The sequence below is a fragment of the Acipenser ruthenus genome, chromosome 1, assembly GCF_902713425.1.
Source record: "Acipenser ruthenus chromosome 1, fAciRut3.2 maternal haplotype, whole genome shotgun sequence".
Classification (NCBI taxonomy): domain Eukaryota; kingdom Metazoa; phylum Chordata; class Actinopteri; order Acipenseriformes; family Acipenseridae; genus Acipenser; species Acipenser ruthenus.
In genome coordinates this window covers 102,462,388-102,606,566 of record NC_081189.1, presented here as the reverse complement: position 1 = coordinate 102,606,566, position 144,179 = coordinate 102,462,388, and the positions used below count along the sequence as shown (strand labels likewise).

General features: G+C 38.2%; 4 protein-coding genes and 1 long non-coding RNA gene across 6 annotated transcripts; 3 read left to right on the top strand and 2 right to left on the bottom strand.

Annotated features, from left to right (window-relative positions):
* Positions 1-14,168: 14,168 nt before the first annotated feature.
* On the top strand, positions 14,169-35,484 carry LOC117421344 (complement C1q tumor necrosis factor-related protein 7-like). The gene is made up of 4 exons (XM_034035638.3): positions 14,169-14,523; positions 26,833-26,993; positions 30,877-31,116; positions 32,429-35,484. The coding sequence occupies exons 2-4, from the start codon at positions 26,912-26,914 to the stop codon at positions 33,055-33,057; spliced, it is 951 nt and encodes a 316-aa protein (XP_033891529.2). The 5' UTR covers positions 14,169-14,523; positions 26,833-26,911; the 3' UTR covers positions 33,058-35,484.
* Positions 27,644-28,444, bottom strand: LOC117421350 (uncharacterized). Its single transcript, XR_004547490.2, has 2 exons — positions 28,038-28,444; positions 27,644-27,905 (listed from the first exon to the last, which is right to left on the bottom strand). It is a non-coding gene; the product is annotated as an uncharacterized LOC117421350 (long non-coding RNA).
* A 13,795-nt stretch (positions 35,485-49,279) lies between the features above and the next one.
* Positions 49,280-85,050, top strand: cc2d2a (coiled-coil and C2 domain containing 2A). Its single transcript, XM_034035597.3, has 39 exons — positions 49,280-49,352; positions 50,400-50,467; positions 51,230-51,311; positions 53,371-53,427; positions 54,416-54,496; positions 59,270-59,345; positions 59,977-60,068; positions 60,256-60,357; positions 60,899-61,000; positions 61,108-61,320; positions 62,369-62,528; positions 62,742-62,878; positions 63,133-63,264; positions 63,791-64,000; positions 64,600-64,706; positions 65,215-65,355; positions 66,244-66,400; positions 66,637-66,890; positions 67,686-67,863; positions 70,675-70,828; positions 71,042-71,189; positions 71,377-71,515; positions 71,772-71,975; positions 72,314-72,406; positions 72,501-72,592; positions 74,480-74,647; positions 75,818-75,923; positions 78,527-78,636; positions 78,873-78,969; positions 79,061-79,159; positions 79,973-80,149; positions 80,894-81,097; positions 81,444-81,533; positions 82,122-82,235; positions 82,570-82,704; positions 82,882-83,004; positions 83,317-83,375; positions 83,478-83,655; positions 84,350-85,050. The coding sequence occupies exons 2-39, from the start codon at positions 50,454-50,456 to the stop codon at positions 84,536-84,538; spliced, it is 4,974 nt and encodes a 1,657-aa protein (XP_033891488.1). The 5' UTR covers positions 49,280-49,352; positions 50,400-50,453; the 3' UTR covers positions 84,539-85,050.
* Positions 85,051-85,203: 153 nt separating this feature from the next.
* LOC117421339 (F-box/LRR-repeat protein 5-like) lies at positions 85,204-121,198 on the bottom strand. The gene is made up of 11 exons (XM_034035627.3): positions 120,977-121,198; positions 119,997-120,212; positions 107,428-107,523; positions 106,659-106,851; positions 101,938-102,120; positions 100,295-100,420; positions 97,198-97,346; positions 97,022-97,104; positions 95,959-96,675; positions 95,049-95,197; positions 85,204-87,155 (listed from the first exon to the last, which is right to left on the bottom strand). The coding sequence occupies exons 1-11, from the start codon at positions 121,058-121,060 to the stop codon at positions 87,079-87,081; spliced, it is 2,073 nt and encodes a 690-aa protein (XP_033891518.1). The 5' UTR covers positions 121,061-121,198; the 3' UTR covers positions 85,204-87,078.
* Positions 121,199-130,614: 9,416 nt separating this feature from the next.
* LOC117420417 (ADP-ribosyl cyclase/cyclic ADP-ribose hydrolase 2-like) lies at positions 130,615-144,083 on the top strand. 2 transcript variants are annotated; one of them, XM_034033869.3, is made up of 9 exons: positions 130,615-130,720; positions 132,621-132,742; positions 133,886-134,015; positions 135,363-135,498; positions 136,291-136,373; positions 136,879-136,955; positions 142,565-142,657; positions 143,743-143,829; positions 143,997-144,083. In XM_034033869.3, exons 1-9 carry the CDS (start codon positions 130,631-130,633, stop codon positions 144,058-144,060), a joined length of 882 nt encoding a protein of 293 aa, XP_033889760.3. In that variant the 5' UTR covers positions 130,615-130,630; the 3' UTR covers positions 144,061-144,083. The 2 variants fall into 2 exon arrangements, with proteins under 2 accessions (XP_033889760.3, XP_058891501.1); XM_059035518.1 differs by lacking the exon at positions 130,615-130,720 and adding an exon at positions 131,376-131,484.
* The last annotated feature ends 96 nt before the right edge of the window (positions 144,084-144,179 follow it).

Sequence of the window (144,179 nt, the reverse complement as noted above, 5' to 3'; positions counted from 1 at the left end):
CCAGGAGGTCCCCGGTTCAAATCCCACCTCAGCCACTGACTCATTGTGTGACCCTGAGCAAGTCAATTAACCTCCTTGTGCTCCATCTTTCGGGTGAGACGTACTTGTAAGTGACTCTGCAGCTGATGCATAGTTCACACACCCTAGTCTCTGTAAGTCGCCTTGGATGAAGGCGTCTGCTAAATAAACAAATAATAATAATAATAATTCAGCTCACTAGTGACGTTCTGGGTGAATTGCTGATAGAATATTTTAATTTGGATTTTCCCCACATCCCACCACTGTCTCAAATTAGAAAAGCATCTCTTTTCTTTTCTCCAGTTACTCCAAAATAGTTTGAATATTTCTTTAAACTGTGTGTCTTGTAACAATTTAATGTTAAAGTGCCAATAGGATTTGGAGTGCTGTGCAGTGGGTAAACACAAAACAGCTGTGATGAGGTGATGATCAGATAGAGATGTGGGATGAATACTGCTACTAATAATTCTACTAAGGTGGTGCTTTTGGGTATAAAATCTATCTAACCATGCTCCAAACAATTGGCCATTATTTATTTTGATCCAAGTATATTGTTTAGATTGATTTTGTAAGTTTCTCCAGATGTCAACTAAATCAAATTTTGTCACCACGCCAGCCAGCTCTCTCGCAGATTGGGGATTGGGTTCATCATGATTTCTGTCATAATTAAAATCCAGCGTACAGTTAAAATCCCCTCCCACCAAAATAAAATGCTCTAGATCACAGTTCTCTAAAACCTGGTTGAGTTTTTTAAAAAATAAAATCCTGTCGTTATACAAATTAGGAGCATAGATATTAAAAAGATCAATAAAAACCCCATTTAATTTTCTCCCAGCCCTGGAGAGATTAAAACTGCCAGCCCCGCACAAACATTAGAGCTGTGACTTAAAATCGCCTCTTAAAATCATCACGGCAACCATTTATATTTAAAAAACTCAATAAAAACTTATCCATGAAGGAAGAAAAATAAAACAGCAATAAATAAATACAAAAAACAAGTGTAAAAGCTTTAAAATTGAATTGTTCCATTAAAAACATTTTGATTGCTCAACCATTTTTCTAGCAGTGCTTACAAACTTTTTTAAACAAAACCTCATTTTCCTGTCAAACTCCTCTAAACTCGCTTTTCTTAACAGTACATTAACAGACTAAAAACAATTTCAAGTCAGGAAAGAAAAGTGGAATTTCAACTCCCCTTTTACCCTTTGTGCGATCCATAAAATTAATAAACTGTTCAAGCGAATACAGTTTTTTTGGGGTGGGGCTGACTGATCTAGATGTCGGAGAGCATCGAGGTGTCTGAGAGCTCTCCCTCCTCATCCTCGTCCTCTCCCGCGAATCCTCCTCTCTGGCTCCCAATTCATCTTCCTTTGGCCGTGAGGACTGCTGAGGGCAGGGCTATGGCATCACTGGATGTTAGTCCAGCGCTGCCGCTAGCCTCCTTCCCTGTGTGGGGAAGCTCTGCAGCCACGGCCTGATCACCGCCTACGCCGACGCTCTCCCCCGGCCCTGACTCTCCGCGTTGAGACACCCCCGCTACCTTTGTGAGCCGCCACAGGGCCCCAGATAGACTCCCCCACGACCACTGCTTCAGCTCTTTTCTGCCTTTTTTTCTTTTTTTTATGACAGCAGTAAAGCTCCCCTCCGGATCGGCAGGGGGTACCTGTACAGTTGACTCTGTAGGCTGCTCTGCTGCTGCAAACTGCTCCTCTGCAGCAATCCTCTTCTTAACTCGGGGCGCAGGCACGGGCGTCTCCGCCGACTCCTCCACCTGTGCTCCCCAAACACCCTTAGCCTGACCAGCCCTCTACCTTTCGGCGCTGCCCTCCGCCGCAGCCGCCGATCTGAGCTTAGGGCAGGCTTGCTTCATGTGCCCATCCTCACCACAATGAAAACATTTCATTGTGTCCGAGGTTGCAAAAATAACACACTCTTTCCCCTCTATAATAAACCTCCAGGCTACATTCAGATCACATGTTTCACCTCAGGGTTCTTACAGCCTAGCGGAATCATTCTAATAGGGGACATGATTTTACCGTATCCTGCCAATTCTCTTTCGATCACTACATTTGGAGTAAAAGGGGGAACATTAGAGGAGATGAAAGAGGTAAAGCAGTACTAAAAGCACCATTTACAGAAAATCCTTCCTCCACATTGTTAAAAACAATGGTCTTACCGACCAATAACAGAACATCCTCCAAGGAAACTTTGTTGTCGGGCACACACCTGAACCCGTGTCTCCGTGTCAGTCCCTCTATACCGCCGGAGTGCAAGCCCATCTCGGACTACACACACTAACTTAGCCTCCCAAACGGCAAGGCCAATAAATAAACAAATAAATAAATAAATAAATAAATAAACAATCCGAAAAATAAAGGCTATAAATAAATAAAGTTTTTTTTTTTTTTTTAAAGAAATTCCTTTTAAATTAAACGTGTAAAAATAGTAAAACCAAGACTGCTCTCAGCTCCCAAGCCCTTCCCACAATCCCATAATCCTGAGAGAGAGAGAGAGAGAGAGAGAGAGAGAGAGAGAGAGAGGAGAGAGAGAGAGAGAGAGAGAGAGAGAGAGAGAGAGAGAGAGAGAGAGAGATTTTGGTTGTACTCTAATTTTAAAGTGCCCTGGCAGAATAAAATGAGCACCCATGGCAAAGTGAATCTATAATAATAGAGATTACGTTGAGTAATGTTGTATATAATATACATTGTATTTTAATGTTTGACAAAACATGTGTAGGTCACCTTGGATAAAGACGACAGCCCAATGACAAAATAATAATAATAATGATCATGTATTTTTTATACTTATTAAACTTCATTAGTCTACCACCAGTATCCATTGTTTGTTTATTTATTTATTTATTTATTTTACATAATGCTTAACATTCCTATACAAAGTGTAGGGTAATATAATTTATGCTTAATACGTAAGAGCCAAATTTTAAAGATATTTTGTTATAGTCACTTAAGAGTTTATAGGGGTACAAAGATGTGTTTTCTTAGAAAAGGAAATAAGCATTTAGTGCTTATACATTGTAATTGTAGTTTATGTGGCTGATCAACATGATGTACTTGAGTACACGTCTGTGACAAAACAGCAACAAGTAGCATTTATTTTTGCTAATTGATCTCAGTGCAATTTATACCAAATATATCAGCATTTTATATTGTGCTGAGTTGCTTTATAACAGTTCTGCCTATAGTGTGAAAATGGAATTTAAATCCAAATCAAGGTTTCATTGGACCTGCCCGCATATGCAACCTTTTCCCATATTACTAAAGCTCATCATAATTCATAGACAGCACAAGGACCTTGAAGATTCAAACATTGCTGGTATTTCCGTAATAAAAAATATCAAACAGGTGGTTAGTATTAAGAATGAAAGTGTTTTGTATATCTGAATGGACGGGTGCATTTTCTTGGGACTGGGATATTCTCCCATCTCTTTGTTTCTTTCTTTCTATCTTGATGAAGCTTTGAAAAGCTTGCACAGTTTTGTAATGTGCCAAGTTAGTTCAGGTCAAATAAAAAAAAAATACATAAATAAATAAACAAACACCCATAATGTTAGTTTCATATATTTTAAAAAAAAGGATCTGAGTGATGGCCATATTATTATTATTATTATTATTATTATTATTATTATTATTATTATTATTATTATTATCACATTACAGACAAGAGCAGTATAAAATACAATAAAATCAGTAGTAAATAAGCAAATTCAAATGAGAAAAAAATAAAAAATGCAGTAAATAATTAAGTTTGAGAGCGATTACTACTAAGAGCAGTTAAACTTAAAAATATTTGGTTATAAGAGTAAATTCCATTAAGACCAAGTAGTAAGTACAATAAATGAATAAGAATGGTTTCATATAAGAACAATTACAAAAAACATGAATACGGTTACCTTTACGAGTAATATCAAGTATAAGATACAAAAAATATAATAATGATTTAGAGCAGTAGTAGAATACAGCAAAGTGTGGAGCTGTGAAGTGCAAGATTATGCATGTACTGATACAATTGGGTGCCATATAGTCCAGTATAGTCGAGAGTTTAAGTTTACAGATGCTGTCTAAACAAGTGTGTCTTGATGAGGCACCGGAAGGTGGTCAGGGAGCTGTGTAGAGTAGTCGGTGAGGAAAAAGAGACAGGAGCTTGCCAGAGTAGAGATGTGCTGAGAGTAGGAGAGGGAGGGGTCGAGGGTGACACCAGGGTCTTGGTGGATGAGGAGGGAGAGAGGGTGATGGATTCAAGAGGAATAGAGATTAGTGTTAGCGGAGGAAGAGGGGGGAGAAAAGAAGGTTTGATTTGGGGAGGTTGAGTTTAAGATGATGCCAGTGCATCCAGGAAGAGATGGCCCAAAGGCAGGTAGAGATACGAGAGAAGATGTGGGAGTCAGAGGGGGGAAAGGAGAGGAAGATATGGGCATCATCAGCAGAGAAAGATCCAGCACATTTGTGAACTGCTATTTGCCTAATCAATTTACTTATATTTAACAATGTTAATATAACAATGTTATATATGTATAAATTATAGCATTTTGCATACAAAAGTATGGCAAAGCACTTTACAGTACATAGCAGAAAAAAAGAACAAACCACAATACATTTGCATGGCATGTCACATATACAATTGGACAATACAAGTCAGACCATTTAAATAACAGTATACTGTCGCAGGTGACGCTGAACTAGTTATTCCATGTAGTAAAACATTGGACTCCATTGCATAGAGGATCTCAGTAAGCTACAGTAAATGGTTCATCAACTGATTCAGATTCTGTTATGTTAAGTCTGCCAATTGATGATGTAGGGAAAGGCAACAACTGAGTGCCCAAAAATAAGAATAACAGTGAGTTTTGACCTCCTTTAGTATTCTGGATGGAAGGCATACCTCGCAAAGTGACTTTGTGTGAGCAGAAGGAAATGTATAGTAACAATGTGTACAGATCCAGAACTATTGTACAAGGTGCAGAATTAACCCTGACACATAAATTAAAACATAATCCTCTTGTAATGTGTGCATGTAATATGTGCCAAAACAAAACACCAGTGACTGGGCCCAAACTTTGTCCAGCCTGTAGTCATTTAGCTAAACACTGTAGAATCTTGTTTGAATGTAATGATTCTGAAGGAATTTCTTTTTCTCATCTAAAAGTTGACCCAAAATATATTAAGAGGATTGAATGCATGAATTGTGAAGGAGGTCACTTAGTGAAATGGGCACATCTAGGTAAATTGGAATGTGTAGAAGGTGTCCCAGCTAACGGTGTCCAAGTATCTTGTAGGTACGAAGTAAGGAAGATGGCGTCTCGCACCTGTGACGCTAAACTTTGGATAAAGAGACCTGTGATCATGTTCGCGGAACCAACCAGAGCTGAACCCGCCACAGAAGTTGAATCCTGCTGGGAACGTGGGGATATGCTGGATATGGACTAGGCAATTTCAAATATGGAATGAACTTTAATATAAAAATGAAGTGTTAGAAGCTTTCGGGAAGGAGGGATAAAGAGAGAGTATCCTTGTACCACCAGTAGATGTCTCTCTTGCTCCATGAAATAGGCCAATCTACATATGTTTTTAATTAAGTAAGAAAATATATAATGAACGATTTACCGCTTGTATATCTTATCTTCAGAAAGCATGACTGTGACAGGGTAGCGTCATGGGACAAGGAACTGCAGTTAACACGCTTCTGCGCTGTTTAATAAACAAAAGGGAAATCAAAAAGTCAAACAAAACACTGCTCACAGAGCAAAAATAAAACAGTTAAACAAAATAGAACTTTCGCAATAACACAATTACAAAATAACTGGCGCAAGGGCCAAAACAAAAGGTTTAAACAAAATACAAAAAGGTAGGCTGGGCATTAGCCTTCACTACACTTCCTTTTTTCAAAAATAAACACAGCACAAACAAACAAACAAACAAACAAACAAACAAACAAACAAACAAACAAACAAACAAACAAACAAACAAACAAACAAACAAAACACCTCTACCAAACAAAAGAATTGACCCTTTTTTATACCATGTGGCTGGAGCCTAATTATCAATGATTCAATTAGCTCCAGCCACATTCTCACATGTATTTTGGCAGGGACAGGAAATTAACCCCATCCCTGCCAACCACCACCAAATCACCACACAACAACAATATTTACAGGCAGGGCCCTGCCCTGCCACAATGACACTTGATAAAAAGTACCATTCCAGCTAAAAAGTGAACATTAATCTACAAATTTATGTTCCAAAAAAACAAGATAAGAAAGAGATTCTTTACCACAATAAATTAACATTAAAACTGAACAGCCAAGGTCTTAAGAAAAAAAACCTGTCTTGGCTGGATTTTGTATGAACAAAGAACAGGGTCAAGCCTAGTTCAGTCATTATAAAAAATAAGAGTCGAATGCAGTTATACTGGCCTGTATTTGGATTTAAATCTTAGAGGGATTCACCAAAGAAATAAAGTGATATTATAAATTCTAGGAGCAATTGTTAAACTGAAGTAAATTAATTAAAAGTGTATCTTATAATGCCACAAAGTGAAAAAATAAAAAAGGTTCATTGCTAATTGACACTGTTTATAATTTATAATGGTTGAAGAATAGAAAATTAGACACGAAGGTATTATAAAGATTAACCCCTTTTTTAGACAGCATGATATTTGAAACTAAAAATAATTATTTGATTTCATAAGATTAATAATATGTTTTAAGTATTTGCTATAATAAGAAAACATATTATTTAAAAACTGACAAGTATTATTGCTTGTTCATGACTTTGCTGTAGTGATAAGAAGATTAAAAGCTGGAGCAGTGTTTCTTTCTCCTTCTATTGAACAACAAGACCTCTAGACATTATGATATCCATTGAATTATAGAATATAAAAGGTGTTGTGTTATGTTTTTGTGTTAAGTTTGTAATAATATACTATAATGTACCTTGTTGATCCACTATACTGTTGTCTAATGATGGTAGATGAAGTCATTATAATGTGGTTCTTTGAAACTGCTGCATTGAAAAGTGGCCTCTCTCCTTATCAAAAAAGTACGGGCTGTAGAGAAAGGAGGGGGTCTTCTTAAGTTCTACTCCAACAAAGCTGCATGTCTTATAGATTTGGAAATTTAAGGTTTATGGAGTTAGTGGTTTAGCACAGATAAGTATATGTCTTGAAATAATATGCACAAATTATGGCTTAACAGACATTGATAGGTCATATATCTAAAAAAAGTGTTTGCACAGACTTTGGCCTTGAAAAAACAAGAGACTGTGGAAATTGATGGCAATAGCATATACTCAAGAGTCAGTTACAGGTCAGAGCCTGGTTAGTGCATCTTTTAAGGGATAAATAATTCTAATGAAAACTATTACCACTTAAACTTAGTGAAACTAATTGACTTAAATACTGCATGAGACAATCTTTTGTCAAATACTCTGTTAGACAATGGTATATGGAATTAAAACTGACTCATTTCAAAATGATGAAACAATATGAGGTTAAAAGAAACACATACCTTTAATTTAGCAAAATATAATCAATTAGAAGATGATGTCACATATTAAGAACATCTCTTATATATAACACATATAAAAATAGTGTTTTGCATGCACATATAAACAGTAGTGTTTTTATATTATATTATAAACCAAGATCCTGGGAACTTTGGTTCACTTAACTTTTCAGATAAATGAGGGGCTCGGAGGAAAACAAGGAATGAGATCATAGAGTTGGACAAATACGAAGTATTGAATTTATTGAGTACATGACACCTATTAATTCTGAAAAGTCAGTCCGGATATTTTGAAAACTATTATTTGTAAAAGGGATAAGAGCTGTCTCACCAGATTATTGATTGGATTTAATTGAGGCGTCCCATGTATTCCAATGGGACGAAAAACCTATATAACTCCTAAGTAAATTACAATGGGGTACCACACTCATCCCAGACAGGGTAAGGTGGTCCATCTTCTGCCAACCAACACAATTGAGCTGATTGAACTCAGTTTCATTAGCCTGGTGAAGACAGTCATATTCCTTTATGATTTATATTAAAGGGTAAGCATTAATCAATTATTATTTTATCTCGCATGTATTGCATGTATTGCTATAAGGGACTCACGCTATGTTTTAGAAATAAGAGAGTATTTTGCTGAATGTGCTGAAATAGACCATTGGGTACTTTAGGTGACGTGCTCTTGGCCTGCTTGTCGGCCTTGAATACATACATATACATGTATTAAAGTGTTAACGTTGATATCTGTTAAGACACTGGACTGCCCAGTGTGTCTGTCAGCTGGGGATACGACGTAGCCTGTAGCTACTCTATCCAATATACTCAGATTCGTAAAAAAAACTTTAAATACATGAGTCTGTCAATTTCTTGAGTACTATATTAGTCATCTGGATATATTGCGGGTCCAGTGCATGAACAATACCCCACTAGGAGTAATACCATCTCTGTCCTTCTAACATTTCCCCTGAGATTAAACCCCACTAAGATAAGAAAGCCATTTTATAAAAGTGTGTTTTTAGTCTTGACTTAAACTGTAATGGTCCCAGCTTCCCTGACAAACGAAGGCAGAGCATTCCATAATTTAGGAACTCTACAAGAAAAAGCCCTACCTCCCGTGTTGCTTTTGTTGACCCTAGGAATAACTAGCAGCCCTGCATCCTGTGATCTCAGAGTGCAGTTTGGAAGATACGGGGTCAGTAACTCCTGCAAATAACTAGGTGCTAATCCATTCAGGGCCTTGTAAATTAACAGCAAAATCTTAAAATCAATTCTATACTGCACAGGGAGCCAATGTAAAGAGGCCAAAACAGGGGTAATATGTTCGCTTTTCCTGGTTTTAGTCAGAATTCTAGGAGCGGTATTCTGAACAAGCTGCAAGCAGGATACCACACGTTTTGGGACACCAGAAAAAGTGCATTACAATAATCAATTCTAGATGAAACAAACAAAGCCATGCATTAGTCTCTCGGCATCAGATACGGAAATAACTGCTCTAAGTTTGGCTATATTTCTCAAATGGTAAAAAGATACTTTAGTAACTTCCCTAATATGCATTTATTATTTTTCTTTTTAAAAGATTGTTATTTCCTGATTGGCAGTGCTTGGTATTATTATTATTATTATTTGTTTATTTAGCAGACGCCTTTATCCAAGGCGACTTACAGAGACTAGGGTGTGTGAACTATGCATCAGCTGCAGAGTCACTTACAATTACGTCTCACCCGAAAGACGGCGCACAAGGAGGTTAAGTGACTTGCTCAGAGTCACACAATGAGTCAGCGGCTGAGGTGGGATTTGAACCGGGGACCTCCTGGTTACAAGCCCTTTTCTTTAACCACTGGACCACACAGCCTTCTGTACTAATTTCCTGTTCGGGATTGGCTTTCTTTCCCTCAAATATGAGATTTTGTATTCATCTGTTATTTAACACTAAAACAGCATATTTTCTAAATCAATTTGCTGGATTGTTTTTGCCCCACCATTGTTCAATTGAGATCTGGGATTTGATTGACATGAAATCTTGGAGCTGAGATGCAGATTAAATTAGTTGATCTCATACTTGTTTTGAATTTTTTTTTTTTTTTTTTTTTTTTTTTTGCTTACGGAGCAAATACAATCATCAACTTTCATAACAGTTTTATTTAATTTCTTAACATCTGTTTAATAAGTTTATTTGGCAAATTAATACTTTTTAGCATAACTGCACCTTGTGCCTCACAGCTCACACAAGACATGCACACTATGTTGTCTCATAATGCTTAATTAGTTAAAGCAGCTTTGACAACTTTGACAACTGAGCATAACCCACCTTTCTGGGGAGATCAATTTGGCAGCAATCACAAAACATATGTCATGTTCATGTAAAATATACTGATGCACAATGAAAACACAACAGTCTAAGTTTTACATCAATAGCTCATTGGGCTTATACATAATGTTTTTTGGTTTTTTTACATTTTAGATAATGAGCAGATAGGTTTGTTGATTGTTTGAGTAGTATTGCTCCTTGGAATAACAAAATACTGAGCTCAATTGTTAATTGTCAAAATGAGTTGATTAAGAATCTATATAAACAGCTATTTGAAAATACATGATTTTAATTAACTCAAGAACAATGAAAGATACTACTATGCCCCGCTTGAGTAATGGCTGCTATCGGCATGATTGAAGGCAGCCTGTCTGTGAGAGAAGTTGCCCAGACAAAAAGATGTTCTGTTTCAACAATCAGCAGACTAGTCCAGAGAAACCAGGAAACCGGCTCTGTGAGGGACAGGCCAATTCCTGGAAGGCAGAGGGTCACCACACCGGCCCAGGACTGTTATGCTGACTGTTGCGTTGTTCAAGCCATTCGGTGGGGCGGTGGAAGTGTGATGATGTGGGGAGAAATCTCCTTTAACACAAGAACACCTTTGGTGCAGATTGAGGGCAACCTTACTGCACAGCGATACACTGACAAAGTCCTTGAGGCAACAGTTTTTTCGTTCCTGCAAGCCAATCCAAATGTGATTTTCCAGAAGGACAATGCAAGACCACACAGCACTAGGATTACAATTGCACAGCTTCAAGAAAACAATGTCAAGGTCTTGTCATGCCAGCTTTTTCTCCTGACCTGAGTCCAATAGAACATCTGTGGGACCAAATCACCAGTGCCATCCACAGGAGACAACCACGACCAGCCAACCTTCACCAGCTGGCTGCAGCTGCACAGAAAAAGTGGCGGAACATCCCACAGCAGTCTATCCAGAGGCTGATCAGGTCTATGCGTCAACGCTGCCAGGATTGTGTTAATGCTCAGGGAGGTCACACACCATATTAACTTTGCAATGTTTTCATTTTGACAGTGTGTCACGTTTCATATTGAAAACTTATGATTATTTGATCTGTGTTTTTGTTCACATTTTCAGTGGTTTTCTTTGATGTCTATATTTAAAATATTTGATTAAATCCATTAGACCTGAGTATTGGATTTCTTTTGCGCATCAGTATATATACACAACACACCCAAAACAAAAATAAATACCAGTGATCGAAATAACAAGACTCAGTTACATCAGTGTGACAAGGTACTCGTGTCACGTGTGTGGGTAACCACTGATATGCAAGACAGAGAGATATGGGAGTTGGAGTTGAAACGCTGCTCAAGATTTATTAACACACACACACACACAAAAGTAAACAAACAGGTCATGTGACGCTACCAGCAATGGTAACGCACAGAGGACACATACAGTAGACTGTACAAAAGGCAAAAATAAAACACAGTACAAAACTACAAATAAAAGGTGCCACACAGGGCGAGCGCTAGCCTTACTGAACGAGGCATCCCACTCCACAACGTATATTTGATATATACCCTAAACTAACCTACTTATGAGCCGGTATTCTTACGACGACTCCTGCTTCTTCATACGGCCTTGGCTGGGTATTGCCTTCACAAGTACCGTGTTGCAGTTTCAGGGTTGCGTAGCTGTAGTACCTGCAGAGCGGCCGCTGTCCTCCTGAGTGCACGCAGCACACCTCTGTGTAGCATGGCGTTGTAGTCACACAGAATGAGCCCCACCGGATATTTTTTTGCTGACGGACACTCAATCGAGACCAAACCTAGCAGGCAGCAAGTCTCAGTCAAGTGCTCGCCTGTAATCAATCATTTAATCAAACATAACAACTCCAAAAAGGCACACACAATAAACCCATTTCCACATATAAATTACACCAACACTAATTTCCACATGTGCAGGGCAATCGCCCTGCTACAATCAGCCACAAGTGTGAGTCTGTTTCCACACACCACAATACATACAATGCCAGAATCAACAGGCATGACTGCTCTGACTTCATCAGGTATTCGATTAAATTGGGAATTGCTATCCCACACAGATGCACAGCAATGTTCACTATTACAAACCATAGCTTTCTATCAAGCAAAGGTTCTGATATACTGTACAAAAATAAAATAGATCATGATTCAGAAATCTATTTGTTTATGCCAATATTCAGATGTGGTGTTGACAGCTAAAGACCAGGGAGTTTAAATATGGATCTGATAATCCAAGTAAACCCTCAAATTATGTAATGTCCAGAAATATTGCCAATTTATACTCAACAACAAACCATGGTGGGTCCAGAAATGACTCTTTCAAAAATACTAAAGGGCTATAAATCAGTCGGTAACTGATATTTCAAGTCTAAACTGAAGACCCTTTTCTGTCGGCTTGGTTTATATAACACAATGCTGCGGCTTGTGGACTTGTGTGTTTCGAATTAGACTTTAAATCAACAGACCCTTGGAGTTGGATTCAAAGATGAAAGACTGGAGGTTGTAATTTCGTAAGTACTATTCACTATTTGTTAAATTCCTAGGGAGACTGTAATGGTAGATTTGTTTTTAGTAATTTAGTTTTAAAAATATATATATATAGCTTTCTATATGATGCATAAGAACTCTCAACAGCATTCAGAACTTCCAAGGTTTACATGTACAGTATGTATGTATATTAGGCGATTTCATTTAGATTGTAGACTGAAACAGAACTCATAACCATTGTGTTACCAGTCACTTAATTCATTGAATCCCCTATGGTAAAAACAGTCCCTACGGTAGGGCCGCTCCTCTTTGCTTCGTTCTCTCTTTCTTTCTAGTTTGGTTTCTATCTCTGTTTCTTCGTTCACGTCTCCTTGCGTCTCTCCCCGTCCCCCCTCCCTCCTTCCTTCCCTCCCTCCCTCCCTCCCTCTCTCTCTCTCTCTCTCTCTCTCTCTCTCTCTCTCTCTCTCTCTCTCTCTCTCTCTCTCTCTCTCTGTCCGCGTCTCTCTCTTTTAAAAACTTTAATCAATTAAAATTAATTAAAGACCCACGTGTAGAAGTGCACTTCAAAGACAGCACACTAATCATTGTTAATTAGGTGGGGATACAGTCAAGGCAAATGCCGTGATTCAAATCATTAGTGCAAATAAATAAAATCAAATACAAAAGCAAACATCACGCAATCAATCAGTGCACTGTGAAATACAAAATCATATCGTGATGAAAGAAACAAAACATATACAAGTGAACAAACACAACATAATAATAAAAAAAAGAAATAATAAAGTGCTAATGCACACCTGCAACATATGCATTTACCGTAGTGTACCATGGTTTATCTTTTTTTTTTTTTTTTAGTAGGCTTCACCATACCTCTCTGGGCATTACAGTGCTTGCCTATTCTTTGCCATGCGAAGCATATTCACGATGCTTTATTACAATGCTATGCTTTTACTGTGGTAAACTTTCATCTGGAGTGCCATTCCTGTAGATGTTGAGACACTAAATCAATAACATCAATAGAGCCAACATGTTGTCCTATTCAATCCAATCGAATTTATTTTTACAAAAGCACAAACAGAAAAAAAAAACACCTAAAGATTTTTTAAGATAAAGTTTGTCCAAACTATAAAAGAAAAGCACTGAACACACCCAGCTATTGATCCCAGGTAGATTCCAAAGGGGTGTGTCTGCATACATTATCCCATCACCAGTACACTTTTCCATTTAATCACCCTTACATTGTTAATTCCTTTTCTTGTTTTCTTAAAGCAAAGCATTTAATTCGAGTATTAATACAGACATTAGAACACACCAGTAAGTAATGAAAAAAAACTACAACGCTAAAGACCTCAAGTATCCTTTTTTGGTACGTTGCTTGTGGTTTTGCAGAAATACAAACAGCGTTCTAAGTATTAGGTCGTTGATAGCTTCAGATATATTGTGTCAGTTTGAGGGGAAAAAAATCTAACCGGGCCAGATTTGGTCATACTTAATAATGGACTCTATAGGCTTTGAAATTCAACAAAACAAGAAAAAAATGTATTATTACAAATACAGCTACTTCATTCCAAAAAAAAATAAAAAATAAAAAAATAAATACTATTCACACCTGGGTGTTTAAATTACGATTAGTGTGAATCCTGGTGCCTCATAAATCATATTGACTCATGGAGCGAAAAAATCTGATCTCATCGAGGTTAAATGCTTTGTAATACGTACAACATAAAATATACTGGCGATTCTCAGTAATCCTAACAAATTTCATTAAGTGGGTGGGTTGTTGAGGGTTGTGGTGACTTGTAAGCTATTTTATTGTTTAAAAAGTAGCTGCTGTTGACCTTCCTACAAGAATTGCAGAAAAAAAAGAGAGAAACACTCTGCCCAAGTGAACAGTTGTTTTGCATTAGGGATTTGGCTGGAGATAAAGAATAGGAGTTAAAATCGTTGAACTGGGAAACTTTTATTACAACATGAGATGCAGAAAAAGCATGAGCTGAGCTGGTCACAGATGTTCCCTGTGACCAATGGAAGAGGATATGGTTTCAGTTACGATTCTCAACATCTGCTCAAAGGCAAGAAGGGGCATCGTTTTCGGTGCAAAATATTGAAGATTTGTTCTGCTTTGAATAATCTCCAATTCGGGCTAATTGTATTTCTGCTGCGTGTTTTAAAGCAACAGGTAAGAATATATATATATATATATATATATATATATATATATATATATATATATATATATATATATATATATATATATCGGTAGCAGTGAACCTAACACGGTCAGTATAATGAGCTATTTTAATCATGCACTCTGTCACTTTTTGCTGTAACGTTATCTTGAACAATAAATATAGAGCATTGGTATATACCAAGTCCGTTTAAGATCTGACTAACATGATATCTATGATTATTTTAGTTACAGGCGTGGTATTGCCTGACTTTAGGCAAAAGTGCATTGCAAGTTTTAATCTATCATTAGGGATAATATTGGGTTAATTACACTACGGCTAGGGTTGATTTCTGTTTTATTAGTTTACTGTACTTTGGATTGCATAACTTTTCTTCCTGTGATGAAGGTTTTGGTGGATGTACTTTTGCTCGATAAAGTTCAAAAGGGCTCAGATAATTGAAATCCCTGCTCAATGACCCGGTGCGTTTTGCATCCAGATATCTTTTCACAAGACCAGGTCACCTTTGATATTTTGTGATCCCTGTTTTGCAGAAGCAGTTTTATTTCTGAACTGTTGTGACGTTATCTGTCAAACCTGTTTGTTAATTTTGATCATTTAAAAGTTTTTATGGAACATTTAGCAACATTCACAATTATGTCAGCAACAATAACTTAATAACTGGAATAATAACTAATGTTTCTTATTTTTATCATTTGGCCAGTCCATCCAAAGCGAGCACGCAAATGTCAATGTGGTCTCATTTCTCTGTTGCTCTCTGTGATTTGTACAGTATGTGATCTTGAGCCCTCTGCTCATTTAGGTTTTGAAAGCCCATATGGACCGATTGCTGTTCTGAACTCAGTCTCCTGAACTGCAAACAGGTACATTTTGTTTGACTTTATTATTAATATACTGATAGAGGATATTTTTATTTTCTAATTGAATCTAGTGAATCTAGAACCACCCATAATTATCCAGGGAATTCTCTAGAACAATTGCTGTTCAAAGATAGGGAAATTAGGTTATGGTGACACAGTTTCAGATACAAATATGTTCTACAAAACCCGTTTACAATTCAAGGCGTTTCCTAATAGTACATGTTGAAAATAAAATGTCTTTCCTTCTTTATCTAGTTTCAACATGAGTAGTATTATATATATTCTCCCCAAAGTATGTTCATTTCCTCTCTCAAGCTTTGGTTCCAGATGAAAATGTTTTGCAGGAAACGTTCCTGTCAGATGTTAAAAAAGCTAAATAAATCAGACTCCCAGAGCCAAAGGCAGACAAGGTTAGCATTCCTGTTATTTTTCGATTAGAGAGGAGCGATGTCCTCAAAAGGTGTAAATCAACATTAACTGTAGAATTAAGCTGTTAAAGAAACTTTGTATAACAAACGTGTATCTGTTTTATTTATCCTTTTTATATACAGACGTGCTCAAATTTGTTGGTACCCTTACAGCTCATTGAAATAATGCTTCATTCCTCCTGAAAAGTGATGACATTATAAGCCATTTTATCATGTATACTTGCATGCCTTTGGTATGTCATAGAATAAAGCAAAGAAGCTGTGAAAAGAGATGAATTATTGCTTATTCTACAAAGATATTCTAAAATGGCCTGGACACATTTGTTGGTACCCCTTAGAAAATATAATAAATAATTGGATTATAGTGATATTTCAAACTAATTAGTTTCTTTAATTAGTATCACACATGTCTCCAATCTTGTAATCAGTCATTCAGCCTATTTAAATGGAGAAAAGTAGTCACTGTGCTGTTTGGTATCATTGTGTGCACCACACTGAACATGTACCAGGGAAAGCAAAGGAGAGAGTTGTCTGAGGAGATCAGAAAGAAAATAATAGACAAGCATGGTAAAGGTAAAGGCTACAAGACCATCTCCAAGCAGCTTGATGTTCCTGTGACAACAGTTGCAAATATTATTAAGAAGTTTAAGGTCCATGGAACTGTAGCCAACCTCCCTGGGCGCGGCCGCAAGAGGAAAATCGACCCCAGATTGAACAGAAGGATAGTGCGAATGGTAGAAAAAGAACCAAGGATAACTGCCAAAGAGATACAAGCTGAACTCCAAGGTGAAGGTACGTCAGTTTCTGATCGCACCATCCGTCGCTTTTTGAGCGAAAGTGGGCTCCATGGAAGAAGACCCAGGAGGACTCCACTTTTGAAAGAAAAACATAAAAAAGCCAGACTGGAATTTGCTAAAATGCATATTGACAAGCCACAATCCTTCTGGGAGAATGTCCTTTGGACAGATGAGTCAGGAGCTTTTTAGCAAGTCACATCAGCTCTATGTTCACAGATGAAAAAATGAAGCTTTCAAAGAAAAGAACACCATACCTACAGTGAAACATGGAGGAGGCTCGGTTATGTTTTGGGGCTGCTTTGCTGCGCCTGGCACAGGGTGCCTTGAATCTGTGCAGGGCACAATGAAATCTCAAGACTATCAAGGCATTCTGGAGCGAAACGTACTGCCCAGTGTCAGAAAGCTCTGTCTCAGTCGCAAGTCATGGGTCCTCCAACAGGATAATGACCCAAAACACACAGCTAAAAGCACCCAAGAATGGATAAGAACAAAACATTGGACTATTCTGAAGTGGCCTTCTATGAGTCCTGATCTGAATCCTATCGAACATCTATGGAAAGAGCTGAAACTTGCAGTCTGGAGAAGGCACCCATCAAACCTGAGACAGCTGGAGCAGTTTGCTCAGGAAGAGTGGGCCAAACTACCTGTTAACAGGTGCAGAAGTCTCATTGAGAGCTACAGAAAACGTTTGATTGCAGTGATTGCCTCTAAAGGTTGTGCAACAAAATATTAGGTTAGCGGTCCCATCATTTTTGTCCATGCCATTTTCATTTGTTTTCTTATTTACAATATTATGTTGAATAAAAAATCAAAAGCAAAGTCTGATTTCTATTAAATATGGAATAAACAATGGTGGATGCCAGTTACTTTTGTCAGTTTCAAGTTATTTCAGAGAAAATTGTGTATTCTTCGTTTTTTGTGGAGGGGTACCAACAAATTTGAGCACGTCTGTACATGGAAACTGTGAGCATGAAACATGTTTTTGATTTGCAGTTATGAGATCACTGGAGACAGCTAGCTTTTCCTATTGATTGAGATGCCGTATGTTTATATGTGCAATCTTTGAGGGGCATATACGATTAAACTATTGTCTGTTTTACATGACCGGGGGTCTGTAGGATTTTTTAAATGGTTTGTTTTAATTAGGTCTTATTACAATCAGTTGAGAGCTCATTCTTCCTGCCTCTAGTGTAGTGCTAGGACAAATGACTGAATATTACTTTATGAAAACGTGTCTGTGGCCACTGTTTACTGTGAACAAACGGCAATGGCAAGGAATGAAAAAAAAGAAAATAAATAAAATGTGGTGTCAGCGTTATGTACTATTTATTTCGGGAATAAACAAAACAACGTTTAACTTGAACTGCTATTTGGCGTGCTTTGTTTCGTATTTAATTCACTGTGGTAAAGTAATTGCTATGCAAATTATTCGTTACTCCTGGGATATGTTTCTATTTTAACGTGTTACGTGCTGTAAGGTCTTGCTGTAAAATAAAGGCACAGAGACCACGCCCACTGCCCCTGTTGATATGCTGTATCTGCCTGCTTTACTTTTTGAAAAACTGAACAAATATCCAAACAAATATTTAAATTATGAGCAAATATCCCAACATGAAAGTCCTGTGTTCGTCCCAGCACTGCTCGAGTGCTGTTTGAATGTTTTATGTTGTTTTTTAAAAACATAAATGTCCAAACATACCTTTAATGTGTTGCATTTGGATCAGATCATCATATGTTCTGTAAATGTACAATGAAATCACAGTAGCTTATCTCACTCCAAAGACATCATGTCCAAGGGGTGATAGCACTTAAGATACATGACTGGTTCTGAGAAAACCCAGCCCATGTCAGGGATTGGTAATTCTACTTGTCCTGCACCCAGCCCAGGTGTTTAAAACGCTCTTCAAATGCATTACAAAAATCAGGTGCCAGCACATGGTTACCTTGATCTCCCTTATAAAAGTTTAGAATAGCAAAAGCACAGCAAAGTGTAATAATGCAACGTGAAAGTATGGTGAAGCATAGGTTAGCACTATGAAGCTTGATTGCTCAGATTGCTGGCACCTGATCATTTTAATAACACTTCTCAACAAGCCACGTCTAACCAGGACTTGGTGCAAGACAAGTACAATCCCTTCCATTACTTTGGCTGGGTCACATGAAGAAAATGCAATATGGCGTAGTTAAAAGTCGACAGGGGCCCCATTTTATTTCTGAAAGGGAAAAAGAGGTGAAATCACTGCAGTACAACAACTGTGCCCAAGTCTTAAAGTCACCCCTGTTACAGAGTAAGTAGCTGGGTTAGCGTTACATGTCCCCACGTGTTGCTACAACTGTTTAAATAACATACCTGTAATTTTTCTTTTCATTGTTAACATCCTAACAACTTTTTACTCTTAGAACTTTAAATTCTGTTTCAAAGCTCTTTTCAAATGACCGTTCTAGTGCACTGGGGCTTGAGATCTGTCATCTAAATCATTGCAGGAAGAGCGATTAAAAAAAAAAAAAAACATAACAAGTGCTCTGGCTTTTCTGTTCAGTACCACACCATGGATCGTTATTGCTGTGTTACCTGTTTGACAACGTGGGCAATAATCCTTACACTATCCAGAGGTTGCGTTAACACTAGATTTTGTGTCCTAGATGCAAAATAAATCCCTTGGATGGGAAAATATTTTGTCTTGCATTCACGGGACACACACAATGGGAAAGGGATGTAGACATGTATATTCGTGGTAATCTATTACACTGCAGCAAAATGACTGTAAAATATTTGCTTGTTTTTAAAAAAAAAAACCTGTTCAGCCACCTAGAACGGGAGAAGAGCAGGGATAGACCCGGTTGGTCAGTCTGGGTAAAGTGGGCGGGAGCAGCGGGGGGGTATAAGTACTGCCGGCACGGGAGAGTGAGGTGGAGAAAGCTGAATGAAAGAGAGGTAGAGTGGGAGGGTTCAAGTGTGGAGTGGAGCCTAGCCGCAGAGTCCTGGGGAAAGACAGCCTGTGAGATGTGGCCTGTGGGAGACTGGAAGAGGAAGGGGTCTGGGAGAGAGTGAGAGTGGGGTAGAGTGTGAAGGAAGGAGCTAGGGTTTTATTGTTTTAGTGGCATGGTCTTGGCCTGAACAAAGACCGTATTGATTTCACCAATAAATTGGTTATTCCTTGCACCCTGGCAACGCATCTGTCTTCTGCTTTCTCCTCCGAGGGCATGGGTCATTACAATATAAAAAGACAGTATGAAGACATGATTTTGTTTTATTGAAAAATGCAAACTTACGTTTTATTCTGTTCCACAATCAAATTCAAATAATGAAATTGCACATCGTAACTTTTAAAGTATTTTTTAAAACGCTTACACTATACATATTAAATGCTGAAGAAAGGTAAAAACGCATGCACCAATCAGCAGCTACACTGACTGATGACTGACGATTGACTCGAGGAGTGGTGAGGATTGACTCGAGGAGGGGTGACGACTAATTCGAGGAGGGGTGAGGATTGACTCGAGGAGGGAGGTATGACACAGGCCCGGTTTTTGGGATGGAACTGCATAACAGTCTCGCATTTTGATTGGTCCATGTCTGTCACATGAATATGTCTTCACACGAGTGGAAAAGCTTGCAGGCATTTTTAACATTGTGATCAGAGAGAGAGAGAGATCTGCTTTCCACAACCTTTCCATTAAAATATAATGTGGTATTACGCTGTACTGATATAACAAACTATGGGTAATTACTTTATATGAATTATCATGTTATGCACGAATGTAAGAATTGGCTTTCTGTGGTGGTGTACTTTTTTCTTTCAAGTAGCATATATCTATAATCGTTTTTGTGATATGTTTTAATATAAAATGTATACACTATTGCAGTTTTGTTAGAGGATACATTAGTTTATCTCTAATGTAATCACTGTTTTACATATAGACTGCCCCTGTTTTCATTTACGTCGCAAATTCTGGGCCGCTTTGCTTTTCAGATAATGTCCCAAATTCTGGGCCGCTTTGGTTTTTAGATAACGTCCCAAATTCTGGGCCGCTTTGGTTTTTAGATAACGTCCCAAATTCTGGGCCACTTTGGTTTTTAGGTAACGTCCTAAATTCTGGGCCTCTTTGGTTTTTAGATAACCTCCCAAATTCTGGGCCGCTCTGATAACATCCCAATTTCTGGGCTGCTCTGGTTTTTAGATAACGTCCCGAATTCTGCATTTTCGAATTCAGGCCAGTTTTTGAGATATTCTGCTTCGCTGACAGCCGAGTTTCTAGTCATGCATGCACAGTTTACCATAAACTGGACCGTTAATTCATTTAAGAGTAACCCTTAGTACATGAATCAAAGTTAATGTATTTTTTACTCTCCCCAGAAAACATTTAGGAACATGGTATACCAAAAAAAATTAAAATAAAAAAGGACATCTCATTTGCTTATGTAATGTCTATCAATATATAGTGAGGCGTATTGGTTTATCAGAACTTCTGGGTTTAAGAGACCAGTGCCCTTCAACAACTTCAAATAAATCGTTTATTTAATACATTTGGGTGACAAACTGCTGGTTTAGGACAGAACAACAAACAGTAGGCTTAATTCTTAAAACTTTTAACTACAAGTATTTGGGTGCACAGAATTAAAAAGACAAGTATTGGGTTTGGAGCACACCTATTTTTTTGTAACTTTGACAGCCTTTTTTAAATTTTGACAGCCTTTTGTAAAAGTGAAGGCCTTTTGATACCCAGCATACACTGCAATACCCAGCAAAGTTATACACTGATATTCTGATAGCACAGCAATTCAAATGGAGTTTGTAATTGGATGTGTTCCTCAAATACACAATAAAAAGTGATATTTATATAAAAAGTGATATGTACTGCGAGCAACTGGATTCATACCCAGAGGTACTCTGTAGCCTCCTAGGACATTCACAGCTTGTTTGACACCCTCTTGTAGTTGCCCATTTCTGCATATAAAGCAAAATGTTTGTCAATCTCTCTTTTTTCTTATGAATCAGTCTTTGCAGGAATCATTCCAAAAACACTTGAATCAGTTAGGGACTACCAGTCTGACACTACAGGCCTTTAAATTGCAGTACCAATTTGCAAGTTGCTAAGTGGTTTTGTTCCTCAAATTTGCACTGCAAAGTGATATTTTAAAGAATAGGGTATTTAGTGCTTTTTTTTTTTGCCTCTGCTCGCTTTTGGTGCAAAAGTATGCTCCGATACACTCAAGCTGATACTGTGATCACAAAACACTTGGAATGGACTTAAATTGGTGCTTCTGTTGCATAAATACACGACAAAATGTGCACATTTCAGGTCTTATATATAACGGACATTTTTTGTATGTATTTTGCTATAGGAAATCAGGGGGGGGGGGGGAGATATCGTACCCGTATCTCCACGACCCCTGGGCCAACAAACTCAGAAGGGCACTCTTTGCGTGCACAAGAGTCTTAGCTAAAGAAAGACATCAGCCACGGGTTCATACGCCACCCCACCGCCAGATGGTGGGCGTTGCCCCAAAGGGGTTTTATAATGGGATTTCCCATAGACATTTTTCAGGGTGCTAAATCTCGGGTTCCGGGGGTCCCCGAGTCTTGAAAATCGGTACGGAGGTCCACCTCAGGGCCCCTGCCGATCCCTCCAAGCGACGTGTCCCCAGCTAGAAAGGACACCAGTTTAGACTTTTTTTGCCAACCTGGAGCTCAAAAGCTATTGGAAATGCAACCTTGACATGCCATCATGCTGAAAATGTGTAAATTTGTTGAAAATGTAGCATTTGAAAACAGATGGCTCCCTGTGAAAGAGGGCCCCCAGACATGACCCGGTTTCTAGGCCCCAGGGTCATGGAGATATGACCCCGAAAAGGGTAGTTTTTGGACATTTTTGACAGGGCGTATCTCGGGTTCTGTGGGGGTTAGGAACTTGATTTTTTTTTTGTGGCGGGCCCCATGGGGCCCCGCACAAGGAGTCACCGTTTTCATGGTTCAGATGCCAGGACAGCTTGGCAAAGTGAATTTTTTCGTCATGACATGAGTTTTTGGGTGAACCACCACACCATTTTAGGGGGTGGTTTGGGGTGCTCCCCTGAGTCTATATCACTTTGAATGGTGGTTCTACGTGCTCGGGTTCAAGAGATATGCCTGAAATGTGTTTTTCAACCCTGCCATAGACATAAATGAGGCTGAACACCCTGAACAACCTAAAAATATTTTTTGCACAGAATTGCTACAAAACTGGGCATATTACATTCAGGCTGGTCTAGAACCCTTCGAACGGTGGTTGTAGGTGCTCTGGTTCGAGAGATATGACTGAAAATGTGTTTTTTTATCACTGCCATAGACATGAATGGGGCTGAATACCCGAAAATATATTTTGCAAAGAATTGCTACGGTGGGTGTATGTGTGCAGGGGTTGCATGATGGTGTGTGCATGCAGGGGTTGCATGGTGGTGTGTGCATGTAGGGGTTGCATGGTGGTGTGTGCGTGCAGGGGTTGCATGGTGGTGTGTGCATGCAGGGGTTGCATGGTGGTGTGTGCATGCAGGGGTTGCATATTGGTGTGTGCATGTAGGGGTTGCATGGTGGTGTGTGCATGTAGGGGTTTGTCACAAGGCTGGCTGAGTGGTGACACGTCAGACCCGGAAGAAACACACAGATAGAGGGTGGTGATGAGTAATGCTGAGTGCAATGGTGGCACTCAGCGTTTATTAAATGAAATAAAAGGTTTAAACAGACAGAACACAAAACAGGACACGCCAAAATAAATATATAAACAAAAAACGGACTAAACAGTAAACAGACAAACGAACAAACACAGTGAGCAGATAGTTTAACTACCTCTAGTGCCACCGGTGCTATGGCCAGAATACCCCGCACCCCTGCAAGCTACATGGCAGGTGAGCTGCTGGGACGGCTACTTCCGCCTGGTCGAAACCTTGAGTTGGTGCCCTTCCTGTGGGGAAGGGGGCCACTCAGTCATCAACTGCCAATACCCTGGAGAGGAGAAGGAGGATGGATGACCGGAGGGCAGCTGAGAGGCCTGCATCAGCGCTCTTAAGGCCTTGAACCGGTGCTCTTTGTGGTCAACTGCCCCCTGTTCCAGGAAGAGGAAGTGAAGGAGCACCAGTTCCCAACGTGAAGGGGAGAAGCCCCGCTGTCTCCAGCGCAAGAGGGAAAGATGCACCCATCTCTAGAGATAGGAGACTACCTGCTGCTCCCACCTCAACTGCCATGGGAGGACTACCTGCAGCTCCCACCTCCACCGCCAGGGGGAGACTACCTGCTGCTCCCCCCCTCCACCACCAAAGGAGCTGGAGCTACCACCACCACCAGATGGAGGGGAGCTGCAGCTGATTGAGCCTGCATCGCCTGGGGTTGCCTGTCCCGCACCACCTGGGACTGCCTGTCCCGCACCGCCTGGGGTCGCCTGTCCCGCACCACCTAGGGCTGTTGAGCCTGCAACCTCTAGGGCTGCCGAACCTGCATCGCCTAGGGTTGCTGAGCCTGCAACGCCTAGGGCTGCTGAGTCGCCATCGCCTGGGGAGGCCTGCTCGACATCGCCTGGGGAGGCCAGCTCGCCATCGGCTGGAGAGGCTAGTTCGCTGTCACCTGGGGTTGCCTGTTCACCATCGCCTGGGGTTGCCTGTTCACCGTCACCTGCTCGCCATCGCCTTCGCCTGCTCACCATCGTCTGGGGATGGCTGTTCGCTGTCGCTTGCGGTTGCCCGTCTGCATTGCCTGGGATTGGCCATGCACTATTGCCCGGAGATGCCTGCCCTGGAGGTAGTTTGCTGTTCACCTCTGGGGATTTTCTAGGGCTGGAGGAGCCAGCCTGGGAGCCGTTAATGGCTCCGCTGACAGCATTTTTGCAGTCAGCTGGGAAGCTGACAGCACTGCCGCTGTCAGCCAGTCCGTGGCCCGGAGCACTGCTTATGGGCCCATTGATGCCTCCTTTCCTGGCCCAGGACTATTGCAGAGACTTTTGGGACTTTAAGGGGGGAGGTGGCCTTTGAAGCCATGTGTGCTGCGCACAAGGGGGGAGATATGCGGAGGGATGCCCTGCCCCTGTGCGTATTTATGTTGTATGTGGCGTGTTAATGTTGGTGTTTATGTACTGGTGCATGGCGTGTGGGTTATCACGAGTGATTTAAAATATATAGTTGTATTTAGACTCAGGGATTGCAGAATCACTCCACGTTCAGATTAAAGTGGGTATTAGTATGGAAGCATGGGGAGCACAATTAGTTCACGTGCAGATGTACCAAGATTGCAATTGAATGATTGATTAGCAATCAAGTCTCGATACAGCTGCATAAAAGATGCAGTGTTTCACTCACTCAGGTTGTGTGTTCGGTGAGTGGAGAATGGGAGTAGAGAGAGGAGACTTGAAAACAATAACAACTGCTAGGCATGCTGGAGGACCAGCACGATACTTGTTTACAAAGTGTTTTGTTAAATCTGCTGTGGATTTGCTTTCATCTCACTCGCAGTGCTGTGTGTTTCTTCAGGGTCTGACGTCACCGCTCAAGCCAGCTTGCTACAATATGTTATGACTGATACACCTAAAATAACATCTAGCTTATGTAATAAGCGTTCATATATATAGTATGAGCTAATGGTTGTATTTAAATCAAATGAAGCTTGCAAAAGTAGAATTTAGATGTAATAAAGTATGTACCAGTATGCAATATATTGTGACAATAAATCAACAGACATCCTACAGTGGCTGAAAATCACAGAAACCTTCGACACTAGACCGAAAAATACCTGTGTCATAAAAAAATACCCTTTTGTCAGTTTGTGTTGCTTTGGAGCCAGACATGAGTTCAGACCCTGAAAATCACTGAGCAAGGTTACTGACCCCTTTTCAGTGATATTGACTGTCAATGATTTCCAGAGCTATTTCTAACACATTATATCAATGGGGAAAAGCACAAGCCATGTGCTGTGTTGGACCCTTCACAAAATGTTTCTATTCCTTGACAATAAAGCGGGGCCTAATCAAAGGACACCAACCCAAGGATTTATGATTGGCAACAGTTCCTATCCCTGCCATATATGTAATTGACTTTCCTCTCCCATTGTGCTGCATGCTAGTAACTAGTTGGGTTAAAAGTGTATTTTTTATGCCAAGACTTGCTTTGACATCTGTGAGTAGCTGGAACCCTACCATTTTAAATCATCCATTAAATGTTGTCAGCTTCGCAATACAAGGAATGCAGTAGTTGTTACTGCAACTGCAAAATACTAACAATGAATATTTGATGGTTCTAGATAAGCATATTGCACAGAGCATTCTTTAACAGTTCAAGGCTCCCCATAGGTGACTATTACCCTATTGGGGTAGATATGTCATGACTCGGGTGTTTATCATTTTATCATTCTCATAATCATGTTCCATTTTATACTAAAATATACATTACTAAGTTCCTTCATAGTTTAAATAAGCACACTTTATCGGTCACATGATGGAGAAATGAGCTTACCAAAACTGTATGTCACTCACTGGGCCCAATTGGCCTGCTCCCTTTTATGACTTGCAATAGTAAATTACATCTTCAAGCTCGGTTATATCTCAAGTACAACAAAATATTACATTGTAGAAAGAACACAAATATGTAAAACCTAGTTATAAAATTGAATGGGGTACTACATTAATAATATTTTGGGGTTTGACATTGCTATTGCTATATTTTCTTGAGAGGCTGTGGCAAAGTGGTTAACAGTGTGCAGGGTGCAGGTTATCAATAAACAATTATAATCCAGGTGCAATGTTGTTTAATGGTTGTATTTTGTAATGCAAATGCCTGACAACAGTAAATAATAACAATGTCAATGAGAAGCAATACTGCGGCGTGTATTGTTTATCTGTAATCCGCGGGTTGGCCCCGAAATAATAACAGTCCCGTTTTAATTCACCCACACGTAACACAAACACAAACATAAACACCAGTCCACATTGCGTGCTCTAGTGCTCATGGTGAAAATACAGTACTTTAGTGTAAACTAAGTGAAGTGTTGTCCAGGTTCATACTGGCCTTTAGCGACAGCTCCTGGATCGTGTTTAGCCGTCTAAATAATCATACAAGTATAATTCAGACACGACAATAAACAAACAAAACACTCACAATTTTCTCTACACAAACCACAGGTCCTTCCAGGTTGTTCTCTAACCAAAACAAAGGAACTGATTGTGTCTCTCTGTCCACTTTATTGCCGTTACAGATGACCTCTTGGTAAACGAGTGCAGCCGTCCCTCCAATCCGCGACTGCCACATCATTTCCCTTCCGGGTCGATGAGTTAATGCACCGGAGTTCCACCCCGTTTCTGGCTGGCCGACTTCCCTTGAACCCTGGGAAAGAACTGTTGGGCCAACCTGTCCAAGGTACTCTGTTCTTGCTACTTAGTACCCTCACAGGTAGGGAGGGAGATTTACCACCAAGAATCACTGTATTTCTGTCACAGAGGCGTAAAAAATGAAATAGTTCTGTGATCTGATGGTAAGATTTGCCAAAAGTTACAGCGATAAAATAGTAAAAAACATTATGTAATCGCTAAAGTATGTATTAACTCAAAAATCAACCAGAATCTTGCAATCTGCATGCAATGGCACCTTTAAAATGTATTGCTGCTTGCTCAAGGCACTAACTCATTAAAATCAGCACAAGGCAAATGAGGAAATTATTTATCAACAATTACAAAAAAAACACAGAATGTATAAAAGTGTAAATGTATAGTGAAATCAATTCATGGTTTCAAATATGATACTACACATAAAAATATGGTAAATTTGAGGCATAAGAATGGTAAACTGAAACATTACTCTACAACTGAATAGCAAACAGTATGTTTTAGACATGTTGAATTTCTTAAGGAACAGTATTAAACTGGGACAAATACATGCTAAAGTTCAACAGCATTTACATTACCTAGACTGTATTTTAATGGTACAGTAAGTGCATGTGGCAAAGTGGCTAGTGAAGGGGAATAGGTGTAGCGGTGATGCGATGCAGGAGTGACAGGCAGACAACGGTATCCAGTGAAAAAGGTGCTTTAATTATAATCCAGGTCTGGTGACCGTAAAATAATAAATCCCCGGCTATACACAACAATGTGTAAAGCGCGGGGATAACAAAAAACAGGGCACAGTCCCGAACAAAACACAAGACGCGGTCACCAGTCCTGGGTGAGTGCAGACGTGCAGGTGCTCGGTGCAGACACAGGTTGTGTGGTGTGTAGTGGTGCTCCGGATCGTGCTGACCCTGTTTCGACAGCTCCGGAGATGTGCTTTAACAGTCTAAAGTGAAAAACACAGACAGTTAACAATACAAATACAACACGTATTTTCCCTTTTTAACTACTGAGAGTTCCTCTCTCGCTCCTTCTCTCTCCAAACGTTTACCCAAACGAAGGAAAAAATCAGCGTTACCCTGGCCCCTATATCATGTAATCCCGCATGATATCTAGGTAAACGGTTGCAGCTGCCTTATTACTTGCAGCTGCCCCTCGTTTACCTGTCAAATCAATACGGTCTTACAACAGAGTCTCGCTTCTTTCCAGGCTGACCCACTTCCCGGTCCCGGAAACGAACTGTCAGGCCAGCCCTTCCAGATACTTCTCCTCCCGTTCTTTAGCGCCCTCACAGGTCGGGAGGAAGATTTATCACCAGAACTCATTGTATTTCTGTCACATTGCAATATAAACATTAGAACAAGAAAAGAATGAGAGAAAGATATTCAGCTCATCAATGCTCTTCTGGTTACTAATAAAAAATTGATCTCAGGACTGAATCCAGACAGCCCTTGGAGGAGCACAATGAATCAGTAAAAAAAGCATGGCCTGACAACCCACTACTCACTCTGTGTTTTTCTCATTTCACAGAAAATGTGGCCACTGACATTTTGGTGTGAATAGTTTTATGAATTTGTTTTAACTGTGTGAAATGTCCTTGTCTTGTACTTCATGCTATTGACAGTACATATCTCATTAAATTACAATTTTGCAATAATCTTGATTCATGGGCAGAATTTGAAAAGGGTTCAGTTTTCTAATATCAACCTTGAATAATATGTTAAACAACTATATGGGACATTACATTTTAATATCATATTAGAAAATAATATGAATATTTATTTTTATAAATTTCCAGGCAATAATTTGATTTTTGTTCTGCTGTGCAAGGAACTAACCAGGATTTAAAGCTATGTATCCAGAGAATAAGACTTTAATATTTTTTAAAACTCAGTTATCCCCAATTTTAATGCAGATAAGAAAGAGCGGGTAAAGTAACAAAACAGTAAATGACAGAGGTGTAATAGTCTGCTTACTACATTTCGTAATGCAGTAAGTCACCCACCACAATGTCTTGATTAATTCATAGTGGCCTATATGTGCCAATGTATGTATTATTGTGCTGCAGGAATCCATTGTGTATCCTCCCATCACATATCCACCATGATCAACCTCTTCAGCAACGTTAGGTTGTTATTAAACAGAGAAGATTAGTTCTGATATTGTAGATCCTACCAAAGTTTTCGTACAGTGTTGTATGTGCTCCGTGTGCTGCCATTGCTGTCAGTGTCACATGAGCTGATGTTCAGTGTGCTGACTTGATATGTAAATCAATCCTGTTCGCCTGCGGGGCGTATCAACTTCAACCTCCATCTCGATCTCCTGCCCTTAACTCAGCAGCGAATGCACGCACCCACATGGCAGACAGCTACTCTGTCACAAACATTAATACCCTGTATCTTTCTAAACAAGGAATTTAGGGGAGCTCTCCAATAAAAGCTGAATCTCAAAACAATAATTGTGTGAATATAGTAATAGTTACAGCTGTGTATAATGGTATTTAAACTGGATTCATTCATCCGACTTTTTACATATCTTACAGATATTTTACATATCTGCCCTTTCGCAGCCGTTGTGTGTGCTGATGTGCTAAGGAGGCAATAAGCTGATCCCTGGAGCCAGCATTACACTTCAGCCATCAACACCAGACAGAAGGATATCTACATCATCATATGGAAGGAAGCGCAAATGGATGGAGACACAGATGGATCACATTAGTTTACTGTAAAGCTACGTCTTAGTTGGTGCTTATCTTGGCGAGAGCCGAGTTCAAATCAACATGAAGTTTTAACATCTACTCTCGTGTAATGGAAATCACGCTAATAGGTTGCAACCACGACTGCACTATACGTGGTGTATGGCTAGTCGAATACCATTTCTGAGGTTGAATGTCACATTTCTATGTGACTAGCATAAATATATGATTGGGGGGACAGTGGGATTAAAACAATTCTGTGTTTACCATTTGCATTTTTACCTACAATTTTAATGTAAACATTGTGAAAAAAATACAAAGCATCCGTGGTAGCATAATCTAGAGAGGAATGTCATATCAGAGATAACTTCAAAAGTCTGCAAATTTGAAGTCATTGCCTCAAATGGTTTCTGAGATACAATACTTTCACACTGTATCTGCTGCATCTTTGCAAAAACAACGGTTCATTTTCTTGAAGGCCTCCGAAAATTGAACCCGAACTAGATAATCGCAGAATAAACCTGTAAAAACAATACCTCGAAGCGTTAGGTCTTTATCTTTGGGAAACCAAAAAGTCACATGACTCCAACATGGTGGCCATCTTAGATCACAGGTCAAAGTATAGGGTGCAGTTAGATGACTTTATGGATGCAGAGTTTTCACAACCCTGAAAATATGAATTTGTCAGCTTAAATGTTTTATTATAAAGCTTGCAAGGTTTTCAGGCAGGAAATCTATTGTACGAGTGCCTGGTACATTCATTGGTTAATCTACAAGCCCATTACCGGCAAGTTCCAATTAACCTATAAGGTATATAACCCTATTTCACAAACTCAAATTACCACCTCCTCCCCAATCACCTGGTCCTTTTCCAGTCTCGTCCCGAGCAGGGGAGTATACGATGCTCCTCTGCCTAATATTTCTTCTTCACCAGGATGAACACGTCGCATAGATTTATTATTTTATCGTTTGTTTTTTAGCAGATGACACCGATATACACTGAAGGATGAGGCTGTGCTCCAACTATTTTAACTTATTTTTCTTCACCCATTGTTGGGGTCAATGTTTTTGGAAATCTATAAGATTTTGTATTACAATAAAGCTGGTTATTTAACACAAGATTGTCCTGACTGAAAAGATATTAGCAGTATTAGGTGTGGCAGCTGCTGTATTGAAATGATGCAATTATCTTTCTAAATGCAGCATTGTTTTTCTCCTTTAGATTCCAAAATGTTAATAGTGATTTGTATGGTAAGCTTGATTCATTGCATCAGTGGACAGCTGCTGGACAACAAGTTAAAAGGACATTCCCCCCAGTACATCTGCAGTGTACCTGGTTTGCTTGGTCCTCCGGGGCAACCAGGTCCCAATGGAGCATCTGGAGCACACGGGCGCATTGGACTGCCAGGACGAGACGGGAGAGATGGAAGGAAGGGAGAGAAAGGAGAAAATGGAGACTCAGGTATCCACATTACAACACTGCTTTGTAGGGGTGTAACAGGATGCCAGTGGTGTGGGGAATAAGGCAATGTACAAACAGTTCAACTGCAGTTTTAAAAGGTCAGTGTTTATTAAATAATAAACAATAACAATCCATCCCTGTAACAGCAATGGTACGGGGGAAGTAAACACTGCGTGTTTCAGTCACAAATAATAATAATACAGTACAATACAGTATTGTAATCCCCACGGCGCATGAAACTGTGCTTTCCTAACGGGATGGTGGTGCTTGTCTGTGCTGTGCAGTGAGGGTAGTGCTCAGGGGCTCATAACTGCGTCTCCTTTGTACTGCCAAACTCCTCCCTGTGATCAGCCCGGCACCACGCTCTATCCAATCCCTGGACACAACACAGCTGATCACTATGGATTTGTTTAGCAAACCCGCAGCTACGCACTTCCTCCAAAATGGCCAACTTCAGGTTCCCACCTACCATCAAGTCGCCCCATCTATGGGAAAGCTTACCACCAACCTTATACAGCGCCCTTTCTAGTCGGGAGAGAGATTTGCAACTCAGGTTCCTTCTCTCTCTGTCACAAGGGGCTTAAATTAATTGTAGCTAGCAAAATAGTTCAACAAATCGTACCCTCTTTGTACTGTAATTTCATTAGTTACACAGGTCTCTAATGTGCAGTTTGGAAAGAAACACATGTCATAACAAACATGGCTTTTAATTTTAAAACAGACATCTGGCATTACACTAGGTTAAAGACAGCTCTCAGTTTGCTTGCCCTGCCTTCCAGGAAGCCTGTTACTGTTTAACTTCCTTGGTCATTTCACCCCAGCAATGTCTTCTGGGTGCATGGTGGAGAAAACTGATGGAACTATTCTGTTAGTTACAATTAATGTAAGGATAACAGCTGGAGTTTAGGGAAATGTATGAAAGACAAGCCAATACATTGATTGTATTTATTAAGTCTTACATTGCACACAATGCTGTTTCACTATGCATATCTCACATTCTTCATGACACTTCATGTTTATTGCAACAGGCAATTCTTTAAAATGAACCAAATTGTTGAGTTGCCTAGTTTTTAGTGAATCGTGAGAAAATCACATAAACATGTGATTCACACAAGACAGGAGACACATTATTAAAAAGTTCCAAAGGCTGCATGTCTCCAGCGGTCCTTGCAAACATGAAGCAACACCCCCTTCCTTTTCTGTTAACAGATCAAGAGCTAGTTGTATCTACCTCCAGTAGTAAACAAATCATTGGTAAGTCTGACACTGTCTTCCAAGGTCATGGTTGTTTAAATATATGACTCTTTTTCAGGTCTAAGAGGGAACTCAGGTCCCGCTGGAAGAGTTGGAGAAAAGGGGGACAGGGGACTAACAGGCAAGAAAGGACCTGATGGATTTGCAGGTGTCAAAGGAGTGCTAGGCCCAGAAGGTCCTCCTGGGGAGAAAGGAGACAAGGGACAACGAGGGCTGCCAGGACAACCAGGAGTCTGCAAGTGTGGCAGCCTGGTGCCGAAATCAGCCTTTACAGTCGGTATAACCACCAGCTACCCTGAGGAAAAATCTCCAATAGTATTCAACAAAGTCCTTTTCAATGAGGGAGAACACTACAACCCCACCACTGGGAAGTTTGCATGTGCTTACCCGGGTATTTACTACTTTTCCTATGACATCACACTGGCCAACAAACACCTGGCAATTGGACTAGTACACAATGGCCAATATCGCATAAAGACTTTTGACGCCAATACGGGGAACCATGATGTCGCTTCTGGATCTACAGTTATGTACTTGAATTCAGAAGATGAAGTCTGGCTGGAAATCTTTTTCACTGATCAAAACGGCCTGTTTTCTGACCCAAACTGGGCTGACAGTTTGTTCTCTGGGTTTTTACTTTATGCAGATACAGACTACTTTGATGCTCTTTCAGAAGATTATTCATGAAAACTACTATCTAATATTGGTTGGCAACATTAAAATACATGTTATGATCAGGTTTAAGTATTAAGCAATGTGCAAAACAGAACTAATGGAGTAACTATATACAACAGTTTGCTGCAAGTGGGTTTATTATAACAAATAATTAGTGGCTGGTGTTATGTATACTGTACATATATCATACTTTCCAACATTTTGATATCCAAAGTTCTCTTGGCATCCTGTGTTTTCACACTGAGCATAACAGCTTGATATTGTTACAACACAAAACCCAAGATGAATCCAAATGATCATAGCGATAGCAAAATCTTCTGAACTGGACACAGTACATCTTCTACCATAATCATACTATTTAACTCCCAAGTATTTTAACACAATAAGACTTTTAACAAAAGCTAGTTAGAACCTTTGAGGTGATTTTAGACAAGAATGGCCCCCAGAGAAAATCCAATAGCACCTGAAACCCAATTGGCTGTGTTTTGTGTTTTGTTCCAATTAAAAAAAACTGATTTGTTAATAGAGAATGTCCAAAATTAATAATAACAATAATAACAGTTTTGTCCCACAACTCACATCTGGAAACTAACCAGTGTCTTGGAATAACATTGAATTTCCAGATACGCTGTTATGGCTGATGAGGGACTAACTATTCTCAAACATATGCATAAACAGCTGTTTGTGCTGAGTTTTAAGACTTAGTTGTTTGGGTTTGTATTTAATAAAGTTGTACATGGTTTCTCCTTCAAAAAAAAAAAAAAAAAGTTAAATGGCAGCTGTATCCAGTACGAGTTATTCAAAGGTATTGTATTATGATTAATGTATTGTATTTACTTTGGAAACACCAGCAGGATTCAAGGGTAGCAGTACAGCAGATTCTAGCTAGACTGAACTGACCTATAATCCAGTCCATGCTTTCATAATGAAATGCACGCTAATAGCAGCTGTAAGAAATGTGTGTGTGACACATTTAAATATGTTTTCGATTTTTTTACTCAAATAAATATTAGTTATTTTTGAATAAAATAAAAAGAATGAAAAAAAAACGTAAGATGGGCATTTTTAGTATTGTACAGATTACAATCAGAACAAATCACTAATTAGCAAGAGTCTATTGTATTTAAATCTACCACTTCAATTAGATTAGGGGTACACTCTGAAACCAAGTGTACTCATTGTGTGTGAGTACCTGTTTTGGTAATAAAAATAAAAAAGCCTTAAATTGATCACAAATATTGATCTTTGATATGCATAAAACATAGTTAAATACTATACACATTACACATACCTTTCCTCTTCTTGCACTGTAGATGTGAGTAGCCTTTCATTTTTTAGATGACTAAAAAGTTACCTGCAAGCAGAAATGCACTCCATGCTGTAGGATTACTTGCACAATAACTGCATTCTTACGCTTTCTGTAAAATTTCATATTAATATTGATTATTTAGTTTTGATCTTCATTTTCCAATGTATGAATCTGCTTTTCTTTTGTATTTCAACCGAACAACTTGAAACCCCACTAAGGGCCCGATCCAAAGCTTGGTAAATGATGTTGAGATTTGGAACTAAACAGGGTTAATACATATTTTGAATATTTAAGTAGACATCATGACTTTATCGATCAAAATAGGTCATTCAATTTAAGTTGAAATAAAAAGCAAAGCAAATATTTTTAAAGCAGATAAAATTGACAAAATCCACTTGCTGAGTTTTGAATATCAAGCCTGCGAGTATGTATTCCAAATTATAATCACAATCAGATCTCTCTGTTGTCCTAGGATGTGTCACTATGCACTACAGCTTTTGATTTCTGTAGTGTATGAAATGGAACTAGTTTAAGCTGAAAATAACATAGCACAGACTATTGCAGAAGAAGGAAAAGTAGAAATATTAAGATGTATTCAGTATTCGAGAAAAAAAAAAACTAAAATGTAAGCAGACCATGTTTTATGGAATTTTTCAACTTGGGGGTTAACATTCCAAATTAAAAAATAAACGACTTGGCAGGCTTCGTCGTTTATTACAATTCAGAATGTTTACCGCCTAGTACACTACACTTAAAACAAATTATCGCTTAAATGCAGAGACAGCTTAGGGAAAGTCATTCTATGAAATACTAGAACACCTCATAAAGGAGAAAAGGTTTCCTGGGCATATTAAAGCATGTTTCAGGTTTTCTAATAATAATTCACCCATTAGTGAAAGGAGTCAAGCTAGAATGACCCAATACTATTTTGATACCTCTAATGCGGTGTCAGTCTGAAGACAAATCATAAACACAAATATTTTCTTTAGCACTATTTATTGTTGTTTCTAGAGGGAATTGCACTTAACCTAATATATTGTGTCTTAAAATGTATATATGCTTAAAACTACATTAAAATGAGTCACTGTTTGCCAAAATAAATGTGTGTCCATGTAAACTGCATGCTGCTATCTATATATAAACAGAAAAAAAAACAAATAAAAAATAATACTCTATTTTATTGCTGACATGCATACACAACCTCACAACAAGTATTGGGAAAGATAAAGCTTAAAAATATATTTTGTGTTTAATAACCTTATTTTCTGAGCAGTGAGCACTTTACCTGTTAGGTAATTGACTTTATCTGTTGTGCCCTCAATTCTGCCAACAACACAGAGTTTAGGATTGTAAAACAAGTAATCCCAGCTGTGCCAGATACTGTTGAGTAATTACCAACATCCTTTCTGACTGTGTTGTTACTTTAATCTGTTTTTAATATACAAAATGCAAAACATTCCCCAGTGCCTTATTAAGCCAAGCCAAGCTGATATTTATGGCCAATATTTTATTTTTATTCCAATCAATTCCATGCAAAAATGTAAATGGTACTGCATTTTTTGTTTTTGATGTAATATTATCCACATATGTGGAGTTGACTGTTTACCATTTCCTCTCAAGTACTGGCTTATTAACCAAAACACATGGCTTAAAAAAGAGACTCTACCTGCAGCCACTGAAGCAGGACTTGGCAGACTGCTTATCTTTTATTTGGACCAAGAATTTATAGATGATCTTCTGTAAGGCAGCCACATTAAATATTAATTAAAGGTGAGCCAGGACATAAAACAGCTGCCATAGAGATGACAGAGAGACAGTGAGAAGAGATCTGAAGCCCAACTTATTGTTTTGTAGCAAATTGAAAACACAGGCTATTTTAATGATCTAAACCAGCGGTTCCCAACCTGTGGTCTGCGGACCACTCGTGGTCCCGCAAACAACTCCCAAAATCCAATTAAGCAATTCTAAGCAACACAACAAACACATTCTGTGATCAGGTAAACACAATAATAAAAAATGCATTTCGTTTCTTTGACTTGCTGGGCCACCTCATTTGCAGTCCAGCTTGTTAACGCATATCATAACAACATAAGAACGTTTACGAATGAGAGGAGGCCATTCGGCCCATTTTGCTCATTTGGTTGTTAGTAGCTTATTGATCCCAGAATCTCATCAAGCAGTTTCTTGAAGGATCCCAGGGTGTCAGCTTCAACAGCATTACTGGGCACCCTCACAATTCTCTGTGTAAAAAAAGTGCCTCCTATTTTCTGTTCTGAATGCCCCTTTATCTAATCTCCATTTGTGACCCCTGGTCCTTGTATCTTTTTTCAGGTCGAAAAAGTCCCCTGGGTGGACATTGTCAATACCTTTTAGAATTTTGAGTGCTTGAATCAGATCACCGCGTGTGGAGGAATCTAATTTCACTGCCAGCTTGTTTATTTTACCGTGTGACGTCACTGAGACGGGCATTTAATTTTTAAAGGGCGGAGACATTTTCAACAGCACAGAGAAAAAAAACATAACTTGTTAACAGCTGTGAAAAAAATGTGAAAACACTAAACCTGATGCATTTTACTTCTACTTATATTAGAACATTATTTTGTCTCATATGTTGCGCATATATATATATATATATATATATATATATATATATATATATATATATATATATATATATATATATATATACACGTGTGTGTGTTTTTACAACATTTATAAATATCAAGAAACAAGTGGATATAAGCGGACTAAATAATGGAATTAATTAACTATTTCAAAGAGAATAACATGTTTTTATACATGTATCTCAAAGCAGAATACATGATAATAAAAAATACTTAACGTTTAAAAACTTAAATAAAAAAAGACCATGTTGAAAAAAAAATGAGAAAAGTTTATATGGTTTCTGAAGTACTTGTGTAACAAGCAGTTACACAATTAGAAATTAAATATAGCCTGACTATGCCACAGGGGAATTTCACCCCAGAATATTAATAAAATAATTTAGGTTAGGATGATATATACATGTAGTATATATACAGTGCCGTGAAAAAGTATTTGCCCCGTCTGATTTTCTGCATTTTTGCACATTTTTCACATTGTATTTGGTCAGATTTTTTTGTGGGTTGTAGTAGTATATAGAGGGAGTCTGAGAGAAAAAAATAACACCAAAGTTTGGTGCTTCTTTCATTTGTTTGGTGTGCAAGGTAATCAAACATGCAATCTTCAGGTGTGAAAAAGTTATTGCCCCCCCCTAATTAACTCAACCCAATTAAAGGGATAATTAGGGTCAGCTGTTTGAGTACTATGGTTAACATCCAGGCCTGATTTGGGCCAGCCCTGCCCAATATAAATCTGACTAACTTTGGCCCTTACCATCAGAGTGAAGTTGTCAGTACACATCATGCCACGAACAAAAGAAATCCCTGAAGACCTCCGGAAAAAAAGTTGTTGATGCCTATCAGTCTGGAAAAGGGTTACAAAGCCATTTCTAAGGCTCTGGGGCTCCACCGAACCACAGTCAAAGCCATATTGTCCAAATGGAGAAAGTTTGGGACAGTAGTATATCTTCCCAGGAGTGTCTGTCCTGCCAAAATCTCTCCAAGAGCAAGACGTAAAATCTTCCAGGAAGTCACAAAGAACCCTAGAACAACATCCAGGGATCTGCAGGCCTCTCTTGCCTCGGCTAAGGTCAGTGTTCATGACTCCACCATCAGAAAGACACTGGGCAAAAATGGGATTCATGGCACAGAAACCATTGCTCACTAAGAAGAACATGAATGCTCGTCTCAAGTTTGCCAAAAAGTACCTGGATGATCATCAAGAGTTCTGGAACAATGTTCTATGGACAGATGAGTCAAAAGTGGAACTTTTTGGCCGACATGGGCCCCGTTATGTCTGGCGAAAACCAAACACTGCATTCTACAGTAAGAACCTCATACCAACGGTCAAAGCATGGTGGTGGTAGTGTCATGGTTTGGGGATGCTTTGCTGCATCAGGACCTGTATCAGAGAATTCTACAGGAGAATGTCAGGTCATCCGTCCGTGAGCTGAAGCTGAAGCGCAGCTGGGTCATGCAGCAAGACAATGATCTGAAACACACAAGCAAGTCTACATCAGAATGGTTGAAGAACAAGAAATTTAAAGTTTTGGAATGGCCTAGTCAAAGTCCAGACCTAAACCCCACTAAGATGCTGTGGCAGGACCTGAAACGAGCAGTTCATGCTCGAAAACCCACAAATGTCACTGAGTTGAAGCAGTTCTGCATGGCGGAGTGGGCCAAAATTCCTCCATGAACTGTGAGAGACTAATCAATAACTACAGGAAGCGTCTGGTTGCAGTTATTGCTGCTAAAGGTGGCGTAACCAGTTATTGAGTCTAAGGGGGCGATTACTTTTTCACACAGGGGCATTGGGTGTTGCATAACTTTCTTTAATAAATAAATGAAATATGTATCAAATTTTTATGTTATTTGTTCACTCAGGGTCCCTTTTATCTAATATTAGGTTTTGGTTGAAGATCTGATAACATTCAGTGTCAAAAATATGCAAAAATGCAGAAAATCAGACATGGGGCAAATACTTTTTCACGGCACTGTATATATACAGTATATATATCATGGGGGTTTCAGTGCGAGTCCTCTCCATAGAACAAATGCCAGTTGAGACAGTATTAAAAAGCAATACGTTTTTATTACAGATAGAAAATTATAACTCTTATTGGGCAGTCCACAATAAAATACTTGAGGGTGTATAGAGATAGGCAAAACCAGTACAATTATAACCGTTTGTTTCCAAAAGAAACACAGCTAATCCAGTGAGTTAATATTCAAACGAAAATTCAATAATAAACAAAACAATTCAAATGACAAACTAAGCTAGGACAGCACTCTATAGCAGCAGGGTAAAACTAACAGTTTATGTTCAACAACACTTCTCTAACAATATATACATATATGATTTAGCAGCAAAAAGTGCAATTTAGCAGCCAGAAAATACATCAGTAACTATAGTATGATTTAACAGCAACAATATCAATTGGCAGTAATACACATTAACAACTATAGTGCAGTTTAGCAGCAATAATATCAATTTGCAGTAATCTTAATTAACAATACCAGTTGCCGTGCAAAAGCAATCTCATACTATAGTAAACATAAGATTTTAATAACCCGTCCCCTCAAGGATATCTCATAAACAAATATATCTAAAAAAACAACCCTCAAAAGTAATACACATTTAAAACAAGCGTGCCGGCTGTGCACAAACTAAAATACATACAAAACAGAGATAAACCTGGCAGCACTGATCAAACGAAACAGGGAGCACAGACAGAGAGAGAGAGAAAATACCAAATGCAATCTGCTATGTACGGTACGGTATATAATGCACTGATCCAGTGCCACGTTTTCACTGCAGCCACTATTATTTAAAGTGTACAAATATGTAGTCTTATATTAGAATGAGGCGCCAACCCTGAGTTAATGCATTAATGGACTCTAGAGGGGTAGGCTGCATTATTTTCTTTCTCTTTTATTTGTTATTTTATATGAACTATTTTGTTGGAATGTAGTTAAATAATACTCATGAATATAATACGTGTATTGGTACAATATTGCGACTGAGTTTGTGAAATGATGTATTTTCATTATATTTATTTGTTTTAAAAAGATGGCAATTCCGAAATGTTTCTATAGTTTATTTACCCCATAGGAGATGAATGGTGAACCGAGCCATCTTTTGCTTATTTTCTTTCATTTTCTGTTATACAGAGAGAAATAAACGTTGCCGCCTTCCAGCATTTGATCTCCAGTGGTCTTCTTTTTAACAAACCATTTAGTAACATCAACACAACGAGATATATATGGAGCGCCATTTGTGCCAAAACTATCGGGCCGTTAGTTTGTCAATTTGTTTGTCAATTCGTGAATTTGTCAATTTGTTTGTCAATTTGTCAATTTGTGAATTTGTCCAGCAATTAGTCCATAAATGTGTCAGTTCATACAGTAATTCATAAACGTATTTGTTAATTCATCTAATAATTCATTAATTAACTTGTAAATTCATTAATACGAAAGGGCTGTACGGACCTGTAAATTTCCAATCAACCAGACAAACTTCCCAACGACCAGACAAACTTCCAACTGTCAATCTCGCACTGTGCGAAAAAAATGCAACCTTTCTAGCCAATGGGAGCACACACTAATATTTTAATCAACGAAAATCCAGCCTCACTCAAAACTGCTTCAGCCAATAATATTTAGAAGGGCGTTTCAAAAGATATTCTATTTAACAAGATACTCGCCTCCGCTGATTTTCAATGGAGACTTCCGTTTCACTGCGCGCAAAGCATTGTGGAATATAGAGAGTTAGGCAAAAAAAGTTATAATGGAGAGTCAATGCAGGCATACGAAATGTTGCTGGTTTTCGCCATTTACACTTGCACACAGTTTTTGAAGGAACTCGGCAGGTAGGTTGGCCCAAACATCTTGGAGAACTAACCACTGTTCTTCTGTGGATTTAGGCAGCCTCAGTTGCTTCTCTCTCTTCATGTAATCCCAGACAGACGATGATGTTGAGATCAGGGCTCTGTGGGGGCCATACCGTCACTTCCAGGACTCCTTGTTCTTCTTTACGCTGAAGATAGTTCTTAATGACTTTCGCTGTATGTTTGGGGTCGTTGTCATGCTGCAGAATAAATTTGGGGCCAATCAGATGCCTCCCTGATGGTATTGCATGATGGATAAGTATCTGCCTGTACTTCTCAGCATTGAGGAGACCATTAATTCTGACCAAATCCCCAACTCCATTTGCAGAAATGCAGCCCCAAACTTGCAAGGAACCTCCACCATGCTTCACTGTTGCCTGCAGACACTCATTCGTGTACCGCTCTCCAGCCCTTCGGCGAACAAACTGCCTTCTGCTACAGCCAAATATTTCAAATTTTGACTCATCAGTCCAGAGCACCTGCTGCCATTTTTCTGCACCCCAGTTCCTGTGTAGTTGAGTCGCTTGGCCTTGTTTCCACATCGGAGGTATGGCTTTTTGGCCGCAAGTCTTCCATGAAGGCCACTTCTGACCAGACCTCTCCGGACAGTAGATGGGTGTACCAGGGTCCCACTGTTTTCTGCCAATTCTGAGCTGATGGCACTGCTGGACATCTTCCGATTGCGAAGGGAAGTAAGCATAATGTGTCTTTCATCTGCTGCAGTAAGTTTCCTTGGCCGACCACTGCGTCTTCGGTCCTCAACATTGCCCGTTTCTTTGTGCTTCTTCAAAAGAGCTTGGACAGCACATCTGGAAACCCCTGTCTGCCTTGAAATTTCTGCCTGGGAGAGACCTTGCTGATGTAGTATAAATACCTTGTGTCTTGTTGCTGTGCTCAGTCTTGCCATGGTGTATGACTTTTGACAGTAAACTGTCTTCAGCAACCTCACCGTGTTAGCTGAGTTTGGCTGTTCCTCACCCAGTTTTATTCCTCCTACACAGCTGTTTCTGTTTCAGTTAATGATTGTGTTTCAACCTACATATTGAATTGATGATCATTAGCACCTGTTTGGTATAACTGTTTAATCATACACCTGACTATATGCCTACAAAATCCCTGACTTTGTGCAAGTGTACCTAGAAGAATTGATACTGTTTTGAAGGCAAAGGGTGGTCACACCAAATATGGATTTGATTTAGATTTTTCTTCTGTTCACTCACTTTGCATTTAGTTAATTGATAAATATAATCTATCAACATGTCTATTTTTGAAAGCATTCTTACTTTACAGCATTTTTTCACACCTGCCTAAAACTTTTGCACAGTACTGTATATATATATATATATATATATATATATATATATATATATATATATATATATATTTTTTTTTTTTTTTTTTTCTATTATTATTTTTTTTGTATACTGCTGTTAGTGTTAGGCATACACAATGGCTGGCAGAGGTCATATAAATATTAGTAATACCAACACTCCAGTTAGAGGGTCTGTTTCCCAAAAATTTGCCACTGACTCAGGAGGGGTTTCTTCGGTTTGGGTGGTTTTTCAGTCATTTGGGTCAGCCTACACTAGATTCTGTATTTGAGGGCGCCTGTGCATTGCTAGACTCCGAGGACATTTCATCAGCCTACAGAAGGTGCAGAGCAACTACAAATGGATTTAACTACTCTTGTGACTGAATTGGCACCACAAATTGGCAACTCAATCAGTTTAAATTTGAGGAACAACAGTAATATGGGCAGTGTGTCTTTAGGGGGGCAATTCTGTTGTTCGTGACTCGAGTACACACCCACATGCAGACTTCCATGCATGTCTGAAAAGTTTAGTCACTGGTTGAAGGGCCACGACTTCAGTTTGGACTGATAATAATCCACTAACATTTATAATGACGAAACCTAAAATGGACACATACGAGCAGAGATGGGTGGCTAAGCTTGCTCCATACAACTTTGAGCTGAAGCATATCCCTGGGATTAAGAACACTATTGAGACGACCTGAGTCGTGACCCTTTTTCGAAACGTGTTGGAGCTTGATTACTGATGTAGCCTTACAGTGTTCTGCTTGCTGAAACTGAAGGGGTGGGGAATATCAAGGTGGTCCACCGTAACCTCCTTTTGGAAGTTAACTTTCTGCCCGTTACTATGTCAGAATCAATGAGGTCTTCTGAGAAGCAAGGTTCTGACAGTATGGACTGTGATCAAAACACCATGGTGGCTGATTCCATCAGTTCTCTGGGGAGTGTAGAGGCTGCGGATATAACAAGCGCATGGGTGTTGGGCAATCCTCATGGAGGTGCTGTAAGTTCGGGTCCTCTGGACAATGACATGGCCTCATTGGAATGCAGTGATGACTTTAGCCATGTTTCTGAGGTTCCCAGTTACCAACTTGATAGGGTATCAGCCTCAGTTGAACACACAATTCCTGACAATTGCCCTGATTCAGTTTCTGTAGAGTCTGCTACATCAGATAGGAATGTGCTAGCAGGTGCCTCCTTATCACCAGACATAAGTGACCCATCCGTTCTCTCAAAGGACACCGTGGTTAAGACAAGGGCAGGCCGTGTGGTGAGAAAGGTGAATAGGTTAATTCAAGAGATGACGCAGAAAACAAGACATACTTCCCTTAGACTTTTCCCTGTACAAAGTTTCTTCAGTGTTTAGAAACTGTTTAGTTGTTTTATTTTTTTTCTCCCAACACACATTTCAATGTGTTATTGTTTATGATGTGTTAAGATACTGTGTAAGTAATAGGATGTGATGTAATAGTGGGCATTCTATTGTGACATGTATCTGTGTTTATCTGCTGTTTCGCTGGATCAAAATGGTTGGTGTAATTCAGGAGGGGTGAATGTAACTGATATATAGTGCCCTATTAATCCTACACCAAAGATCTTGATCCAGTGCCACGTTTTCACTGCAGCCACTATTGTTTAGAGTGTACAAATATGTAGTCTTATATTAGAATGTGCGCCAACCCTGAGTTAATGCATTAATGGACTCTAGAGGGGTAGGCTGCATTATTTTCTTTCTCTGTTATTTGTTATTTTATATGAACTATTTTGCTGGAATGTAGTTTGTGAAATGATGTATTTTCATTATATTAATTTTTTTAAAAAAGATGGCAATTCCGAAATGTTTCTGAAGTTTTTTTACCCCATAGGAGATGAATGGTGAACCGAGCCATTGTTTGCTTATTTTCTTTCATTTTCTGTTATACAGAGAGAAATAAACATTGCTGCCTTCCGGCATTTGATCTCCAGTGGTCTTCTTTTGAACAAACCATTCAGTAACATCAGCACAATGCAAGACAACTGGAGTGTGAGCGCAGGCAGGGAAAGAGAGACGCAGTTTTCAGCTCTTACTAGCCAAGGAAAGAGACACACACACAGACTGGTTACACTAACCAAAAGTAAAATGTCCAAACAAGTGACCGGCTCACCACCAATTTACCATGAACACTATCTTGTACAGGTGCCAATACCAGTGAGCGCCGCTTCCAAGTTTTGCTTTCTTTAAAAGTATACTAATCGCTCTCGTCCACTCTCAGCTTCACAAGTTCCGCCAGTCCGCCCAGTTATTATTATTATTATTTATTTCTTAGCAGACACCCTTATCCAGGGCGACTTACAATTGTTACAAGATATCACATTATTTTTTACATACAATTACCCATTTATACAGTTGGGCTTTTACTGGAGCAATCTAGGTAAAGTACCTTGCTCAAGGGGACAGCAGCAGTGTCCCCTACCAGGGACTGAACCCACAACCCTCCGGTCAAGAGCCCAAAGCCCTAACCACTACTCCACACTGCTGCCGCTCTACAACAACTCCACACTGCAGCAGCTCTACAACAACAGCTTGCCTCCTCCTTTTCTCTTCATATCCCCTTTTTAAAAGGGAAATTAATCAGTTAATCACAAACAGGTGAGGAAGGCGAGATCATCTTGTGCAGGTAACTGACCACAGCGTGCATGGGGGAGGGGGACTGCAGGGGAAGAGATAGTAAAAATTAACAGGCTGACAGTGTCAAGCATGAAACGGGAGGGAAATGTAAGCAACTAATAATAAATCACTCTAATATAATACATAAAGCAATCAAATCAGAGAATAAGGAAAACACTTTCGAATAGAATGCTTGAGCAATGCGAGTACAAGAGTTATGACGACTACAACATAGTTCAAATAGAGAAGGACGGGAACTGTTTCTTTAGATGTTTAGCTGTAGTTTTATACGGTTCACAAAATGACCATCAAACAATTAGACATAATGTAAGAACTAATGGAAAGCAATATAAAACAATATGAAATGTACATCGACTCAGTGACCCATATTGGAAAAATGAAATTAAGTGATGGGAGTATAGATTCTTGGGCTACAGAGGCAGAAGTTATGGCAGCTGTAGACCTCCTAAATAGGCCCATACACGTATACATAGACTTAAAGAATAAGGATTGTTTTAAATACGAAGGCACAATAGAATATATTAAAAATAAGAACGATCCAATTAATCTTTTATACAACAATAACCATTTCTCAGTTATTGTATTTAAAGACAATGAAACCGGAAGAAAATCTGAATACTGTGGCATAATTAAGAAAGATAATCAAAATAAATCTAAAACAGTAAAAATAAACCAGGTTAAGGTAAATAATAAAATGCAAAATAGAGAGTTAAACATGAATAGGACAGAGAATTCAAAACAGAAAGATAGGAGACCCAAAAATAGACATGGTACCAAATACACAAAAGATAAGACAGAAGACATAGTATTCAATTTATCAAATAGAACTTTAACCACATCCCAAAAAGCGGTACTGAGTAAAGGACTTAAGTTTATACCAACTAAAAGATACATCGATAAAGATAAATGGCCACTGAATTAAAGGAGTGGGAGAGACGCATGAGATTAGCAGAATATTTTTTCAATGAAAATATCTCGGATTCAGAGGGTAATTATGAACATGGGATTAAGGTTAATAGTACAAGCACATGGACTCCTCTGGATGGAAGAGATAAATGGTTAGATATGTATATTGAAGTAGTTAAACAAGAAATAATAGTAGGACTAAAGAAAAGATGTAAACTTAATTTAACCAATATTGAAGAACAAGCTATGACTGAGTTGTTAAATGATGATATAATGATAAGACCAGCAGATAAAGGCTCAGGAATAGTGATAATGAACACAGATGACTATATGAAATCTGTAGAATGTGAATTAAATAATACATATACATATGAAGAGGTTAAAAGCAATAAGATCAATAAATCGGTAAAAGAGGTTAAGGAAATTGCGGAGAGACGATACAATAAAGGAATTATATCAAAAGAATTAAAAAAATACATGCAGCCACATAATGCAAGAACAGGCCTAGCAAGAGGAAATCCTAAAATGCACAAAGAAAATCACCCTATGCGAATGATAGTCAGTACAATTGATAATCCAACACACATAATAGCTGAAATAGCAGAAAAACAACTTAGGTCGCACGTTGAGAAATTACCAAGCTATGTTAAGGATACAACACAATTTTTAAAAAGACTTGAATCAATAAAACACAACCTTCCAGAGAATACAATTTTATTTTGCATGGATGTAAAATCCTTGTACCCAAGTGTCCCTCGTAAAGAAACTTTAGAAGCTTGTCAAAAAGCACTAGATAATAGACTAGATAAATCAATACCTACAGCAGAGGTACTGAACATGATCAACATAGTTTTAGAAAACAGTTATTTTACATTTGTTGATAAGAATTACAAACAAAACGATGGTACCGCAATAGGATCTAAATTAGGAATGCATTTTGCCAGTACATACATGGGGAAATGGGAAGAACAATTACTTAGAAAATCAGAAAGAGAACCTTTAGAATACATTCGGTTTGTAGATGATATTTTTGGGGTTTGGACACATGGAGAAGAATCTCTTTTCCAGTTTCATAAAATGGCAAATGAAATACACAGTAATATTAAGGTGGACCTTCGATGGACAAGGAAAGAAATAGAATTTTTAGATACCATAGTAAAACTTGAAGAAGGTTCAATTGAGACTGACCTCTTCTGTAAACCTACTGACATGCACCAGTATTTACACATGTCCTCTGCACATCCGATACACACTAAAAGGGCAATCCCAAAGGGTCTAGGAATAAGAATACAAAGAATATGCTCAAAAGAAAGTGACTATGTAAAACAAAGAAATGTATTAAAAACAAATCTTAAAAAAAGAGGATACAAAGAAAGAACTATAGAGACGGAGTTAAGAAAAGTGGATAAACTAAAAAGAGATGATCTACTAGATTATAAAAATAGAGATAAAAAGGTCAAAAGAGTCCCATTAATAATGACTTACTCTAAACTTTTGCCCAATATTTCTAAGATAGTTTGGAAACACTTGCGGATTCTACATAGTTCAGAAAAATTAAAAAAAGTATTTCTTAAGGCCCCAGTTGTAGCATTCAAAAGAGAAGCTAATTTAGGTGATATTTTAGTTCACAGTAAACATAAAAGAATAATTGACAAAATAGGTTCTACGAACATATGCACTAGTAGATGTAAAGTGTGTAAATACATAGACAAACGTAAAAATATAATTAAACATAAGAACACCACATATCCACTAAAAACTAATACCTACTGTAAAAATAGCAATGTTGTTTATGGAATAGCCTGTGAAAAATGTGATGAAATCAAATATGTTGGAGAGACTGGAACTACTTTATATAAAAGAATTCAGAACCACCTTTCGTTAATTAGAAATAAAAAAATGAATGAACCAATAGTACAGCACTTCACCAGTCAGGGACATGACATAAATGATGTAAAGTTTGTAGTATAAGAACAGCTCAAATTAGACAATGCGACATATAGAAGAATAAAAGAAAGTAAATGGATAAATAGACTGAACACGATTATGCCAGCGGGACTCAACAGAAAAGAATGAACTAATTAACTTCAATAAATATATAACATTTAAATAAATAAACAAAATTCATTCAAAAGTTGTGCATGCTGATGTGCTGGGGAGGCCAAATCTAGACTGATCCTCAGAGCCAGCATTGCATGATATAATAAAAACATAGGTTTATATAAAGTAGTGTTAATTAGAATTAATACAGATTCAAAGATAGAAGTAAAAATGATGTCACAATATATAGAACACCATTACATCATGTAAGAATAAATCATGAATTTGAATGTAAACAATAACAAGTAGTTGTCATGCCGTCAAAAACCTATAAATACCTCCAATGTTTGGATTCAAACACAGGCTCCCTTGAGAAAGATATGTACAACATATCGAAACGTTGGGCAGCTGGCTCTTTGAGCTAAAATATATATATATATATATATATATATATATATATATATATATATATATATATATATATATATATAAACACACGTGTTACACTTTGTACCCCAGAGTTCTGAAAAAAAGGAAACAAACTCCAAGAGGCTACTGTAAAAAAATTAATTTTTAGTACATTTTTATAGAAAGAGAGTCAAATACAGCCGAAATAAATCTGGTACTGGGGGAGTATCCCACTGAAAAACGCATGGTCCTTAACGGGTTAACTACATTATACATTATTATAAGACATGTATGTAGTCTGCATTTTTCCCCTTTATCTGTTTTTATTATTATTATTATTATTATTATTATTATTATTATTATTATTAAATGTGTGCAATAGTTACTGGCGACTCAGTGACTGCAAGTTGCGTTAGAAATTTATTAATTTGCTTCAAGAGGTAACGGGGACCAGCACTGGTAGTTACATACTGGATCCGACGACGATCCAAGACCCAGTGCATTATTTGACAGGAGGTTTTGATAAACACAACTCTTAATCCTGCAAAATTGAGACGCCAGTTAACTACAGAAAATTTAGAATATGAAAAAATACCCAACAACAACAACAAGAAAAAAAACTTTTTTAAACAAAAGAAAGAGGAACTTTGCCATCAGCAACTTTCATACTGTAAAATGACAACATTCGTTGATGAACTGGTAGCGAAGATTCAAACCTAGGAACAATAAAAAGTGTAGCTAGGACATTTACAAAATAATTTATAAGAATGCAAATATATGCTAAAAAGAGTATTGCCTACATGTTTCTACTTCTAACAACTACAACTAAATCTGGAGAAAATTATCAAATTGGAAATATGAGAACTACCTTTAGCATAACGACCTGAGAATTTTGACCTCTCTGTAAAAATCAACGCTTACCATGTCTACAACAAACGCTGGTTTCTTTATCCAGTGGGGCCACCGTAGTCTGGGAAAAGAAAACTTAGCTTGTGTGGGGGAAATGATTGACACCCGTGTAAACGAATGGTTCCTTGGTTTCCCAACTATCTTTTCTCAAATAACCTATTATACGCTTTTATGGGCGGTGCGTGGATTGTTTACTACAAAGTGTGGTTGAGGTGTAGTTTTTGTCGTTACTAAGCAGCCGTTTTCACTGCGGGCGTCGGTAAATCAGGTAAATATGAACCAACACATCTTTAAAGTTTAGTGAGAGATTTAGCGATTATTTATTAAATATAATACTTGCGAAAAAACTAAGTATTGGAGTAAATTGTATCTGTGCAAAACAGACTGGGTGGTTTTATAATCACTTTTCATATCCACTAAAATTCACGTACACATTTTGATTTATGAAAAACTTTTTTTTTTCTCATAACGTAAACAAAGCTATACCGATAAAACATTCGCTAGTCTTGATATGTACAGTGTGAACAGATCGTTGACAACTAATGGGGAAGGCTACTTGTGCAGCATACTTACTGTAACTACAGTCTAACACAGATTGGCGAATTGAAAGTTTGTTTCAATGCCACCATGGGTAATGTCGCTGTGTCTTTTTGTAATTTTAAATAAAATGCTGAAACTATGTATAAACTCCAGATAATCATTCATTATATTTGTATGTGCTGGTAGTAAATACAAATGAAAATTAGTGAGACATGCACCATAGTAATTTGTACTATGTATTACAATATTTAGGCGTCCGTTTTTTCTCTCCTTGAATAGAAAATACATAAATAAATAGAAACCATATCTTGTCGTTCACAGGGTCCGCATTGGTGTCATGCTGTGTTACATTAAGTAGCATGCAAGGTGACCGTTTAGTAAATCATTTATTTTGATTATACAGGTCGATTGGTTTGCTGCTAGTACTGGGTGGTGCTGCAACTTCTCAAACCACAGAACTGGATAGAGACCATAGCCTGTTAAAACAGAATGACAAATTGTGAATCCTTTTCTTCATCTCATGTCATTTGGATGTAGTTAAAATACTTTTATCCTCAAAACATTTGCCAGTACTTTATTGTATGTTTTTTTTTTTAACAATACACATATAACAAGCCAAATTATCTAGATCAAGCCTGATTTTGTTAGTGTAAGATAGTCCTTGGGACAGAGATGAAAAAATGTGGAAATACGTGTGAAAATATCGGCATACTGAGCCTCAACTTTACATTTCATTCTGAACTAAATGTGTCTGTGTTCTGCATTTTGTTTGCAGAAAAATGCAGTCAGGAGTCATGATCTGAGATTTTAACCAGGAAACACTAAGAAAATGGCATCTACTACGTGAGTGAAATAAACATTATGACAATATACACTTTAAGGAGCATCTGTAATTTGTTGAGCCCCATAATACAATTGTACTACAGGGATAGAAAAGCAATCCTGTTGGATAGGCGTTTGATCCATTCCAGATTGTATTGGTAACTGCAATGAAACTAGTGTCTCTACTAAAGCTCTCAATAAAACCTGAAGTGGCTGAAACCACTAAACTTTGGGAGTCTTGTTTCCCTCACTTCCGTTTTCTTAAACACTAATCCAAACATTTTTTGTATCGACTGGTGATATACATTTGCTTCAGTTTTGGCCTCTGACTGTTTGAGCCAATGCAGGCTTAATCTTCATAACTGTTTTCCCAAAGGAGCAGTATAATTAAGGCTATGTTTAGCTCACTTGAAGTTGAACAGAAACAATACAGGAGGTAAACGTCCTGTAGACCCACATATCTGTGGAGTAGCTGAATGTATGTGTTTGGCTGCATACACACATGCTTGTTTAATTGGGTCCTCTGGACAACCATGACCATACATACATTTTTCACTTAGGTTATCACCTGAGGATCTTCTCAACTTATTGAACACTACTGAGCTCTGCCTGGGATAGTTCTATCACTGAATTATCCCAGGCAGAGCACCAACCCAGCATGTGCCTCACTGACCTCAAACTGCAAGATTTTTTTTGTTAGGTAAATATTTGAGAGGTGCAACCAGTAATTTGTATGAGTGTGTGTCACATTAAATTTGGTCACGTTTTGTGATTTTGTTTTAGTAATCTCCGTGAGAAAATTAAAAGCAAGCGAAAGGCACTCCAAGAATCTTTGACAAGAACCAAAGATGACATTGATACACAGGTAAATATAATGGAGGCTAAATCACCAAAATCCATGAATATGAATTTAATACATTTTTTGGCTTCATATTTCTTTGGCTTATTTGAAGCAATGCATCACAAAAGGTAACACTTGTCCCTATAAACATATATATTAAACATGTATAGCTGCAGTGTAACTGAACCATAGCAAGTAAACTAGAAAGACTAACGTATAAGATATCAATGATACATTCTGAGTCGTCAGAGATCCCACTGAGAGTATAACGTTACTGTTTTTGCCTTTTAACCAGGGTTGCATATCATGTAATTTTCCTATAGATGCTTCGAATTATGTGTTAATTTGCCTGGGGAAGAACCAAATGAAACACACACACATAATATTATATTAATCTGTGAACATAGTGCTTATAAGCAGTATACATTGCATTTTAGAAACCGTTTAAAATGTGAATTTCAAGTTATTAAGATTCTAATCTGATATATGTAGCTGTAACACAAAAATAACATATTTCAAGAATATATTACAAATTGAATATTGTTTATCATTCATAAATTAAGTTAGACAGTTGCATTTAAGTTTAATTATGATAAACAATATGGGAAAGACTGGGGTTTGCAACAGTGGTTGCTGTGATTTTCTAACATTTTTGAGTTATTGTAGCCTCTTAAGCCCGCCGCACACAGCCCGACTCAAGCCGTCCCGACTCATCTCATCTCAACTTTGCCGTACAGAGTCTGGATGAAACGTAGCAGTGTGCGTGCCCTTAAAACCAAGATTATGCAGATTTCAGTCGGGATGTCTTCAGATTTGAAGATTGAACATGTTGAATCTTTTTCAGACGCAGTTTCGTTCAGATGTGATTATTATTTTATTTATTTATTTATTAGCAGACGCCCTTATCCAGGGCGACTTACAGTTGTTACAAGATATCACATTATTTTTACATACAATTACATTGTCTATGTGCAGCGATTGCCGACCAAGACTGACTGAGACTGATTAGTCATGAGGGTGTCAACCATTGGTGGCAGGTTTAAGTGACGTAGCTTGTCATGTAACTTGTCACAAGATGGCGGAATATTGACAGCTTTAGTTCCACAGGTAAAAATACATTAGTCTTGAAATGCTCTGAGTGTCCTGAATTCAAAAATATTAATATGTGCACATTTGAATAGGTTTTTTTAGGTGTTTACTAATCAAAGGTAAATGATCAATTTACCTTTTTAATATCAATCTACTGGCAGCCTATATTTTCTTACTGTGCTTAAACAGAAGTAACCGGTGTGTCGATCTCCAATAGGTCACAAATCACAAGCCCCTCGATCCACACGCTGAGAAAAAAAAATGCCAAAGTCAAGTAAAAAATCAACAGGTTGGATTTTATTTACCACAGGCTAAAATGTAGTAGACAAGCTATACAAAAAGTCAAACACTGCCTGAAACATTTGCACGGTGTAAATGGTCAATTCATTAATAGGCTAAGCGCTTCTTTTGGTTGCCTTGCAGCGCTTTCTCTGCCGTCTAATCAGCATACGATGCCATGCATAATATGAGGGTCGCTATGTTGGGCTAAGTTAACACAAAAATGTGTACAGGGCAGTATTAATTAAATCTGCATACATAGTAATCGTCAGGATCTAGTCATGGTCAGTAATTCAGTCTTAGCAGTGTGCGACACCCAGTCGGGAAAAACTCAGCTGTGACGTCAAACCAAAACTGAGCACAACTGATCGCAAAATCTGTGCATACTCAGATGAGATGAGTTGGGATGGCTTGAGTTGGGCTGTGTGCAGCGGGCTTTAAATGCATTGCATATCTATGTAAATTAAAAAAACTCAAATAGCCAGTTACACACGCTAGACAAGTGGCTTTAAATGGAAATAATTTCATAACAGGATACAATCCATTGAAGCTATCTTAGTAGCACAGAAGTATCTGTGAATGAAAAGAAGGCAGCCCTAAGCAAGACTCAACATGTCCAGGAGTTCAGTTTTACAGCTGAAATGCCACAGAGGCAGGCGCAAAGCACAACGGAGCTCCTTGACATTTCTAAACGCTGTGTTGTTTTGCTTGCCAGGCTCTGGTCAACTCAGAAATGGGAACCAATAAAGAAAGTCAACAAACAGCCATGAAGGTTGGTATTTGTCCAGCGTTGAGCTTGGTGTGCTGTCTTTCTCAGCTAGTAATTTGCCCCCATGTGGGTGTTCACTCTACTTCAAGCTAACTTCTTTGTGCTTCTGCTTACTATTCCTGTAAACCAGCGCATACTTTATCTGGAATTCTTTTCTTTGTACCAGTTTGCTAGGGGCCACCGGAGGATGTGCAATTGTTAATAAATGATTGTCAGCTTTCCATATTATTAAATTGTTTTTCCTGCATATAATTGTTCTCATTGGTAGAAGTTTGTCAGACATTATCTCTGTACGTTTTTGCTGGCTTTCCTATTGTCTCCTACTTATTGTTTAGATGAGACCTACATTTTTGTTCTAATATAATTTACCATTTGTCACTGTTTTCATACTGACAGTAGTCTTAGTAAATGATAGGAAGTTTTTATATATTTGCCAACATTTTTAGAGTTCTTAAATAGATCTCGTCACTATCCTTTTCATATAATCTGTGAATAGCTTTGTTGAAGAATGTAATAGTATTTTGTCTGGTCTTGTGTGTGTGTGGTTTTCAAAGTACATTTTAAGTACTGGTAAAGTTGAACCTCCAGGATTTCTAGTTTAGTAAACATTACAAAATCATATTTTGTTTTATATCACAAAGTATAGGCTGTGTGGTCCAGTGGTTAAAGAAAAGGGCTTGTAGCCAGGAGGTCCCCGGTTCAAATCCCATCTCAGCCACTGACTCATTGTGTGACCCTGAGCAAGTCACTTAACCTCCTTGTGCTCCGTCTTTCGGGTGAGACGTAGTTGTAAGTGACTCTGCAGCTGATGCATAGTTCACACACCCTAGTCTCTGTAAGTCGCCTTGGATAAAGGCGTCTGCTAAGTAAACAAATAATAAATAAGGATAAAGACCAGCTGGCTTTCAGTGTGTGAACCAGCATCCACTGAAGTAAAATACTGCATTGCAAACTGAATTTAAAGAAAGATATGGGTCTGTGTTTTACCTAGGAAATTGCAGACAACGAAGAGGAACAAGTGGAAAATCTAAAACGTACCCTCAAGGCGCAGAGACAGAGGAGGAAAAAGCCAGTAGGTTTTCTGTTTAATATCATTATTCAATTTATTTATTCTCATAATTTAATAACATGACATGACATGACATTTTTTTTTAAATTATTATTGATTTTAGTACATCATTATGAAAGAACAATAAGAATATACTATATTTGGAAAAATGTACAGTACATGAATAGTAGAAAAGGTAAGTAAACTATATACACTTCATGACAACATCTGTCCATGTCACCCATGCAGGTTTTCTGAATATTCATCAAATATTATCTGGATATCTGACCATTGCATTTACAATAACTTATGACACTGTGTTGAACAGTAACATGTGATCTGAATCCATTTCTGTTTTTTGTGGATGAATAGAAGAAATGCATTTATTAAGATAGGAAAGTTGTCAATTTGCTAATTATTCTAAACAATGGGGAAACACAAAACGTAATGATTTACAACCATGAAGACCATTCTGGGGAATTGTGTGTTTTTTAACAAATCGTTACTGGTCCATGTTTTTTAACTTTCAAATGGCACTTTAATGCTTTATGCAAATTATAATATACGTACACAGGATAAGACATTTTTTCTTACCGTGTTTTTAAAATCTGTAACCAAATTATTATTACTTTTTAAACATAAATCAGTATGGCATTAGTGTAGCTGAATTCAGAATTCAGCTACAACTATACTTTTGGGATATGCCTGCCACAGGTTAGATATTTACTGAGCAGTTTATGTCAGAGCTGCCACTAGGCCCATCCGGGGAGTGACGTTCTTGGTCCCACCTACCGAGGGAATAAGTAGTCACTCCGCGGAGATCACATTCTCTTTTGCTTCTCACAATCAGGTAGGTAAGGTAGGTATAACTAACCTCTCCAGTTGCGTGATTGATTCTTGTAAAAGACCTCTCACTTCGAGTTTTTCTGTTATCCTCTGCAATTTATTGCTGGAAGACGGCTTGCCACTTCCCCGGAATTGGAAACTCGGCTTCTGAGGACTGAGCTTGAAACGCTGTGCAACCGCGCTCCATTTAAAAAATAAAAAATAAAATAAATAAATAAAAATAAATCCTTCTTTCTTTCAACAGCCTACTATGCTTGGCGACTGTAGTCTGCTTTCTCTAACTTATAGCATCTGCTATCTGTGTTTTTTTTACCTCTGCTCTTTGCAGCTTATATATATGTAAACAAAGAGAAAAGAGAGACGTTTCCTTCACCAGGACCCAGCTCTGCCACATCTGCTGTTGAGTCAACGCCACCGGGCTGACTTGGCCCGACCACTCTGTGTGTGCGGCCTAAAATACCCTACCCCTCAGCTTCTGCTGTGTGTGAATGTGTGTATCCTGTTTTTTCACTGCTTTGCAGATAAAAAAAAAAAAAAAGTGTGCTTCCTTCCACTGGGTCTGATTCAGCCCACTATAGAGTAGACATACATTGACCCACCCACCTCGGTATATTGGGTCTCAAAAAAAAAAAAAAAAAAAAAAAAAATATATTTTTTTCTTTCTTTTTTGTTTTATACTGTCTGTAGGCAGTGCTCCACAACGCTGGAAGCTACACACTGCCTCGGTTGTGTGACTGCACGCGGTCTTGACTAGACACCCGGCCCAGTAACCTCGGTGCTTACGCCCGTGGTGCTTGGTGTCTCTGTGCCTCAGAGCCTCTGTGTCTTGGTGCTTCGGCGCCCTTTGTGTTCGACCCTCGGTGCCCCAGTGCCACAGAGCCTCAGTGCTTCGCCGCCTTCAGTGCTTAGACACTCCCTGCATTGGTGCCCTCGGTGCATCAGTACCTTAGCCTCTGTGCCTCAGTGCATTGGCGCCCTCTGTGCTCCAAAGCCTCAGTGCCTCGGTGCTTCGTCGCCCTCGGTGCTTGGATGTTCCCTGCATCGGTGCCCTCGGTGCATAGGTGCCTCAGAGCCTCGGTGCTTCGGCCCCCTCGGTGCGTCGGCGGCTTCTGCGCCCTCAGTGCTCCCGGACCTTGGTGCATCAGTGCTTAGGCACCGTTAGTACCCAGACGCTCCGTGCATCGGTGCTTTGCCACAGCACATTGAGATGTCCAAGTTCCACCTTTGCACTTCCTGCGGAGGGATACTTCCCCTACAGGACAAACACCATCTGTGTGTCAGGCACTTGGGAATGCAGCACGCCTCCTCCACCCTAGGAGATGAGACGTTCTGCTTAATCGGCACAGCGTCCCAGATTTGGACCCTGCACAGGAGGCTTGCAGAGTTCGCGGGAGCAGCATCCTCAGCCATCTCAGCTGAGCCCTCTGCAGCGTTGGGAGCCCCATCCTCCCCCCTCCTCCACCTGCCTTTGAGCCTGTCGCAGAGCATACCCTGCGCACAGGCTCCAGCCCATCGAGCTCGCAGCAGCTTACGGTCTCCTTCAAGGAGCAGTAAGCGGGCAAGGCACAGTAAGCAGGCTAAGGATATCTTGGACCTGAAGAGCCAGATGGCTCAGGTCCTAGAGTACCTGGTCAGGCAGCAGGCTTTTCCCCCTGCTCCTGCCCTAGCTCCACCTCCAGCACCTGCCCCGGTACCGACTTCGCCTTACCGGCGGTTGCGGACGTCTCGCAGCGAGACGAGGCGATGAGCGAGGAGGGACAGGATGCAATTTCGATCACAGCTTCCTGGGATGGGGACTCCTTCATGCAGCAGGAGACAGAGGTCCAGGAGATAACTCAGGAGACAGGCCCCAGCTCTGAGGTTGTCTCAGAGACTGGTGTTACCCCTCCCTCGAGCTCAGTGCAAGCGCTTATGGAGCGATCCTCCAACTTCCTCCAGGTCTCCTGGATGGCAGCGCCTGAACAGCGCCGCTCTGTGTTCAGACCTGCGCAAGCCTTGACCGCTCCCCCCCCCCGCCCCCCGTTGCCTTTTCCGGTGTTCCCAGAGGAGGAGGTACAATCTTCCTGTTACCGACCTGCCTCGGTGCTGAGTGTCTCAAAGCATGCAGCCCTACTGGCCTCCTTGGAAGGTGTGGGGGCTCAGGGACTAGCGCAATTCCCGCCGGTGGATTCCACCATAGCGGCCCTGGTGCAAGCCCGCCTCTGATCCAGTAGCCTCAGAGCTTGGTCTAGAGTATGCTGCTGCAAATCTCAGGCTTCAAAGGGCAAGCCCTGGGCAGAAGCCTGGCGGGTCTCGTAGTGGTGTGCAGACAGCTTTGGCTGTCGCAAGCCAGGGTCCCGGATGCGGACAAGTCGGCCTTATTGGACACGCCTATCTCCCCTAGCCATACATTCGGGCCAGCGGAAGAGGATATATTGCAACACTCCCAATGAGAGCAGGAGGTGTCTCGACTGGTGGCTGCGATTCTCTCTTCCCGTGCTCCGGTACGAGAGAGGATGAGGCACTGGCATCTGCCCGTAACAACGATAACCCGGACAGTTCCGGTCCCCACTGCGCCGAACACTGGACGTGGGGCCCCAGCACAACAGCGCTCCAGGAGACCGTTCCAACGGAACCACCCTAGGCAGCCTCCAAAACAGGCTCCACCTCAGCCTCAGCAGCCCCAGCAGGGGCCCTGAAGGCTTGCAGCCTCAGACCCACCCCTTCTCCCAACACCAGCTGCAATACTGGCACAATTGCATCTCAGACTCTTGGGTGCTCGCCACCGTACACACCGGTTACACACTGCAGTTCCGTGTGGGCCTTCCTCCCTTTCGAGGGATCACGGTTCCATCCGTGAGCGACCCTCTCCAGGTCTTGGCCCTCAGGCAAGAAGTAAAAACATTGCTTCTCAAACAAGCCATCTGCCTCATAGAACACACCTCTCAAGAAGAGGGGTTCTGCTCAAGATACTTTCTAGTGCCAAAAAAGGAAGGTGGCCTTCACAGACCTGAGACACCTCGATGGGTTCTTGAGGGAGAGGAGGTTCCAGAGGGTCACACATCGCCACATCCTCCAGTCTGTCCGGCCGGGCTACTGGCTTACCACTGTGGACTTAAGCTGCATCCACACTGGACAGAGTGATGTGAGCGATGCGCTGCATCAGTATGACCAGGTCTTCGTCTGCCATGGTGAAAGGATCCTGGGTCATGCCCTCTCGATGCAGCAACTGTCCCACTGGATTGTGGACACAGTTTCGACTGCATATACTAATGCCGGCCTACCCCCACCTGCACACTCTACTAGAGGAGTGGTTACGTCATGGGCTCTCTTTAGAGGTGCCTGATTGGCTGATATTTGTACTGTGGCTAGCTGGGTTACTCTGCATACATTCACCAGGTTCTACCAACTCAATGTGGTAGATCCCTCTATGCCTTCATTAGGCACAAGGGTCCTTGAGGTTGCACGCTCACACAACAAAGACTAGTTGGTGGTAGCAAGACATCCCTCATCTGCTGTCCGCTCATGCTCCCTCACAACGGCTTTGATATACTTTCCCAAAAGTATAGTTGTTGGTCATCTTCAAATTGAAAGGGAAAGATAGGTTAAGGATGTAACTCTGGTTCCCTGAAAGAGAAGACGACCAACAAACCTTGCGAGGTCGCATCACTCACGTTCGTGGGTTCGATGCAAAAGAGAACGTGATCTCCACAGAGTGACTACTTATTCCCTCGGTAGGCGGGACCGAGGACGTCACTCCCCGGAAGGGCCTATCGGCAGCTCTGACATAAAATGCTCAGTAAATACCTGACCTGTGGCAGGCATATCCTAAAAGTGTAGTTGTTGGTCGTCTTCTCTTTCAGGGAATCAGGGTTACATCTGTAACCTATCGTTGCGTTTGTGAGGGAAAGTGCTCAATTTGATGTTCTAATAGTGTGGAAAAAGCATGTTACTCTTACACATTTGTTATAGTTGCTTGAAGATGCAACGGATATGCCAACTGAAGAGGTGGTGGAAGACCTGAGCACTGTTGTTCGTGGCAAGAGAAGTAAGGATCTCTGAATGACATTTTTCAATCTGACCAATTTTTTTCATCCTCAGATGTGTAACTTTGCAACTCTGTGCAGTTACCAGTGTTCTAATGCTTCATGAGTATGACCAAATCTGTAGTCTTCAAATTATTTATTTATGCTGTCTTTAACTCATGTTAAAGCTAAAAAGGAGAAAGTATAAAATGTGATGTTACAAAATGAGAAACAAATAGATTGAGAGCAATTAAGAGACTTTTTGGATTGTTGTACGGTGGTTTTCTCCTTTCTCTACATTTAAAAGTAAATTGTATTTTTCTGTATGTAATTCATGCATCTGTGCACAGTAGAAGTGTTTTTAAAAGGCTGGGGAATGCAGAACACTCCATGCCAATCTGAGCAGCGCTTAATTTATTTGTAGACTTCAAAACAAAACAGGACACAACGTGTAAATAAAATCAAAACTCTGACTTACAAGCAATTGCTTATATACTGCAGTATATGTAATTTGTAAAACTAACCTTGAATTGTTTTATGATCAAAAGCAATGGTTTTTGTGTTCCATCCCTTAAAATATTGAACAAGGGTTTGTTCAACAAATCTCTCTCTCTCTCTCTCTCTCTCTCTCTCTCTTTCTCTCTCTCTCTGTAGCTTTGCCTCCCATCTCCTTGTCGTCTCCCAGAACAAGCTATGCAGAATTCTCAATGAGAGAACGTATGAGAGAGAAGCTGAAAGCTGCAAGGGTATAGTGACATTTACTTCTGCATAGCATAGTAGCTACAGTATTATTATTAGATTGTGTTCTCAGTTCACACAGTAAAACTTTGTTTTTCAAGATGTGAACTGATGTAAACACCTCACATATAAACTTATATACTAAATATTCATTCTGTATAAGTTTGGGTACCTTTTTTTTGTCTGATTTACAAGTCAAAAGCAGAAAGTGTTCTACAGCAAGAAACTTCTAGTGAGTCCCCGAGACGACTGAAGAATCTTCGAGACACAGAGACAGTCACCAGGTTTGACACAGAGGTGAGTAACTTAAACTGCTATTATAAATGATTCAGTCTTCATAACCTGCTTCCCTAATTACCTTGGTATCTTTGAAGGAAGTGGATAACTAATATCCTACATTAAATTAACACCAAATAGTACAGAGCAACTCTTAGGTGATTTAGCCTTTTTAAATTCAATTATTTATTAGAGCTTCAAGAGAAAAGACAAGCGACATGAGGTTCCTGAGTTGTTTATTTTAAAAAAGTAGCTAAAGTTAATACAACAAGTGCTCCCCCCCCATGTTCACAATATTAAAGTGCTGGAGGTTAGTGAACCTTGGAAGCTTTAGGTGCCTGTCTACAAAGTATTGGTGAGGATGGTAGTCCATACTTTTAATTCACCAATCTTCCCATAGCTAATTCTAAAGAAAATAAGTGTACTAAATTCTGAACCATTTTAATAGGTGGAGTTGCATTGCATTAAATTGACATTGCTTACATTATGTTTATTTGAAGATTGTTTTATACTTTGAACTGTTCTTTTAATGAAAGTTTGTAATTATTACCTGTCCCAACAGCTGGATGACGATGAATTCAGGAGAAGTAGAGACAATGTTTCGCCCCTTTCTTCGAGAGTCAAGTTCAGAGACATAGTGAACAAACTCAAGCAGAAACCTCAGGTATTAGTTGTGAATTGTTAGTGTGCAAGCTTATGAGTGGGTTTTTTAAACAGTTTTGTGGATTATACTGCAGCAGTTTCTTTGCTTTTGTTCTCCAACTCTTCTAGACGCAGACAGGTTTTCCTACAGCTGAAGAGGCCTACAACTTTTTCACTTTCAACTTTGACCCAGAACCTCCGGAGGAGAAGCCTAAAAAGAAGAGACGGTCAAGACAAGACCAGGAGGAAGGCGAGGAAGAGGAGGCACAAGAGGAGGAGGAGGAGGAGGAGGAGGAGGAGGAGACAGCAGTTAGTGGAGAGCAAGAGGAGGAAGCAGAGAAGGTAAATCAGCAAAGCATCCTAACACTGATCAAGTTTTACATCAAAAAATTGTTAACATTTTTTAATACAAATTGAATACAAACAGAAGTAAATCTTGTGTGTGTGTGTGTATATATATATATATATATATATATATATATATATATATATATATATATATATATATATATATATATATATATAAATAATATACAGTATATATGCATTGCCTTGATGCAGTCTACTTTAAAATAACAAGAAATCACATTAAAAAGTAAGTAGCAGGGTTCTGAAAAATATAGCATTATACATCTCCACGTGTTGCTACAATTGTTTAAAAAATGTACCTGTAATTTTTCTTTTCATTGTTAACATCCTGACAACTTTTGACACTTACAACTTTAAAGTCTGTTTCAAAGCTTTTTTTCAAAATGCCCACTCTAGTGCACTGGGGTTTGAGATCTGTCCTCTAAATCACTGCAGAAAGAGCGATTTAAAAAAAAAAAAATAATAATAATAATTAATTGTGTTACCTTTTGACAATGTGGGCAATCATCCTTACGCTATCTGTGCACTAGAGCGGCCATTTTGAAAAAAAAAGCTTTGAAACAGACTTCAAAGTTTTATAAGTGTAAAAAGTTGTCAGGATGTTAACAATGAAAAAAAATGACAGGTACGTTATTTAAACAGTTGTAGCAACACGTGCGGATGTGTAACGTGATATTTTTCGGAACCCCACAACTTTAATCTTTAAAAACTGTCCAAAAATGTTACAAATGTATTACACGTTGACACTATAATACACTTAACAACCTCACTTAGCTGTCCTGGTGTAAAGGCATATGGGCTTGGATATTGAATATTTCCAGTCCGTGATATTAATCCAAGCCAGTCTTTTTTTTAATCCAAGTCAGTCTTTTTTCATCTTGCAGGGTTTCTTTAACCAGATTAGCCATATTTAGGTATGCCAACACTGCTAATGATGCAACACTGCTAAGTATGCTTTATCAGACATTTTACAGGAATAATGCAATCTCTGTTTTCTAATGCAAACTCTGTTCCCATGCAGGATGAAGACGCACCTCTTGTAAAAGACCAGGATGAAGACCTGTTTATTATCGATCAAACAGCACAAGACTTTCTTGAATATAAAGCTGCAGAGTGTGAAGACTATAACAGTCGACTGCTAAAAGAGAACGAAGTGCTCTTCACACCCAGTATTCTCACAGGTACTCCTATGACACAGCTTTGTATTATCAGCTGCATATTCTTGCTATTCTGAATTCCATTGTATTTTATTGATGTTCTGGGTCATTTTATGATTAAAAAAAGATCTAAACATATTCGAAAAGCCACAATGGGTTATTTACCTCCTTGTATTGTACATTATCACCTCATCCTATATTCTATATCTAATGGCGCACTCTTTGTGTTTGTATCAGTGCCTGCTTCCCACAAGGTCCCTGAGAACAAGCAGCCTCGCTTTCTGGAGGATGAAGGGCTGTACGTCGGAGAAAGGCCTGAAGTTTCTCTCGCTAATCAGAACATCCTGGAGAACAGACTACTCCGACAGGAGGAGGTGACCATCCATTTTGTTTGCAACTGTTGCATAAAATGTTTTTGTTTTAATACCATTATTGGATGGTTATAATAAATAATATAAGGATGAAGAGTTCTATTGGGACCCATCAATTCTGAAATCCTTCAAAGATATGTCTACAGAATATGTGTTTCTTGGATCGGTGCATGCTGGCCAGTATTTTGTCAAAATGCATCATTCATTGTGTTAGCAACCCAAGCTTTTAACATTTGTGTTGTTTATTTTCCATTCAGGGCAAGAGATGGTTTGGAGATGATGGCCGGATTATGGCTTTGCCCAATCCCATTAAAGAATCCTCAACTAGGCCTCCTGTGTTTTCTCTCGAAGAAGACGTAGACCCTGCCCTGGAAACAGTCTACAGGAAGGTAATTCCTTTGAATGTCTTCATATGCCACCTTTTAACATTCCAGATCTGCAATCTCCGGCACACTCATACACCACTACATGATTAAATATTTTTGTGATGATGTGAAAAGTTTAATCAGCAGATGTAAGAATTTCTGTCCAACTGCTTTCTTATCCATGCAGCAAATATTATGCAAAGCAGACTTGCTGCTAGGTGAAATTGATGACAATTAGTGCTTTGAACTAAAACTAAATACATGAAAATAGTTACAGCTGGCAGATTATGTCATTAAGTAAACAAGATTGTATGTGCTTTACAGGGTTTTAAAATCAAACCACAGTCTTGTAGTTTCATCATTTATTATCAACATTTTAGGATCATAGTCCTTATGACATTTTACACACTGCGTACTTAGCGACTCTGTCTTTTAAGATTAATCAGATTGGAACTTTAGTTCAAGAGCTAAATACATCTGCTGTGGCTTATTTTCATATAGTGTTACATAAAGTTTGTAATCTATTTTCTTACATATGAATCCATTCCAGGCAGTGAAGTCCAAGTACACCAACCGTTACATTATTGGTGCAGGTGATCCCCAGGGGGACTTTCAGCTGGATATCGATGTGTCTGGTTTGATTTTCATCCATCATCCACTATTCAGTCGTGAACATGTGCTGGCAGCCAAACTGGCCCAGATGTACGACCAGTACTTAACAAGACAGCAGAAGAACCTCACCAGCCTCCTCACAGACAAGGTCTCCATTCTCTTTTATTTACTTACACATTTTACACTTTTGTCTTTTAGCAGCAGTGGTAACTCATATTTATGTCATTGTGCAGTTTGAATATATTATAACTTGATTTAATACTAGAACTAATTATTTAGTGTTTTCCACTAGTATGCATTTAGCAACTGAATTACATTTATGTATGCTTCTTGCATACCTGCTTTAATGCATAACCAAATTAAAAACGTTAATTTTATATATATATATATATATATATATATATATATATATAAAAGACATTACGTGTACATACTAATTCTTGCGATAGTGTCACAGCATAAATAAATGAACATGTGTGAAAATATATTTTTCAATTTCCTGCTATCCTGCAGTAGGGATTGTGTTCAGTGTTAAGCATATACATCTTAATTTTAGTTACATTCTGTATTAGTAGAGTGAGTTTGTAAAAACAGTTGTCCAAAAAGTAATATGTGGTTATTAGAGTTTTTACTCTCATATAATCTATTAATCTTAGCTTGCATATGTGAGCAATTATATCCTGAGTTTCTTTCTATTTTCTCACCACAACTCAACCTGTGTAAATATACTGTTAATTGCCTTTGTAGTTGCATGCTCTAAGGAATGCCATACGCAACATCACAGAACAACACAACGGACAAATTCTTAATCCAGTGATGCAACACAGGATATCCGAGTACAGATTTGAAATCAGGTAATTCTTCTTCTCTTTCTGGTTGACTAGACCTGTCTCGGGTTTTGGGATCCCATTTGCTTTTTTTTATTTATTTATTTTTTATTGCATTTGTGTTTTTGATATTCATTGTGATTTAAAGCTTCTACCATATGTTTTCAGTTTTGTTACCCACATTGACATTAGGTAGGTTTAAATATGGGATTGAAAGTGAAAAACAAATCCATTGCTACCAAATAAGTCATACGTGAGTGAAGATAATGCGTATGCAGTTATTTTGCCGTACGGTGCTTGGTTATTTGTAGTTTAATGAAAGGAACTTTAAGGCTGTTTTATACAATAATGTGAATATATTTATATCGATTGCAGCTGCATAGTCATCTTGGGTCTAAGTTAGGTTTAATGCAATATTCAGGTCATTTAGTTTTAACAGATATAGTAACATATATTTTCTGCACTATAAAATAAGCATTTTTACTGTGCAGTGTAAATAAGCCTACAATGTTGTAAGAATATTTTGTGTTTTCAGGCATACCCGAAAATTGCGTGATGTAGAACAAGAAAAGGATCGAACCTTACTGAAGGGCATTGTAAAGATCTGGAAGGAGATTAAAGCCTTGCGTGATTTCCAGAGGTTCACTAATACACCACTCAAACTCTGCCTGAGAAGGTGTGTGTGTTTTTATTTTGGGGGGGGTTCCCTTATTTTTCTTCACCTTTGAGAAGTCTCAATGACCTCTATTTTTAATGTATTTATTTTTATTTTGCTGTCTGAACAGTTTACTCTTTGTTATAAAATGCACATTTCATCTGTGATCACGTGTTTCTTTGCCACCTGCTGGTTTCTGAAGGTTTTTGATGAAAAACAATGTGCTGAACTTTCAGTTCTACCTATTACTAGTTCATTAATCCATGTGTACTGTATAATCTATAAATTCAGTTTTTTTTAAACAGGGTTGGGGTCATTTCCTTTTTAAAATCAATTCCCAATTCCAATTTGTCAGAAAGAATGGAATTGGAATTTTATATTTTAGACACATAATAATTGTTGTGATTGTTTTCATTTGAGGCCAATTTGATTGACTAAGAGTGACTTCAATTTAAGTCATTTGTTGACAGAATGCTGCTAATTGTGCTGGAATTGATTGATTAAAAGGGAATGTGAATTGGAATTGGGAATTTATTTTAAAAAGGAAATGGAAATGGAAATGACCGCAACCATGATTTCAAATGGTATACCCCAAGTAAACAACAAGGTGTCTCAATTTTGTGACCCACGTTGACAAGGTAAAATGATACAAAAATATATTAATACAATGTTTTGAAACAAGTAAAGACTTTCCATAATTAACACTATATACCTTGCATCACTTGTAAAGCAGTTGAAATGTGTGGGATTAAATAGTACTGACTGTATATCAAAACAACCAAATAAATCAAATTTGTATAGTTTGGGAAATGTAATGTTTGATTCCTGATCATTACAGATGGTTTCAATACTTTGAGCTGCCACTGATTCAAATAGAACACCCCCTGAACATCATTGTTTGTCTTAAAGGGAGGCGGTGGACCGTAGAGCAGATGAAAGACTCTTTGAATCTGAAATCCAGGCTGAAATACATGAACTCTCTGAGGAGTTTGAGGAAGAGTATCAAAAGCAGCTTTCAGAGTACAAAGCAAAGTATGCAGAGTGGAAAGCATGGAAAAAGAAGCAGGTAGGATTGAGTAGTGATTGAAGATTGCTGGCACCTGATCATTTTAGAGTAGGGACAGAATTAGTCGAGACCTACTCAGTTTCAGTCTAACAATACAAGCATGAGACTGCACTTGCCGATTTGATTAAAATGGAGCCCACATTATTTGACAAATACAGAAGATTAATGCATACATTTGTTTCAGTGCATGGCTGTGTATCAGTCACTAACCACAATAATGTAATACTGATAACCAGAAAGCCAAAAGGAAAAAGAAGAAGCAGCAGCAGCAAGCTGAGGAAGAGGACGAGGATGGTCAGGAGAAAGGGAGCGATGAGGAGCTGGGGGAGGAGCCCCCAAAGCCAGACCCTCCAGGAGAGCTGGACGTAGCAGTGCTGGAACAGCAGGTCCGGGAGAAAGCAAACCTCAGTCGTAGGAAACCTGGGGAATCCAATCTCATAGCTGAGCTCACCTCTGCAGGCAGTGTCACTCCAAATGAGCTCTGCCCAAGGTATTGTAAGAGAAACAGGAGAAATAGAAAGGTTGGGAAGTAAGGATATGTAATAAATAAAACATGACGTTTTAGCTGGTAAACTTTCATCGGGAGATACCTGAAGGGCAGGGGGTCAAACTCCAGTCCTCGAGGGCTGCACTGTCTTCTGGTTTTCATTCCAACTTAAGCTCTCAATTAACATAATTGACCTAATTATTTGTTTAATTTGACACATTTAATATTTTTCAAGGTCTTTTACAGTTGATGGTTTTAAAAATGCACTTGATTCAAGGTACACTACCTATGAAACATTTTGAGGCCCGAAGAGAAGTGTTAAATGTGTTCAGTTAATCAAATAATTAGACCAATTAAGTAACTGAGAGCTCGGGTGGAACGAAAGACAGGAGACACTGCGGCCCTCCAGGATCACACCCCTGCTGAAGGGGATTCAGGTGTCAGTAGGTCATTTTACTAATGTTTTCTTCCCTTTACAATATTTGTGTATAGTTCACTTCACAATATAACCATTCAGTCTGGTACAGTCTTATGAGAGGCCTATGACAAATGTGTGATCAGGATTGTGGTACAATGCTAGACTTCGGTGGCCAGCAGTATTGACCAGTTATTCACACCATGAGATTGTGTTGTCTGGTGTTCTTTCATTATCTGTACTTTTTTGTGATCATTCTTCAACTGTTGATTTTAGACTATCTAAAATTAGCCAATGAATGTTGTAGCAGTATAGACTGAGGTCAGACTTGAGCAATACAGCAAAGGTTTTCAAAAAATATATGGTGTGTCATTCCTTTACAGAGGTGAGATTATGAGAAGAGAAGACACCCAGAAACGTTCAATCTATACAAAAGTGCTTTACAACAACAAGGAGGTCTCTAGGACTGCCAGTCGCACATTAAATTCAGATTTCAGAGTCCACTTTGGACAGATCTTTAACTTGAAAATCGTCAACTGGCCAGAAAGTGTCAAGCTTCAGGTATGTATCTGTTATAATATAGTCCCAACACATCCACAATTGCAGACAGCCCATGTCTCCCGGAACTTCCGGGAGTCTCCTTGATCTGCATAACACCCTCCCTCCTGTTTGTATCAAACAGATCAGGCACAAAAGCCAAACTGCTAGCTTTGCTAAACAAGGTGCATGTTGTTTGGTGGGTAGGTACAAGGTAGTTCAAGTTGGTTGGTCAGTAACCTGTCCATCAAACATAAGGTAATTACAATGATAGCAACGGTTTTGAAGGAGGGACATTAATCGCAGTTATACACAATGGCATTAAAGGACACAACTGAAGCTGAAACTGAGGGTGAATATGAGGGTATTTAACACAGTTCTCATTGGATTATACAAAGGCAGTCCCATGTATTATTTCTGTTAAAAAACAAGCCCTGTTAATTATGCCAGGTGCACACAGTGTGCAATTGAGATTTCTCGACCGCCCACGGCGGGATAAACGATTATAGGAGACATGTAGATGTAAGTACTGTATCTTGTAATAGTGTCCCATGTTTGTTTTCAATAGCACAGTTATTGGTTGGTTAAAATAAAATATCGTACTAACAACACGTACACATTGTCAGTGTTGTACTTCACTAGAAGTAGAAGTTGCAGTTGTGATGTGTAGTTACACCAGAAAGAGGATTACTATAAGTGATTGTTTTGTTTGTTCAACCACATCACACATTCACGTATTTAAAAAAATAAACGACTTTAGTACTCAGAACACCTCAAGATTTGTCATTTATTCATTTACTAAAGAAATAAATTAACTTTTGCAAACCCGTCTTACATCAAACTAATTAAAAACTAAAAACACAGCTGTAATGACCATTAAAGCAAAGCACCAACAAGTGCTTAATTCGCAAAACATTTAGCGCGTGAATGTTTTCAGCACCATCATCCCTGAAAGAGAGAAACCTGGTTAATGTTATAGACCTGAAAATGAATAAACTGATATAATTGAAGTCCCTAGATTATAATTCTTCACTGTTTATTTGTACTTCTGTAACATCTCTTTTTGTTGAACAGCAGGATTATAGTATTTTAAATGTTCTGTACATTGAATAGTAATGGATAAAATATTATAAAGATAAAATTAATGGAAATTCCTGACTACATCCGTAATTTAGAAGTGCATTTATCTTACTTTACTGTAAGTAGGAGTAACAGGAGTATACTACCAGTTTGAAAGTCTCCTTTTACACTATTATACTGTGAAGAGCTCATTTCAGTACATTACTTTTTTTATTGTCTTAGGAAATGCGTCCTCATCTTCTGTAAACCAAGTGCAAAATGTACTTGTATTATTTGCACTGCATGGGGTTACAGCATGTGAGGCAGGCAAAGAAAAGGGATAAGTGCCACACAATCTCTCAGTTCTTCAGGACAGATCAGGATAGAACTCTTCAGGATAAGTTTATCAATGCTGAGGTGGTGTTTACAGGATTTTTAGTTGAGCACAACCTGCTATTTTCAGTGGCTCAACATGCAGGTAGTTTGTTTCACACAATGTTTCCTGACCACGAGACAGCAAAGCATTATGCCTGTTCTTACACAGAAACATCTGCCATTGTAAATAATGCACTTGAACCAATGTTCCCGAAACCTGTTTCAGGATATTCTGTCAGAGAAAAGGCCATATAGTCTAATGATAGATGAGAGTATTGACATTATCAGCATGATTTTCAAAAGGAGCAAAATAGTAACTAGGTCACAACATGATTTTTAAAGCCTGATTTAATGTAACCACATCACTTAATGTATATTTTTAAAGAATCAACATTTCATCTAAACCCTTTGAAAGCCCATACTTAGTGACCCAAATCAGCTTTTAGAAATCACTTTGCGACCTCGTTCATGAAGAGAAAGATCATGAAGAGAAAGATCAATTCAGTGTAGGCTTTGTAGATATGCCTATCTGTAATTCACCAAATGCAGAGAACATATTCAGATGTATTTCATCATCACAGGAAGGAAAAGGAATCTTAGGCTTGGTATTGTTGTTCTCCCTGAAATCAATCTTATAAACTTGGGCTGTCTGCAACTGTTTGTATTGTACTGTATTTCGATGACTTGTAAAACCACTGAAGGTGCTTTGGTGTGTACAGTTGATATATTATTATTAATTATTATTAGAACATTTTTAAAAAAATCTGCCAGGGGGAGGTTCTAAAAGACAAATATCTCCTAACTTTAGATTTTCTTTATTTATATACTGGGTATGGTCTTGTTATTATTTACTTGTTTGTTGTAATTCAAATAATTACTGTTAAATGTATATTTTTTTTATAGTTTGTTCTCGTAGGATCTTTTTATTGTTCAGTTGCTATGACTGTTAAATGTTTATAATATTAGTTTCTGCTGTACACTATTCTTTAGGTCTTATTTTAACAATTCTCACATTCAGAAAGACCAGGCACAAGTAGAGAGAAATACAAACCGCTCCAAACAGTATCTATAGATTGAGGCCTCAAGACAGCAAAGCAGCCCGCAGTACAGCATAAGGAGATAGAGACGCATTCAACAGTAAAGCTTTGAGATACAGCACTGGACAATGGCAGTCTGGCAACAAATTGGTTTAGCATGGAGAGGCAGCAGTGCAGAATCCAGAGACAGCAGGTTCATCCATAGCAGAGCAGAGGCAGCAACAGTCATCCACAGTGCTATAAAGTTCCTGGTAAAACATTTTTCAAATTAATATACAAATGAAATAAATTGTTTGTAATTGTTTGCATACTGTAGTAAAGCTGTGCAGATGTCTGGATATTTGAATGATTTTTCTGGTTTCAGGTATTTGAAATGGTGGGATCATCCAGCACAATGTTGGCAGAAGTGTATGTACCTCTTCCAGACACTACAGTCCTCACCGGCAACGCCCCTTCAGAAGAGCTGGAGTTCAGCAGTAACCACCGCGTCATGTTTGATCATGAGGGAGTGGGAAGCGGTAATATTTCTCTGATCATTCATGTGGGGGAAAAGTAAAAATGTAGCTGTGGGGAGTCTTACAATATTGACATAAAAAAAAAAGAAATGAGAGAAGAATAATTTATAAGAATTAAGGGATTGTCTGACATTGGCATAGTCCTGTTATTAAAATGACAATTTATTTTACAGACACTTTTGATTTTGATTTTTTTCTTAATGATTTCCTTTCTAGATGTGCCGTTTTCCTTTGAGGCTGATGGGAGTAACAAGCTGATTCTCCTGACGTCTGGTAAACTGTCCTGCAGTGTTTCCTGGGCAGTGGGAGAGAATGGCGCTCCATTAGTCCCACCCGTGTCTCAACAGACTGGTGGAATTCAAAGGTAATTTATTCTTCAGTTCATATTGTAAGCAAGTTATCAACGTAGTGAAATGTATGATGTATTACAGCACAGTGAAGTACTTGCACAAAAGACATTTTATAAAACTGAATTATTTGTATGACTTATGAATTGTTGAATTTCAAAACCCTTCTTTGTTAAACTTGTACTTTTTTTGGTCTTTTTAAAGTGCAATTAAACAGCTGGATGCCATTGCATGCATTGGGACGTCTGGTGTAAGTGACATGAAAAAGTTGGCAAAATGGGCTGCTGAATCCAGACTTGATCCAAATGATCCCAGTAATGCTGCACTAATGCAGTTACTAACAGTAAGATATTTCTTAATCTCTAATTTCAAATAAAACAATCATACTTTTTTATTTTTTGGAAAGTGTTCATGATTGTATTTCTGAAGCTTAGGGATCTAAAATTTAGTTTTTGGCTGAAGAGAAAGATAAACACCAAAACATGCACATTAGCAGTTTGCTCTGTTAGTGTTATGCATAATTTTGGGTTCCAGCACAAACATAAGCTTTAATTTTGATGAAAAAGAAAGTGTCAAATGTTTTCTTTAATTTTCGTTAGATCGCTACCAGTGGGGAGGTCCAGATTCCTGACTTCTTTCGCCTGGAGCAGTTGCAGGAGGAGTTCAATTTTGCCTCGGAGGATGAGCTTCAGAGATCCAAGAGATTCCGACTTCTGGAGCTCAGGAGTCAGGAGGTGGCAGAGTTCCGGAACTATAAAAGAGTCCCTGCACTAGACAGGGAAATCTCAGAGAAGGTGTTCCAGGTAGGATCTGATTTTCAGCCTCTGTTTGACTGGCTATGTTTGTGGCCTGATAAATTAAAATCTATAATCCTTAGTGACTAGCGTGAGACATCACCTGAAGCTAGTAGAGCTTCACCTGGAACCTTTTGCCTACCTAACTTGTCTGAAGTTGCTGATAATTCTCTCTGTTAAGGGGTTTGCTTCTTACATGTATTTTCCTTTATGAATAACACAGCAAATAATTCTTAAAAGGAAGTCAGCCACAAATTCTTATAATTGCCTCGTAAGTTTAAATGCATTTTCCTGTTCCTTGCCTGCTTTATCAAAGTACTGTATGTGTCATATTCTTTCCTATTTAGGAATATGAAAAGAGACTACATGAGAGAGAGATTATTGACACAAGTGATCATCTGGATGCCCACAGAGCATTGGTAGCCAAGTATTTGCAAAAAGTAAAGAGTTTCTACTTTTTCATGATGGCTTGTTATTAAACAGACAGTGTTGACCATCAGGATGTGACATTATACTCTGGTATTCTCTTTACAGGTCAGAGAATCTGTGATAAACAGGTTCCTGATTGCAAAACATCATTACCTTCTGTCTGACCTTGTTGTGGAAGAAGAGGTCCCCAGTATCGGGTACATATATCTTTGTTAAACATGTGTGACTGATGGTCTGTCCCCAGTACTGCATGCTTCACTGTTGCTATCCCTTCTACATTATTTTCAATTTAAATGTCTCAGGACTTTCCCGTAGCTCTGTACGTGAAGCTGCTTTTTGTTTTAAACAGCACAGAATTACAAGTAGGTTGTTTTAAAATAAAATAAATAAGAATCTAGTTTATGGTGGGTCAGCACAAGGATTGTACAGGATAATTTAAGAAAATAACTTCCAGAAAAATATGGCCTTGTTAAAACATATAATTTGACACTGAGCACTTTTGTTACCAGATTTAAGTCTAGAATAAGAAAAATTTCAAGTAGTACATTGATGGATTTTTTTTTTTGCTTTTACTGAGTCAGAGCTTACATAGTGAAGACTAGTCATCTTTTAATTCACTAATTTGCTTTACTATAAACTTAGCCAAAACCTTAAACATACAATCAGCTTCATTAATACAGAAGAAAAAGAACTCAAGGTTGTCTTTTATTAAGTTTGCGGTCTGTTTTTTTTCTATTTAATCACTGCTATGTATTTTCCTCTTTGTGTTAAAAATGCCACTTGTTAATTTCACCCACTAAGTTCTATATTTAGTAATTGTTTTTATGTTTTGTCACTCATATATATTTTTTGTCTTTATTCATTTTCTTTCTTGTGTGCTTTGTTTGCTTTTGTGTTTTAGTGCTGGGGGACCTTGGTATGTTTCTATAATTTATATGTCTTTCAGTGTGATGTATGTATGTATGTATGTATGTATGTGTGTGTGTTGTGACAGCATACTTCCTCTGTGTGACTTTGGTAACTTTTTCCAGGATCTTTGACACTGTCTATTGTAGATAGAGCACTCTTGACAACAGCAAGTAAGGTTTAAACAGGATGGTACCTGTATGTTTATTTTTTACTGGTGCCTCTTTACAAAAAAACAAAACAAACAAACCAAAACCTAGCTCTGTGCTGGAGAGCTAAACTTTATAATAATACTTTAAACATTCCCTAACTATCCACCAGACAGTTAAGCTGTTTACTGATTCAAACGAAACAATGTTACAACCAACAGAGAAGAATACACATTTTTCAAAATCTTTTCATTACACAGTAATGTGGTCTATACGCAGGTCTCTGCCTTCACACAGACAACCCCAGATTCATAAAACCTGTCTTTGTAAATATCTGTTTTCTTGACTACCTACCGACAGGTGTGCCTCATTAGAAAACAGACTTAAAGGGTAAAAAGTACACAATATTTGTGGTCCTATAGACATTCTTCCTATATCTCCCCCCCCCCCCCCCCCCCCCAATATACAACAATATAGACATTGGAGAACTGAATATTTACAGTCTTATTAACTATTAGACATGTACTGAAAATAGCAAGACTGGTAAACTGTTCAGTTTACTGGTTCTTATAATTGAACAATTATTATTATTATTATTATTATTATTATTATTATTATTATTATTATTATTATTTATTAGCAGGCACCCTTACCCAGGGAGACCTTACAGTCATAAACAAAAAATACATTTCAAGAATTAATTTGAAAAAATAAAAGTTGAATATAATTGTTAATGTAAAGAACACGCAGACAGAAAAAATACTTTTTTTCTTTCCTTTGTTATAGTTATTATGGAATTACTATAAAGTGCCATTGGTCATTGCATGGTCTTGTCTGTCCGCAGAAGTGAACAGCTGTAAAAGCTGAACTGTTAGCTTGGCTCTCAAAGGTAGTCCTGCACTTCATAACAACAATTCTAGCATGTGTTTTTTTTTATTTTAAATTCTACAGAAGTATACTGTTGTGGAAAGACATGACTTGTATGCGTTTTGGTTTTTAATGACTTCTTGATGGATTTACTGTCTCCAGGGTTTTGGGAATCAGCCTGTTCAAGCTGGCAGAACCCAAACGGCCACTGAAGCCAAGAAGAAAAGAAAGAAAGAAAGTTACAGCCCAGAATCTGTCAGATGGTGACATTAAACTCCTAATCAATGTTATCAGAGCCTACGATATTCCAATAAGGAAACCCAACACAAGGTAGGAGCCCAACTAGTTCATACTGAGAACAAATTAGAAATTCACTGGTATGGATATATGATTATTGCAGTTTGTTAACCTGTTTAATTAGTTTAATTGCACACCACCTGTGTGATGTAGCTCCACCAGTGGGGTTTATTTTCAGGTTCAACTATTCAAAAACTGTTTTTGTGGCTCCATAAAATAATAAGGTGAGGTTTTCCATCCTAAAGAGTAATTTAAATGTGAAGCTCTTTGTGGTGTATTCTGTCATTCCAAACATTTCTCAAATATTGTATTAAATTCAAATTTTTGTTATCTTCTGTGTTAAAGCTCTTGTAGCCAGATGTCTTGCACAATAGATACATGAAACACAGACCAGATCAGCAAAGTGTTAGTTTAACTATGTAGCTCAAGAGCCAATGCTACCTACTGTACAGGTACTGTGTATTGACAGCAATACAAAAATAAACATAATTTATTATTATTATTTTTTTTTTTTTTTCAACAATTATTTTTATTCATTTTCCAATTTTTCTCCCAGTTTTGGAATGTCCAATTATTATTCAACCTGGCTCACCGCTGTGACCCCCAAACTAACTCGGGAGAGACGAAGATGAGCACTCGCGTTCTCCGAAACGAGTGCCGTCAGCTGTCCGCTTTTTTCCGCTCTGCAAGCCTGCCGTGCAGCCATATTCAGAACTTACAGCATTGGAGAACCACGCAGTTCTGAATTAAATACAGGCCGGCTTGCAGGCGCCCGTCCAGCTACAGGGGTTGCTGGTGTGCTGTGAGCCAAGGGCTCCCCAGCCGACCTAACCCCTACCCCGCCAGGGCAGGGCTTGGCCAATTGTGCACCGTCCCCTGGGAACTCCCGTCCACGGTCGGCAGTGACATAGTTTGGATTTGAACCGGCAATCTCCAAGCTATAGGGCGCAACCTGCACTCCGGGCGGAGTGCCTTTACCGGATGCACCACTTGGGATTTAGTTGATGGTGCTGGTCTAGCCTGTGTAACATAGATCTGTGGTAAAATAGAATCTGGCTAATGCAACTCAGGAGCTGTTCCTGAACTCAAGTCAAAGAACCTTAACAGAAAGAATCTCAAAGATTAAATTAAACACATTAGTAACTGCTATAAATAAATAATAATCATTAAGCAAAATGTCATACGCATTTTTCTACTTTCTAGCAAACCTTCTGTAGCATCAAGGTCTGCAAGATCTTTTACTGAAGCATTTGCTGCCGGACAGCCATCGCAAAGTCCAACTCAGAGTAGTGACTTGCCTCTCAATCAGGTATGTTTTGTTTTTCACATGAGTATCCACAATATGCTGTGCAGAATAACCTTTAGGTCCTGCTAAACCCCTTCTCTTTATTATTTAAACAAGTATGTCAGTAAGATACATCCCCAACATGATGTATATCAACAGTATGTACAGAACAGTATAGAATAAGAAATGGAAATTAATACTGTAGTTTAAAGAACATTTGATCAGTGATATTTAAGGTCTAGATATCATTAGAGAAGAAAATAAGTTGTTGGTATCATGACATTTCATAGCACTATATTAAAATGACTGATGTACAGTATGTGGAATAACTTCTCGTGTTCTCAAGTTACGCATATGTAAGTGTGACATACAGACAGAGAAACACCTGCATATACAGACGTGCTCAAATTTGTTAGTACCCTTACAGCTCATTGAAATAATGCTTCATTCCTCCTGAAAAGTGATGAAATTAAAAGCTATTTTATCATGTATACTTGCATGCCTTTGGTATGTCATAGAATAAAGCAAAGAAGCTGTGAAAAGAGATGTATTATTGCTTATTCTACAAAGATATTCTAAAATGGCCTGGACACATTTGTTGGTACCCCTTAGAAAAGATAATAAATAATTGGATTATAGTGATATTTCAAACGAATTAGTTTCTTTAATTAGTATCACACATGTCTTCAATCTTGTAATCAGTCATTCAGCCTATTTAAATGGAGAAAAGTAGTCAATGTGCTGTTTGGTATCATTGTGTGCACCACACTGAACATGGACCAGAGAAAGCAAAGGAGAGAGTTGCCTGAGATCAGAAAGAAAATAATAGACAAGCATGGCAAAGGTAAAGGCTACAAGACCATCTCCAAGCAGCTTGATGTTCCTGTGACAACAGTTGCAAATATTAAGGAGTTTAAGGTCCATGGAACTGTAGGCAACCTCCCTGGGCGCGGCTGCAAGAGGAAAATCGACCCCAGAGTGAACAGAAGGATAGTGCGAATGGTAGAAAAATAACCAAGGATAACTGCCAAAGAGATACAAGCTGAACTCCAAGGTGAAGGTACGTCAGTTTCTGATCGCACCATCCGTCGCTTTTTGAGCGAAAGTGGGCTCCATGGAAGAAGACCCAGGAGGACTCCACTTTTGAAAGAAAAACATAAAAAAGCCAGACTGGAATTTGCTAAAATGCATATTGACAAGCCACAATCCTTCTGGGAGAATGTCCTTTGGACAGATGAGTCAAAACTGGAGCTATTTGGCAAGTCACATCAGCTCTATGTTCACAGACGAAAAAATGAAGTTTTCAAAGAAAAGAACACCATACCTACAGTGAAACATGGAGGAGGCTCGGTTATGTTTTGGGGCTGCTTTGCTGCGCATGGCACAGGGTGCCTTGAATCTGTGCAGGGCAATATGAAATCTCAAGACTATCAAGGCATTCTGGAGCGAAACGTACTGCCCAGTGTCAGAAAGCTCTGTCTCAGTCGCAGGTCATGGGTCCTCCAACAGGATAATGACCCAAAACACACAGCTAAAAGCACCCAAGAATGGATAAGAACAAAACATTGGACTATTCTGAAGTGGCCTTCTATGAGTCCTGATCTGAATCCTATCGAACATCTATGGAAAGAGCTAAAACGTGCAGTCTGGAGAAGGCACCCATCAAACCTGAGACAGCTGGAGCAGTTTGCTCAGGAAGTTTGGGCCAAACTACGTGTTAACAGGTGCAGAAGTCTCATTGAGAGCTACAGAAAACGTTTGATTGCAGTGATTGCCTCTAAAGGTTGTGCAACAAAATATTAGGTTAGCGGTCCCATCATTTTTGTCCATGCCATTTTCATTTGTTTTCTTATTTACAATATTATGTTGAATAAAAAATCAAAAGCAAAGTCTGATTTATATTAAATATGGAATAAACAATGGTGGATGCCAATTACTTTTGTCAGTTTCAAGTTATTTCAGAGAAAAATTGTCCATTCTTCGTTTTTTGTGGAGGGGTACCAACAAATTTGAGCAAGTCTGTATACCCACAATCTGATGCTCCCAATAACGAAGGTTAAATAAAAGGGCTTGTAACCAGGAGGTCCCCGGTTCTAATCCCGGTTCAGCCACTGACTCATTATGTGACCCTGGGCAAGTCACTTAACCTCCTTGTGCTCCGTCTTTCGGGTGAGGCGTTTTTGTAAGTGACACTGCAGCTGATGCATAGTTCACACACCATAGTCTCTGTAAATCGCCTTGGATTAAGGCATCTGCTAAATAAACAAATAATAATAATAATAATAATAATAATGCTAATTAATATTAATAGCACATTTTAATAAGGGTTTTTTCCTAGATATATGCAAAATGCAAGTGTAACATAGAGATGAATGAATGTATGGAGAGACAGACAGACACCTTCATATATCCCCCGAATCTAATATTCTCAATAACATACGGTAAATAATGTTAATTTTATCACAATTGGATAAGTGGTACAATCTCCTCCCTGTCCCTGCGGATTTCAATTTGACTTCTTGCAGTGTGTATGATACGCACACACCATTAAGTAAAGGGGGAAATTATCATTTTAAATGTGTGTTTGTGTATTCAGTTTACATGCCGTTATTTTTCTTTTTTCTAAGGTTTTGATTCGTCCTTTTGTGGAGGTTACATTTCAGCGTACGGTGCGGCAGACGACAACTGCAGATGGGCCTAATCCAAACTGGAATGAGGAATTAGAACTACCGTTTAGGTAACAATTTTAAAACAAATATATGGCAATTAAATTCCAGATGCATTACATAGCACAAGTAAGGAATGCTGTTTATTTAAGTACCTTTTGTATCTATGTACTGATGACTTTTTTGATAAATACAAAAAAATTCTGTATTTTGGGATATAATTATAGATATACAGTAACTAACATATCAAGAAAGAATATTATCAATGAGACTTATGATCCATATACGTACTGCTTCTCTCTTTCAGAGCCCCTAATGGGGATTACAGTACTGCTAGTCTGCAGTCAGTGAAGGAGGAAGTCTTTATCAATGTCTTTGATGAAGTTGTGTATGATGTCATAGAGGTAAGTTTGTGAGAAATGGTGGTAGATGGTTAGATTCGCCATAGTTGCCAACATGGTGTATAAGTGTTGTCATCTATAATGTTTTTCCTAGGATGACCGGGAAAGAGGTAGTGGAATTCACACTCGGGTTGAACGACACTGGCTAGGAGCTGTCAGGATTCCTTTCACCACCATATACTTCCAGTCAAGGGTAATCATTTTACATGTCTCACACAGCCAAAGACACACACACATAATGTATATCAGGACACGACTTTATGGCTGTTTGGACTGCTTTACTCAGTGAATACTGGAGGCGTGTTACAAAAGCCACTGTTGTCACACTTTCAACACCATATATTAAAGATATGAAGTGAGTACAGACCTTATGTTTATATAAACAGGTAAAATGTGCAGGTGACCTTGACCTCTGACACATTTAAGACTGCCATTTTGAGACCAAACACTCAGATATTGGCTTCAAATTTGAGTTCACCTATAATTATCCTTTTCTCCATCGACATGACATGGTTTTATTCAAAGGTTTGTGAAACATTTATTGTTCCATAGAACAGGGTACATACCTTATTTCAATGCCTTTTATATTGTCATAGGCATTGTGACAGGGTAGCGTCACGGCCTACGATGTTACCGGCAGGGAGAGAGACCAGGAAGCTGCAGTTTAAGCGCTATTGCGCACATTTATTAACATTTGCAGTAAACAAAACAAAAAACATAAAACAAAAGGCACAAGGGCCAAAACAAAAGGTCTACACAAAAAGTCACGGACATAAACAGGACAGCAATACAGCAACACAGCAACATGCACCCTCGCCAACACTGACAACTTCTCTAACACCCATGATGGAGCCTCATTACCCATTCAATTATGGCCCCAGTCGCATTCCCACGTGTTTTCTACACACACACACACACCTCATACCGGCCGCCCTGCCACAGGCATTTATGTAGTAAATGGTTTATTAGGATTTGTAGACTATAACCTGCATAATTTGTTCTGTAGATTGATGGTACGTTTAAGATCAACACTCCCCCCGTTCTTCTGGGCTACAGTAAAGAGCGCAGTCTGGCAGGTGAAGGAGGCTATGATGCTGTGAGGTGCCTGAGCGAGGGCTCCTACATCACACTGTTTATCACCATTGAGCCCCAGCTTGTACCTGGGGAAACAGTGAGGGAAAAGGTAACTGCTTCTGTTCTAACAATTACTTCAAAAACATATGGCCCCTAGAGTTTGATAGTTAAGCATTTTTCAGGGCCAGATGCATTCCATAAATTTGGTATTAAATATACTGATTACTGAATGTAAAATTATAATGTCAAGGTTATATTTATGATAGAACATTCTTGTTTGAGGATGTTTTCTTGTTATGTGGTTGATTATGCAGTTAAATATTTATTCTAACTAATATTGCCCAATTATGAAAGGCAAAGAACAATGGGTTAGTCTAAAGAAATAAGGGAGACATCTCTACTAACTTTAAACTTTTATACATTTCCATTTTTGGCCGTTTGTTTTTTGTGCCTACTGTTTGATTTGGGTTTTATTTATTTGTTTATGCCTCGTGTGCTTGACTTTTCTTTCTTGCTTTTCTGCTGCTTTTCTGTAGATGAATAACATGAAGGTAAATGCCATGCCGGTCATTACAATAACTAGATAGATTAAATATTAAAGTATCCTGCTTTGAAAGCATCTCTTTTTTTATTTGAAATAATTTTCTATAATGTTCTTCCAGACTTTAGTTTTAAAAAATAATGCCTCGAAGGTTCACCTTAGTAACATCAGTTCTTTTTCATTTTATGTTTGCTGTAAATGCTGCTAGTAGTGTGGAGTGGTTGTGCTGTGCAAGGTTTGTTTGTTATTTTGTAGTAATTTTGTTAAGGTGGTCCAATATTTTAGGTTACCATGTATTATTCCTGTTTGCAGTTTGACACCCAGGAGGATGAGAAGCTCCTTCAAGCGGCTGATAAATTCCAGAAAGAAGCTGCCCTTAAGTTCCCGGGTCGTCAGTGCCTCACCACTGTTATTGATATTAGTGGAAAGACTGTGTTCATCACTAGATATGTCAAGTCACTCAACCCTCCTCAGGAGCTGCTTGATGCATCTCCCAACAACTCCCAGGAAGCCTCTGTAAGCACTGATTTCTATCTGAGGAATAATTGTTAAGTTCTTTATGTAAGGTTTATGCTTAGTTTTACTGCTTTTGACTCTGATTAAACCAATTTATCTTGCCTTCACATTTAATTCACACCATGTCCTGACCCCACATAGCCTTTGACTGTGTGTGTGAGGCTCTACACTTGGTGTCCTAGTACCTCCTGAATTTATAGTGTGGTAGTAGTAGAAATTGGGTTGACCTTAGTCATAGTGATTTAAACATCTCAATGAGAAGTCTTTGGCAATGTCTTGTCACTCCCTGCCAAAAGTTTGTCTAAGTTTAATTTTTACCATGACATGTTTGCGTGATTTCTCACAGGAACTGGTGGCTCGCTTTGTTTCCCTAATTCCGTCCCTTCCTGACAGTGTTTCTTTTGCTGGAATTTGTGACTTGTGGAGCACCTGTGATGTGAGTATATCTTACTGATTAAAGATTATACATAGTAGTTGATCATTTTTAACCCTAGTGTAAAAGGAAAGATAAGAGATGCTTTTCATTTTATAAGATAAATCATATGTACATTCATACAGAGGTTGGACAAATACATTGAAAACATCTTGACGCTCGCTTTTTTGTGTAAATGGCATTTCCATAGTGAACACTGTAGGCCATTCTGCAGAACTGATATCACTTCCTTGAATAAAGGGGTAAGCATTGTAGAATGGTCACCTATTCCTTCACAACAAATTAAACCTGGTGAAAATATATGCCATCCTGACTGTCCATGTCCTTGCACCCTCTTGACATACCTGCATACACCAAAAACAGACAACAAAAGTGTCATATACTATGACTAATACTGTGATTGCAGATTTAGAGCAGACAAGAATTAAGTGTCAGTTATTAGTCTGCAGATGACTACATTTTAACTAATTAAGACCCAAAGAAGACAACACACACTAACCTATAGAACGATGTGTTGTTTAAGGGACTTTGTGTTTGTTTTACTTTATTGCAAACAAACAACATTGTAATGTGCTTAAATATTTAATTTAGCAATTCCTGGACCTTCTGGCAGGGGACGAAGAAGAACATGCTGTTTTGCTGTGCAATTATTTCCTGGCAATGGGCAAAAAGGCTTGGCTTATCATTGGAAATGCTATTCCTGAGGTGAGAAGGAGTCTAGAGTTACAAAGTATTGTGATCTACAATAAGACAACAGGCACTTTTGTGTAACTTTTACAATAAGAATTTGGAATTGTATTCCACAACAATATATTTAGAATACTCAACGTAGACATAAGAACTATCATGATTATACTGGTTATAAAATCATAAACAGTTAAAGTTTCCCTTCTAGAGAACCCCCTGGGATCTTGGATATCTATTTTTTAAAGAATTGCTTTTTTTTTGGTCTATTAGAATCAAAGGTAAACAATAATATTTGATTAATTGTATTTTCTTTCTTCCATTCTCATAACTACAAATATGTCTTTCTATGCAGGGACCAACTGCATACATTTTGACTTATGAGCAGAATCAGTATGTCATCTGGAACCCCAGCAGTGGACAATTTTATAGTCAATATGATACCTTCTGCCCACTGCAAAGCGTGGGCTGCCTAGTTAATGCTGATAATGTAAGTATTTAAAAATAAAAAATAAAAAAAAAAAAGCAGTAATGGTACGTCATCCTAGTTTTTTATATTGATTACAACAACTGTTTTAAAAATATTTGTATGTATGAATTTTTCATATTTTGTGGCATCATGTAAAAAGCTCAAGTGAGAATAATGCTGATGAAATCTTTCTTCCAGGTATGGTTTAACATACAGCAATATGATACACCAATGAGAATGAGTTTTGACATCAGCAAGGCCAAATTCTGGAAGCCTTTCTTCTCAAGAAGTTTTTCCCACCCAGGTCTCTCCAGTATCCAGGTATGGCACAGCCCAAAATAATTGAAGTTGGTCTGGTCACTGTCCATCTAAGGTTTTCATCTAGGACTCGTTACATCCACTTCTGAGCTTTTTTCCATGGAGCACGACTTTCCTTTATTCACCATTATAATAGTCAAAAGAAAGCAGCTGCAACACCTTACAGAGTTTATGATCATTGCAACTTCCTCAGTAAATCCTACATCCTACCGTAATACTTAAGTACAAACTTTAAATATAAATGTGACTTATTTGATCACTTACATCAATCGGACAATGTAAAATTCTTTGAGCGTTCTTTTTTCTTTATTTCAGCCCGAAGAGTTGGTGTATTGCCGCACAGATAAGGCTGCCGCGGCCGAACTGCAGGACAGGTAATTTCCACCAAGTATCAGAATGTGTTATTTTTTTTTTTTCAGTAAACAAAAATATAAAAAAAAAATAATAATAAATCTTACAATGTATGCCTCATACAGGATAGAAAAGATTCTAAAGGAAAAGATAATGGAATGGCGGCCTAGGCACCCGACGCGCTGGAACAGGTACTGCACATCCACTCTGCGGCAATTCCTGCCCAAACTGGAGCTGAATCAAGGGAAGGATGTGGGAGATGACCACAGGATGGAGCTGCAAAGCCTGCTTGGAGACTACAGAGTGAGTAACCTTTGTAATGCAGATGAATGACCAATTCAATTGACTGTTATGGTAGGAAATAAGGATTTAGGACAATACAAATTCAAGAAAAAAACAAGCTTATTTTTATTTATAATCATCTGCAATGGTGTGATTTGAACACACCCTTTCTGTGCTTAAAGACTTCTCTCTGTAACTGCAAGCTTGAATTACATGAAATGATCTGTACAAATTGGTTGTTTTTTTTTTTTTGGTTAATCTGCCCAACACAGAGCAGAGGTTGTTTTTGGTGATCTTTCCTCACCTTAAGTTAAATTGTAGTTTACCAGCCGTTTTATAGATGCTAAATAGACAAAGGTTTGGTTATTATCTAGGAATAAGCTAAAAACATTAAGCTACATCTTCCCATCTGCACTGATGAAATTATGCTGCAACATGCAAGTACTGCTGTACATATCGGGCACAGTACCTCGGTTTGTGACTAGATAATCAACTAACATTTCTGTACTGCAAGCCATGTTCTAAATGTTTCAACCCTCACATGTACCATTGCTGAACAATTCGAAAGTATACATAATGCTGTTCCAATGTATCTTAGAGGATTTGGGATTCCTGAAATACAACATCCTTTGATAATAGTACAAACTGTTGTGCTGCAGTAACTTTGAAATGGTCAGATTGAACCAAAAAATATTAACCTTTTTTTTTCTTTCAGATATCTGGATTTCCAATACACATGCCTTTCTCTGAAATAAGGCCCGTCATTGAAGCCGTATACAGTACGGGCGTGCACAATATTGAAGTTTCTAATGTTGAATTTGCCCTGGCTGTGCATGTCCAACCTTACCCAAACAATGTCCTCTCAGTGTGGGTGTATGTGGCTTCACTCATCCGTAACCGATAGCAATGAAGATAACGATGATGTTATTTCATGAAGTCCGAACTCAGTATATTATATCTTCTTGTTTATATGAAGGTAATACTTTGAGGTGCAGATTACTTGCTATTTGGGTACTGTAGTGGATAAATATACAAAATGACTATAAAGAATGCCACTTTAGCATGACATGGCACCAAATGTTTCAAACCATGGAAGCATTGGCAATGACTTGACATCCCCAAACACCAGTAGAAAAAGGACTGTTCATATAGTCCGTCAATGCCAATATGTATTATACAAGGTTGCCTAAATGCAGCAGTTTCCACTATTCTGCCATGTTAAAGCACCCTTTATATTTTCCAAATATGGTCATGAAGGCATCAACCTTTTCCCCAGCTGGATTTTCTAGGACATATTACAGTACTAGGGAAGCCAACTGGATTGCATCAACCACTTATTTTTAGGGATAATCCCAGGATAATCACAGATAGGTGGATTTTGCAGTCTAGGGTGATTTCCTTAGTGCTCTGAAAGAATTTTTTTTTTAAAATACTACAGCTCAAAGTGCTAATTTCAATTCCAATGTTTACAAACATTGACTACAGTTTCATTTATTTTGAGAAATAACCATGTAAAGATGTTGTTTTTAGTGACGTTAATGTTTTATTGTTATTCTTTTTCTACAGAAATGATAGTTAATTATTTTTATATTGGTACTAAACCCCATAACTATATCTCATTGTATTGATCTTATTGTGGGTAATCATTTTGTGCTGCTTATTATAAATGCATTAGAACTCATTAATTATAGATCAAATGTTTCTTACTTTACAATACAAACATATCTGCATTCATCAAACATCATCAAATGTATTGTGCCTAGAGTTAACAGCACTAAAAACTGCAACATAATTTCTTCCTACTGTATATATGTCTGAATTTTAAAATAGAAGTATGGGGTAAGACCCTAAAAAGAACACCTTTTGAAATTAAAAGCTCAGTAATATACATTTAATCATCCACTTTCACTGAATATTAAATAAAACAAAGCTCGGACTACAGTATATTGATGTACGGTTAAGATTTAGAATGTAACAATATATGCCCAAATACCAGATTGTCAAGGCAAAAGTGAGGGGGGGGGGGAGACGCTGACTCAGGCAGGGGCAAAATTACAGGCATATTAACATTAACCCGATAGATTAGGCATGCTTAAAATTCAAAAGGTAGAGCACATCACACAGTCACTCTAAATAATCTAGAAGTGCAGTTAACATATTTATTGACTGGTGAAATACAATTCAAAATTGCTGCAGTATGTCCACTTTTGTCATTTCAAATATTTTCACAAAACAAACATTACACTTTAAAGCTACAGTGTGTAGTGCAAAACCACATTTGTAGGTGAAAAACGCTGGAATAAAAGTCGCTACATGACATTTTCAGTCCACTAAGTTAAATAGTTTTACATAATCTCGAGGGGTGTTCTCAGCTGGAGACTACTGTATTTAATACCCTACACAAACAACATTTAAAGTTTTGTTGTTTTTTTGTTTTTTTTTTACACACATACATGTATTTTCTTTTTTCTACTTGAAGGAAATTTGAAGGGAAAACCAACAGGAGGCTGTGTGGTCCAGTGGTTAAAGAAAAGGGCTTGTAACCAGGAGACCCCCGGTTCAAATCCCACCTCAGCCACTGACTCATTGTGTGACCCTGAGCAAGTCACTTAACCTCCTTGTGCTCCGTCTTTCGGGTGAGACGTAGTTGTAAGTGACTCTGCAGCTGATGCATAGTTCACACACCCTAGTCTCTGTAAGTCACCTTGGATAACGGCGTCTGCTAAATAAACAAATAATAACCAATAATTTGAATTCACTACTTTTATGTGGGCCAGCAGTTTTAGCAATATAGGTATGGCAATTAATTGTAGAGCATTTATTTAAAGCCAAATAAAGCCTTTGAATTATACATTTGTAAGCATCTATTATTTAGGGTTCATCCTTTTCAAATGTTAGCAAAAACATGAAAAATCATGAATTGTACCTCGTAGATAAATGTAAATTATTTTTTATTTTTTGAAGGTGAATTGCTATTGTAAAAAAAAGGTACATTCTGGGCATATATATCAAGGGGGTTATTTTCCAAATGTGGGAACACTAATAGTTAATTATAGGTATTGATCTGATTGTGAAATAACCTTAAAAGTCAGTTGTTTTTTTCAGAAGTTTATTCAACATATTTAAGTTATCAAGCATTGAATATACCACTCCATATTGGACCCTTATTTTTCAATGTTTGTATGTTTTTGAAATACCCATGTTCAAGACATTAACAAAACAACCTTTACTTACATATATTTTTCCTTATGTAATTAAAGCAGATTGAGATGAGACAACATCTTTAACATAACTGTATTTTGAGAACAAATGCTATACCAAATCTATCCTTATCCTTAGGACATCTGAAGGGATAAAATACATTGAATGTTATTCCTAGTGTAAAGTGCATGAAGTAAAACCTGTACAGCTATGAGAAGCATACAGAAAGGGTGGGGGAGGTGTTCATTCCCCAGAACGGCAGCATGCTCTGAAACCACACTGCAAGTTCTGGCATCCACTGGCGGTATCCGCATGGGGACCTGTGTAGAAAGACATACAAGTATAATGCTGTCAGAGTCTAATTATGGGGACATTCCCCTATAAACTTAAGCTGCTGTTCATTTTTTATGGTCTGGATACATCTCTGTACAATGAACTGTTGATTAATGTATTTCAGAATATTCCTTGCCTTGTCAGCATGTGTCTTAGAATTCTCTTCTACCTAAAAACAATGGTTTCCAAGGGGGTGTATTCAGACCTCACTACTTGTTTTTAACCATGGTATTTTTGTACACATCATTGGGCATGTTTATACAATTTAGAACTGTAAATGCTAAATTGTATAAAGAGAGGAGAGGAACGACAGATTAATTACTTAATCACACCAACAGAGCTTTCCAAGATATATAAAACAGCATTTGCAAAAACAACTGTTTGTGTACAAATGGGTTTCAATCTTAGTTATTGAACATAGGTTTGTTAAAAAGATGAGGTTAACTGATACATTCCTTTTTTTGGCTGGTTGTAAAAACTTTCTTTAAAACTGAAGCTCGAAAGAAAAGATGCTCTTAAAACAAAAGTATTCATTTACTGTGTACAATAGGTCTTGGCATTGTAACAGTGTAATCCATTTAAAAACACACTGCCTCAGGTCTGGCCTTGAGTTGTGCCCATTTGAGAAGACATAACCAACCAGATTTAATGGAGGTGCTTTTAAAATACAGATTCTGAGTAACTAAAGGTTCCCACTTCATCAATCTACTTCTCAAATTCCTAAACAGCAAGTTTAGAAATGAAACGTACAAAATTTGCAGTCACACATGGTTTTCCCGTTTGATAAAATACAATTTCATAGCTCAAACAAAAAAAATACTTGTACCCATATACAAGGTAACTGCAGTTAATGTAAAAGTGTAACTTGTTCTACCTTTGTATGGAGATTACAACATATACTGTAAATGTTTGGTCATAGCTGAATTTACCTTTTAAACATGACAGGCTAACCCATATTGCACTAATCTTGGACTACCTAACCTAACCTTTATGTAAAAGTAGTCCAGATCAGTGCCAATGGTCTGAAACCAGCCAGGAATATGGGCAGTTACAATATGGTCGTAGTATCAATATTGGGTTTCATCTGGAGTTAATGCTGGTGTCAATGAATCACTGTATTTGCAGGGGTGGCCAAAGTTGGCCCTTCCACTCCTGGTCTTTATTCCAGCCCTGTTCTAAATTTTTTAAATTGAACCAACAGAACCTCCATCCAGACCCTGAAGTACATAATTATCACATTTTGGAATAGCCCTCCAGGATTGAGATTGGCCACCCCTGCTGTATTGTGTCTGCTTGCAAATTACATACAGTGATTTCTTGTTTTAAGGCAGACCTTTATGGAACAGGTTATAAAGCGATATGGTTGTGGCTCCCATTTGCCCCCTAGCAATTGTATTCTTATGTCAAACATAAACCTTATCTCTGGATCCTGACTACAGGAGCACTGTAGTTATTAGAATTGCTGGAAAACCTGTGCACCTCAAGCAGGTGTTTAGTTTTAAACTGAATTGAATAATAATTGCAACATTAGGAGTAGGTAGTACATAATCATAGCATTTGCAGGATTACAGTGTCAATCTATAAAATCTGGTAACCAAACAGTTGTTTACAAAAACAGCTACTGTACATCTGCAATTCTATAAAAAGGTACATTTTGTACTTTTATCCTCAGATGAACTACCTACAATTAAATTTCTCCTTTTCATTTTATAGCCAATTGAAATAACAAATTGCACCACTCTCAATGCATTACTTACCTCCACTTACCTTTCCTCTTCAAAAAAAAAAAAAAAAATTTGTTTCCCAGTATTTGCTGTTAAATAAAATCACTGATTTTTAATGTTAGGCATGCAAATTTACTTAACAAAAAATAGTTACAGTAATGTTTCTAATCAGAACATGGTCTTTGTGAACATTTGATAATACTGTTGCAGGACATGCAAATATCCCTGTGTCCCATTTGTTATCCGTAATGTCATTAAAAACACAGATAGAAGAATCTGTCTCAAAATCGAACTCAGCAAGTATTGTTTAGGACTGCATTTAAAACATGTACTATGTCAGCCATTTGTTTACTGATGCTGATAAACAGGTTACACTAAAAGAGAGCAGATGCACTTAGTAGTGGAAATGAGTGTGGCGTAGTGGTTAGGGCTCTGGACTCTTGACCGGAGGGTCGTGGGTTCAATCCCCGGTGGGGACACTGCTGCTGTACCCTTGAGCAAGGTACTTTACCTAGATTGCGCCAGTAAAAACCCAACTGTATAAATGGGTAATTGTATGTAAAAAATAATGTGATATCTTGTAACAATTGTAAGTCGCCCTGGTTAAGGGCGTCAGCTAAGAAATAAATAATAATAATAATGTTTGCAAATATTTTTCTAAAAGTGAAATCATGAATGTTACAGGTTTTCTTTGAGGTTTTAATTATTATTATTATTATTATTATTATTATTATTTTTTACTGTAACTAACTTGAATATGGTTAGATTGCCGTTATCTAATTATAAATAAAAGCATATTCAAAAAATGGTTTTCAATTTACATTTAAAAGAATTCCATGTTTCAACATGTCTAACAGTAAATCGGAATAGAGTTACACAACCGAGGAGCACAACAGCAAAGTTCTGGCTCCAGCTATTTTAACCCTTTGCTGCCAACGTGCTCTAATTTCGATACTATGACGTCGATTACAAAACGCATCATATCTCAGCCGTCCAACCAGCAATCTTTTTTTTTTTTTTCATTGAGTCAGGGATGATTAACTTCCATTACAGCGGAGTTCAATGGGGTACTCACACATTTGAAACGTCTGTATCTACATGCCCTAAAGTGCTGATCTATAAGAATTGGGAATAATTAAAATCACTTTTTAATTTTTTTAGGTTTCATTTAGAAAAAAACTTGATATACCCTTTTTTAAAAAAATACTTGCTGTGTGCGTGTTTGATTGCGTGCAAGGCAGGAGATGGTGATTGAGACAAAAAACTAAGTTACTGTACAGACATCTGAGATCCCCCCTTTTTATTTATTTTTTCTGTTATTTTAATTACATTTGTTTTTATTTTATTGTATGTCCTGTTTTGAAAATGTTTCTCGGGACGGAGGCGGAACTAATGTAAACGAGTTGCATGCATTTGATGCCTATATAACTTAGGTGTAACTTCAATATTTTTATTATTATTAGTGTGCTTTCCCTAAGATTACTTCGTTTCCGTGTGTGTAAAACGATGGATAATTATTTAGAGTTATTACCTTTATTATCATGTAGCTATTTTTATTGGTAGTACATTTTTTTGTCATTTGTTTTTTCTTTCTTACCAATATAGTAGCCCACTTTATTTGCAAGTTTTTTTTTTCTTTTTGAATAATAATAATAATAATAATAATAATAATAATAAAAACTCAACATAGCTCCACTATACACGTAAATAATTTTCTTTCATCACAAACAAGATAATATTACATTTCCAGTTTCATTTCACAGCCGACCTGCATTTGTCATTTCGGCTCTTTTTTTGTAAAGTACATGCATTACAAAACCCTGTACAGCTCTGCAACTATACAAGCAATTTCAATTCTGACTTATGATTTGAAATCCTTGTAAAATTGTGCGGCTCCTATATACTTTCTACATCATTTAGAAAAACTAGTACATTTGTATGTTTTACACATATTATTTATTATACAATTTAATATTTTTTGGGAAGCGTGGCTTACATGTGAAAAAATATAACCCATCCCACAACCTAACATATTATACCACTGGAAAGGTCTACTTAATGCCTTTCTGTTGATATATTGGGTTTTAATTTCTGATTTACGGTTACCAAACTACAAGCACTACCACAAAGTTGTCATATATTCACACCCACATACGGTCATTCCCTGTAGGCAGCCTAGGGTTAAGACAACTTTTTGGAACAATTAGAAGTTCTGCATTTTCTGATCTCAAAGAACGACTAGGAATATACAGAGTTAGTAGTTCATGGAGATAGGATGGCCCTAATTCATGAAGGGCATTATAGATTATTACAGTAACTTTAAAATCAATTTGGTAGCTCACTGGTAACCAACATAAGGACCCAAGCACTAGAGTAATGTGTTGAGAACGACGTGTATGAGAAAGCAGACTGGCAGCTGCATTCTGAACAATCTGAAGCCTTCTGATTTATTAATCCATTTATTAATCGCGCGTCAGGCACGCCAGGTCTAATTAATTTTCACACGCGCAGTTAATTTTATACGCGCTGTTTAAAAGTATTTTTTTTCACAGTCAAACGGGTTTAAATGGCCCTGCATATCAACAAAGCACACACTAGGCATCTCCAGCCCCTCCCCAGCCTTTTGTTTGCTATAGCGTTCAGCTGTGTAAGAAATAAATAATAATAATAATAATAGTCGTACATACCGATCGATCATCTCCAGATCACTCGTTTTATCACCAAACTCCTCAATAATGCGATCCAAGTCATTATTTTATTACTATAACATCTGAAAAAAGCTCTGCAAATGTCCATGATAGTCTCAGTGCGCTGACGCACTTAGCCAGCTTGTTTATTATGGACGCCCATTATCTGATACCTGATACCATGTATGACTATTCATGAAATACGCCTTTTTTTTTTTTTTTTTTTTTTTTTTCCCCCGACTTGTCTCGGCTCCTGTCGCTACCACTCGGCAATTGAATGGTTTTCTCGGCTTTTTCCGGAGAAAAAACGACTAAACACCTGTTTATTGCGTTGCTATAATGATGTCGGACCCAGTCCGACAACGGACCTGTGAGGAATAATTGCAATGTCGGACCCAGTCCGACAATGGACCGCAAAGGGTTTAATGGCAGGTACACCAACAAGAATTGCAATAAGCAAGACGAGAAGTTATCAATGCATGCATCAAGATCTCTGAATACCTCATACTCAGTACAGATTTGTTTTTTTATTTTTTTAAAATTGATAAACGTGGGTTTGGCAACATATTTTAAATAATGTCAATCATGCACTACTTTCTTTCTAGATAAAGAAAACGGCTTTCAGAAGGTAGGCAGCGTGCAAAGAAACTGCAACTGACCAATCAATTTTGTGCACTACCTAATACGCGTACTTTGCGTTAATGCGTCATTTGCTTAGCAACGGGCTAAGTGACCACGAACCCACCCAAACAGTTTGTTTTTTGCCATTACGGTTTTATTAAGTGATGAACCGAAAAAGTTATTGTAAATATAAAACTGCTGTAGTTACGCTTCTACTAATGCATATTAACGTTTTGCTTGTGTACAACTGCCTAATTATTATTATTATTACTACAGTGCTCACCCTTTATAATGCTGTAGTCGGGAGCCACAGTTAAGAGACTGCGTGGTGTGTGTTCCGCCTTATAACGAGAATACTAGTGTTAGCGTAATGGGATTATGGGGCAAATGGGAGCCATGACCACACTACCTTATAACCTGTTCCGCAGTATAAAGGGCTGCCTTATAAAAGGGGGAGCACTGTATTATGATTAACATTATTATTATAACTACATATATCTCAAACCTTAATCAGAATACCATGATAAATGTTAGGAAAAAATAAGTAAATAACTCCTAAATGCTGAGATTAATTACCACAGTGAGCTAGTCATACGATGCAAGTTAACGTTTGTACGTGTATTAGTGAAATGTACATTCAATGTACAGTGCTTTGCATAAGTATTCACCCCCTTTGGACGTTTCCACATTTTGTAGTGTTACAACCTGGAATTAAAATGGATTTAAATTGGGATTTTTACCATTTGATTTACACAACATACTTAACACTTTGAAAGTGCAAAATATTTTTTATTGTGACACAAAAGTTAAATAAACCAAAAAAAAGACATTTGTTGGTTGCATAAGTATTCACCCCCCTGAGTCAATACTTGGTAGAAGCACCTTTGGCAGCAATTACAGCTGTGAGTCTTTTTGGGTAAGTCTCTACCAGCTTTGCACATCTGGATCCTGCAATTTTTGCCCATTCTTCTTGGCAAAATTGCTCAGGCTCTGTCGGATGGGGACCGTTGGTGAACAGCAATTTTCAAGTCTTGCCACAGATTCTCAATCAGATTGAGGTCTGGGCTTTGACTGGGCCATTCTAAGACATTCAGGTTCTTGTTTTTAAACCACTCCAGTGTAGCTTTGGCTGTGTGTTTAGGGTCATTGTCCTGCTGGAAGGTGAACCTCCGCCCCAGTCCCAGGTCTCTTGCAGACTGAAACAGGTTTTCCTCTAGAATTTCCCTGTATTTGGCCCAATCAATCTTGCCCTCAATCCTGACCAGTTTCCCAGTCCCTGCCGATGAAAAGCATCCCCATAACATGATGCTGCCACCACTATGCTTCACCACTATGCTTCACCATGGGGATGGTGTTCTCAGGGTGATGAGCAGTGTTGGCTTTGAGCCACACATAGCGTTTTGCGCTAAGGCCAAAAAGTTCAATTTTGGTCTCATCAGACCAGAGAACCTTTTTCCACGTTTGCTGTGTCTCCCACATGCCTTTTGGCAAAGTCCAAACGGGATTTGGTATGGGTTTTTTTCATAAAGCTGGGCTTTCTTCTCGCCACTCTTCCATAAAGCCCAGCTTTGTGGAACGTCCGGGTTATAGTTGTCCCATGGACGGTTTCTCCCATCTCAGCTGTGGATCTCTCCAGCTCCTTCAGAGTTACCATTGGCCTCTTGGTTGCTTCTCTGACTAAGGTCCTCCTTAACTGGTCACTGAGTTTTGGTGGACGGCCTTCTCTAGGCAGAGTCGCGGTTGTGCCATATTCTTTCCATTTTTTAATAATGGATTTAACGGTGCTCCGGGGGATGTTCAAAGTTTCGGATATTATTTTTATAACCCAACCGATTGGTGCTTCTCCAGAACTTTATCCCGGACTTGTTTTGATAGCCCCTTGGTCTTCATGATGCTGTTTGTTTAGATATGCTCTCTAACAAACTCTGGGACCTTCCAGAAACAGGTGTATTTAATCTGAGATCATGTGACACTTTAATTGCACACAGGTGGACTCCATTCAACTAATTATGTGACTTCTGAAGGCAATTGGTTGCACCAGAGCTTATTTAGGGGTGTCACAGCAAAGGGGGTGAATACTTATGCAATCAAGACTTTTCAGTTTTTTATTTGTAAATAATTTTGAAAAATATGTAGATTTTTTTTTCCCCACTTCGACATCATGGACTATTTTGTGTAGATCAGTGACAAAAAATCCTAATTAAATCCATTTTAATTCCAGGTTGTAACACTACAAAATGTGGAAAAGTCCAAGGGGGGTGAATACTTATGCAAGGCACTGTATTAAAAAACTGAAAATGTATTTGTTTGAATGGTACTTATTTTAAATAACTGAAAATAACCTATTGTCAAATAAAAACCGCTAAATTCCCCCCCCGAACTGAACAAAAAATAAAGGCTCTACTTATGATAAAGATAAGTTTGTTTTTTCAGTTAATCTATAAATGCAACACAGCACCTCTGCATTTTGTATGATACATGTGGGAACGATATTTCTGAGTTTAGTTTATGTTAAACTGTGTAGACAAAAAAGTCACCCGCATGCCAGCAAGCCAGTAACCACACAGGACAGTTCATACAATTACAGAGGCAGCTTTTGCCAAATTTGAGATCAATTTTGTTCAGTTCCTGTGGACTAAACTACTGGTATGCTGCAATTGACCCAGTAAGTTTGGGTTGTTCAGAAATTATTGTATTGTGAGATTGTTATTTATTTATTTATTTATTTTTTAAAATAGCCTAGGCAACAAGCTAGAGTGATGTGAAAATAGATATAGTTTTATGAAGTGCTTCAGTTCAATTTTCAATTTTGGGTTGTTTTAGAGTAGTGTACATAACACTTTGTTACCGTTAATGTTGTCGCAATAATAGAAGTGCTCATCGTTTAGAGCAGGACAAGCAGAGACCAACTCCTGTAATCCAACTTCAGTAATAAACAGGCAGCCAGAAAGATTCAGGTGTTCCAAACAAGGGAGACCGCCATGCAAGGAGAGGGCTCTGGAAGAAGCAGAAGAAGAAAGAACAATTAAAACACAAACCAATCTGATTTCTTGGCAGGCTCTCGCTCTGATTAAAATTAACAAAATTACATTTTCAGTTAACCTGTAACAGTTCCTGGTGTTTTCGTCCATATCCCAGTCACTTTGGGGGAAAAATGGCAAGATGGATCATAGCTGTTGTCAATTTTACAACATCGACTACCGACAGTTGAAGGCATGGCTAAATCCCTTCGATTGAAAAACCTTGAGCTTGTTTTTCATGCATCAACCCCACACCATATATTTGGGAGGGGGGAGGGGGGAGGAGAGTAAAAAGATAATGTTATGTTATGTTAAATTGAATAACAAAAAGTACTTAACTAACGTAATGAATGAAACACACCCCCTGGTCAACTTAGGATACAAGGTGCATGAGAAAATGCCTTTAAAAAAATGAACATGTTTCCTGAAAATATTTTTAGAAATGCGTTCCCATTCCCACTGTACAATCTGGAAATGAAGGAAAGGCTATGATTATGGCACTCTATCTTTAACGCTGAACAGACATGGCATTGGACTGTCAGCAAACATGTCAATAAAATTATTTATTTTAGCAGTTGTCCAAAACCATGCCATATTCTGTGGAAGTTGATTGGTCAAAGGTCTCTGGAAACATTTTTCACAAAGCAGAAGCCACTTTGAGAAACATCCCACAAGTTTCCTTGTGTATGCAGAGCTTAAAGACTTTATATCAGTGTATTCTAGGAGCTGTGTCTTTACCTTAGCCCCAGATCTGTGATCTGATAACATCCAGACAAACTCAGAAACTTTAGAGCACGTCTAGCTCGAGGATGATCTGTCCTTTTTTCACTCCCAGAACAAGCCATGTCCTTCTCCTCTGTCTGTCTAGTCCTGAACATTTTATTGCACAGCACAGAGGGTTCTGGGAGTGTTTCAATAGTCCTTAGTGCTGTTTCGGAACAGCAGAATGAATGGCCACAAAGTGCTGAGGAAGCAGGAGAGGTAAACTGCTGCCTACAGGCACTAGTCCTTAAGCCACGATTGTTGTTTCTGCAATAGCAAGAGGCTAAACTGGAAGCGTTGCCTGCTGGTGGAGCCTCTACTAAACGAAGACCCTCAACACTTGTCTGCCTCCACTCAGCCGCATCCTCAATATCGACCATGTCTGCTCGGTTTATCATCCAGGCCCGCGAGGACACGCTCACCGCACTTCCGGGTTTGCCTTTAAAGATAAGTGTCTGATGCCCCCGCACACGGAGACCGCATTCATTGCTGGGCTGCAGGCTGATCTGTTGGTGTCCCTTTAAGATTTTTGCACAATTGTTTTGACAATTCTTAGTAATTCCCTCTTTTCCATCTGGCACTGTGAGATCTCCAACAGCCTTGGACAGTTTCTCCAACGCCACATCTGTGATCTTCTCACAGCCAGACAGGTCCAGGTGTTCCAGCGCCTGGCAGCTCCCAACGGTCGACCAGCTATGAGAAAATCCAGAAGACAACACATAAATGGGATTATTAAGTTATTTTTTTATTACCATTATAATTTTGTAATTACTAAAACTTCTACACACCAACTGCTTCACACATAGTTGCACATACAAGGAAGTGATAGGGCAATGCTTTACCTGTCAAATGCAGTCTCTTAACTCCAACCGTTTTATTCCATCAATTATTATATATTTTTTTCTAATTTATGTATGTGTATGTTTATATCATGATTTCATGCAGTCAATAAAACAATTATGCAGCTTTAATCCAGAGTTACTCAAATAAATCAACAATTACTACAGACATGGAAACAGTAAAAATGATTTACCGGTACCTGTCAAATGCCGAGTCAGTAATGTCTGTCTGGGTGAGATCCAAGTGTGTTAAGTTTGGACAAAGTTCAAGCATTTGTCGTATCTGAAATACAAAACAAATAAACCTCTCTTTACCAATGCCATTACAATTATGTTTTCTTTTTTAAAGAATAGTTATATATTCTGTAGTTCATACCATTTTGCTGGAGAGAGCAGAGCTGTATGCCAGGATGAGAGATTTCACAGACGGTCCGACCACTGGAAGCAGATTTTTAATCATCCCATTAAGCAAGTGCTTCTCTCTCTGTGCAATGTTAATAGCTGGGGAATCTTCTGCAGCCTCCTCTGAAAAACAAACAGCGATAATACACATAGACTTCCTCCACACCTTTTAAAACAAAAGCAAATCAATGGAAATTAAAGGAATATTGCATGTACAGTGCCGAGAAAGTTTGTGAATGCCTTAGAATTTTCACACATTTCAAACCTAAAATGTTTAGATCTTAATCTAAGTCCTAATAATAGATAAAGATAACCTGATTAAACAAATGACACAAAAACATGATACTTGTTCAACATTTATTTATCCACTAGTGATTCAACATTCAATATCCATGTGTGAAAAAGTATGTGAACCTTTAGATTCAGTAACTAGTGGCACCCCCTTGAGCAGCAATGACTTCAACTAAGCATTTCCTGTAACTGTTGGTCAGTCTCTCACATCGGTTTTGAGGAATTTTGGCCCATTCCTCCTTACAGAACTTCTTCAACTCAGTGACATTTGAGGGCTTCCTTGCACGGGCAGCTCGCTTCAGGTCCTGCCACAACATTTTGATGGGGTTTAGGTCCGGACTTTGACTAGGCCATTCTAAAACACGGAATTTCTTCTTCTGCAGCCATTCTTTTGTAGATTTGCTTATGTTTAGGATCATTGTCTTGCTGCATGACCCACTTTCGGTTCAGCTTCAGCTCACGGACGGATGGCCTGACATTCTCCTCTAGAATCTTCTGATACAATGCAGAATTCATGGTTGTGTTAATGATGGCAAGCCGTCCAGGTCCTGAGGCAGCAAAGCAGCCCCAAACCGTCACACTCCCACCACCATGCTTGACGGTTGGGATGAGGTTCTTCTGTTCGAACGCAGTGTTTTATTTTCGCCAAACATAACGTTTCTCATTGAGGCCAAAAAGTTCTACCTTTGACTCGTCTGTCCAGAGAACATTGTTCCAGAGGTCTTGTGGATCATCTATGTGCTCTTTGGCGAACGTCAGACGGTCAGCAATGTTCTTTTTAGAGAGCAGTGGTATCCTCCTGGCTATCCTTCCATGAACAGCATTCTTGTTAAGTCTTTTTCTGATAGTTGAGTCATGAACACTCACATTAGCCAAGGCGAGAGTCACCTGCAGATCCTTGGATGTTACTCTGGGGTTCTTTGTGATGATTTTCCGCTTTGTTCTTGGAGAGATTTTGGTAGAACGACCGCTCCTGGGTAGAGTGACTGTGACAGTGGATTGGTGGAGCCCCAAATCCTTAAAAATGGTTTTGTAACCCTTTCTAGACTGATGAGCATCAATAACTGTTTTCTGAGGTCCTGAGACCAAACTCACAAAGCTTCTGATCTTTATATAGGATGGGGCCTCCCAAACTCACCCCTGAAGATCTACCTAATTATTTAAACACCTGATTCTAATCATCCCCTTAATTGAGCTGATAAAACCAGGGGTTCACTTTTTCACATACCCTGAATCTTAATTACTCATTGTCTGTCTAATTCATACATCATTTTGTTTCAAAAGACATGGAATTGGTCAATATAAACCCTATTGGATATTTAAGAAAAGACTTTTTGATTCAAGAAGGCTATCATGGTAAAACTATGGAATTTCCATAATTATCATTGGGGTTCACAAACTTGCTCAGCACTATTTTATTCTTGTTTACTGCATAACACATTTTTGTAAATCTGTTTATTTTCCCATTATTGGTGTTTCTTGTTTTTTTTTTTTTTTTTAAATTTAATGATCGCCAATTATTTTTTGTATTTTCTCCCAATTTTGAATATCCAATTATTTTTAGGCTCAGCTCACCGCTACCACCCCTGCGATGACTCGGGAGCAGCGAAGACGAACACACGCTGTCCTCCGAAGCTTCTGCCATCAGCCGAACGCTTCTTTTCACTCTGCAGAGTGAAAAGAATACAGCTCTGGGTAGCTCACAGGCAAGCCCGCAGTCGCCCGGCCAGACTACAGGGGTCGCTGGTGCATGGTGAGCCGAGGACACCCTGGCCGAACTAAGCCCCCTCAAGGGGGGCGCTCAGCCAATTTGTGTGCCACCCCCTGGGAGCTCCCGTCCACAAATCGGCAGTGGAATAGCCTGGAGTCGAACCGGCAACGTCCAGGCTATAGGGCGCATCCTGCACTCCACACGGAGCGCCTTTACCGGATGCGCCACTCGGGAGCCCCATTATTCGTCCTCTTAATAATCATCTTCCAGTAATTTCTGCACTCATGGATATTTGTTTAATAAAGTCATCAACATATTTTACCTTGCTCCTAACCATTATAAAACACCTTTGTTAACCCTTTGCGGTCCTATGTCGGACCTGGTCCAACATTGCAATTTTCCCTTTCCGGTCCAATGTCGGACCCTGTCCTACATCGGACCCTGTCCTACATCATCAAAAAGACGTAAAAAACATGTCTCTAGTCGTTTTTTGTCCAGAAAAGGCAGAGAACCATTCAATGGCCGAGTGAGACCGATAGGAGCCGAAAAAAGGGGGGTGTAAACCATGAATACAGATAGCCCCGGCACCACATAGATAACACAGACATAAACAAACAAGATAGCTGCTTCTGCATCCAGAGCTCAAAAAATTTCACAGACATTTGCAGAGCTTTTTTTAGATGTTATAGTAATAAAATAATGACTTGGTTCGCATTATTGAGAAGTTTGGTGATAAAACAAGTGATCAGGAGATGATTGATCAGTATGTACTACTATTAAGAGGTATGTGAAAAATATAGCGAACAAGGGGTGGGGTGGGGCGGGGCTGGAGATGCAGTACTGAGTGTGTCCTGTTGATATGCAGTGCCTCCCTGCAAACCTGTTTTACTGTGAAAAAAAATACTTTTAAACAGCACGTCTAAAATAAACTGTGTGTGAAAATAAATTGGACCTGACACTTCCGAGACGAGCTGAATAAATGGACCGCAAAGGGTTAATTTGCCCATTACTTTTTTCCTATATAAACCACCAACAGATAACCTGCTACTAACTCCCCACCTAGACTCACCAGATTCATCAATATCTGCATCTTCATCCCATTCTTGATAGGCTTTGCTCTCATCTTCTCGATTTTTTACCCAGTCATCATCGGGCTCCAGGTCCAGCTCTCCAGGCGGGCGGCTATAATAATCACCTGGCCAAAAAAAAATAAAAAAAGTTACAGCTTGTGTAAAAATGATTTTCTGACCAATAGCACAACATTCTATTTTTTGTCATCCTGCACACCCTTAAGGAATATTTTAATCTCAACATTTAAAAATAGACTAGCAGTATTTCTCATTTATGTCCTGTATTAAGATGCAAGATGATGTTCCAAGTTATAACAATCTAGCATTAAGTTTTATTACTTTTAAAAATATAATTTAGTTTCTGCTTGAAAGGCATCCCTTGTGGACTAAGCCGGAAACTTAGGCACACACAAACTCAGAAATGTATTTATTTACAAATTCTTAAGGTCATCTTGTGACTGAAATAAACAGCTCTAGAAGATACAGTGACTACAGAAAGTCTACACCCCATTTCAAAATGTTCACCTTTTGTTGCCTTATAGCCTGGAATTAAAATGCATTAAAATAGTTTTTTTTTCATTGATATACACATCCTACCCCACAACTTCCAAGTGAAAAAAATATTCTAGAAATTTGTAGAAAATTAATAAAAAATAAAAACTGAAATAGCTTGGTTGGATAAGTGTCCACCCCCAAGTTAAGTGGCCTCCAACGGTGTTAAATTGTAGTGATTCACATGATTTCAGGATAAATTCAAAAAGGTAAATGTCCTTGAGTGGCCCAGTCTGAGCCCCGACCTAAATCCAATCGAAGATTTGTGGCATTACTTGAAGATTGTTGTCCATCAACACTCCCCAAGGAACTTGACAGAGCTTGAAAAGTTTTGTAAAAAGAATTGTCAAATATTGCCAAATCTAAGTGTGCAAAGTTGGTAGAGACCTACCCCAACAGACTCAAAGCTGTAATTGCTGCCAAAGGTGCTTCCACCAAGTATTAGCAGTGTGGAGTAGTGGTTAAGGCTCTGGACTCTTGACCGGAGGGTCGTGGGTTCAATCCCCGATGGGGACACTGCTGCTGTACCCTTGAGCAAGGTACTCTACCTAGATTGCTCCAGTAAAAACCCAACTGTATAAATGGGTAATTGTATGTAAAAGTAACGTGATATCTTGTAACAATTGTAAGTCGCCCTGGATAAGGGCGTCAGCTAAGAAATAAATAATAATAATAATAATAATAATAATAATAATAATAATAATAATAATAATTATTAACTCAGGGGGGTGCAGACTTCACCAATTATTGATCTTTCAGTTTTGCATTTAATATATAATCTCTCAATAATGTGAAAAAAGTTCAAGGGGGTGTAGACTTTCTATAAGCACTGTAGAGGGTCTTTGTATATCAATGTTGTTGAATGAAAACATTTGAGTATTTTGTGAACGGTTTGTTACACACAAATGTGATTTGCATGACACACTAAAAACCAGGAGATGGTGATGCAATTAGCTTTATATATTGTATGTACCAGTGTTTAGATTTAAACATTTACACCATGAACTCCATAGAAAATGTCATTAGAGCAACAGTAGCTTTCAAAAAGACATTAAAAAAAAAAAAAAAAAAAAACCCAGTTGATGTTTACCTCTGGCCCAATGGACAGGATGGAGATGCTTCCAAAGAGATCCAGTTTTAGTGAGTTCTGACCAATCTGTACAGACCTGGCTACAGCGACACAGCTCCACTGGGCTGAGATATCTGAATACCTTCAGAATCACCTCAGGAGGAAGGTGGGAAACATGAACAGACTGTGTGTCCTTCTCAAAGCCTACAAAACAGAAATCCCACACAAAGATGATGATACAGCACACAGCAATAAGCTACATAGAATAAAGAACCGCTTTTTAAAAAATTAAACAATACATAGACAGTTTGAGTCGTTCATAATCAGAATGAGATACCATGGGTCAGCTTTCTTATTTTTGTAACCCCAAAATACAATTGGCACCAAGGTAGACGATAAACAACAGTCCACTCTGGAATACTTTTGAGTCTTTAAAATTAACCTTTTGTGTTAATTTTGTTTGTTTCCAGTTTTGTAGATTTATTTTAATATAAGGACAGTAAAACGCAACTGACGTGTATCTGAGTGTCATATATCCGAATGCTGACTGTATAAACCATATTCCTTTGGATTTAAGGATGCACTTCTTAAATGTTTTTTTCTCAAAAAGGGGCTGTGTCATAAATTAGAGTATAATTATGCATGTATTTATAAAAAAAAAATTAAATTTAAATAAAATAAAAAGCGCCAACAAAAGACTTGACTGCCCGAGTGCACAAGCAGGAACATGACTGACTGCCCGAGAATAGACGAACAAAAACATTACTGCCTGAAATCACCCATGACTTACAGGCAGTCATTTTAAAAGAAGCAGGAGTCATTGTCTGGGAGATGTCAAGTAATAATGGGGATAAAGGATGATGACTAGGGGAGATTTGTTGTTGTTACAGGCATGTTAATTTACCAGTATACAACTTGCTTTACCAATATGCTTCTATGTAAAAAATTGAGTATTCCCTTTGTATAAATGGTTCTTATATGCAGAATTCAGGTTGTAACTTTGTAAATGCATCTTTATTTGGCGTTTTATTTTTTCCTTAAAAGGGTGGGAGTCTAAAATTCAGAGGAATACGATATTTAACACTAGAAGGACCGGAGATATACTCATACCTAGAACAAATCAAAACATTTTTCTTTTTCATTTTACACACACACATTTATTTTACAAATCAAAACAAGACAATGTAAATAAATATCTTAACAGATATCGGTTTACAACATACATATTTATAAAACCGAAAAGATAGCAATACATTTTTACCTTTTCAACAGCAATCAGTTTATTATCAGGTGAGCACAAGCAACTGAACAACGTAAATAAACTTAGAAAAAAACACTTTACAGAAGCGCACAGCACAAGTTATAAAAAAAGTCAAATTTATTTTTCTTTTTTTCGACAAAAGGATATTCCTTTACCTTGAGTCTAAGGCTGTTCACAATCAATACAGATAATGCCCCCACGATATATATGATATTAAATTGCTACGATACAACTTATCGTAGTATTTTCAAAATATTGTATGTTTTGGTATTTAAAAAAATCTAGTCCACCTTCCCCTCTAGTTTGGGATTTTATTTTAAATCTCGTGAGATTTTAATTTGATTTTAAACAAGCAAATTATTAATCGCCATTTTTAAAAGTCGCTCAACGCTCTCGTGGAGCAGAGCGTTAAGTCATTTAAATCTGCTCAGTGTGCTTTCTGAGCGTTCTCACTCTGAGCGTCTCACTTACTTAACGCGCCCCGTATGTCTGCAGAACCCCCACCACTTGCAGCTGCAGAAGTAACAGAAGAATTGGAACTAGCACCTCAGTTAAAAAGATGCCACTCCCGAATTTGGGATTATTTTGGTTTAAAAAAAACGAAAAAGGGAGAACCAATTGAAGATGGTGAACCGATCTGTCTGGCTTGTAAAAATAAAGTGCCATCGAAAACTGGGAACACTTCAAACTTATTCAATCATCTTCACAATTACCACCCAAAAAGTTACGCAGCTGCAAAAGAAGCACAGCAAGCATGCAGCAAGAAAATGAAAATGAAAATGAAAATGCCTGTTAATCTTGGGACCAAGGTAAAATAATAATAATAATAATAATAATGATAATAATGATGATGACAACTTAAAATGTATTTAATTTGCATTGTCTACGTTATTATAATTACTATTTTGTACAGCTTGTGCAACTACTGAAATGCATTTAATTAAAAAACAATTTTTTTTTAGCTAATTATATTTGAATACATTAATCATTATCTTAATAAGTTTGCACAGCCAAGATATTTAAATAGAGGAACAAGGGTAAAATGAGAATTTAAAACCTAAAAGTAATGTAACTAATAATTTTGTCTTATTAAAAAAACGGTGTAGCATGTAAAAAAAAATCACTATCCTTTCACCACAGTAATTAAAAAAGTTTATGCAGTAGTTTGTAGTAAAAGACTACAAGTCAATGTAAAACTGTATGTATTTTGAGTAATTATAAAGTTCATGCACTTAAATGTGCTTTTTTATATAATAATATTTAGTTTGATTTTTACTCTTTCATTGATACATTGATGACATCAAACACTAACAAACCGCATTATATGGTAAAAGTGTACATATACAATGTTTTGGAGTATGGCACAATCCCCACCACTAACAAAGACCTGGACTGAAAATTGCCATTTTTAACTGGTTGGATGCAAGTAATCTTAAAATGTGATTCAAATAAAGGTAAATGTTTTTCTATCAGATTTTGTGTCCATCACTGACTTGGAAATATGAAAATGATAAACAGTAGGCCAAGATATTTCTAATTGAATACATGACAGTGTTTATTAAATAAAGTTATTTTAATATTACTTTATAGTAACTTATTTCACACGTGATGCCCTATTATAGACATGTACATTTATATAACAATGATGCTTCATTTTCCAATAGGATTACATTTTTGTGCCATTGTGAACTAATTTAAATATCTTATCGTAGGAAAAAAATGATTCAATAATCAAAAACTGAAATTTTGATATCGTAGCAACCTTACGCCTTTCTGCACAGGACACAGCTGTCCAAAGTTTTATTTTTATTGCACTTGCCAACCTGGCATTGGCATCTCTTGCGGCTGTCAGCGGGGTTGCCAGCGAAGTTGTTGTGCTAACTGTAAAATATATTCTCTCCTTGGTAAATTCTTCTCTGTGCATTCTTTGTAAAGTACCCAGAAGCTGATGGCTGCTAGGTCATCAGGTGTTTTACATTGTAAAACACCTGAAAAGGCCACCGTCGGGAGCCAGCTTTCACGGAATACTTCCGTGCCATCTGATCCAAAAAATCAACTCCATATTTTGTTGCGTTATAAAACTCCACGGTCTCTTGTATTTATTTTCACTAGTTCCGATGCTAATTGACTGACCAAAGCAGCGCAGCTGGCAAGCAGGCGCCAGCCTTCAAATGGCTGCTTGAAAACAATACACTGTCAGTCATTCACTCAGACAGAGAGTAGAGACTAATCTGATTACAGCTAAACACATTGCGGACTGGTAAATAAAAATAATAAAGTAGTATACCGTTCTGTATAAGCAAAATGCAATTGTTTTCTGTGTGGCCGTCAATGTGACTGCTCCCGGGGCTTTTAGGTATAATGTAATATATCTCCTTTATTTCTGCACTCCCGCGTTTCATGCTTTGTGAGAATATTTAATACATATGGACAGAAAGGTACACGAACGCACAGCCCCATATGTGTTACACGACTGGAGAAAACTACATTTTAAAACCAAAAACTGCCAAAAATGACTGCCACGGGGCTTCTAGTGTTAACCCTTTGCGGTCCTATGTCGGACCTGGTTCGACATTGCAATTTTCTCTTTCCAGTCCAATGTCGGACCCTGTCCAACATCATCAAAAAGGCGTAAAAAACAGGTCTCTAGTCGTTTTTTCTCTGGAAAAAGCCGTGAAAACCATTCAATGGCCGAGTGAGACTGACAGGAGCCAAGAGAAGCAAAAAAAAAAAAAAAAAGGGGGGGGTGTTCATGAATACAGATAAGCCCCAGCACCACACAGATAACACGGACATAAACAAACAAGATAGCTGCTTCCGCATCCAGCGCTCAAAGAATATCACAAACATTTTCAGAGCTTTTTTTAAGATGTTATAGTAATAAACTAGTGACTTGGATCGCATTATTGAGGAGTTTGGTGATAAAACGAGTGATCAGGAGATGATTTATCGGTATGCACTACTATGAACAGGTATGTGAAAAATACAGGGAACAAGGGGTGGGGCGGGGCTGGAGATGCAGTACTGAGTGTCCTGTTGATATGCAGTGCCTTTTAAACCTGTTTTATTGTGAAAAAGAATACTTTTAAACAGTGCGTCTAAAATAAACTGCGCGTGTGAAAATAAGAAATAAATAATAATAATAAATTGGACCTGACGCGCCCGAGACGTGCTGAATAAATGGACCGCTAAGGGTTAATAGCAAGAACCACCTTTGTTTTGCAACTTTGTAAAAACTCAAAGCATGTAATTAGTTCCTGCATGAAATTCCCTCCCATTTGGAGACTACTAACAATCCTAAAAAGAGGGAGGTGAGAGTGTGCACTAGAGCAACATAAAAAAATTGACTAAGTCTGCTTTAACCTTCAAAAGAACACCTGGGGCATTATTGTTTGTAATTATCTTCCACGAGGTGTTCTGTTGCAGGTTAAACACAATACCATCCCCATTTCCTGGCCGGTATCACCAACAAACTCCTTACCTTCATCCACTTTCTCATCTGCAGAGTACTTGAACACTTTGTGAAGTTCCTCAGCTTGGTTCCACAGGCTTAGCCCCTTTAACAGCTCCATTGTGTCCCAGCGCCTCTGTGAGCTATGCTGAGCAATCACCTTCTTCTTGATATCCTTCAGCTCTTCATAGGTGAAATACTCCATCAGCATCGGCTGGAACACCTTGCATTACAAATAAGTGAATTCAATTGGAATTTTGTTTGGGTCTATGTGCATGTTAAATATTTTTTTTAATTTTTTTTAACTTCTTAAAATGACACCATGCAGTATTAATAACGTGTTTAAGTGTATTGTTTTTTTTTTTTGGTTTACTTTTCAAAATTAAATTCTTAATTAGCATGAAATTAGAGAAGTTAAACAAAAACACAAATCTAGTGACCATGTGAGAGTCCAGATAAATATTTAAAAAATTCTAAAAAACGCATTAACATTTTCAGCAATACCCAAAACTTTTTTTTTTCAGTCTCCCTATTTCCAATGAAATATATTTGAAGTTGTTATTCTAACACACACATAAAAAGGCCCTTACCCAGCACTACCTTTTAACATTTCCCAATCATTTCTGTAACAAAATAGTGCATCTCCACAACCAGTATTTTAACCAGTTATTTTAATTGTGTATTATGCATCACTTCTATGTACAAACAATCTGACATTTGTGAAATAGATCACTCCCGGTGAAATAATTTAATGACAAGAATAAATGATGAAACTCAAACGCTGATGTAACACACATACCTCTTCCTCCTCTTTCATGTGAGGCAGGAAATCCTGAGTAAACTCTTCCAGCCTCTCCTTCAATTGCTGTGCATAGTTCAGCTGTTCATATTCATTCTAAAAAAGAATATAACCAGCATACAGTGATTAATTTGAAGGGACTACAGACCCTTGAATGCATTAGACTTTCTAAAAGGGAATTAAAAAAAGGTAAAGGTATTAATGTGCCAAAAAAAAAGCCTTGGCCAGCAACACATTTATCTGTTATTGAATATCCTTTTGACCAGTAGTCAAATCTGAAAAGTAGAAATAAAGTTAAGCAATCAGTTTATTGGCTGCAATCTCCTTCATGTTCCGTTTGGTATCAGCTTGCTTATTAATATTGACCACAGAGGTTTAAGTATAAATAATTATACCATGACCGCCGACAATACCTCATTGTATGATCTCATTTTTTTGTAAAATACCTCTATTTTGTAGTCTCTTGTATTAAATTGAATAATTAAACATCGTTTTAGTATGTGCAATGGTGCATTCTAATCATCTGTTACCCATTGCTACAGTATTAGGATCACCATGCACTTAAGAACGCCTGTGTGTGGTTTTTTTTGTTTGTTTTGTTTTGTTTTTGTATTTGTCAGGAGCTTCAGTAATTTAGAGCTATAGAAATGATTATACGATTAGTAACTTTCTAAATGATTAAATGTAAAATACACTTACTGAACACAGAATTGTGAACTCTGGCTTTATTCCATATTGGCTTTTGATCTACAGATTTCCCAATCCTTTCCCAGCAGCACACTTGTTAGCTAAGCAATTTCTCAGAAGAGTACACTCATAATGAAACATCCGTAACAGGGGTTCTCAGCATCTCTGTGGACTGTTTTCTAGCTACACATTGTGTACATGTCCAACTACCAAAACGTACAGAAATATCTTAAAGTGAAAGTAACTTTAATGTTTTACCAGTAAGCCTACTGTATTATATTGTCATCTCAAAACATGTTAAATGTACATAAACCAGAAAAAAATAGATAGATAAAGCTATGTGTTATCATTAACGTGATAAAACACATAATCAGAACGATTAAACAAACATCCATTTAAAAAAAAATAAATAGTGCTATTATGTTTCAGTTGTACTCATAAAAAGCCATTTCAGGAGTAGCGTATCACCAGTCTATGATTAGGGTGGGCGAACTGTTCATCCTCTCATTCTACCACCAACTAATACAGTTGAATAGTTGTATACCTTTGTGTAATTTAGGTATTCACTTAAATTCAGGTCACTAGATTTCAGTTTACAAAAGATCCCTTATTTTGAAAACTAAACGTTGACAGGTATGCTCGCTGGAAGAGTTTCCACTGAGAGTATTTTTTTTTTTTTTTTTTTCAGCGTCTTCATGCACTACAAGGATTATAATTAGGGCTTCTGTTTTTCGGGTTTTATTAATTGCATTTTTCAGTGTTTTCTTTTTGGTTTTTTTAGCTATTTTCGAGTTATGTAAATCGTCTTTTGTTTTTGATATACTGTATGAAATTAGTGTTTTTGGTTACTTTTCAAAATGCGTGAGCGTTTTTTTTTTTTTTTTTTTGTCAAAATATGTATAGTAGTAACTCAACAGTACTTGCACACTTAACTTGTACCTTCTTTCCTTTGCTGTCTTCCACAACAAACTCCCTATGATCACGGGCACATTCTTCTGGGGTTTTTGTGTGTAGGCATTTTTGTACATTTTGCCACAATTCTATTTTAAATCCTCCGTATTTTAACTAACAGAGTTTTAAATCCCACTAACAAGCCTCCATCCTGATTGTAATCAGGTTTTAAATCTCATAAGAGGAGTCTCCAATAAAAATGTAGGAATGGGCTGTCACTCAGTAGTTGGGGCGGGCTTAAAGTATTCAGAACGAATCAATAATGGATGCAAGTCAGGAAAGCAGGACATTATCCAGCAGCACTGAGAAATGTATTTATTATTATTTTTGTAGTAGGTTTTATTTTTTAATGGGAAATGGTTAAAGTCAATGTGAATTGATTAACCATTTCCACAGTTTTTCTAGTGTTTATTGGCTATCCACCGATTTCATTTTTTTTTGTATCAGGGGTGTTTTATCGGTTAAACCCAAAAATCAGAAGCCCTAATTATAATCCTTGCACTAAATAAAGCTAATGTTATGGAACGACCACCCCCAAGTCACCTGAACTGGTCCTAAATTAAGTTACGAGTTATTTGGTTTAAACATCAATATTATTAGTAACCGGACAACCAAGAATGTTTGTAATGTTGTTGAAGCTGACACCCTGGGAAACAGCTTGATGAGATTCTAGGATCAATAAGCTACTAACAACCAAACAAGCAAGATGGGCCGAATGGCCTCCTCTCGTTTGTAAACTTTCATATGTTCTTATGAAGCCAGGAGGTGGGAAAGTAATTAAAATACAACAAAACAAATATGTAGCGTTAATATATAAAGGTCAACCTTGCTTTTCCGTTGTAGTCATTTTCAGTATCTATATGTGTGCCATTACAACTACCGGTACTATAAAGTTTTGTAATATGGATTTACTGGTTGTAATTGTTTTTGTTTGTTTGTTTGTTTGTTTGTTTTTCTAGGGAGTGAGCAGCACATGCTACCACACTGCTGTTGATAGAACAGGTCCGGATTAACAAGGCGCAGTTCCACAAACCTGGCCAAACAAAATCAAACTTCTAAAAAGGCTACTTGTGATGGATTTGGGTTGTTACCGCAGCTGAAGCAGGCAGGCGAGAGCTGGAATGGAGGCACGGAGACAGAGATGCGGTTTGAACACGCCGCAGAGGCGCGCAGTATTTATTTACAAGACATAAACACCACTTGCATACAATACCAACAATGGTAAGGTATTGAGGGTATATACGCCGAGCGTATTAGAAAGCAAAAATAAACACAAACAAATCAAATAAATATAAGTATATATTAATACTAACATTCCTGATTTTAGGAATTCAATACCAATGAGACCCTAATCTCTGGACATTTCATCAACCAGAACATCACAAATACCAAAAAGCAAAGAATTATTAGTTGCCATTTTAAAAGTCGCTCAGCGCTCTCATGTAGCAGAGCGTTAACAGCGTGCTTTCCGAGCGCTTTCACTTGGAGCAGCTCAGTTACTTAACGCGCCCAGTATTGTGCAGTGATTATGTCATATCACTCTATGCAATCTAAGTAGGAAATTGAAATACTACACACTGTAAACAAGAAAATGGATGTCTCTAAAAGGGCTAAAAATGTGTCTGCAGCAGATCACGTAAAGCAGTATCCAGCAGGAGTTTTACACAGTGATGGAGGTAAGCTCTTGTTCAGTATGTCCTGCAATGTTACTGTATCACTACCGAAACTCGTCTGTTTACAGGCATTTCGATTCACCGAAAAGAGAAAGGCAGAAATCCAGAGCAGTACTGTGACTGCTTTTGCAAAGAAACAAGAAACGGTGACTTCCATGTTCCAAAAGTCCACTTATTAAAGTTTGACATGACAGAGGCATTTGTTTGCGCAAATATAGCTTTTGAAAAATTGGACAACCAAAAGTTATGCAAATTCTTCAGACAGTGTTGCAAATGGTGGAGTGATTCCTTCATTAACCCAGCTGAGACATGAACACTTACCTAAAGTTGAAGAGTATCACAAACAGGAGATTATGGAGTTGGTAAAAACAGTCTGGTTGCTTGGCAGTGATCGCACTGATGAGTCGACTGATGCACAAGATCAGTATGTGTTACACATTGTACTTGTTTTGCAAGACCTAAATGGTGAACATGCACCTCACGTACTAGAACTGAAAGCTTCTCCTTGCAGATACACTTTACCTACAGGCTGTTAATTCCAACGCTGTTAATTCCAAGCTATTGTAAAATGCTAAGGGCGTCTGCTAAGAAATAAATAATAATAATAATATATATTTATTTTATAATTATAATTATATATTTATTTTATAATTTATATATATATATATATATATATATATATATATATATATATATATATATATATATATATATATATATATATATATATATATATATATACACACATACATATATATATATATATACATACATACATATATATATATATATATATATATACACACACACACACATACATACACACACACAGTGTCTTGCAAAAGTATTCAGACCCCTGACCAATTCTCTCATATTACTGAATTACAAATGGTACATTGAAATTTCATTCTGTTTGATATTTTATTTTAAAATTGAAACTCAAAATCAATTATTGTAAGGTGACATTGGTTGGGAAATATTTAAGAAAAATAAAAAACTGAAATATCTTGCTTGCATAAGTATTCAACCCCTGTGCTGTGGAAGCTCCCAGTTTACACCAATGAAAGAAATTGCCCTAACGAGGACACAATTACCTTACCATTGGCCTCCACCTGTGAACCATTAAAGTTGCTGTCGGGGATCACGTGACCTGCCGACAGGGATGGATGCTTAAGTCTGCTACTCCCTTCCGCCCAACAGTTTTCTTTTTCCTTTAAAACTTTATCCGGGCACTGTTCAGCCACTTAATTCGATAAAAGTTATCATAAAATATCAGAGATGGCAACGAAATGTGATAAAGACATGAGTTCCTCACCATCAAAGAAAAAGTTAAAGGATTTGACTACTGACCTCCCCGAGTCACAGCTGCGTGCTACCGTTGCGGAGTTGCTGAAACAACAGCTCGGGGATTTGCAGCCCCTAATGAGACAAGTGATTCGGGAAGAACTTCACGGTTTAACGGAGAGGCTCGGTTCCTTGGAAAAGGATTTGAAAACATTTACTTCTAAGTCTGACAATATGCAGGTAACTGTTCGGGCGGTCAAACAGGAGTCGGCCGAAACCAGACTCTCTTTTGATAAATTGCAGAAGAAGCTGATACAGTACGAGGACAAACAGCGCCAAAATAATCTAAGGCTTGTGGGGTTAGACGAGGGCGAAGGAGGGATGATCCTATCACATTCCTCCAACGTAATCTTCCTAAATGGATTCCGGCTTTGGAGGGCAGATCTATTGAAATCGAAAGAGCCCACCGCATTTACAGCGGAAAGGAAGGCCGTAGAGATAGGCCGCGCACCTTGATTTTCAAACTGCTGCGTTACAACGACCGCCAGGCCATTCTCGCTGGAGCTCGGACCAGCTCCACTCTGCAACACGGTGGTTGTTCACTTCGCTTTTTCCCAGATTACAGCAATATCACAGCTCAGAAGAGACGGGACATGTCGCAAGCCAGGAAATGTCTGACTCAGAAGGGGATCAAGTCTTTCCTGATTTTCCTATCCAGCTCTGGTTAAGGTGTTTCATGGGGGGAAACACTGGTTATTTAAAACACCTATGGAAGTTGAAGATTTTGCGGTCTCTTTGGAGTCTGCGGGTTCTATTTCGGCAATGGACGCAACTCAGCAAGGAATCTGAACTGTTAAACGATGTCCGAAGTTAACCAGGACTTCAGGTTTGACAACACTGTCATTACAGATTGCTCAGTTTATTGACAAATTATTTGTTAATGTAGCTGCATTTGTGCTATACTGTAAAGTTTTTTTTTTTTTTTTTAAATAATATATTTCTGCGGGGTTAGGTTATAAGATTAAAAAATAATAAGCTGATATACATACTGTACTGTGCAAAAGTTTTAGGCAGGTGTGAAAAAATGTTGTAAAGTAAGAATGCTTTCAAAAATAGACATGTTAATAGTTTATATTTATCAATTAACAAAATGCAAAGTGAGTGAACAGAAGAAAAATCTACATCAAATCAATATTTGGTGTGACCACCCTTTGCCTTCAAAACAGCATCAATTCTTATAGGTACACCTGCACACAGTTTTTGAAGGAACTCGGCAGGTAGGTTGGCCCAAACATCTTGGAGAACTAACCACAGTTCTTCTGTGGATTTAGGCAGCCTCAGTTGCTTCTCTCTCTTCATGTAATCCCAGACAGATGATGTTGAGATCAGGGCTCTGTGAAGGCCACATCTGACCAGATTTCTCTGGACAATAGATGGGTGTACCAGGGTCCCACTGTTTTCTGCCAATTCTGAGCTGATGGCACTGCTGGACATCTTCCGATTGCGAAGGGAAGTAAGCATGATGTGTCTTTCATCTGCTGCAGTAAGTTTCCTTGGCCGACCACTGCGTCTACGGTCCTCAACGTTACCCGTTTCTTTGTGCTTCTTCAAAAGAGCTTGGACAGCACATCTGGAAACCCGTCTGCCTTGAAATTTCTGCCTGGGAGAGACCTTGCTGATGCAGTAGAACTACCTTGTGTCTTGTTGCTGTGCTCAGTCTTGCCATGGTGTATGACTTTTGACAGTAAACTGTCTTCAGCAACCTCACCTTGTTAGCTGAGTTTGGCTGTTCCTCACCCAGTTTTATTCCTCCTACACAGCTGTTTCTGTTTCAGTTAATGATTGTGTTTCAACCTACATATTGAATTGATGATCATTAGCACCTGTTCGGTATAAATGTTTAATCATACACCTGACTATATGCCTACAAAATCCCTGACTTTGTGCAAGTGTACCTAGAAGAATTGATGCTGTTTTGAAAGCAAAGGGTGGTCACACCAAATATGGATTTGATTTAGATTGTTCTTCTGTTCACTCACTTTGCATTCAGTTAATTGATAAATATAATCTATTAACATGTCTATTTTTGAAAGCATTCTTACTTTACAGCATTTTTTCACACCTGCCTAAAACTTTTGCACAGTACTGTATATATTTTGTCTTGTGGTTGACTTATGAGTCGGGGCGGGGGTTTAGAGATCAGAGCGTTACCTTGCTGTGTTGGGGGGTCACGGATCAGTGAAGTTTTATGTTTTTGGCAGATAAGAGAGTTATTTATACCTCTCTGCTGACTGCCTTGTGTTTATTGTTAATATGTCTCAGTGCTTTCTTTCTACGGATCGGTTCTTTATTGTTGTTCTATTTGCCAATGCTTGCCTACAATTAAATTGTACTGTTTTGCATACCATATATGTCTGATTTCTATTTTAACTGGTATGTTATCTTTTCACACAATGTGCTGGCTGCTGCAACTAGTAGAATGCACCCTGTATCTGTCTTTATTATGTTTGTTTTCTTGAGAGAGAGGTTTTCGTTTGTTTACTTTGATCCACCATGATGGCTGATATTAATATTGTATCTTGGAACATCCGTGGCTTAAACAATCCTGTTAAACGCACAAAGTGTCTCAAGTTTTTGCACCGTAAAAGGATATCGATTGCACTAATACAGGAATCTCATCTTAAATCTGATGACATTCACCGCTTTCAAAATAAACACTTTCGTGTTGCAGCATACTCTTCTGCAAATAATAAAACAAAGGGGGTTCTTATATTGGTAAATAGGAAACAAACTTTCTGCTGAAGGATCTGGGGGTGACGACTCAGGGCGTTTTGTTTACTTGCTAGGTTCCTTGAACAATGTTAAATTTGCTTTTGTTTCAATTTATGCCCCTAATGTCTACGATATTAACTTTCTTCCTGGTATAGCGAATGTTTTTCTAGATTTCTCCGAGTACCAGTTAATAATAGGAGGAGATTTCAATGCAGTAAGTAATCCGGTTCTAGATCGATCTACTCCCAATTCAGCTGATAACTGTTTGAATTCGTCAGTGGTTTTTAATAATTTTATTAGAGATACTAACTCGCGGGATATTTGTCGTTTGAAGAATGAAAATGCAAGGGACTACACATTCTTTTCTGCTCGATACAAAACCTATTCTCGGATTGACTATATTCTTACCTCATCTACACTTATTGAATATGTGACAAAAATTGACATACTGCCAATATTAATTTCGGATCATTCCCCAGTACTGTGTAATATATCACCTACAATATGCCCTCCATGTGCAAAGAGATGGCGCTTTAATACTTCTCTTTTACAAAATTCTGAGTTTATTACACAACTTTATAATAAACTACAAGAATTTATTAAATTTAATTTCAGTTCTGCTAAGAATCCTCAGGTTCTTTGAGAAGTTACTAAGTGTTTTCTGAGAGGTAACTGCACTGCATTTTCTTCCCATATACACACTTCTAGAAACAAACAAATTATTAACCTTGAAACCCAAATTCAAATTTTAGAGAAAGGACAGAAGCAGGCTTTTTCTGATAATAGAGCAAAACAATTAAATATTCTCAAAACCGAATTTAAAGCCCTGACGTTGTCGCGAGCAGAATTCCTCATTCATCGCACCAAGCAAAATTATTATTATCACGGGGAAAGACCGAGTGGCAGCAATTAATGCGATTAAATGTAACCAGTACATTATTTAAAACTGTAAATAATGTACTGGTTACAAAACCTAAAGAAATTAATAAAATATTTCAAAAATACTATTCCAAACTATATACATCAGAGACCACTACAGATCACATTGCTTGTACAAAATTTCTAAGCGAACTAAATTTACCTAAATTGGATCCTGATCAAAGTAAACATCTTGATGCACCTATTACATTAGAAGAATTAAAACAGGGAATTAAATCTATACAAAAGAATAAGTCTCCAGGCTTAGACGGCCTCCCCCGAGTTCTTGCTAGCAATATGGGATATAGCTGGTCCTCTTATATTGAACTCTATAAACTACGCTATTGAAACAGGATCTTTTCATAGGGACCAAAATACAGCTTTAATCTCACTATTATTGAAAAAAAATAAAGATCCAAATGAATGTTCCAGTTATCGTCCAATTTCCCTTATATGCACGGATGCAAAGCTTTATGCTAAGGTCATGGCTTCTAGATTAGAACTATATATTGGTAGTTTGATTCACTTTGATCAAACAGGCTTCAAGAGAGGGCGTCTAGCTTCTGACAATATTCGTCGACTACTACATGTCATTTGTGATGCTGACTCCCACTCTGAATCTTGTGCATTTTTTTCCCTGGATGCGGAAAAGGCATTCGATCGAATGGAGTGGCACTATCTCTGGTTGGTCTTGGAAAGCTTTGGATTTGGTCCAGGTTTTATTCATATGGTGCAAGTACTATATAATAATTCCTTGGCGTCTGTGATGACTGGTAGCTGTCAATCTCCCCCTTTTAAACTTCAATGGGGAACGCGTCAAGGGTGTCCTCTCTCCCCATTGCTATTTGCTCCATCGTTGGAACCGCCAGCTCAAGCTGTTAGACAAAGTACAGATATTTCTCCAATAACAACCGCAGGCTCAAAACATTACATTTCTCTTTACGCAGATGACATTCTTTTATATCTTTCAAATATTTCAGAATCAACTCCTCTTTGTCTAGCACTATTTACTAGATTTGGCAGTATGTCTGGTTATAAAATTAATTGGGCTAAATCAATTTTAATGCCTCTGAATCTACCTGCAAAGAATGCAGTACTCCCTATTACAATCTCAACTGATAATAAATTTACATACTTGGGAATACAGATTCACCCCTCTCTGCAACTTATAAACAAAGTTAATTACACTACTTTATTTGACAAAATTAAACAACACCTGCAGAGATGGTCTCCCTTGCATTTATCTTTACAAGGCAGGATAGCTACGATTAAAATGAACATATTACCAAGATTCAACTTTTTATTTTCTATGTTACCCCTATCCCCATATCCTACTTTTTTTAAGGAAGCCAATTCTATTATATCGAAATTTATTTGGAATGGAAAACGTCCCCGCATTCGCTTAAAAGTACTACACAAAGGTCAATGGTGGATTGTCTCTTCCTGATCTTAAACTATACTATTGGGCTTTTCAAGTTAGGGCCTTAAAAACATGGACCAATATAGACTCAAAAGTTGCCTTGCGCAATTTGGAAGCAGTTATAGTTCGCCCACATAGACTATAGGACTTATTTACTGGCATCCCCAAGAAAAACTTAAAATTTAAAATTTGTCCCTATTGTTGCAAATTCATTAAAAACTTGGCACAATGTGGAAAAATTTATGGGAGGTCCATTTAAGTTTTCTCATTCATCTCCTATTTGGAATAATCATTTACTGACAGGAGGTAAGCCTTTTATACCTTCCCTGGTCAAATAGCGGTGTGTATAGTTTTAAAGATATTTTTAACAATAAAGGCCTTTGAACATTCCAAGAACTCAAGGAAGACTCCTCTCTCCCAGGTCTTTCTTATTTTCTATATTTAAGACTAAGGTCTGCTTTACGTGCCTATGGGGTTCCTTGGGACTCAAATGTATATCCTCATCCTTTGATAGACTGGTTGGTCACAGACACCTGTTCACGAGGGACAGTCTCAACTTTCTATGGACACTTGCTAAAACAAGCATGTAATACTCTACCAGTTACAAAAATTTGGGAGCGTGAAATGGAAAAGCTGGGTTTTTCTCCTGATTGGGACAATGTATGGAACAATACATTTTTAGCTTCCAAGAACCCAGCTCACCAATTAATACACTTTAAACTTATCCATAAAGCATATGCTACTCCATACATACTTTTTAAAATGAAAAGGTCCCCTAGTCCGCTCTGTACAGTTTGACAGGCTGGTGCAGTGGGCTCATACCTACATATGTTTTGGGAATGTCCGATTGTGGCTGCGTTCTGGGACAGTGTAGCTCAAACTATTACTGAGCTGACTGAGGTTCAGATCATAAAAAATCTGGTTGTATTTCTATTGAATGATGACTCCTCCCTGGGCCTTTCTCAACACCAGAGCAGGATACTTCTTGCAGGGTTAACTGCAGCCAAGAAATCAATTTTACGGCTTTGGATAGACCCTACTCCTCCTATGATTGCTACCTGGCTCTCGGACTTTAGAAGCATTGTTTTTTTGGAATGCTCCACAGCCAGGATTAATAAGGCACGTCTGACAACCATACAGGCATGGAATGCAACTGCTGCCGATTTGGCTACGCTGATGTCTAAATGATTTGTCCCTCAAAACTCAGCGCTCAAACAAGAAGGAGACTTGAGAGAGAAGCCAAAGAGAGGCCAACAATCACTTTGAAGGAGCTACAGAGTTCAGTGGCTGGGAGTGGAGTAATGGTGCACCAGTCAACCATATCAAGAGCTCTGCATAACACTGGCCTGTATGGAAGGGTGGCAAGAAAGAAGCCGTTACTCAAGAAGTACCATCTGAAAGCACGTCTGGAGTTTGCCAGAAAGCATGAGAGTGACCCAGATGCGATGTGGGAAAAGGTTTTGTGGTCAGATGAGACCAAGATAGAGCTTTTTGGCCAAAACTCAAAGCGCTATGTGTGGCGCAAACCTAACACTGGCCATGCCTCAAGACACACCATCCCTACAGTGAAGTATGGTGGTGACAGCATCATGCTTGGGGATGCTTCTCATCAGCAGGGACTGGGCATCTTGTTAAACTGAAGGAAGAATGGATGGAGCAAAATACAGGGAAATACTGCAAGGGAACCTGCTTCAGTCCGCTAAAAAACTGAAGCTTGGGAGGAAATTCACCTTTCAGCAGGACAATGATCCCAAGCACAAGGCCAAAGCAACATTGGAGTGGCTCAAGAACAAAAAGGTGAATGTCCTACAGTGGCCCAGTCAATGTCCTGATCTCAATCCCATTGAGAATCTGTGGCACTATTTGAAAATTGCGGTCCACAAGCGTTGTCCAACCAACCTGAACAACCTGGAGCAAATCTACCAAGAAGAATGGGCCAAAATCACTCCGACACTGTTTGCAAAGCTGGTACATACTTACCCCAAAAGACTTAAAGCTGTTATTGCAGCGAAAGGTGGCTCTACCAAAAATGTGTGGGGGTTGAATACTTATGCAAGCAAGATATTTCAGTTTTTTATTTTTCTTAAAAATATTTCCCAACATAAAACAAATGTCACCTTACAATAATTGATTTTGAGTTTCAGTGTTTTAAAATAAAATATCAAACAGAACGAAATTTCAATATACCATTTGTACTTCAGTAATATGAGAGAATTGGTCAGGGGTCAGAATACTTTTGCAAGTCACTGTGTATATATATATATTATATATATATATATATATATATATATATATATATATTTTATGTTAATGATTAAGTTAAGTTACCCAAATACAAGCCTACATTAGCAAAATGCAAATATGTACATATTTCGCTTGTTAACTTTTCAGCACAATGATATATAAATAATGTGTGGCAGACAACGCTCGTTTTTTATAAGACAGTTCCACTATCTAAACTGATTAACTGTTGTCTATGGCCAGAATCTAACAATGTTGCCTTATATTTTCAGTCCTATGTGTTATTACCCTGAGGGAGGGAGTAATAAGCTAACAATTATTACTCCCTATTTGTATGTAAAAATAATGTGTTATCTGTATAATGCGATATCTTGTAACAATTGTAAGTCACCCTGGATAAGGGCGTCTGCTAAGAAATAAATAATAATAATAATAATAATAATAATAATAATAATAATAACAAATCTATAATCAACTAAACACTCAATAAGCCTATATGTTATTTGGGTCAGTAAGAAAACAAATCCAAAAATTGGACCAGGAATGTGTTAAAAAAAACATATCATAAAATATGACAATTGTTTATGGGCGAGGCATGTAGGAAAGTAAATGTATAATCTCACCTTAACATTCTTCAGTCCCTTTTCAAAGAGACTGAGCATTTCGGAGAGCTTGTTGTCCGAATGAACGTTATAAATAGTTCTGCAGCGCTGCTGCAGCAAACCAATAATGTATTCGTTTTCAATTTGCTCGTGCATCTTGAACTCCTTGAATGTGGCACACAGCGACCGCAGAAAGGATCGGAAGTCACTGTTGTTTGAAAAGTTGGTCTTCGACAGCTACAGTACAGTACAGGAAAACATGATAATTTGTGGTTAAACAGCCAATGTTAAGCCCCATACACTTTTGAGAACCAATATTTCACGTACTACAATTATAAAATGTGCATAACCTAAATTATGTCCTATTCATTTAATCATATGTTTTACATCATTAAACACTGTGTACACACGTAATTGGTTGAACATATAAAAGTACCGGGATGTGACAAACTCAAAATGCTATAGAGCAGTTTATTTGCAGATCACCTTTTACAAATGTTTATAAAATACAAACATTAGTCTTTACACAAGTGACACTGACACTGAAGAGGTACTACTGGAATGGGTTGTGGGTTTAGATTTATACATGTAATGTTAACGTTATAGATTTTATAATATGTTTGAACAATATTACAAGATTGCATGTATGTTATTTAAAAATGAGTTGAAATATTTATTTCAGAAATCTGTATTCGTATACTTCTAACCTTGTTAGAAGGGTTGACAAGCAACACTATGCAGAAAAAAACTAATACAAACCAAAAACTTTTTTAAATTGAAAACTAATCCCCACAGATAACAAAACCGTATGTTACTTCACACTGTACTCTAGCAATCTTTAGTTCAAAACAGTAGCACATACCTAGAAATAATTAAATACGTAGCAGGTCCTAAGACGTAAACAAACATTCCCCTTTGCTTTGTCGGGTAGATTTAGTTTTGGTTTGTTTTGTTTTGTTTTTTAACCTCATTAAATAAATTAGTCAACCGTGAGAGCTCACCTTTTCACAATAAACACCAACCAGATGTTTCATCCGCCAGTGCGGGCCTGTAAAGACATCAACTTCTTCGGGAAAAGGAGCCATTTTCACTCCTCCATGGAGATAGCACTGCTCTGCTACAGAGGTGCGTTCGGATTTCCGATAGGTGAAGCTTGATAGGAAGGAGCCATACTCACTCTACTGTCATGTGACCGTCGAGCAACCAAGGCTACGTGATACATTGCGCATACGCTGTTAGAATACAACACAAGATATTCGACTCAGCAAAATAGGAAGTTGTCAATGCTAGACTCAACACTGATTCATTGCTTAATTTATAAAGCAGACTTAAAAAAATATATATTTAAATAACTCATGAGTCTAAATGTATTGTTAAAGTAATGATACGCTATTTGTATGTGCTCGATAAACACAACGTAAATAACAACGTTGGCATACTTGCCAACATTTGGAAACTGTTCAGCGGGACGTTTGTCCCGGGGGGTGGGGGCGGTTAATACGCATCATAAACATGGGAGGGGTCATACGCAAAAAGCACATGTACGTATCCCCCTCAACTCAACACCACACGACAAGCATGAGAAACAGACACAATGAAGCGTTCTTACCTAGGTTAGTGATCAGCAGATGTGTCAGACGCACAAAGAGCACAGGGTGTGGTTTTCACTAACTCTAATGTGCAGAATATATTACTTTTTTCTATGTGTAAATATCTGGACTTTCTTCCAATGCATCGGGACGCTGGACATTTGCTAGGAAATCGGGACTGTCCCGACCAATAGGGACTGTTGGCATGTATGTGTAGGTACAAATATTATCGTTTTGATTTACACTGACTGATCAAAAATTACAGTTGCATTTATATACAGTATTTATAATATATAACTCGACATCCCACGGCGATGCCACTTAGTGTTGACTGTTTACTTATCCAAGGTGTCGAGTTAACCAACAATGCTGGAGATGGCTTCTTATTCGGCCAGCTACTTATTCACATTCCAGTTTCTTATTCGCATACCGCAAATGTAACACAAATTGAATAAGTAACGGTATTTCAGGGGTTAAATCGCTTTGGGCCAATTATTTCAAAGTTGATTTTCACAGAGGGGGGAGCCCCTCTATGTCACCCATGGGTATTTTTCCCCGCTCAAAACGGATTTTGAAACAAAAACAGCGGGCAAACATGGCACAGACAGAAAGTTGGCATGTTATCCAATTAATGCAAACTGAATAAGTAACTGGTTTCAGGGGTTAAATCATTTTGGGCACCTGAATATAAACAGCACATGTTTTCACAAACGGGATGGCCATCCTGGGGTTTGTATGTTTGTGCAGGTGTGGGAACGCAGTGTTTGAAGCGGGGAACGACGAGTGAGAGAGACGAAAACGGACCAGTAAATGGAGCATCCCGCCAATAAGTATTGGGCTGATGGTATGCCGGTGTGGAATGAGCGCGAACTGCCGAGTGTTTTTAGCCTGTTTGGTAGTCGATTGGAGTAAGAAGTGCACAGAATAGGCTATATTGCGATGATGGTTTCTCTCTCGCTCTTTCTGTGTGTGTTCCCTCCCCTGCACGGACATTGTGTGTGTGGTGTGGGTATTTGTACTTTTGTACCGTGGTATTGTTTTATTATGACAGTTTTACCGTGTCATTGAATGTGTATCTCCATTTTATTGCTGGATAGCAGCGTTGTTGCATTTGCACTTTAATACATGACCTCATTCATGTGAACCTTGTTTAACTGTTTGAAATCTTGCTACCTGTTAATAGGTGAATGGAATTGTTGTATTATTATATCAGTACCGTTTGAAACTAGGTGTTGCTATTGGAAGTTTACAATAAACAAACGCTTGTTAAAATGTATCGGTGTGATTTTCTTGGTGACCTTGTTCCTACATTTTTTAGATCTGTTATCTGAATAAAAATAACCTAAAGGATCTTCTGTAATTTGTTAAGTGCGTTATCGCACAGAACTAGTGTAGTCAGGCTACATTAGTATTTCTATATTCAATACTTGCTACATCTTGTGATATTTTGGAATTAAAGGCAGGTTTGTGGTGCGTTTGTACGCTTCCGTGACCTTGCAGGTGTTACACAAAGTTGATTTTCACAGGAGGGGGAATCCCCATGTGTATCTATCCAGGCCTAAAACGGATTTGTATACGAAAACCGCATTCCATTTCGCACTACACGTTCCCACGCCTGCAAGGACAAAGCCACCATGAAAGACAGACACACATACATAAACTCCAAGGAAGACCATTCAATTTGCAAGAGACGTGCTATTTATATTCAGGTCGGAAAACGATAAATTATTCAATTAGTCAATAGCAAATAAGGTATAAATGGTGGGGTGGAGAAGTTACTAAAAAGTGAAAAATCAACTACAAAGTGTTAACGTGCACTAATCAAATCTAAATGTAAAATTATAAATGTAACCAGGTGGTTAAAAGAGAGTAGTTTTATATCGGCCACATGCAGGACTATCCCGTTAAGGCACTGAGTTATAAGGGATTGCATCAGAATGGGTTAGGCAGAGTGCGCGATAAAATCCGAAAATCTCTGGATGGAGAGAGATGCATTATGAAGCACCTATTGTGCAGTTTGACTGGAAGGATGAAAACCCGACATAGCGGGTGTGTATACTTTCATGTAATGTAACAATGATCCTGTTGTTGTTGGTTAAGTACAATTTTGTGTTTTGTATTAAGTATAAAACATGTTAAATTGTACTGAATTCCAAAATATTATGTAACACGTGTGGAGGCGGCAGGCCCTGGTGATAATGTGTGTCTGTTTCTTATAGAGGCCGCCACCACCCTCTTGCTCTGAATAAGATTATTCACCTTTCTCTTGTATACCCATCTTCAACCCTTCTTTCCTACCAATATTTTGGTGAATAAACTGAGACCATGAAAAAGAACCCAGATGCCTATGCGAGTGGTGTTTAAAGAAGAAATGACAGCCCTGTTAGGGGGAGGGGAGGGGGGAGGGGTGGTTACATAAAAATAAAACAGACAAGTGACCAATAAAAGCTGAGGGTTTGTCAGTATCAGTAAGCTTTCACTGGTTTAAACAGCTCTCTCTAAAAGCCATAAATCAGTATTAGAGATGAGCTGTGATTTAAGAATTACTCTCTTGATCAAGACAGTATTTTCTGAATTTGGGTTTGCGAAATCCCATAATCAAGTTATTTTCTGCAAGTCCGTCTCAAAACACTGAGCAATTTCTGTGTGTACATGGTTCCTACCTACTGCCCTTTGTTATTGAGGATCATCTCTTTTTTAAATAGGTTGGATAATTGACTGATTGGAAATTGATTTGCAGCCACATTCAATCAATCAATCAATCATCATCATACTGTCGCAGGTATCTTCCTGTGCAGTGGCAGCTACTGCACTTATAGTCCACCACTGCTGGACCCTGCCTTAACCCAATATCCCAGTACCACAATATACCCAGAAACACAACCACACAAGAATACAAATAACAGTTTTTTATTACATAGACAAAAATGCTTTTGCACATATAGCCATAACTAAGAGCCCCCAATGATTTAATTTGGATTCATCACCCTTTATTGTTGCTCTCCTCCCTGTTCCACCACCCCGTAGTTCACTATACCCCTGTAATAAAGTAACGAGTCACAATTCAATCAGTGTATAATAAGTCTACCAGTAAGTACCCACTCAATACAGGAAATAACCCGGCTTAATAATTATCAATACTAAATAGCTTGATAAATAATTATTCAATACATACAGTTTCAGCATCTAACAACCATACTGTTAACAACAAAGTCACCATACTCCATAAGTATACAGTTAAGTAAGCATACCCAATAACTAACCAGGCTAAATAAATCAATTAACAATAAATATTCCAGTGCGTACCCAATAGAATCTCTAAAACACCAATAAATAAGTTTGTCATAAAAACAACATCATTTACTTATCATATCTCAATATTAATTTACCAAGCCCAGAGATTAGTGTTCAGTTCCAACATCTACCTGCCCACCCTCCTAAAAACCCATTATCCAACTTTCTTTTAAAACCTGGAACTATTTCTTGTCCTTCTCTAAACAGAAATACAAAAATATGCATTTCGTAAGTATGGTGTTCCCACTGCTGTAATTATTATTATTATTATTTATTTATTAGCAGACGCCCTTATCCAGGGCGACTTACAATTGTTACAAGATATCACATTATTTTTACATACAATTACCCATTTCTACAGTTTTTTTTACTGGAGCAATCTAGGTAAAATACCTTGCTCAAGGGTACAGCAGCAGTGTCCCCCACCTGGGACTGAACCCACAACCCTCCGGTCGAGAGGCCAGAGCCCTAACCACTATTCCACACTGATGCCCTAGTAATTCCCTGCTAATGCGCCCCAAACCAATTTCCCTAATTAAGCACATCCAAATTGTAGTAGTCTTAGTGCCATGGCCCGACAACACACATGTACTCAATGTCAATTGTTTATATTAGATACAATGCCGTCTTTCTGAAGATTGCTGCGGCTGTTGCAATCCCGATCTCACACAAGTGTTGTCAATGTATTTCCCTTGAGGTTGTTCTGAATATTCCAATGACGCGGCTGGCAGCTGAAAAGGTCAGATCGTGCTCCTCCCACTCCAACCCAGTGCCTGAATCCACCGCCACCTGCCCTGCAAAGAAACACAACACACTCCCTGATTCCTGCCGCAATGCAACAATAACACAGTAATTGTTAGACTCTTGCTACACCCCAATACTGGCTGTTATTCCCCAAGCAAGTTGCCTTCCAGCCAACACGAATGCTTATCTCCTGAGAATACTGCCAAGCCTTTGAGGTGATTCCACTCGGCTGCTTGTTCCAGGGCATGCTGGCTTCTTTCCTAGGTTCGTCGGTGTATCCAGGCGCGGCTGGAATAATACTATGTGCATCTATCAATCAGTTGCTTAAACAATCACAACTCTTAATTAAACATACAAATGATTCACTGCAAGTTAGTTAGTATTTGCTCTGAATATAAAGCTTCCACGGCAGTCTCTCTCCACACGGTCATTTACTAGATTTTGTCTCACGAGCTTCTCTGTAATTCCATGGGCTGTCGGCTCAAAATACTCTCTGCTTTCCGGTCTCCAACCTTGACCGTCTTTCTGTCAGTCATTTATACCCCCTACCTCACTTCAGATGCAGCATGACAAATCATATACAGTTGTTTCCTATTTAAACATTGTCTGTCAAGGTGCTTAACAATACAATGCAATTTACTTCAACCCCCCCAACGTCACAGCCAACTCAGCTTGTGACAATACCAAGACAGTAACTACTGTCATTCTGCAGATGAGCCGCTGCAGACAAAAAAAGCCAGTCCCTCCCTCAGCGTCAGTTTTACATTGAAATCTACTTTGCTGTTTACTAAATTCTTCCTTAGACTAGGTATTCTGCAGACTCTTTGCCTTCAGATAACAGATCTTGTTGGCTTTTCGTTTGTACACAAACCTCCTCCATCCTTCAAACCATCTTGCCACTTTGTAGTTCATGAAAGCAATGAAAAAAAAGTGAATTACTTCCATATGCTGTTTTTGTTATAGGATTAGGTTTTAAATCTACAAATGAGATATTTTGCCATGGTTCATTAACCTTTTGGAAATGTATAAAAACTATTTTAAAGGTATCTGTGAGGAAATATATGACTTATGAATGATCCATAATTACATTTAATTATACCACAGTACTAATTTTCATGAATTGAGAAGACATTTGTGTTTATTAGTATTATTATTATTTATTAATTTAGCTGTCACCTTTATCCAAGGTGACTTACAAGTATTATAATAGAAAATACAATATCCACAAATATTCAAACGTTGTTGTTGTTATTATTATAATATTATTAGTAGTAGTAGTAGTTGTCCTATTTAAGGGCCCAGTGGCAGCCGGTGAGAAAAAATTCAATTTAGCACCCCTAAACAAATAGGGGTGCTAACAAGGACTGAGCCTTAACTAATCAAAAGAATACTGGTTGAAAAAGGACTGTAAATTAAATGTGTAACACAAAAGGGGATGTGGTACAGAGCACGCCCCATAGAGCCCACTGGTCGACAAAGGAGGTCATGTCGCCAGCGGACTCCGCGTGGGCGTGCTCTAAATTAATCCGGGATCGGACAAGGGCCCTGAACATGGCCCCACAGTCAAAGAGACCCTCCGAGGTATGACACAGGCCCGGTTTTTGGGATGGAACCGCATAACAGTCTCGCGTTTTGATTGGTCCATGTCTTTCACATGAATATGTCGTCACACAAGTGGAAAAGCTTGCAGGCATTTTTAATATTGTGATCAGAGAGAGAGAGTGATCTGCTTTCCACAACCTTTTCATTAAAATATTATTACGCTGTACTGATATAACAAACTATGGGTGATTACTTTATATGAATTATCATGTTATGCACGAATGTAAGAATTAGCTTTCTGTAATGGCGTACTTTTTAGCATATACCAATAATTGTTTACGCAATATATTTTAATATCAAATATATGTCTTCCACACTATTACAGTTTTGTTAGAGGATGTATTAGTTTAGATCTAATGTAATCACAGTTGTACATATAGACTGCCCATGTTTTCATTCACGTCCCAAATTCTGGCCCGCTTTGCTTTTCAGATAACGTCCCAAATTCTGGGCCGCTTTGGTTTTTAGATAACGTCCCAAATTCTGGGCCGCTCTGATAACATCCCAATTTCTGGGCTGCTCTGGTTTTTAGATAACGTCCCAAATTCTGCATTTTCGAATTCAGGCCAGTTTTTGAGATATTCTGCTCAGCTGACAGCCGAGTTTCTAAGTCATGCATGCACATTTTACCATAAACTGGACCGTTAATTCATTTAAGAGTAACCCTTAGTACATGAATCAAAGTTAATGTATTTTTTAATCTCCCAGAAAACATTTAGGAACATGGTATACCAAAAAAAGAAAAAAAAAAAACATCTCATTTGCTTTTGTAATGTCCATCAATATATAGTGAGAACTTCTGGGTTTAAGAGACCAGTGCCCTTCAACAACTTCAAATAAATCCTATTGTATTGTATTAGTCAATATTTCCCTTATCTGTTCCTGATAGTTGATACTGTAGGTCGGGTTTTCAACCTTTTTTTGAAACTGTACCCCTTATCTGGAGGTTTCAGCTCGAGTACCACTTTACAATTTTCGCTCAACTGAACGGTACCTCAGTTACAATACCCCCCCCCCCCCCTGTTTATTTAATAAATTTGGGTGACAAACTGCTGGTTTAGGACAGAACAACAAACAGTAGGCTTAATTCTTAAAACTTTTAACTACAAGTATTTGGGTGCACAGAATTAAAAAGACAAGTATTGGGTTAGGAGCACACCTATTTTTTTGTAACTTTGACGGCCTTTTTTAAATTGACAGCCTTTTGTAAAAGTATAGGCCTTTTGATACCCAGCATACACTGTAATACCCAGCAAAGTTATACACTGATATTCTGATAGCACAGCAATTCAAATGGAGTTTGTAATTGGTTGTGTTCCTCAAATACACAATAAAAAGTGATATTTATAGGGTATGCAGTTATACAGCGATACAGTGGTTTCGGACATCTAAGAACAGGTACTGCGAGCATCTGGATTCATACTCATACCCAGAGGTACTCTGTAGCCTCCTAGGACATTCACAGCTTGTTTGACACCCTCTTGTAGTTGCCCGTTTCTGCATATAAAGCAAAATGCTGTTTGTCAATCTCTCTTTTTTCTTATAAATCAGTCTTTGCAAGAATCATTCCAAAAAACACTTGAATCAGTTAGGGACTACCAGTCTGACACTACAGGCCTTTAAATTGCAGTACCAATTTGCAAGTTGCTAAGTGGTTGTGTTCCTCAAATTTGCACTGCAAAGTGATATTTTAAAGAACATGGTATATAGTGCTTTTTTTCGCCTCTGCTCGCTTTTGGTGCAAAAGTATGCTCCGATACACTCAAGCTGATACTGTGATCACAAAACACTTGGAATGGACTTGGTGGTTTGGGGTGCTCCCCTGAGTCTATATCACTTTGAATGGTGGTTCTACGTGCTCCGGTTCGAGAGATATGCCTGAAATGTGTTTTTCAACCCTGCAATAGACATGAGTGAGGCTGAACACCCTGAACGCCCTGAAAATATTTTTTGCAAAGAATTGCTACGAAACTGGGCATGTTACATTCAGGCTGGTCTAGAACCCTTCGAACAGTGATTATAGGTGCTCTGGTTCGAGAGATATGACTGAAAATGTGTTTTATAACTGCCATAGACATGAATGGGGCTGAATACTCAAAAATATATTTTGCAAAGAATTGCTATGGTGGGTGGCAGGGGTTGCATGGTGGTGTGTGCGTGCAGGGGTTGCATGGTGGTGTGTGCGTGTAGGGGTTGCATGGTGGTGTGTGCATGCAGGAGTTGCATGGTGGTGTGCGTGCAGGGGTCACATGGTGGGTGTACACATGTAGGGGTTGCATGGTGGTACACGTGTGTGGTGGGGAATTGGAGTTCAGGTTTTGCGCAAAAGAGGGGCAAGGAAAAGACTGGGAAGGCTAGGGTAAAAGAAAAATTACTACAATCATTTATTTTCACTTTCGACTCCCAGTCTCCTTGCCCTCACTTTATGATTTTATTTTGTGATTATTTAATTATTGTCAAAATAAACGGCCTTCATCTACTCACAGTTGCAATCTCATTTCTGTCCAAAAAGAACCTGAAACACTACAATATATTGATGGACGTTACATAAGAAAATGAGATGTCCTTTTTTCGGAATACCATGTTCCTTCACAAAAATGTGTTTTAATAAAGGAAAACGACTGCTTTAATTAATTTTCATGTATCTATTTTCAGTGCATTTTATTTCTGTTTTTTCCTAAAAAAAAAAAAAAAAAAAAAAAGATTTCTGGGGAGAGTAAAAAATACATTAACTTTGATTCATGTACTAAAGGTTACTCTCAAATGAATTCACGATACAGTTTATGGTAAACTCTGCATGGATGACTTAGAAACTTGCTGTCAGCTTAGTCCCCAAAACTGGGCTGAATTCAAAAATGCAAAGCGGCCCAGAATTTGGGACGTTATCTAAAAACCAAAGCGGCCCAGAATTTGGGACATTATCTGAAAAGCAATGCGGCCCAGAGATTGCGACGTAAATGAAAACAGGGGCAGTCTATATGTAAAACTGTGATTACATTAGAGATAAACTAATGTATCCTGTGACAAAACTGCAATAGTGTATACATTTTATATTAAAACATATCGCAAAAACGATTATAGATATATGCTACTTGAAAGAAAAAAGTACACCACCACAGAAAGCCAATTCTTACATTCGTGCATAACATGATAATTCATATAAAGTAATCACCCATAGTTTGTTATATCAGTACAGCGTAATACCACATTATATTTTAATGGTAAGATTGTGGAAAGCAGATCACTCTCTCTATCTGATCACAATGTTAAAAATGCCTGCAAGCTTTTCCACTCGTGTGACGATGTATTCATGTGACAGACATGGACCAATCAAAACGCGAGACTGTTATGCCGTTCCATCCCAAAAACCGGGCCTGTGTCATACCTCGACCCTCCCCAATCATCTTGCGCTTCCTGGTCTTGTAAATGGCTAGTTTAGCAAGAGCTAGGAGCAGATTCACGAGGAGGTCCCTCTTCCTGGTGGAGCCACTAACAGGGTGCCCGAAAATGAGGAGGGTGGGTGAAAAGTGCAGCCAGAACTGCAGCAGGAAAAACGGCTGCAACCTGGCGCACAAAAAATAAATGTGGCTTACCGACTCGGACCGACCGCAGAAAGGGCATGCGGCGTCTGAGTCGATAAAGTGACGCAGGATCTCTCCATTTTATTTTCTGTGCAGGACCCTCCATTTTTATTTTTTTGACTGACACCAATTTTTTTTTTTTTTTACCTACATCATTTAAAAAAAAATACATTATAAAATAGGCTAGTTTTGTGTACTTACATTTCTTAAGGTCTTATTTACTAAATGACTTTAGTGACTGGATCATTTGCTTCGTTGGTCTGAAGCTGGCAGTCTTGATAGTCCATTCAGAATGTCTACACAATCCATTTCTGACGTCTGTTTTTACAAATTTCATAAGAGAAAAAATCTCGTTCTAATTCAGCAGTACTGTGTGGCAAAGCCAACATATTAATGGCAACCTTGGCAAGTGTAGGAAAACGTGGCTCTCCGCTAGGTGTAGACAAGAGCTAAATTTTGTGCCAGTTTTCATCAGCTGCCAGATCCCGTCTGAGATCCTTCAAATCAGTCACTTTTTACTGCATACAGTCCATCTAGGCTATCCAGCATATTCCAATAACAAAAAAGCATTGCAAGCTGGACACTGTCTCCCGAGCTCGCTATGCTTTGTTTACTTGGTTGAAGAACGCGTGTACTAATTTCAGCATAGTAGTATTAATGGCATTCTTATCTTGCTGCTTTTCACTGCCATCACAAGGTGTAAGTAAATGTCATTCGAGCTGATTGGGAAAGCCGCATGCAATAAAAAAAATATATACCACATTTATTTCGATTCAAAATCACGGACATTTTTTATTTTTTATTTAAGTTTCAGTGTTATAATTTGCCTTTTTTTTGTTTTACTGACTGGCCTTAATGGGCAGTTGGCAACCTTCAGTCAAATTCAGTTTAACGTGTCTTACATCTTTCTCAATCGCCAATACAGCAAAGGCAGTGAGCTTTTCTTTACTTTACTGTTGATCGGAGGTGTTTTTTTGACACGCTTCGTTAAAGAAAATTCTCTTTCTCCGGGGTCGGGGATAATGTTTTTAACGGTACGGGGCTTTCAGCGCCGATTTGTAAAAATATTTCTAATGCCCTATTTTGCCGCTTGTATTCTTCTTCCCGTTTCTCGTGTTTATACTTTGCTGCACATGATCGTTTGCTGTATTCAAGCAAAATCAAACTGACTTATCTGGCTGGAATGTACTCGTGTCACCGCGCGAAAGTTCAGTGTCAACCACTGTGTGAACACAATTGACATACACTGCCTCGGTTGAAATGTTAGTGAGTGAAGTTCTTCTAGTTTGGCATAATTCCGTAACTGTTTTTTTTTTTTTTTTTTTTTTTAAAAAGCCTTTTCGTTTTGACCCCCTCCCCCCATGACTTTGGGCCCAAGAAAAGCGCCTAGTTTGCCTATGCGTTAATCTGGCCCTGTGTTAGCCCATTCAGTCAATCCACTGGTCTAGTGGATCATGACAGGGCAGCTTCACACACACATTTAGACTAGGGCATGTTCTAATGTTAATTACATTCTAAAAGTCATGAGAAGGCAATATGAATGGTTTCAGTCCAAAACATAAAAGCGTAAAAGCCTAAAACTACCAACAGGTGTTATTTGTTTGTATAGACTTTTCCCCATGACATTGTTGCAGATAACAGACTTTAAACTCAAGGACAGCTGAAGCAATAAGTTCAGAAGCGCTAGGGCACGAGTTTCATTTCATTTGGTTCTCTTCCGTGCTCTGAAAGCTTGTCTTTGTGAGGAGGTCAATATGAAAGCTTTATTTTCAGTTTTGTCGTTCTGGTTCTTACACGTTTTTCCTATTCTTTCTTTACTTATCCCTGTCACCCAGAATGCTGAAGCAGAAACACACGTGGAGAAGCAATGGCAGGGAGATGGTACAACACTCAGTCTGGAAGAAATTATCATTGGAAGGTGCTACAATTACATCAGAGTGGTGAACCCCAGCGTAGGGTAAGTGTGATCTTGGGTGTTTTTAGAATCTAAAGTAAGCTCTAAAAGCTTATGGTATTTATAGATTGACATTTCTGTCACCTAGACTTTGTTACAGTAGCTGTAAAAGATCCCTGTTTAGACTTTCTGGCAGCCTGTTCATGGGGCTTTTCTTGGTATTGCTATTTGGGTAACTTTCAGAGTGCAATTTCAGTTGCATTTATTGCTTTTTTGAAAATATTTGTGTAGATTATTTTAGTGTATGTAGTCAATTAATAAATAAACTAACAGAAAAATACAATAACCAATATCAACCTTTACCTAAGTACTAATTTCAGGCATGGTATAATATTATCAACACTGCCCCAATTTTCACCATTCTTATATTTATGATATTTGTTGTAATTTGTGTCTTCAAGTATATAGTGGTGCTGTCTTTCTGCCAGTATCTTTCATTGGGATTTGAATTCCTGTTATCTTGTGTTGACACAACTCGGTACAGTTGGATAAACCAACATTACTATAAGGGTCTGCTGACTGAATTGTAACACAAGCCTGTCAGTGCGCCAAATGCTGAAGTCAGATACAGAGCAAATGCAGTACATATATGCTTTTTATTAAAACCGAGACCTTTTAAAAGGAAAGACCAACATACTAGTCATATAATAACTATAACTATAGGACCAATAATTAAAAAACACACACACACAATCACATATTAGACCAGCTACAATGTCAGCATCTTCTGTTGAATTATCGTAAAAAGTGTATAACACATTTACTGTATTGCACAGTAAAACCCATTGATTACGACATCAAAAAGTTCATCAGTAACCTGACAAAGAATAAAAACACAGAACATTTGTATTTTACAGTAGTGTTCCTTAATCTTGTTTCTTTTCAGTCAGTACTGTCTACTATAGTGTACATGAACAACATATTGTAATAATTGAAAGTAACATACACTGTACACTACAGTATAATGTACTACTTTATACAGTATTCAATATTAATACAGTAAAACAATTCGTATGATAATAGCCAAAGTTATCAGGTGCTTGTCCCCAGTGACGCCTCTTATACTCCAGCTGAGACGTTAATGATAATAAGTGGAGGATGACATTAACAGGAGTGAAATTAAGCTGGCTTGATTATTGATTTCAGTGAGAAGAACTGTTCTCAGATCTGGGAGGCTTTCAGGGATGCTTTTATCTTCAAGGACCCTTGCAAGGTGTTGCCTAAGGACTATGAGCCTTTTATTAGACTAACTGTTCACGATGTTCCACTTAACAAGGTAGAGTAAAGCCTTTTCTCCAGTTACCTTTATTATGGCTTGCATGACTGCTCTCAGGCCTCTTAACCCTAGTGTAGATGATAGCATTTTCAAAAATTGCATTTTTATATTTGTTTGCCAAAATTAAAAAATACTTTTTACAGTACATTTAATTGGTTGCGCAATTTGACACTGGGGGAAACTGCATTTCCAATTGTGAAAAAAAAAAAAAAAAATGATGAGGGCCTCCACAGATTATCTTGGGGTACAGGGTCCATCTTTCAGTCTTTCAGTTCCTACTGCGTGTCACACTTAAGGTTTTACGTTTCAAGAGAGGCTCTTACTCAGTTGTGATGACACTTAGTCTGGACATACATTAACATAAACTGAGATTATCTGAATCTAGGGGTTATGAAGGCATCTGTCCATCTGTGTATCAGTCAAACTTACTGTGCTGCATGTGAATACAGTGGTGATCTGATTTTTGTTTATTTAACTGATATTGATAGCTCTAATTTGCATGTGTGACAGGGGATGAATGTCACTGACAGTTTTCATATATATACAGTATATAATTTTTTTTCTGTTAAAGTTCTTAACCCTTTTATGCATTACATATTTTGTAAAATAGCTGAGAAAAAGTCATTTTGGACACATAATAAAAAAATAAATAATACTTCAATTTCCATTGCTTTATATGGGGGGAAAATGGCATCCTCATATGAGTCTATCATGCATTTGCATCTTCCATATGTCCCCATATAAAGAATAGCAGAGTTTTCTATCTGTCCCCATATGAGGTCACCGTGGATGAAAGGGTTAAGTTTACAGGTATTTAATAAAAAATCTATATATTGTAGGACCTCTTAAGTTGACTTTTATACTGATCCTTTGTATAAAAATAAAAAGGTAAATGATCAAGCCAATGAGAAGGGTTTTAGCCATACAGTATAAAGGACATGTGATTTTAAAAGTGTTTTAAATTATTCAAATTACTGCTGAACCAAGTTCTACTAATGCTCTTAAAACAGAAAAGCAATACAAACTATATAAAGAAATGTCTGTGGTAACACAATTTGTATATGTGCAACTTTTTGCCACTTTACTTGATTCGATTCAATGCAAAATTAAGTGTTTGCAGTACTTCCCCGTTCTGTTGCAAGATCGAAATCCTAAAACAATTTTTTGGCATTTTGCTAATGCAGTGGCAGGTTTGCTGTTGGCCTGGGTAATCATAATCACACATTAGAAAGTGGAGATGTACTGTATCTCTTAACAGAACCCACCCCTCAGTATGTCTACCATAGGAACACTAGTACTAGTTGGTAAACCAAAAAATATGTAGCATTTGTTATCTGTTGTTTTTAGTCATTATTCTGGGAGAACAGTCAGCTGCTCGTGGGGAGATATGCCGACAACACAAAAAGGATGATGCCTCTCGATGGAACTCTGATGGGCTGGCTGGCTCAGGGGCTGGCCTGGTGTGGACATCCTGGAGGCACAGGTCAGATTAAAAACATTACAGCAATGCAGAAGTCTATTTTAATGATCTAAACCATGCCAGATCTAAATACTGCCATGTTTTCACTGTAGTTCTGCTTGGATTTACCCCCATGGGTGATTTAATGACCCTCTTATTACTTCCTTAAATACACTAAAAGGAGTTCTGCGAGAGAAGGGTTTACACATTTCTGGTTAGAAATGTTCACAGCTGTTTAGATCAATAAAAAAAGATAAATGAGACACTTTTTTTTGTATTTTACACAACAACCACAAAGCCAAGTTCATTTTAAAAATGTGCTGCCCATAATGCATTTTTAAATACATTATTTATTTATTTATTTAATACATGTTTAATGGAATGAAGTGTAATAATTATGAAACAGTTGACTGCTTGTTTTAACAACAGTCTGTAAAAATGCATGCGGCAGGAAAGAGACTCAGAGACTTATGAACTGCAGTGAAAAGCGCCGGATGCACACTTTAATGAACACAATAACACGAATAACAAGCACAAGGGCCAAAATAAAGGTTTAACAAAACACCACAAAACTATGTCCAGGCTGGGCAGAGCCTTCACTGAACTTTTACAAACAATACAGCAACATACCAATCACAAAAAAAACACTCCTCTACTTCCTCTCCAAAACCACAGGCTTTCTGCCTGCTTTCTGCAGGTGGCCACTCCCCAATTAGCACCAATCTGCACTAACAGGAGAGTGGCCACACCTGTGGTTGCTGGCAGAGACATTAACCCTGTCTCTGCCACAATGCGTAACAGCTAATACATTTACAGGTATGAATTACAAGTCATGCCCCACCACTGATGAATGTGAACACAACCCAGTTGAATCTTTCTGGAGGATTGCATCAGAAGCAGTAAGTGAATATATCAGAAATCATATACTATCAGTATTTCTTTTTTTTTTTTCTTTTACAACAGAATGCTAATGTTTTGCATAAAAAGCATATTTTTGTAACATGATTGAAATTTTAAATACATATTTTTGATAACCAACTAAATGTGCCATTTTGAGTCTTAAATCTAAAACATTTCTGTTGGAGGATAGTTAGTTACTATATACATATTTCACTCTTTTTTTTGTAATTACGGACATGGCAAAGATTAAAATCTTTAACAATAAGTAGTTTATATCTAGCAGTATTGTGCAATTGAGATGCAGAACAAGGAAAAATGTGTGTGTGTGGGGTGGGGGACATATTATGAGGAAACCAGTTTTAGGCAATACCAGAACAAACCAGAAACTTTTACAAAAATAGACTTTTGGCCTTCAAAAGCTGAAAATTGTTTTAAAAAAAGGCATCACAAAAAGCATACTTATTCCACTGTATTACTTGTTTTTCCCTTGCTTTTGTTTAACAGTATGCAAAACTGGCTGCAGGGGTGATACATGTGATGCTAAATGGCTCTGTTTCAGACGGGGCGTATCCTGTAAACGGGTAAGAATACACAATGCTTTCTCAGGGTGTTAAAACAAAAGACACAATTCAAAATATAGCTACATTTACCCCCCCATTATCATGATGACCCATAAACAAGTTACACATACATCCAAAAGATAACAACAATACACTAGCCCCCACAATGTTTCATATATCCAATACACAATATTTAACATGGTAAATATAAATGAGGCACCAGCTCCCAAATAAACTGCGCAATATTAACATTCACCACTAGAGGTCTCTACTGCTACTACTTGTATTTGGCAGTACTCTTGGCAGTTTATTGATGTTTTTGATTTAGGCTAACCTTATTTTAACAGCAAGCTTGCATTCTTTACAACTAAGTGCACTTATATCTTTTATATTTTCCCATGGGAATCACTGAATTGTAGGTGAAACCCAACACACATAGACTTGACAGGTCTCTTTAGACAGATTTACAATATACAGTGAGGGTTCACCATCACAACTACACAGTGAAATTGCATATAATAATTAAAAAATTTTTTTTAAAAAAATTACTTTATTTCTTCATTTTCATTTTTTTTTTTTTAAACAGCAGACACAGACATGTTGCGGCTATTGTCTTCCTCTGTGTGTATTCAAACAAAATTAATAACAACTAATAACATAGTTTAGCACTTGCACACATTTATTTACATTTACAAACATTTTGCAAACACCCAAAACAAAACCCTACCGCAAGGAGGAATTTAACCCAATCCCCCCCCCCCCCCCCCACCGTTTTCAGTGTGTAGTGTATGTTTTTTTCTGTGTATAGTGTATGCATTTTCTGTGTATAGTGTATGCATTTTCCGTGTATAGTGTATGCATTTTCAGTGGGTAGTGTATGAGATTTCACTGTGTAGTGTATGAGGTTTCACTGTGTAGTGTATGAGATTTCACTGTGTAGTGTATGAGGTTTCACTGTGTAGTGTATGAGATTTCACTGTGTAGTGTATGAGGTTTCACTGTGTAGTGTATGTATGTGATTTCAGTATGTAGTTTATGACATTTCAAGATTTCAGTATGTAATGTGTGCGTTTTCAGTGTGTAGTGTATGAGATTTCACCATGTAGTGAAATCAGGGCAGCAGTGTGGAGTAGTGGTTAGGGCTTTGGACTCTTGACCGGAGGGTTGTGGGTTCAATCCCAGGTGGAGGACACTCCTGCTGTACCCTTGAGCAAGGTACTTTACCTAGATTGTTCCAGTAAAAAAATAAATAAATAAATAAATTGGTAATTGCATGTAAAAAATATTGTGATATCTTGTAACAATTGTAAGTCGCCCTGGATAAGGGCGTCTGCTAAGAAATAAATAATAATAATACATAATAGTGTATGAGATTTCAGTGTGTACCGTATGCAGTTTCAATGTGTAGTCTATGAGGTGTCAGTTTGATTTATGTCCCTAACGGCACCTCATACGTTTTTGCTGCCATGAGTGTCTTGTAGAGTTCACAAACGAGAAGCTAACAAAAATAAAGACAGTCAACAAAACGTAAATAATAAGTATTTCATATCTAATAAGTATTATAAATAATATTCAAATGCAGTGTAATGACTAAAATGACCCTCCAGGTTTCATGTTTCTCAAGAAATAATGTTTTTAAAAGGAATTACAAATCATTAAAACTAAGATAGTATACAGAAATAAATTTGTTATGCTACAAAATAAATTTTTGCTTAAAAAAAACAATACTTTAAATTTAGTCAAATCATACTGTGGGAAGACTACATTAATTCAAAAAACTAAAAACGAAACATGAACGTATTCATAATGAAGAATACATCCAGAATGTACCTAAAGCTACCCTTACTCATTAGTTAGGCCATTTACCAACTGGAAAATCAGACTCTTTCCTAATCGGGTCACCCCTCAACTATTTCCATTATTACTTCAGAGTTTACAGAAACAACATTACATGTTTCAGTTCCTTTTATATGAAGGGGCCATCACCAGTTTATTGTTCATTGCACCTATTGCTTTCTTGGAAGTTTATTTAGGTTTCAATTCCAGTAACTGGAATATTTTTTACAGGCTTTAGTTGCTGGTAAACTCACCATACACACATATACACTTCAGGTAATACAGGTAGATTACACTGCACTTACACATATTATTATTTAATAAACAAAATTATGTGATTATGTGAAAAATAACTTTATTAAATGCGTAGTTTGAAATGTATAGAATCCAGTTTACATTTACAAGGGAAAAAAGAGCTGTGGTATAACAGTCTTATGCTAAGTACATCATTTCTTTCCTTGCTGCAACTAGTCTCATGAAACACTGAGATACTATCCTTATAAAAGCAAAGTGTAGTAATACCAGTCACCTTTATTGGTACCAAGGTCCGTATCAGTCATCTGGCTCATACCAGAATCGGTAGCAGTGACCCGGTTCAGTCCAGTTTGACACCAAGACCATTACCAGTGCACCATTTTTGTGTACTGTACAAAACAGCTTTCAGCACTAGTCAGCTTACTGTCTGTTCTTGTCTACATTCATTGCACAGCTGAACTATTTTTTCAACCTTGCACCATGCCTGTTTTCACCCTTGTGCAAGAAAAACATTCCAGCAGAGGATAAGCACGACAGGTGCATCCACTGCCTGGGAAGGGAGCATGCAGAGGGAGCAGTTAAAGACTGCAGCTGTTGCGCTAGCCCGCTGTTCCAGGGACCATCTTTGACTCCTCCAAAGAAGAGGAACACGAGCTGCTGTAGAAGGCATTCTGGTACTGATCAGGTTGAAGGGGAAGAAGCTTTTTGAAGCTATGAACCAGCAGCAGTCCCTTTAGACGGAGCTGCTGCGAGGCCCTGTGTTGTCTCAGTCCCCAGTTTCAGGCAACATCACCTGACCCACAACCAGAGTAGGAGGACGTCATGTCCCTTACTGCATCTGAGGGCATGGAACCCCAAGAACTAATCTTCCCATCCAAGGGACATGGAATCAGATGTCTTGGGTTCCATGGTAAGCCCATCCCTGTGAGAGGAGTTCACCTCCCTGATCAGATATGCAACCACTGCCCTGCAGGTGCCTTGGGCCACAGAAGATGAGCCTAAAAACTCTATATTTGATAGGGTCCCACTGCTGTGTATCAGTGTTCGCCTATGCGGCCTCAGTGTTTTGCACACGTCTTGGTAGCTACAGAAGCATACTGGTGGCTTACTTATTATTATTATTATTATTATTATTATTATTATTATTATTATTATTATTATTATTATTATTTATTTCTTAGCAGACGCCCTTATCCAGGGCGACTTACAGTCGTAAACAAAAATACATTTCAAGAATCACAGTACAAGTAATAATACAATTAAGAGCAAGATAAATACAATGACTTTGGTTCTAGCAAGTACAAGTATGACAAAATACGATTCAATAACGGAGCACATAAGTGTCAGTGATAGTTACATCAGGATATAATTAAATACAAAATACTACAGATTAATTAACACTTAACAGATTACAGTTCTCTAAATTACAGGATTAAATGCAGTAAAATAGGGGGCACATAAGAGCAAGTAAAGTGCATTTAAGGAAGAGTGATACACGCGGACGCCGGCGCAATTACCAGCACCCTGCTAGCAAGCAGCAGCCGCAGGCGCAAGCTTTTAAGAGCCAGCAACCCTAGGGATTTGCTGCCACAGGTCCAGGGCCCAGTCTATCAGGCCCATCTGGATTACTGGCAATCATGCACCATGGACACCTAGGTGATTACCACCATCAGGGCCGGTTACTCGCTGCAGTTTCGATTCAACCCCCCCCCCCCTTCTTTTCAGGGCATGATCACAACTACGGTCATGAACCCTCAAGACACTGTATTCGTGTCCCAGAATGTGGCTGGCTCTGCTGTACAAACAGGTAATCTCAATTGTCCACCTTCTCAGCGAGAGAGAAGGGTTTTACTCCAAGTACTTGGTGCTGAAACGGGATGACAGTCTCAGATTAATCCTCAACCTCAGAAAGCTCAATCTGTACTTCAGAGTCCGAAGGTTCAAGATGGTGACAATGCGGCAGCTATTGCAGTCAGTAAGGTCAGACGACTGGTTCACTACAGTGGACCTCAAGGACGCCTGCTTTCACATCCTATAAGACCTGACCACAGAAAGTACTTGCAGTTTGCCTTTCAAGGCACCGCGTATGAGTTTCGTATACTGCTGTTCGGCCTCTCTTTTTTCAAAGTGCATGGATGCTATACTGGCCCCTCTGAGACTAAGAGTTGGTGTCAATCAGAGCAATTGTTTATTTGCTTCGGGTCTATGTTCCATGGACAAGCCCTGTCTAAACAGCAGCTGTCAAGGTGGATTGCAGACATGGTCAGGATTACATACGATCTAGCCAACCTGCCCTCACCAGAAAAGGTCACTGGTCACTCCACAAGAGGCCTTTCAAATCCTGTGCATTATTCCAGGGCGCACCTGTCGCAGACATTTGCAATGCTGCTGTATGGGCCACGCCTCATACTTTTACCAGGTACTACCAACTGAATGTCGTAGATCAGCAGAACCCTGGTATTAAAAGCAGCCACTCATTCTGCTTTTTAACACATTTTTTTTATGTTCCACCTCAAGTCCTGGGGTAGTTGGCCATACACCCTTTTTGGACTTTTGTTGTTAAATGCTGAGGTTACTCAGTGTAACATATACTCTGCATGAGGGTCCTCCCTCACTGTACTGTGGAATATATGCCATGGATCCTCTTCGGTCCACGGCCAGAATGTTCAAGGCGGTTTTCTTCCTTTTTTCTGCCGGTACTGCAAGCCCTTCACTTGCGACGGCTTCGGTATTGTATCCCATTCGGTAATGGCTACATTTTATACTTGAAAGGGAATTATTATTTTTATTATTTTATTTCTTAGCAGACGCCCTTATCCAGGGCGACTTACAATTGTTACAAGATATCACATTATCTTTACATACAGTTACATTATTTTTTACACATTATTTTTTACACATTATTTTTACATACAATTACCCATTTATACAGTTGGGTTTTTTACTGGAGCAATCTAGGTAAAGTACCTTGCTCAAGGGTTCAGCAGCAATGTCCCCCACCTGGGATTGAACCCACAACCCTCCGGTAAAGAGTCCAGAGTCCTAACCACTACTCCACACTGCTGCCCCATGTTGGGTTTTTGGGTTATTATCATAACCCTGGTTCCGTGAAATAGAAATGTAGCCTGAAAAGAAAATGGCACTGAGCCTTCAGTGTCATTATTTATATTGATCTCCTGGGGACTCCTGGGGACGGAGACAACGTCTGGCGCATACCTGGCTCTTAAAGGAGCAGCTTTGTTATAAGTGCTCAGGTAATTCGGACTATAAGAGGGTTATATCCCATACGGTAATTGTTACATTTTTTTTTTGTTTCTATTTCAGGGAACCAGGGTTATGATAATAACCCAGCGTCATGCAATAGTACTGTATGAGGAAACACATGTCTTACTTGAAATGGGAAATTCCTTCCTTGTAGATTTACTGTACATGCACAATGTCAGGGAATCTGCAGTAGTTTTTGTTATACACAGCTATTACCCTTGAGATCACCAAAGCATTACTGTATATTTAACCTGCTTCTTTTTTTATTCTTTCAGCTTTTTTGCAAAGTTTGAACTTACAAATTTAATAAAAGACAACATTTTGAATATACAAATCTGGGTTATGGATGAAATTGAAGGTCCAGATAAGTAAGTGTTACATTGTGATAATGTATACTGCATATTCTGGGCCAGGCTACAGTGAAGATTTGCATTGACTGTTTACTAATATTAAATCTCAAGCATGTCAGTAAATGCAGTATTGTTTTATGAATGTGACCTAGCTCAACTGTGCCATTACATTTGGGAGATTAATGGTAAAACTGTAGCGGTCCAGCAACAGTTCAAAGACGCAAACATCTACAATGTCAGCTAGAACCGAGAGTTGTGGTGGTGCTTATTGTTTTTGACTTTTTTGTTTTTTGATCTCTCCCCTCTTTGATCTTGTTCTTTTAATAGCTGGGTAATACAGTATGTATTGCAGCTAGTGCTGTAGTGAGGTGTTAATAAGACATTGTCAGCAGATTTACTTATCTATAACTTAATGATAATCTTTTAAAAATAAAAATGACACAACCAATAACTGATCAACTACAGTATAAAAAGATCATTCTGCATAATATTTTTTATAGCAGGTTTTGAAAGCAATAATGTTATTTGCTAGTGAGGCCAAAGTTCCTTTGCATCATCTCAGAAAGCTTTACTACCACTATAATACATAATATTACAATGAACAGATTTTATATTAATGTACAATGTATTACTTTTCCTCTCATCAACAAAATATGATAACACCACCATATATTTTTATTGTAATTATTTTGAAACTGCATACAATACATGCACAGTAGATCTAATTCAATAATAGATCTAGAGTGGAGAATTACATTTTTTTTTTAATTGTATTGTTCCACTTCCCCTGTGTATGCTGATGTTTGGGGCAACTCTAATGGTAGGAAAGGGTTAAGCATCGGTGGATTAGACCAATGGGAGGGGCGTAGAATGAGGGTGCAATGAACACAAAGAGAAATGACACCTGGTAAGGCAATGGGGTTATTTCAAATGTAACACCTTGACTTTAACTCGGTTTTTCTATTAAATACCACGCTCCATTATCTTAGCAGACAGACATATCTCTACAGTAAATACAAAATACTTTCAGCCTGTTACACAGCATAGTGACGAGAGGTTATTGATTTTGCATTAGATGCACCTAACCTTTTTTTCAACTTTAGCGAATCCTGTGGGTCAAAAACGATAAAACTCCTGGAAACCACCTTACAGGAAGATGGATTTCAGTACACCTGCACTGATAACTATAAGTAGGTTTTGCTCCCATTAACACTTTTGTTATTTATTTTCTTGCCTGTGTCATAAAGCTTCATTGATATTACAATTTGACCGACTTGCAACAAGTATACGCAACCTTTTCTTTTACAATATCTGTTTTATGTGTAATGTATTTATTGATATGCATTTTCAATTACAGGCCTGTGCGGCTCTTACAGTGTGTGGATTTTCCTACTCACCACGACTGTCTCTGTGCTCAGTAAGAATTAAAGCAATTTGAAATCTATTACTGTGTATTTGTCCTTTTCTTGCATTTTCTGTTTCATTGCAGTAGAAATGTGATCACTAGACACTCAGCTAGTTGGTTATGACAGGAATGAGG

Bases quoted from the DNA above. Each gene is read 5' to 3' on its own strand.
- LOC117421339 (XM_034035627.3), bottom strand. From the start codon at position 121,060: ATGGCTCCTTTTCCCGAAGAAGTTGATGTCTTTACAGGCCCGCACTGG. The intron at 107,524-119,996 runs GTGAGATTATAC...ATTCTTTTTTAG, and splicing joins AGGGACTGAAGAATGTTAAG to AATGAATATGAACAGCTGAA. The intron at 87,156-95,048 runs GTAACAAAGTGT...CTTTCTACACAG, and splicing joins TTATTGCGACAACATTAACG to GTCCCCATGCGGATACCGCC.
- LOC117420417 (XM_034033869.3), top strand. From the start codon at position 130,631: ATGGCTAGTTTAGCAAGAGCTAGGAGCAGATTCACGAGGAGGTCCCTC. The intron at 130,721-132,620 runs GTGGGTGAAAAG...CCTGTCACCCAG, and splicing joins GGTGCCCGAAAATGAGGAGG to AATGCTGAAGCAGAAACACA. The intron at 142,658-143,742 runs GTAAGTGTTACA...TTTCAACTTTAG, and splicing joins GAAATTGAAGGTCCAGATAA to CGAATCCTGTGGGTCAAAAA.
- LOC117421344 (XM_034035638.3), top strand. From the start codon at position 26,912: ATGCACCGGAGTTCCACCCCGTTTCTGGCTGGCCGACTTCCCTTGAAC. The intron at 26,994-30,876 runs GTACTCTGTTCT...TTTCTCCTTTAG, and splicing joins GTTGGGCCAACCTGTCCAAG to ATTCCAAAATGTTAATAGTG. The intron at 31,117-32,428 runs GTATCCACATTA...ACTCTTTTTCAG, and splicing joins AGGAGAAAATGGAGACTCAG to GTCTAAGAGGGAACTCAGGT.
- cc2d2a (XM_034035597.3), top strand. The intron at 62,529-62,741 runs GTACTCCTATGA...TGTTTGTATCAG, and splicing joins CACACCCAGTATTCTCACAG to TGCCTGCTTCCCACAAGGTC. The intron at 67,864-70,674 runs GTATGTATCTGT...TTCTGGTTTCAG, and splicing joins CAGAAAGTGTCAAGCTTCAG to GTATTTGAAATGGTGGGATC.